At 46.0% G+C, this 138,776-nt stretch overlaps 12 protein-coding genes and 7 long non-coding RNA genes across 36 annotated transcripts in view; 8 read left to right on the forward strand and 11 right to left on the reverse strand.

Annotated features, from left to right (window-relative positions):
• Positions 1–693: 693 nt before the first annotated feature.
• Positions 694–4,655, reverse strand: LOC100829072. The gene is made up of 3 exons (XM_003563411.4): positions 4,483–4,655; positions 2,526–3,503; positions 694–1,489 (listed from the first exon to the last, which is right to left on the reverse strand). The coding sequence occupies exons 2-3, from the start codon at positions 3,452–3,454 to the stop codon at positions 1,468–1,470; spliced, it is 951 nt and encodes a 316-aa protein (XP_003563459.1). The 5' UTR covers positions 3,455–3,503; positions 4,483–4,655; the 3' UTR covers positions 694–1,467.
• Positions 4,656–5,665: 1,010 nt separating this feature from the next.
• LOC100828769 (cytoplasmic 60S subunit biogenesis factor REI1 homolog 1) lies at positions 5,666–8,991 on the reverse strand. Its single transcript, XM_003563410.4, has 5 exons — positions 8,687–8,991; positions 7,262–7,816; positions 7,013–7,182; positions 6,443–6,661; positions 5,666–6,335 (listed from the first exon to the last, which is right to left on the reverse strand). The coding sequence occupies exons 1-5, from the start codon at positions 8,789–8,791 to the stop codon at positions 6,176–6,178; spliced, it is 1,209 nt and encodes a 402-aa protein (XP_003563458.1). The 5' UTR covers positions 8,792–8,991; the 3' UTR covers positions 5,666–6,175.
• Positions 8,992–9,815: 824 nt separating this feature from the next.
• On the reverse strand, positions 9,816–15,005 carry LOC104581485. Of its 6 annotated transcripts, none has more exons than XR_002965331.1 (4): positions 14,642–14,752; positions 12,608–12,828; positions 12,112–12,376; positions 9,816–10,447 (listed from the first exon to the last, which is right to left on the reverse strand). It is a non-coding gene; the product is annotated as an uncharacterized LOC104581485 (long non-coding RNA). The 6 variants fall into 6 exon arrangements; XR_002965340.1 differs by having other exon boundaries at positions 12,678–12,828; positions 14,642–14,656; XR_002965333.1 differs by lacking the exon at positions 14,642–14,752 and adding an exon at positions 12,975–12,989.
• Positions 15,006–16,754: 1,749 nt separating this feature from the next.
• On the reverse strand, positions 16,755–25,020 carry LOC100836714 (RNA polymerase I termination factor). 2 transcript variants are annotated; one of them, XM_010229085.3, is made up of 10 exons: positions 24,820–25,018; positions 23,518–24,684; positions 22,895–22,979; positions 22,584–22,695; positions 20,709–20,821; positions 19,706–19,806; positions 19,462–19,538; positions 18,835–18,909; positions 17,472–17,534; positions 16,755–17,146 (listed from the first exon to the last, which is right to left on the reverse strand). In XM_010229085.3, the coding sequence occupies exons 2-10, from the start codon at positions 24,607–24,609 to the stop codon at positions 17,011–17,013; spliced, it is 1,854 nt and encodes a 617-aa protein (XP_010227387.1). In that variant the 5' UTR covers positions 24,610–24,684; positions 24,820–25,018; the 3' UTR covers positions 16,755–17,010. The 2 variants fall into 2 exon arrangements, 1 of the variants encoding a protein (XP_010227387.1); XR_729449.3 differs by having other exon boundaries at positions 17,007–17,146; positions 17,396–17,534; positions 24,820–25,020.
• Positions 25,021–33,219: 8,199 nt separating this feature from the next.
• LOC100837028 (replication protein A 32 kDa subunit C) lies at positions 33,220–37,750 on the forward strand. Of its 2 annotated transcripts, none has more exons than XM_014896583.2 (10): positions 33,220–33,390; positions 33,475–33,609; positions 33,708–33,805; positions 33,889–33,930; positions 34,031–34,108; positions 35,034–35,112; positions 35,207–35,611; positions 35,880–35,962; positions 37,134–37,202; positions 37,280–37,750. In XM_014896583.2, exons 1-10 carry the CDS (start codon positions 33,283–33,285, stop codon positions 37,380–37,382), a joined length of 1,200 nt encoding a protein of 399 aa, XP_014752069.1. In that variant the 5' UTR covers positions 33,220–33,282; the 3' UTR covers positions 37,383–37,750. The 2 variants fall into 2 exon arrangements, with proteins under 2 accessions (XP_014752069.1, XP_014752070.1); XM_014896584.2 differs by having other exon boundaries at positions 35,207–35,410.
• A 2,418-nt stretch (positions 37,751–40,168) lies between these two features.
• On the reverse strand, positions 40,169–42,711 carry LOC100837334 (probable receptor-like serine/threonine-protein kinase At5g57670). 3 transcript variants are annotated; one of them, XM_003560435.4, is made up of 7 exons: positions 42,043–42,690; positions 41,685–41,939; positions 41,447–41,604; positions 41,285–41,364; positions 41,052–41,187; positions 40,789–40,956; positions 40,169–40,548 (listed from the first exon to the last, which is right to left on the reverse strand). In XM_003560435.4, exons 1-7 carry the CDS (start codon positions 42,239–42,241, stop codon positions 40,372–40,374), a joined length of 1,173 nt encoding a protein of 390 aa, XP_003560483.1. In that variant the 5' UTR covers positions 42,242–42,690; the 3' UTR covers positions 40,169–40,371. The 3 variants fall into 3 exon arrangements, with proteins under 3 accessions (XP_003560483.1, XP_024317793.1, XP_024317792.1); XM_024462025.1 differs by lacking the exon at positions 40,789–40,956 and having other exon boundaries at positions 41,295–41,364; positions 42,043–42,711; XM_024462024.1 differs by lacking the exon at positions 40,789–40,956 and having other exon boundaries at positions 42,043–42,699.
• A 2,266-nt stretch (positions 42,712–44,977) lies between these two features.
• On the forward strand, positions 44,978–49,308 carry LOC100837634 (VIN3-like protein 2). Its single transcript, XM_024462004.1, is given in 5 exon segments — positions 44,978–45,031; positions 45,115–45,342; positions 46,596–46,900; positions 46,982–47,548; positions 47,551–49,308. Coding segments are annotated over 5 exon segments (2,025 nt in total). The 5' UTR covers positions 44,978–45,026; the 3' UTR covers positions 48,471–49,308.
• LOC100829989 (putative cysteine-rich receptor-like protein kinase 20) lies at positions 49,114–55,340 on the reverse strand. 3 transcript variants are annotated; one of them, XM_014896582.2, is made up of 8 exons: positions 54,785–55,340; positions 52,077–52,132; positions 51,531–51,616; positions 50,801–50,976; positions 50,478–50,679; positions 50,035–50,272; positions 49,783–49,936; positions 49,114–49,651 (listed from the first exon to the last, which is right to left on the reverse strand). In XM_014896582.2, the coding sequence occupies exons 1-8, from the start codon at positions 55,229–55,231 to the stop codon at positions 49,304–49,306; spliced, it is 1,707 nt and encodes a 568-aa protein (XP_014752068.1). In that variant the 5' UTR covers positions 55,232–55,340; the 3' UTR covers positions 49,114–49,303. The 3 variants fall into 3 exon arrangements, with proteins under 3 accessions (XP_014752068.1, XP_014752067.1, XP_010227385.1); XM_014896581.2 differs by having other exon boundaries at positions 50,801–50,982; positions 54,785–55,339; XM_010229083.3 differs by having other exon boundaries at positions 50,801–50,982; positions 52,077–52,129; positions 54,785–55,338.
• Positions 55,341–59,553: 4,213 nt separating this feature from the next.
• On the forward strand, positions 59,554–65,016 carry LOC100830293. Of its 2 annotated transcripts, none has more exons than XM_003563414.4 (12): positions 59,554–59,782; positions 59,898–60,048; positions 60,475–60,558; positions 60,933–61,049; positions 61,161–61,337; positions 61,425–61,628; positions 61,732–62,216; positions 62,536–62,635; positions 62,901–62,960; positions 63,045–63,137; positions 63,218–63,337; positions 64,402–65,016. In XM_003563414.4, the coding sequence occupies exons 1-12, from the start codon at positions 59,697–59,699 to the stop codon at positions 64,711–64,713; spliced, it is 1,989 nt and encodes a 662-aa protein (XP_003563462.2). In that variant the 5' UTR covers positions 59,554–59,696; the 3' UTR covers positions 64,714–65,016. The 2 variants fall into 2 exon arrangements, with proteins under 2 accessions (XP_003563462.2, XP_014752066.1); XM_014896580.2 differs by having other exon boundaries at positions 59,560–59,782; positions 60,183–60,558.
• Positions 65,017–67,748: 2,732 nt separating this feature from the next.
• Positions 67,749–71,900, forward strand: LOC100837944 (tyrosine-sulfated glycopeptide receptor 1). Its single transcript, XM_003560437.3, has one exon. The coding sequence runs from the start codon at positions 68,176–68,178 to the stop codon at positions 71,428–71,430; it is 3,255 nt and encodes a 1,084-aa protein (XP_003560485.1). The 5' UTR covers positions 67,749–68,175; the 3' UTR covers positions 71,431–71,900.
• Positions 71,901–72,384: 484 nt separating this feature from the next.
• Positions 72,385–73,339, reverse strand: LOC112271846. The gene is made up of 2 exons (XR_002965346.1): positions 72,857–73,339; positions 72,385–72,709 (listed from the first exon to the last, which is right to left on the reverse strand). It is a non-coding gene; the product is annotated as an uncharacterized LOC112271846 (long non-coding RNA).
• Positions 73,340–75,591: 2,252 nt separating this feature from the next.
• On the reverse strand, positions 75,592–77,356 carry LOC100838243 (anthocyanidin 3-O-glucosyltransferase). The gene has a single exon (XM_003560438.4). It carries the CDS (start codon positions 77,142–77,144, stop codon positions 75,729–75,731), a length of 1,416 nt encoding a protein of 471 aa, XP_003560486.1. The 5' UTR covers positions 77,145–77,356; the 3' UTR covers positions 75,592–75,728.
• A 3,843-nt stretch (positions 77,357–81,199) lies between these two features.
• LOC100838538 (anthocyanidin 3-O-glucosyltransferase) lies at positions 81,200–82,957 on the reverse strand. The gene has a single exon (XM_003560439.4). It carries the CDS (start codon positions 82,775–82,777, stop codon positions 81,356–81,358), a length of 1,422 nt encoding a protein of 473 aa, XP_003560487.1. The 5' UTR covers positions 82,778–82,957; the 3' UTR covers positions 81,200–81,355.
• A 3,570-nt stretch (positions 82,958–86,527) lies between these two features.
• LOC104581486 lies at positions 86,528–90,844 on the forward strand. 3 transcript variants are annotated; one of them, XR_729452.3, is made up of 3 exons: positions 86,528–86,935; positions 87,611–89,975; positions 90,164–90,844. It is a non-coding gene; the product is annotated as an uncharacterized LOC104581486 (long non-coding RNA). The 3 variants fall into 3 exon arrangements; XR_002962433.1 differs by having other exon boundaries at positions 90,394–90,831; XR_002962434.1 differs by having other exon boundaries at positions 90,439–90,831.
• A 1,105-nt stretch (positions 90,845–91,949) lies between these two features.
• On the forward strand, positions 91,950–98,191 carry LOC112270581. Its single transcript, XR_002962846.1, has 9 exons — positions 91,950–94,328; positions 94,413–94,539; positions 94,647–94,745; positions 95,237–95,442; positions 95,535–95,633; positions 95,725–96,407; positions 96,500–97,415; positions 97,507–97,791; positions 97,950–98,191. It is a non-coding gene; the product is annotated as an uncharacterized LOC112270581 (long non-coding RNA).
• A 3,433-nt stretch (positions 98,192–101,624) lies between these two features.
• Positions 101,625–104,316, forward strand: LOC104581487. 2 transcript variants are annotated; one of them, XR_002963621.1, is made up of 6 exons: positions 101,625–101,699; positions 101,803–102,058; positions 102,142–102,191; positions 102,315–103,023; positions 103,134–103,290; positions 104,024–104,316. It is a non-coding gene; the product is annotated as an uncharacterized LOC104581487 (long non-coding RNA). The 2 variants fall into 2 exon arrangements; XR_002963620.1 differs by having other exon boundaries at positions 102,315–103,290.
• Positions 104,317–109,073: 4,757 nt separating this feature from the next.
• On the reverse strand, positions 109,074–109,642 carry LOC112270183. The gene is made up of 2 exons (XR_002962567.1): positions 109,522–109,642; positions 109,074–109,389 (listed from the first exon to the last, which is right to left on the reverse strand). It is a non-coding gene; the product is annotated as an uncharacterized LOC112270183 (long non-coding RNA).
• Positions 109,643–119,165: 9,523 nt separating this feature from the next.
• On the reverse strand, positions 119,166–120,679 carry LOC112270074. The gene is made up of 3 exons (XR_002962383.1): positions 120,638–120,679; positions 119,560–119,731; positions 119,166–119,328 (listed from the first exon to the last, which is right to left on the reverse strand). It is a non-coding gene; the product is annotated as an uncharacterized LOC112270074 (long non-coding RNA).
• A 17,949-nt stretch (positions 120,680–138,628) lies between these two features.
• The window catches only part of LOC104581488, a 7,837-nt gene continuing 7,689 nt past the window's right edge, over positions 138,629–138,776 (forward strand). Inside the window, exon 1 of one of the 3 annotated variants that reach the window (XM_014897460.2) lies at positions 138,629–138,776. This exon is cut by the window's right edge and continues 31 nt beyond it. In XM_014897460.2, coding sequence (XP_014752946.1) covers positions 138,657–138,776 — 120 coding nt within the window. In that variant the 5' untranslated portion in view covers positions 138,629–138,656. The other 2 variants (XR_001405436.2, XR_001405437.2) reach the window with 2 other exon arrangements.

Consider the following 138,776-nt stretch of genomic DNA (forward strand, 5'->3'; position numbering starts at 1 on the left):
GGACCATAATCAATCATAGAGCATAGTTGTGCCACAACGAAGCATATATCTATCAATCACACGGAGTAAATTGCACAAACCATTAGTCACTGTGAGACTTTTGCACAAAACACTCACTATTCGTACTTTTTGCGTAAAACACATGCTATTCGTCTAATCCGTTGCACATAAGTCCTAATCCGAATTTTAACACGTTAACGACGTTTCTAACAGATAGGACCCACAAATCAGTGCCCATATGGCATCTCGGCCTTGCCAGCGTGGATCGGGCCAGGCCAAAGAGGACCTCGGGGCGGCGCCTTCCCAGAGCACGATCTCCCCAGCGCTGGCGGAGGCGTGAGGCTCGTCCGTCCACGACTTGGACGCGCCCTGCGCGATCGCCCTCGTCGGGTGGCACTCCCGCCACGCCGCCCGCCCACCCGCGCCGCATCTGAGTTGAGGCGCCGTGCGGCCCGCCCGCGCCTTCCGCCCGGCACGCCCGCACCGCCTCGAGATCCTCTGCAGCATGACCCAATCCACGCTGGCAAGCCGGCAAGGCTGAGATGCCATGTTGGCACTGACTTGTGGGACCATGAGTCAGAAACGTCGTTAACGCGCTAAAACACGAGTTATGACTTATGTGCAACGGATTAGATGAATAGTAAATGTTTTGCGCAAAAAGTATGAATAGTGGGTTTTTTGCGCAACAAGACAGACAATGATAAGTGGTTTGTGCAATTTCCTCAATCACACATGGCATCAGATCGTACATATACCCAGAATTTAGAATCAGCACGTAACCATAGAGAACAAAACAAAAGAGAGATCCCCAACACGGACCTGCCCTGAATCGAAAGTCGAAACACGTCCTGAACAAATGTGAGCCACAACACCATGCATGCAAGTGGATTCAGGCAATCAGATTGCCAGCTGCTTTCAGTGGCTCCAACAGAGGAAAGCGCTTGGCCCGACTCCGGAGACGCTGATTTTAGCTTGGCATTGCTCATGAAGGCCACAAAAATGGTTGGCATGGCACACTTGTTTTGGAACTGGAGGCTTCAACAGAACACAAACCACATCTGAAAACTCTAGCAACTGCCTCTATACTCAGTGAGACAGGAGTCGATCCAAACAAACCCTTAAAATGTGCTCCCTGTGAAAGTTTCTGGCATTCCCTGTGAAAGTTTTGCTACATCCGAGCAGGAGCAGCGTTTCCAAGAAGAAAAGCTTTTCACCAACATCACTATAGAGATGGGTGCTAATATATACAAAATGGAACTAGGATGACGAAAATCTGTTGCAAATGAACGACGGAAGGTTTCTGTTGCTACTTTTTATGCACAAGGAGTTTGGATTGCGGTGGAGCCTAGCAACAAGGAAGGTGGAAAAGAAATGAAAATGAGCGAAGGTACGATGAATCTGGTGGTTGATGCATCACGAAACGGCTACAAATCCTTTCCTTTAAAGCTGGTCCTATAAGTACGCACATCACCGACCATATCTTGTATCCCTGGATCCAGCGAGAAAGATTCATATATCAGATAGAGTTTATAGAGTTCAAAATGAACAGAACTTGCTAAAGATTTGAATATAAAAGCAAATTTCATTATCAAAAACTCATGCTGAATTTGATGGGCGGTCTCTAGATGTTATCCCTGGGTGAAATAAAAATTCCAGAGGCACCGGCCTAGGCCTGGTAATTGGGTCAAATCCACCCCGAACCCACCCCACACTGCACGTAACTACCCTAATCACCCAACCCTGGCCAGACCGTTTTTCTTTTCCGATAATCCAAACCACCCCGCACCGCCTGAATATTCCACCCTCACCCGCACCACCCCGCGTACATAATTCGGTCTAGACGCTGGCTTGACGCTGCTTTGCCTGCCAGCTGCATAGACGTAAACTTCCTTTTGCTGCTGCGTATCGTAGCCTCGTAGGAGAGCCTTCTGTGGACGGGACTGAACCCGACGGTTTCTGTCGGTCTTCCTAGGCCCCGAACCAGGCCGCACCGAACCGGTTTTTTACAAAAACCAAGCCAGCCCAGTTCGTTTGTCCTCTCGGCCCATTTGAGCTCACTCCGATTGAACCCATATGAAGTCCCGGACCGAAAAACCCAAGACACTCCGCACCGAACGCCAGGCCTACACCGGCCTCTAGTTTCCAGCATTCTACTGTACATGCACATCTTACAACATTAAATCCTCACTCAAATATTAGATATACACCAAAACAAAATAATCCCTCCGTCCCATATTAAGTGACTCAAATTTGCCCAAATATGGATGTATCTATACCCAAAAAGCGTCTAGATACATGTAATATTTCGTCAATTAATATGGGACGGAGGGAGTATATCCTGAAGTCCTAAGCAGCTGCTCATGAATACAGAATATAGAAGAGATAGTTAATCAGGGGCACTCGTATCAGTGAAAGTCTTTGTTTGGACTAAACTGTGCTTATTGTGTACTTGTGTTTTTTAGGGGCATGCCGTTAGAATATAGTTCCAAAAACTATGGCGTAAATAGCAGATCATCTATACTGACCTGTAGTGCAAACTGGCCATTCTTCCAGATGTTGCCATGCTAGGTACAGCCCCTGTGACTATGTATTCATCGTCGATTTCATCAAATCTAATTTCCCTCAAGTCAACAGCTTGTGTCGGAACCTCAAGGTTAAAGTTTTCCAGATGAGCCTGATTACTGTTCCTCCTTCCACTGCCCCTTCTTTCTCTTGCCCTTCCTCTTCTTCGGATTCTTGGATATCTACAAAATGCTCTGCAAAAGATACAAGACCACCAGTTCCTCCTAACCCTGCGGAGAACTTCATAGTCTTCTCCAGTTTCATCATCACCGTACTCAATGACATAATCTCCGAGAACAATTCCATTAGGAACTTGTGCATGTATTGTGCTCAATACATCTACAATGTCAGAAGATTGCTGGAAGTTCTCCCAATCAACTTGTCTAGCAGGATCGATTTCCGAAGGGCGTGAATCTGGATGCTTTTGTTGTGTGTGCTTCTGAAGCTCATTAAAGTTACCAGTAAACAAACAGCAATCTTCTTCACAGCATCTCTTCTTCTGGTTAAGATGCAGACGAGCCTCGCCAATAACAATCCATCCAATAACATCACCTCTACACAATGGGCAACTGGGGCGATTGTTAGCATGAGATGACACGATATGAATGCTATCAAGAGGAGCCACAGCTATAGATGAAACTTTCGCATTGGCAGGCAGCTCATAAGCACCTTTAAACCTCTCAAGACAGTTTGAGCGGGTCTGGTCTGTATCACACACAAATGGCCTGCACCCCTTCTCATAAGATGTGCACCTCAGAAGGACAGCATTGTGAGGATAATCTAGACAGATTGGGCAAGTAACATCCTCTGTCCAACTCTTATCAAGCTGTATGTCCAGATCAAAAGAGCTGGGCCTCACGACCTTCTTCATCATCAGATTTCCTGAACCCATGTTGTAGCAAAACTCCTAACCCTTAACAGGTGTGACTTTTCATAACAACCTGTGGCATCAACAAACAAACAGATAATTAGCTGTAAGTTACAGGGATTCAAACAGGTCCCGCGTATATTCCACTTCTAGGCCAACCTCCAAATCTCCAAGTCAAATTTTGAGCAAAATCTCAAACTAGCAAGTCAATTAAGCAGGATCCCACTTGCACTAGTTACTCCTTCCTAAATATAGGATACCTTTTCCACACAGCAAAACTGCATGTTAGACATGCTAGCATTTCCATCAATACAGAACATGATAGCTGATGATAGTCTAAGACACAGTACAGACATCTTAGGTACCCAATCAATGAAGGCAATCATTATTTATTCTCCGTAAGCTTGTTAGCCTATATAGAGCTGATAAGCGCTAACGCAACTCATCTATGCAATCATTTCATAAAGCTTGTTCCGGTCATTCTCAAACTATGAAGAGTCACAGTTCAACCCCTGACCGCAACAAAATCAACCCCCACTCCCCCTCACCACCACCATAGCCATCTGATCGAACCTAAACAAAATAGCCCATCAATCGAAATCCTAACACGAATATTCCGGCCTCCAAGTACAATAGAATTGGAAATTAGTAAGCAATCTCCCATAAAACTCGATCTGGGCACTGATCGAAACCAATCAAAAATTCCAATCAGCTCCTCCAATCCGCATCTGCGCAGGGCTCCGAGCCCCGCCCACCGGTTGCGCAAAGGAGATCGGGACAGAGCCCACCAAATCATGCTACAGGAGTATGTTCACAGCCTAAACCCCGAGCTCTAAAAATCACACGAACCCACCAAAAGCGTCAGAAAGGGAACAAAACAAAAGCAGCCTCTAATCCCGCAGAACAACAACCGGCATCCGCGAAATCCTTTCCAAAATCCAATCCGAATCACACAAACAGGTGGATTGGTGAGGAGCGCCGATCGATTCAAAGTGGGCAGAAACGTGGAAAGCAACCAAAAAAAGGAAATCGGGAGGGGAAGAGAAGCGTACCGGCCCTGCCGCTGGCGGTGGTGCGGCGTGGGTAGGTGGCGGTGGTGCGAGAGGAGAGGAGAGTTGAAAACCCGTACCCTCCCAGCTCTCGCTTGCCAAGGCCAAGGACTTGGAGACGGCGATGATGATGTAGCAGTAGTACTAGCAGCCTCTCTCTATCTCCCTCCTCTTGTGTACTACTCGCGCAAGTCGCCCTCCATTTCGGCCTTTTTGTTTAGATTTCTAATACCAAGTCGCATACCCCCTTCACTCTCTCCACCTTTTCGGTTTTCCGTTTTCTTTATTCTTTGCAAGGAACACACTACACACACGCTCCGTTGCTCTTCCTTTTTTGTTTTCTTTTTATACGGACTTCTTGCTTTCTTTTAAGGTGACTTGTCGCCTGTTCTTGGATTTAGTTTGCGGTTGGTGCGGAGATCATCACCGTTTTTCAGTTTTTTTTAAAGATATGCACCGTTTTACTTGTTAAATAATACTACTTCCGTCTCATATTAAGTGACAAAATATTACATCTATCTAAACACTTTTTGGGTATAGATACAGTCATATTTGAACAAATTTAAATCCCTTAGTATGAGACGGAGGGAGTAGTAACTTGTATGTATGTGCATTCCTCGAGATTGAAACCACTTCTGTAACTGAAGAGATATGAGTGATCCTAATTAACTTGCTCCAAATGACTTCTAGGAGATTTAACTTGTGTTTTGAGAGTTCTTGGACCAAATTGAACGGTCAAAAGAAGTTGGATGACTAATGGTATATTTACTCATTTCCAAATGGACCTTTACTATACGATGATTTGTGCATGTTCTTGAGACTATTTTTTGTTTGCTCAGGGTAGGATGAGAAAGAGATGGCCAAGCGAATGGTGACGTGTGGAGTAAGAGAGACCATTGCACATGCCAATTGGAAACTCCCCCGCAACTCATCCACCAGATAACCGCAAAAAAATTCTTGCACGGTCAAGCATGAGATGTGAAAGGTTGCAACTTGCGAAAATGTCATTTGGTACGGAAGAAAAGGCTATCTAGCATGAAATGTGTAACGTTTCAACTTTTGTTTGGCACGGAAGAAATGGCTCTGCCCCACGAGGTGAAAGCTCGCACGACATGGTCAATGATCCTGTGGCAGTTAAGGTGAGAACCTGACGTCTGCATTTCATTGCAATTGTCACGCTGGATAGTTTTGTATCAACATATCGTTTTCTCTTCTCAAAATATGTCAACAAAAAAGCTAACAAGTCTCAGATACAAAAGTTAACAGCGCATATGGTACCACTTTAGACTGAACAAGCAGTATGTTGAGATAAAATTTTGTCTCCCCACGATACTCAGACCCTTTTTGTTTGCGCTTCAGCTTCAGCTTTTGTTGCTTCTAACCCTCTAAAAAGCACTTCTCCCTTTTACACATGAAGCTGAGGAGGTGCTTCCTGCAGCTTCTGAAGAGAAACACGTCTGGCATGTGTAAACGAGAAAAGTGCTTTTTAGAGAGCTAGAAGCACCAAAGCTGAAGCTGAAGCCCAAATAAACAGGGCACATCAGAGGTTCTACTGGACCCGAATAACATGAGGAACTCTGTCTATGTCAACGGACGACACCATCACACCATTATTCCAAATATTGTAAGCTGTGCTGCGACGAGCAGATGGACAAAACACACCCATGCCCTGGGGCTCCGCAGACACTCGCACCAACTAATACGGGACGTTCTTGGGGAGATTCCGGATCACATTGCTCTTCATCCCAATCTTGGTTCTCATCGTCTCCACCCCACTCTTGTTCATTGCCCGGAGCACTTTCAGCCTTACCATTTGCTCCTTGGACTGGACTGTCACCAAACCCATGCTCTTGTAGCTGGAGGGAAGCAGAAACCATAACAGCATTAAGCCCAAGGGTCTTGCAATATTAAGAGTGCAATATGACAAAGGCATTTAAAAGAATGAAGGACACAAGATTCAGACCTGGAAGCCAGGGAAAGTGCAAGAGCACGATCTGCTGGAACAGAAGGCCGTGGTTTCTGGCGGTAGTAGCGAATGAACTCTCGAGAACCAAGAGTTGTCACACGTTTGCCTTGCTCACTCTTCTTTGTTATTACAAGCTCAGATCCACCACCTCCCAGTTCAATGTTGTTTTCCACGTCATCTGCAGCAACCAACTGCTTACCCTCCACATCAACATAGCTGCAATGAGAATAAGACCACACCATTAGGTGTTAGATGTGTGCAGATTCCATGCATTCAAGACTAAAGGTATTTTATATCCAACACTGAACTATGACTCGGTGGATACAGGAACTAGCATACCATCAAGCAATCTCGTTACCAGAAACAAGAATATTACTCCCTCCGATCAAATTACTTGTCGCAGCTTTGTCCGGATACGCATGTATCTGGACGCATTTCACCGTATAGATACGTCATACATGCATATCACTATCTAGACAAAGCTGCGACAAGTAGTTTGGATCGGAGGGAGCAACACTTTTGTAAGAAGATACTTATTATTAATGCAAAGTTGAGCACAATAAAAACCTGCTGCTGTAATCGTAGAAATCCTCAAGGTCAGCATCTTCATCATCCCCACCATCTCCGTAGCGTAATTTGCAATGACCTTTTGCATCCATATGCTTCCTGACAGCTTCTAGACTTTGAAAAGGCTGACATCTGTCGTTGCAGTAGAGACACAGAAAATCACGCTTCACCTGCAGGCAGAATAACTGCATGTTAAAAAAAATGCAACTAACGAACATTAGACACTACCACGGATGGAACAATGCCTACCTTGAGTCCAACATATATAAGAAGACCATTGGGATCTTTCAAGTATTCACTATCAGGTATGAAAAAACCATGCTTTTTGTGCATGTGGATCATGCAATCCTCTATGGAGTCATGCTTGAGATCACACATGAAGCAGAACGAGGGATCCAACACTTCAAGCTCATCCATATCATTGTCTGATTTGGAGGAGTGCTCATCTACTTGCATGTTTGAAGTAGACTCCAGCTCACTTGGGTCCACTTCAACCCACTCTTCCTCCTCATCCTCATCCTCATCTTCATCTTCATCTTCTTCCATTGGAGAGGGGCCTCTGCGAGGAACACGCTCAGGAAGTGGCTTGACAACTGCAGCAGTGGAGGCATTGGGCTCTTGAGAAGCTCTCATGAGATGTGATCGTGTGGTAAGATGCTGGGCATGAGCTTTTGAACTCCTGTACCCCTTTCCACAAAGAGCGCAGCTGTAAGACATTGGAGCACTGGCAGAGTTGGTCCCCTCAGCTAAAGCAGTCTGTCTGGCCATAAACAGAGCCTCAGTAACACCAGGAACTCCAGCCACCTGACAAACACTAAATATCAAAATGGTGCACAGCACAAGTAAATAGAAGGAAGCAAGAAGCAGCAAAACCATACAACCCTAAGCCAATTAGTTCTCTGGAATGTGTTAAAGCACACTTGTCAAGTTGATCGAGAAATAGAATAGCAAGCTTCCCTCTAGGAATTAATGAGCAGTTCACGAGTATCCGGAAACAGCCACAATCCACCATATTATTGACTTGCATCAATTTTGTTAACAAAAAATTGCCTAACATAAGGTCATCTACAAGAGAATCAAAATAGTTTCCCCCTAGAAACCAACATAATTCTCCCCCATCCTCCAACAAAGCTGAGTCTGCATAATCTAGAGCAGGGACAACCTACAAGGAATCATCTCATGAACAAAGCAGGCTTGAAAATATTTCTAGTAGGAACAGATTGGCACATTTTCAAGACACAAAGCACGGCTAGCCCTTTCATTTAAAACTTAAGTCCTTTAACTGAAGCCAAGCAAAGAAGCTTGCACTGTTGCACATAAATATAGGTTGATCGAATAGCTAAAATTTATAATTAAAACACAAGCCCAAAAGTTAGACCCTTTTGGATTGACCCAAAATCGCCATTCTAATCATTCATGAACACCAACAGTCAAGCCCACCGCCTAACCTAAATAATAATACTAAAAAATAATCAATAATAATACGCAGCCGAAGCGTTCTGCATAGGCGTTCGAACCATACTCTCCGATCCATAAGCACGCAACACTTCATATCGCCTAGAAAAGGCATCATCTGCTACATAAACAGGAACCCTAACAACGCATACACCCTAATCCCACAAGACCGGCGCAGGGAGGGTGAAGAGCGACTGCCGGGTAGGAAGGTAACCATACCTTGCGCTTGAGGTTATAGCGGTGCCACTCGGAGCGGTAGTGGAGGCGCTGCTCCTCCTCCTCCTCGAACGCCGCGTTGCACGCGTTGCAGGTCAGCGTCGGCATCTTCGCCGTCTCCTTCCTCACGTCTCTCTGCCGGCTTCGATTAGCTTCGGCGGCGGTGGCGGCCTGTGGTCGCGAGTTCTCGCTTTGGAGTTGCGTTTCTCTCTTCTGCGGTGTGACGGAGTAGGGTGGGGTTCGGGAGAATTGGGGTTTCTCTCTTCTCGCTTTGGGGTTAGGGAGGGGTGGTGGGTGGCGGCGGCTCTCAAGGAGAGGAGAATAGGAAGCCAAGTTGGAGAAGGCGAGATCCGGGACTCTGCCGCCTTTAGGTTGGGCCTGGTTTGGGCCGGGCCGTTGTGCTAAAGCTTTTATTTTTTATTAATCACATATCCCGTACTGATTCTGAAAAAAAACATATATCCCGTACTGTTTTCCCTTAAAAAACACATCCCGTACTGTTGATTCTATAAAAAATAGGTACTCCCGATGGAAATTAATTGTCTCAAATTTACCCAAATACGTATGTATCTATGTGTAAAAAACGACTAGATACATGTAATATTTCGACAAGTAATTTCGGCAGGAGGGAGCATTGTATTTCCTCTAAAAAACATATCCGGTACTGTACTAATTCGCCTAAAAATGGCTATCACGTCTGTATGTGATCGAAGGTTGTGATGCCCGAGTTTGACGGGTAATGGTTGGTGACGGGAAGTTAAGGGCCACAACATCGTCCTGAGTCCTGACCTGACGCCACGACAGCGGCGAGTACGAACGGCGAAGCAAGAGTGAAGGAGGAGGCGGAATCAACAACACGGTGGAGGATGGAAGAGGCAGCGGGGGGGCGTGTGGAAGAAGGGGTCAGGCAAAAACTTTCGTGCTGCTGCATTCACGTTCTTAAAAACATGGAGAATTTGAGGCCAATGCTCCGGTCATAAGCTGTCTAGAACTCTAGCTGTTGTAGGTCTCAACATTTGAGCTGTATCGTCCACCAGGATTTCAAGCTTCCAACAAAATCAAAACAAACCCGCAACAAAAGCAAAACAAACCCGCCTTAGAGTATGTACAATGCAAGGTGCTAAGACAGGTGTTTACGAAAATAAACCAATCACTTTTTTAAGCACCGGTGCTTATTTGTACAGAGGAGGTGCTAAGTTAGGCATCTGCTTAGTCTAAATAAGCATCAGTGCTTAACAAAAACCGGTTAATTTTTCTAAGTAACCACCTAGACATCTTGCATTGTACATGCTTTTACAATACTTTCAAACATTTTCTCCTGACAAAACCACACTTCACAGCATCCTTTAATACGTTGGTGAAGAAAACGAATGTGTTTGCTACCGTAACTTATTATCCATCTTACAACAAATCAAGCCAACACAACGATGAATGAACACTCAGCAGCCTACTCGTTACCATCTTCGACGTCACTTTCAACCCTGGGCTTCTTCACCTGCATCTGAGGGCGAGTGTCCAGTCTTCGCTTTGCAACCGGGGGGTTCGTAGGTATTCTGATCGTTGACAATGGCACCATGATAGGCTCAGGATCGCCCCCCCTCACACGCACAAGACAGAGTCCGCAACGATCAGCTTGTCTCAAAACGTTGGCTCGTTTCCATTTCTGATCAATCCTCACTTCTACAGGCACCCAGGGTGGCTTTGAATACAGTGCAGAAACCAACCTCCTCGGAGTGTGGCCCATTTGAGGTCTCACTTTTCTACCTGCAAAATGTTAAATCAGAGTGGATTAGTTACATTTCAGAAAATACCAACAAATGGCCATATATCTTGATCATGATGAAATTGATAGGAACGACTGCACACGCTTCCATCATACATGAGGACAATACAGTGAGATAATAACTTACTACTATAAGACTTGCTAGTATAAGAAAGGATATCAGTGAAACGAATATTAAAGCTAGCAGAATCCTAAAACCTGAGATAGGGAGCAATAGGGAGCTCTAGTACCCTGGCAAAATGGAATTTCATCACTGTTGATCGCTTAATGGCTATTTTTATGTTTAATGTGCTTAAATCATGAAGAATGTTTCTAAAAAAATTAACAAAGAATGATATAAATTCAGCATCATGTGCTTTATCTGATGTTGAATTAGCAAATTTGGTCACTGTTATTTTCTTATAGGATTTTCCAGGATGTGGTCGTAGCTAGAATATTAGTTACAAAAGACTTCTTTACATGTGATTGATATGAAAAAATAAATGGTAGTACCTCTGTTCCTAAATATAGGTAGTATCTGATAGCTACTATAATTATGACCTAAACCTTGTGCTACTGGAACTATGTTCAAACTGTTCAAGTAACGCAGAAAACGGATCTTTGACCCTGGCCACCGTGCCGCTATATTAATTAGATTTAAATGCACACATGGTCTTTATTTAGTGCCCTTTATTTTCGGACACCGATAGCCGGCAAACGACAAGCGCTTCGCAAATACGCTAACAGCTTAGGTGGCAGACAAAAATTCACATGGTGTGCTGGAAAACATGTACTCCCTCCGTCCGGAAATAAGTAACTTGGATTTGTATTTCCGGATGGAGGGAGTATACGGTGTGTAAATTGCACACGTTCACACGATGAGAACAAGCGTCCACTGCATGTCCCATGGCGAGACCACATAGCGAACGTTCGCTCGCGATATTTCTTGTTACTGTATTACCCTTTCTGCACCTTCTAAAACATAACTTGTTTTCCTTTGTAGAGGGAGCATACAGCCATACACAGAAGACGCTCTTCAGGTAAACATATTTGTAAGCAAATATATATCTACTAAAATTTGTTTGCGTCCATTTTCTGCGTCTGCAGGAACTACATTTTGCTACAATTTTATCATAATTTTAGGAGTGCTGCATGAGGTACGAAAATGCTTAATTAGGCTATGTCCTTCACATATTCCATTTTTGGTCTTCCTATTCTGAACGAGAGCAAATAGGACAACATGTTCCCATCACCACATCACTGAAACTCGACCCAGAATTCCTCAAATAGGCAAAATCCAATCCAGTGTCGAAAGTTAAACTGCCTCCTTTCAAGAAAGTGGACATGTGCCTATGCACAGACCACAGGCCCAGAACTGACACTTCAGAAAGCCAAAGCAGTACCAGCACAACAGGACTAACTGCGTGCAATCTAGACCCTGCAGCGTGAATCGAAGAGGCAAATATTCCAGCCTAGAAACCTGACTACGCGTCTCAAGAGCCAGATCGGGCATCACGGCACGGATCTATCCGGTATAGCTCGGCGCTAGCGCAAAACCACCATGGAAATCGATTGGGACACACGTATCCCACAACGATCCTGGGTCAACAGAGGCCGCCGCATACGGGATTAAGGAGAGTTGCAGAGAGAGAGAGAGAGATGGTACCGAGAAATGGCTGAGGAGCGGTCGCCGACGGCGCGGAACCCGGCCGTATCTCTCCGGCCCTCTCGGCTCTCCCGAAACCGTGGCGGCGCGGCGGCGGCCGGGTGGGTTGTTTGATACCGTTCCGAAAGCAGACACGCTGCTAGGCTGCTTTGCCCTTCTTTTATCCTTTCCCATGCCGAACCGTGGCCGTGGCCCGTGGGGGCAGTCGAACTGCTAATCCGAGGTGGATTCTGACATGTGGACCCCGGCCTACTCAACCTTTTAACTGCGGCTAAATCGATTCTTGTATACTGTAGAAAAAATATGCTTATTTACCATCGACAGACGATTGATTTGCTAGCTTCAGAAAAACTAATCCTCGGAGCAGGCATAGAACGGAGCTGCAATTGAGTTAGAATAGAGAAGCGACCCTCGCGTGGATCGTCCTGTAGTCAAAATCATAGAAGTTCACTAGAATTACTCGCAACTGCCATTACTGATCCCAACACACATGTACCGGTTTGATTCTTGGACAAAACTACACAGCGGCGTTCCCCACGTAGTGGTAGTCAGCGGCGGCCTAGTACCTTGCAGCGCGTCTTGCGGCCCTGAGCGTCCATGTCCTCCACACGTGTATTTGTACGTTTGTACGCTCATGTGTTAGCTAGCTACGTGCAGCATGCTGTAGCTCGCCGGACGGCTGCGCACGGTGCTTGTATTCGCACATTAGATTCTTATCTGTTTTCAATTAGATAGAAATTGACGGCATGAATTAGATAGAAATTGCCTCATGTCTTCATGCGGACTGCTAAAGAATCACTATATAGAAATACACTATACGATGAAATATGTACAACAATTAGGACAAGTTTTTAATTACACACCGATGTATACCGATACACATTCACATCCGAGGTTGCTACTGCTACCCTCCTATATCCACCGACAACCCAATCACTCTCAGCGTCTCTTGATGCCGCCACAACTAAATTTTTATGCACTTAGAAGAATTTAATCCAGATCCTTAAAACAATCATAATGCCAAGTGTACGGCAATTGAGCAATGGTAAAAGTAATATGGTAATTAGTGAAATAATCCAGTCAATAAGCATACAAAAATGGCAATTGAGTAATGGTAAAACACATGATAACTATGCTCGAACAATCTGGTCACCAGGAATAGAAAATATGACAATTGAGTGTCAATAAATCAACATGGCAACTATGATCAAACAATTTGGTCACTAGGGATAAACAATATGGCAATTGAGTAGTGGTAAGGCAACACGGCAACTATGATCAAATAATATGGTCACAAAAGATAAATAATATGGCAATTGAGCGGTGCTAAAACAACATGGCACCATGATTCAATAATCTGGTCTCTAAGGTTAAATAATATGGCAATTGAGCAGTGGTAAAATCGGCAATTATGCTCAAATAATCTGGCAACTATGGAAAAAAAGCATGGCAATTAAGTGGTGTTAAATATGGAAATTATGGTTAAATAATCTGGTCACTAAGGTTAAATATTATGGCAATTGAGCAATGGTAAAATAACATGTCAATTATGCTCAAATAATCTGGCAACTAGGGGTAAAAAAACATGCCAATTAAACAGTGTTAAAAAAATATGGCAACTATGATCAAATAATCTGGTCACTAGGGTTAAATAATATGGCAATTATGATCAAATAATCTGGCAATTGGTGGTCAAAAAATATGGCAATTGAGCTGTGTTAAAAAAACATGGCAATTACGATCAAATAATCTGGTCACTATGGTTAAAGAATGTGGCTATTGAGCGATGGTAAAACAACATGACAATTATGATCAAATAATCTGGCAACCAGGCGCAAAAGACATGGCTATTGGGCGGCGGTAAAGCATGGCAAATATGATAAAATAATCTTGTCACTAGGATTAAATAATATGGCAATTGAGCGGTGGTAAAATAACAATACAAAGCATTTCATTATCTCAAACATGTTAACCATTCTTTGAGATTGCCAACGTTGCGTAAACTAGCGGTTTTGATGAAATGTAATTGTCGCATCTTATGAAGCACATGTACTTCTTCTTTTTTAGAAAGATCCAGCTCAAAGTGCCGGCTTCCATGTATATGTACTTATAAAGCACATGTACTAAAGCATACGCTAAATAGTTGTGTCGAATGCATCATCACAGCACATAAAAAATATGCTTGCTAACCTTGACAAGTTAACAAATCAGACATAGCTCTTAGAGAAATTATGACAAACACCTGATATGCACAACAAATAGAAGAAAATTGATTGGGAATTTCTGCAAGTCCCATTCACAGAAGGCAGTCGTGGGGGAGAGGTGATTTCTGCCCTCTGCGCAGCCGCTATTTCTCCCTTTCTCTCCATTGCTTACTCACTGGCCGTGAAGGCCTGCCGCTGGGCTCGCTTGCGAAGACCACCGCTGGAGCTGCGTCTTCTCGCTCCGTTGGCTTCTACGGCCGTGGTCGTGTACGGCTAGGCGCACGACATGTATGGAGAGGGATGGAAGGAGAGGTGTGGCTCGGTACCTTGCAGGCTGCGGAGGCGCCGGCGACTCAGCCCCCTACTGGTTGATGCGGCGGTGCTGATGGCTAGGAGAGGGATGAAGGGAGAAGCCTGGCTCAGTCCGCGGCAGGTTATGGCGGCGCAGCGACAGGTGGCTCGCTCCTCCACCTCTGGCGGTGCTGACGGCTCAGAGAGGGAGAGGGAGAGGGAGAGGAAGAGCCCAGGGAGAGGAAGGGGATCCAGACTTTGAGAGAAGAGAGAAGGTGTTCGGGGCGACAAGAAAAAAGACGAGATGGGGGAAGTGAGGGTCGAGGGGGCACGTGCCCCCACATAGATTGTTCGTTGATTCTTTTCTTTGTTCTCTTGACCCATTTAGTTATTTACTCCCAAACTGCCATTACTTATTCCTTTGGAGCCATCCTAACAGCCAAATGTTTTCCAAATACAGGTACAGATCTTCTGGGGAGTGGATCCTCAAAGGATCGGGAGCAGGAAACTAGAAAAAAAGGAGCAAGAGCTGTACCGAACAGGCACTGGCAAGTAGGCATGGATAATCTGACAAGTATGCACTATTAAACTGGCAATTAGGCACTGTTAACCTGACAAGTAGGCATATACAATCCAGCAAATATTTACTATTTACTAGCAAGTAGGTATGAGTAATCAGATAATTAGGCCTTGTTAACCCGGCAAGTAGGTATTAATAACCCGGCAAATAGACATGGATAATCTGGCAAGTAGTCATGATTAAATTGGCAAGTAGACACACAATTAAATACCTTGACAAGTGTGGTATATTAGTTTGGTAATTATAAGTTATTAATAGCCATGTTGTTTAGTCGTAGTTGGCATGTTATTTGGTCCTAGTTGCCTTGTTTGATCGTAGCTGTCATGTTGTGTATCACTTAATTAAGATGTTATTTGGTCTTGCCATGTTGTTTGATCGTAGTAGACATGTCATGCACATCTAGTTGACATGGTGTACTGTCTAGTTGTCATGTTTTTTGGCCTTAATTGCCTTGTTGTACGGTCTTAGTTGTCATGTTATAGGATCATAGGTGCCATGTGGTGTACGTAGTACTACCTAATTGCTATGTCGTTTGATCGCAGTTGCCATGTCGTGTACTATCTAATTGCCCTAATTGCCATGTTTATTTGATCTTAATTGCCATGTCGTACACACCTAGCTGTCATGATGTACTAACTAGTTGTCATGTTGTTAAATGCTAATTTTGTCTCTAGATTATTTGATCTAACTGCCGTGCTATTTTACCCTGCCTAATTGTCATATTTTTTGCTGACGACTAGATTAGGTGAGTCGTAGCTGCCATTTGTGTTCTACCACGGCGTCAGTTGCGATCGAAATTTTCATGGTAGAGTCCATGTGCCAAAAGCTGGATTGAGAAAAACTAAGCACTAGATGTTCATTTTCTTTCGTCGAAAGAAGACGCACAACACAGCCAAGACCTGAAAATCGATGTGGAATAAAAAACAACTTAGAAATGATGCTGGACATGGGATCCGATGGGGGCAACGGGGATACCCAGCAGCAAATTTTCTTGGGCCGTATCTGTCTAGCCCGGTTGCTTTCTCGGTTGGGCCATGTCTGGGGGCTTTGCACGGGAGTTGGACGCGTTCGGCGATACGGGGGTTTGTGAGGGAGCACGTCAACGCGTACGGGGCCTTGGCGCATACCGCCGCTGAGTTTTTTAGGTGAAGCACGCCGCTGAGTAGTCCCGTCCAATAATCTCTTATAACCAACGTAATTTTTGCCAAAGTTTGGCATAAATTTCTCATAGGCCTTGTAATCCCGGATGGAGCGAGTATCGAATTGTCAGAATCAGAGTTTGAATGTGTTGAGATGCTCTATTTTACATCATCTGAAGCCTTTCCGGTGCCCTGTTATAATTTATATATATCATCTAGTATTGGAAAAAACAATGGTGCCTTAAAGGTCAAAATCAGGGGCCCTAAAACTGTTTTCGAGTGCACTATTATGAATCATCTATTAAGATGCTCTAAAGATTGGCCGCAGCCTTGCCAGCATTCACTGAGGGGTAGACTGTTGCCTGTTTTTCACCTGTTTCCTGAGGCGGCCGAAACACAAGATTGGGTCTAGCTCCTGCCATTCTTTCGAAGTTTTAAGTGTACAATTATATAACTAATCAGTAAAGGATTAGCATCATCTGTTTTTTTTTACCAGATTAGCATCATCAGGTATACATATTGTAATGTCCATGAGATGATTTGAACTGCTGGCTTTTCGACATCCCATAAAACCCAAAAGCCAGGTATCTTTACAGGCTACAGCAAACGACGACGAGCAAGATATGAGATCATGCTGTTCACTTGAGCCGTACAACAAGTTTGATGGATGATAATGCCCACACTCTCACTTCCTATATTCGATCATATCTGCGCAGTAGCGTTTTGACAGCACTTCCACTTGTTCGATGAAAGGCTTCTCCCTGTGGCCACCAAGCAAGCGGACCATCTGGTTCCATCGCTGGCGACAGACTTCGCCGGACCTTAGAAGAGTGAAATACCATGTTATCTAAACACAGAAGGATAGGGGAATTTGTTTGTGTATGCAAATGCATTCCCATCTGCAAATTGACATGAGGCCCAAGGGTTCTGTGGAAATACTGAGTATCAGTAATCCAACACTAAACAGTACTAGTGTATGTCAGGGTTATTAAGAGGATTTAATTAAACCCAGTACTAGTCTTGATTGACCCAGTATAGTAGAAAATGAGGTTAGTTAACCAAGTACGAACCTACTATGTGATTAAGAGCATGACATATTTTTGCAAGGTTGCGAGCTAGATCAGCACTCAGCGGCTCATCGCTCACCTGTGATCGAGAAGGCAGTCCCAATCAACATCTTCAATACAAACAGCATCAATCTTTTGAAGCCTGCCATTTTTTAAGAAAATTCAGGACAGAACATATATAATGTTTCATGATAACAAGACATTGAATAGAAATAACACATATGAGGCCTCAGACTGAAAACCAAACATATCATTCAATACACTATAGCCTCAGTCCAACTATCATGCAAATCAATAGCAACAAATAACCTCGACGATCAGTAATAGTTCAAGAGGGGCTCTGCCACTTCTTAACAAAATAGTATATTTGCTTGAATACACGTTCCAACCAATTCCCCTGGCTCCTAGAGAGAGAATATGGACTTGTGTTTCTATCTGTTGATACAAAGATTATGTGCAAATTTGGTAAAAGGAGATGGAGACAGTAATACTATCTGGCATTTGCAGTGTGTATCCTTGCTAACTGCCAAGATCCCATGGGGAGATACACATCTTCTCCAACTGAGGACAATTCCCCAATTCTCAAAGAAAAAACAAGCCAGAACACAGATCAGTTAAAAATTCCCATATTTCCGAAAAAAGGGACTCAACCGATATGTCATGACACGTTTAGATGACCACAACAGGGTGCAGAGGCAGCCAAGGAGTCATCACTACAATCATCGAGCATGAGAATATCAAAGTTGCGGAGGGCCTAATTGCAAAAAAGAAAAAGTTGTGGAGGGACTCACAAACTGACTTAATCCTACTGTACTGTTGCAGATGAGCCAGAGATGTCAATCTCTTATCAGTTCAAGCAGAAAGAAAGCAGAAAATTTTACAACTAGTCGATAACTTGAGTCTTCTGCCCGACAACAAGGAACGTGTCATGTCTTTGAGCGAGTAACCTCTCACTATCCCCTCTGGTCCCAATCAGAAACACACTCCCTCTTCCACTCGATAGAAGCTCATAACAGTGGTCAGTTAGTTTAAAACCAACAAAGCCTATAATACAAGTTAAACCTGGTACGGCCTACTAAGAAAAGAGAGGGCAAAAGGCAACAATGCCTGTCGAGGACAAAAGGTAACAATGCCCGGTTTACATTCTTCTTGTTACGTTGTGAGTTGTGACCCTGAACAAAGGTCACATAGACAACATGGCCAAGCAAGCATTATCCCAAAAATTCTTTTTCTGGAGTTCATTGCTTGATGGTACTATGTACACCCAAAGCATTACAATTTAGTCTGGACCATATATTTAGGCATTACTGAAATGATAAGTTTGGTACTTTCGCAAGCAGGCTAAAGCCTTTAGCAAAAATTGTTTTTTCAACTCATTTGCAAACAATATGGATCATTTAATTGTGAAAAAATAATCAGCATAAAAATCTGTAGAATCTTACGCTTCCACCAGTAGATAATCATCAACATCTGCCCAGATTCCTTGTTGAACAAGTGGAGATGCCAATGATTGATACCTGAAAGTGCACCGCAAATTAATGGCCATGTCCATCCATAACTTGCATGCAATGAGTAACTCAGTCCAAAGATATCATATTTGCATTTAGAAGCACAAGATTTAGGCAAAATGGATTCATTCTCGCTGTATAAAGGATGGATGAAACTAGTCAAATTTGATAACCCACATTATTGTATCACCCCAAACATTTTAAAGCTAATAATATGCATTTTCTAAGTCTGTAAATTCAAGCATTATCGGTTAAGCAGTTAAATCAATTGACTATTCATCTCTAACTATTATAATTCCCAAAACACCTGTATCAACAGAGAATGTCTACCAAGAGACCAATTAAGAGTTGCACTAAAAGAACGTATTAGACAAACAGATCTGATGAATTACAAAACCAATCACCCATTTTAGATCTGAAATGTCAAGGCGGCAAATTCAGATGGAAATATAAAACAGGAGATAGATGAGAAAAAGGAACGGGCATTACAATATATTTTGTTAACTGATTCAACACAAAAATGAAGTCATGCATATAAGGGTAGCAGAAAGAAATGCTAACCACTTCAGGCAGCAAAACTTGTGACTGCGGGTGGTCATCTTATCACTGATAGCCTCCCAGGAAATGTTATCTTTGAGCTGTCACAGAAAATAAGCAAACCATCTCATTAGATGCACTCATGGGATTCAACAATATGAAAGAGCTGCGAACATGGAAGCTAGAACAGAACATATAGCGCACACAGCGCAAAACATGAAAGCTGGAATGAAGTACACAGTAGCAAAAACAGTGGTATATTACGAACCACACGATGATCATCAATCCTTTTCTCTTGACGGGCTTTCAGACGCAAGTCAATGTTCACCAAATCAAACAGGATTTGAATCTCCTCCTGAGCCCATCTTCCTAAAATAAGGCACAGAAGGAATAGAAAATTTTAGCAAGCTAGGTCTTTTTTTTTTTGAGAAACAGCTAGGTCTAAATTTTATCATACATACTGCATCCAGATCAGGCAAAGAAGCTGCACATAGAATGATAGAACGATAGAATAGAAAAGGTCTAATTTTACCACATGATGATAATGGCTTCAGTTTACAAAAAGGGTAGGAAGTATCATTTCAATAGGGAAGCTTTGATTAGCACATCCTTCCAAACTTATCTAGTGACTGAACTACTGATACTTGACAACTTAAAACTGGAAGAAAAATCACACAACACACTTTGTGCTAGTATACTTAGCCCCCAACTCAACAACAGTGTTGTTTCAACTTCTCAACAAAAGGATGCCCTTGCCGGTAATTTCAATATTAGCACAAACCAAATATGTGAGGTTTGTTGCTGTCAGCTGTCACATGTGGCCTTCCTGCACTTTAATATAGCATACTCCACCACTCCAAACAATAAGTATGGTCCGTGCCAAGTTTCAGAGTTAGCACAACAACATCTTTGTATGGTTTGTGCCATGCTTCTAACGGCCTGTACTCCAAACCAGAAGTACCTTCTGTGCAATTTGTTTTTCCCATACAGTTCCACATGCAACGTAATCATGAAGAGAAACTAGAATAACTAGTACACAGAGTTGGACTCAACTACTTCCATGATTAGATTAACATGATAAATTTGAGTGCAACGAAATGATGTGACAAGAATCATGCTGGAATAATGTATATGCAAAAGGAAAAATGCAAAAGAGTTATCCAATAAAGGAATACAAGCATTTGTAAGTAAAACTCAAGCATGTGCTGAAATATTACAGTTCCAGCAGAAAATTAGCTAAATTATGATTTAACTTTAGAAGAGACAGACACCTTTTTTCAAATTCTTAGGTTTTATTCTTCTCCAAGCGTCTTTTACATGGATACGACTCTTTCCAAGTTCCTGTGCCAGTGTCTTCCAATCCGTGCCATTTTCTTGGACAAACCTGCACCGTAATGCAGTGATCTAATCTTAATTGCATGAAACAACCATATGAAATATCTTAACATTTCTCAAGACAAATATTAAGAAAATATGCTACGTACAACAGAGATGTATTAAACTCTTCAGAAATTGCAGCACAATCTAAATCATAATTACTCCCTCCTATTCAGTTTGTTAGGCCCATTTCAAAAATAACAATAACCAAGGAGAACCTAGTTAAGTTCTTGACCAAGTATTAATGCAATATGCATGGTCATCCTTCTCTTCCTTGTATTGATTGGTTCCACATTGGAAACAAAAATTACAATAGTGCAGGTGTAATCAATGTTTGCCTGTTCCCAAAGCAAATGGGCTTACAAACTGAAAATTTTGGATTTTTGAGATGTGCCTAACAAGCGGAAACGGAGGGAGTACCGAGTACCACATTTGCTGCATGTAAAACAGCAATTGCCATTGCACAATTTTATTCACAGTTGACCAATGATGTCATGGCTGGTGTGCAGCATGATTCATGGGGATTGGGGAGTGGTGAACCCATATGCTTACTTGATGATAGGTGTGTATTCTGATGCCATGAGAGGTTTATGGCAGCCCCATCCTCAGCAATGCAACTCGCGTTTTGTCTCTATCAGATCCGGACAATGTCAGACAGACCAGACCACCGCGGCGTAGGAGGGTGAGGCAAAGGAGATAGATTGAGCTAGAGGTGGCAGCAACTGGTAAGATGGGGACATTGCATCATCTACTCCATCTCCTATTTCCTCCCTCACCGTTTCCCGCTCTACTTCAACTGGCAGAGCCATGCCAGTTGCCAGCCCAACATACACCTATCTTCCTTTTCAATTTTTAAACTCATAACTAATTGGATTTCTATTATTTGAAAGCATAATTAACGCATGAAAATCAAAGTCCATGTACCGGAATTATCAGGTTTGTAAACTCCTTTCCGACACAAGAAAACACTTCCCTAAGGTGGCATACCATGAACCTAAAAATCACGAATCAGATAACTATGCTATGAGATCCCCAAAAGAAATACTTCCCAAAGCAAAATACAATTTACAAATATTAAACATACAATAAGAAGTTACACTGGCACAAGAGTATTATGTGCTAAAGGAAAGGCAGAGAGCAATATAGAATATTAGTATCACTACAATATGTGCGAAAATCAAAATGAGTTCAGCTTGAAAGATGAGGTCATGGTAACTACTAACTCTAAGTACTTTAGCACATAACTAATATTGAAGATATATTCAAGGATTTAATATTCATGCATTTATCTATTTTCTTGATTAGCTAAATACATATGTGTTCGCAAAATGGTCAGTAGTCCGTTGATATATTAGTGGGCAATTGCGTAGTTGCGTGGTACTCTCCCCGTCGCATAATTCTTGTCGAAATATTACATGTATCTAGACGCCTTTTAGGAATATAGATACATCCATTTTTGGGCAAATTTGAGACAAGAATTATGGGACAGAGGGAGTATTTTAAACAACTTTGGCGGCAAACATAACTACCAAGCAAAAGGTATAGACATCAGGAGGAAGGAGAAGGTGAACAGGCCACCGCCACCTATTAACATCTTTTATGGGAGTAGGGATTTGTAAAACACATACTACAAAGTAGCAGCAAACATGAAGCTCAACCAAATCACATTGGAAAACAATATGATTACTTAATACAGCAAAGACAAGTGAGTACATATGGTAATGCAGAAAATAGAAATATTTTATCTCGGCAAGAGGAATTTATGTTACCGTCGAATCTGTTCATATTCTTCCTGTGTCCATTTACGTTCAGCACTCCTACAGAGTAATACATTCGCTCGTCTGTATGTGGCACCAAGGGGTCTATGGGGTAACGATTTCGCTGCAAAGAATGAGCATGACCAATTAACCATGATAAGTCGTCTGCTATCCATGGCAGAAAAGGAGATGGAATGCGGATTCTTTGGAAATTCGAAGTGAAGTGATTGCTTTCAGTATGTGGATACTTTCTTTTATACAGGTTACATGCTAACATGGGAAGAAACCGGTGAAGGGCTTTTCTCCAAATATTTTTGGCTTACCTATATCACTCCAACAGCCCTTGAGCTCTGGGTGTTTTGAAGAATTACGAAACATTTCCAAGCCTTTCTCCCCCAGTTGCTTCATCTAAAATCAAGAAACATTTGAAACGATTTCAGATATGCTGGGATGGCATTTAGAATCACGAGCATACTTAGTTGAAAGTAAAAAAGTAGAAGAATTTCAAAGCATAGTTTTTATATGAAACCCAGATGCTAATGCTGCATGCTTATTATTCAAGATATAACTTGAGGTTGCCATCCTCATTTACACGACAAGAGATGGCATACTTCAATCTGACTAAAAAAAACTTCAATGTGGATAGGAAGTGCCTTGTACAAAACCATAATACGTGTAATTGTAAGTAATATTAGCTAATTAGCTGTAATAATTTCTTGTTTTCATCATGTGCTGTCATTTCAAAAATAAAATCCTGACAATAGTACCGTGCATAGATTGAACAAAATTGGAAGAATATATGGTTGCAGTCAATCATTTAGAGTTAAAGAAAAACCATCCATCTAACTAAATGATAGCTGATATGTACAGTCAGCCTTGTCTCCACCTTCCATTCAATTTTAGTTTGGTTAAATATCACATGAATGCAACAAAGAAAGGATGAAACCTCTGCATAATTCTTCATAGCTTCCATGAGGATGGTATCTTCCTCTGGGGTAAACCGCTTTCCATGCACAAGTTTAGATTCACCACTGCGACCACCGTCTTCATCATCACCACCTTCAATGGTAAACACCTCCATGGAATCAGCAAAGCTCACCCGCTTACCCTTGTTATTTGACCGAGCTGCCTTTTCTTTCTCCTTTTTTCCTCCTCCAACGACCTCCTTGCTCTTCCTTTTCTTCTTATCATTCTTACCATCTACATCAGCTTCCTCTCCCCCAGCAGACACATTCAGGCTAAGGCCTGGACTTGCTTTGCCACTTCCATTTTCCCTCTTCTTGGTCTCTCTGTTCTCACCTTTGTTAGTATTGTCATTTTGGCTGCTCTGTTCTAGAACAAACGAATGCTCCTTCTGTCTTTTATTATCTTCTCTTGTCACAATTTGATCACAATTAGAAATGTCTAAAGCAGGCTCACCATCTTTACGCTTCTGTTTGCTCTTCTTTAACTTGCTATTGCTAGACAGTTTCCCTTCAACCTTGTGTCCCTTTGCATGATCTGACCCTAAATTTGCAATAGCTGTATGAAATATCTGCTTCTGCATTGTCATCCCAGCTTCTTTCTTTTTCTTCTTGTCTTTCTTCACATTGTCTTTGCTGGTATCATTTACCGCCCTCAAGTCCGACTGTTCAGATGCCTCCTTAACAACAGTAGTATCAAACGTCTGCTTCTGCCCAGTCGTCTCAGCTCTTCTCCTCTTATCCTCCTTATTTTTTCTCTTGTCTTTCTTCACATTAGCTTTGCTTGTATCACCTTCGGCATGCTCCAAACAGTGTTTTACTGCCATCCAGCCTGACTTTTCGGCCTGCTCCTTACCAACACCGTGATTTGTGCTACCAAAAACGTCTGAACTGTTCACATTGTTCTTCTCCCCCTTACTGCGGCACTTCTGTTTCTTGCTCTTGTGGCCTTCCTCTTCCACAATGCTTATCACAGCCTCCTCACCATGCTTTGATTTATCCTTGGCCTTGCCCTCACGATGCTTCCTCTTCTTCTTAAGGTGCCGGTTTTCCCGTTCCAAATGCTCTGCGTCCATTGGGCGGAGCTACGATTTTCGATGTGGATGTGCACAAGGGCGGGGGACCCGGTAGTGCAAGGTAGGGCGGCCGCCCTACATTGATTTTTGCCTCAGTTACGAATTGGGGAAGATTAAGGAGATGCAACGGTAAGAAAGGGCGGGCTCTGTTCGTCGGGTGATGGGAGGAGAAACGGTCGGGAACGAGAGAACTGAAGGGCAGAAAGATACCTGCGGTGGAGGCGCTCGCACGAGGAGGAAGACGAGCGACGGAGCTGGGGCGCTCGGCAGCGGGACGGGGAGGGAGGGGGTGGCGGCGCTCGCTCGAGGAGGAAGACGAGCGACGGGGTTGGGCCGTCGGGGCGCTCGGCAGCGAGATGGGCCAGGGGAGTGAAGGTTGCCTGTTTTCCTCAGCGTGAAACCCTACCCGCCAGAGAAAAGATCCCGTTTGCGACCAGGGCTGAGGGAACCACGAATGAACTTCTTGCTGTGCGACCAATGCCCGCTGGCCGGTTCCGGGGTTGCAAGTAGTCGACGACACACACAATCACGAAATACAATAAAGTAGATGAACACTAAGAAGTAGAAAAGAACATGAGTTCTTTATTAATTTCTGATCTCAACAGTACGTACAAGGTTAGCCTCTTCTAATTTATATAGACTAGATGGCCCAACTGAATCAAAGAGATAAGATCCAAAACTTAACGTTAGTGGGGGAACGATTCCTCAGGGGGTGGAGGGGGGCGCACGCTTTGGTGGCCCTCCCACCCTAACGATCGGTTCCCCAACACTCCCCCTTGGGCCGATACCCGTATACCATATGCCTCGAAAACTCCAAAAAAACCTAGTGGGAAAAACACATGGAAAAAGAGCGCATAGGATACGTTGCTATGTTGCTCAGATTGCCTCGTTAAAAACCTCATGCGAGAAACACAAGAAAACTCGTTAAGGGAAAAAGAGTACGACCTACTCAATCTCCAAGATGAGTACTTGATCGCCATGATCAAGATTTATCGATGAGTATGTGAAGTATCTCCCCCTGAACCCTACATTTCTCTAATTCTCAACATACCGATTCCACGCACACATCTTTCAAAAGTGTATGCCGGTAGTGACTTGGTGAACAAATCAGCAAGATTTTCACACGACTTAGTATGCAAGACCTTTACCTCGTTCATCTTTTGCAACTCATGTGCATAGAAAAACTTATGATTTATATGCTTGGTGAGATTACTCTTCACATAACTCGTTTGTACTTGTGCAACACAAGCCGCATTATCTTCATAGATAATGGTGGGGGTTTCGACGGTGTTCAGCCCACAGGTCTGCTGAATGTGGCGAACCATCCGTCGAAGCCATACACACTCACGTGATGCTTCATATAGTGCTATGATTTCCGAGTGGTTCGTCGAAGTCAACACAAGACTTTGCTTTGACGATTTCCATGAAACAGCAGTTCCACCACATAGAAAAACATATCCATTCTGAGACTTGGATGTATGCGGGTCCGATAAATACCCAGCATCGGCATAGCCTATCAAATAAAGGTCTTGATTCCTTCTATAAAATAGCCCAAGATCTTTGGTCCCTTGCAGGTACCGAAAGACATCCTTAACACCTTTTCAATGCCTTTTGGTAGGTTCAGAGCTGTACCTAGCCAGCAAATTGACGGCGAACGCAATATCTAGTCGTGTACAATTCGCGAGGTACATGAGTGCTCCAATAGCACTCAGGTAAGGAAATTCTGAACCCAGAACTTACTCCCCCTCTTCTTTCGGCCTGAAAGGATCCTTGTCTTGCTGTAATGACCGCCCAATCATGAGAGTCTTTGAAGGATATGCCTTGTCAAATCCAAATCTTTCCAACACCTTTTGAGTGTAAGTAGACTGGTGCACTAGAATCCTATCATGGGAATGTTCCAGTTACAAACCTAGACAGAACTTGGTTTTGACCCAAATACTTCATCTCAAATTCCGACTTCAAGTAGGAACTTGCTTCCTCAATATCCTCAGGTGTACCGATGATATTCAAATCATCTACATATACCGAGATTATACAGAATCCATCTTGGGATCGCCGTATAAATACACATGGGCAATCTTCATTGCTCGTGTAGCCCTTTTCATGTAGAAAATCGCTCAGGCGATTATACCACATTCTACCCGTCTGTTTAAGTCCGTACAGTGACTTCCTGAGTTGAACACTGTATAGACCTCTGTTTGCTCTGTCTTGGTTCGGAACCGGGAGACCATCAGGTATCCTCATATAAATGTCCGAATCCAAATTACCATACAGGTAAGCAGTAACAACATCCATCAATTTCATTTTTAAGTCTATATTGACTGCCATTGACATCAAATATCTAAAGGTAATTCCATCCATGACCGGGGAGTAGGTTTCTTCATAATCGACCCCAGGTCGTTGAGTAAACCCCAGAGCAATTAACCTTGCTTTGTACCGTATTACCTCATTATTCTCATTTCTCTTGCGGACAAATACCCACTTATAGCCGACATGGCGTACGTGGGAAGGGTTCGACACACACGTCCAAAAACCTCTTTTTTGTGCAGAGATAATATTTCGGTAGCTATGCCTTCTGTCAATCTTTCCAATCCGACCTCTTCTTACAATCAGCGAGCGAGTTAGGCTCGGGGTCAAAATCGATGATTGCGGCAATTTTCTTAGCAAAGTTTATGTCGACATTAGCAGTCGCTCGTTCCCGTGTTAACATAATCTATGGCTATTTCGTCATGGGGCGCATCATGCGCATCCTCTGTCTCCATAGGATTTTCCATTCCTGGAACGAGGTCCTTTAGTTTTTTTGTGCCGATGTGTGCACTCACATCTCCGCTACGTGCTTCCACTGTTGGAAGGTTAAAGTCCAGAATTCCTTGCGCCGAAGATTCCGTACTTGTGCCAGGTCTCAATTGGCTCCCCTCACTCTGTCGGGGCTTTTTAGTAACCAAGTGTGATAAATTCCTCTTGTCCTTTTTCGTCGGGCGTCCCCGAGTACTTGGGATTTGAGGAACCAGATTTCTCGTCCTTTTAGGCCTTTGGACTTGAGCGGGTAGACCCATAGGATCCTTGGGTATCTCTACCCTTTCCGGTACATTGCGCGCAGGCACATGTTATTTTGTCACACTTCTCAAGTCACTAAAGTGATCAGGCAGTTGATTCGCTAAAGCATGCAAATCTATTATCTTTTGGACTTCTCTATGTGTCTCACTTGTGCGCGGGTCATTTGCGTGGATCTCCGTGGCTTGCCACGTCAATTCTCGACTTTTCTCATCAAGAGGTTGATTTCCTCCCCCTAAAGTCGGGAAGAGATCCTCGTCAAAAATGCAGTCAGCAAAGCAGGCCGTATGACAATCTCTTGTCATGGGGTCCAGATACCTGATTATGGACACAGTCTCATAACCTACGTATATCCCCGACTTACGGAGCGGTCCCATTGCTGATCGCTGAGGGGGTGGTATCGGTACATATACCTGGCAACCGAACCTACGAAGGTGGGAAATTTTCGGTGCCGACCCTTGCACTAGTTGGACAGGTGAATGGATGTTGTAGGCCGTGGGTGTATAGTTGATGAGATTAGCGGCATGCAACACTGCATGCCCCCAACACGTGGTTGGTAAATTACAACCCCGAAGGAGTGGTCTGGCAATGAATTTAATCCTCTTAATCAATGCCTCTGCTAGTCCATTTTGCGTATGGACATGCGGTATAGAGTGCTCAACCTTAATGCTAAGTGTCATACAATAATCATCGAACGCTTTTGAAGAAAATCCTCTAGCGTTATCCATTCGAATAGACTTTATACAATGATCCAGAAAATTATTCCTCATTTGTATGATTTGTGACATCAACTTGGCAAAGGCATGGTTCCGTGTAGACAACAAGTTAACACATGACCATTTAGACGAAGCGTCTATGAGCATCATGAAGTATCGAAACGGCCCCGAAAAGGGCTGAATCGGACCACATATATCCCCTTGGATGCATTTCAAAAACATAAGGATTTCATCCCTCACTTTCAATGGTGATGGTCGAATGATTAATTTCCCCGTCGCGCATGCCGAGCACACGAAATCATCATGATTCGGGAATTTTTTTAACATTCACCCCATGCCCATTGGAGTTGTTAATTATATTTCTCATCATTCTAATATCCGGGTGGCCTAATCTATCATGCCATAAGCAAAATAGTTCAGAGCTTCTAAATATAGTCTTTAAGGTAGTGTACACGGGCGGTGCTACAATCTTAGTGTAGTAAAGCCAGTCTCGAATGAAGGAAATTTGTCAACAACATGCTTACCATGGGCGTCGCGCTTTGTGATAAGTAACAACTTTGATGCGTCCACTGAGATTTAAGTTGTTTGCTTAAAAATCAAACGGATGAGACATAACCACACCCTTGCGTTAGTGGAGAAAAGTTGATGACTATATTTCTACAAATACACACAATTTTCAGACTTCACATTTTCTTTGAGCTTAAAGAAAACAGCATACTATGGTGATCTACTTAAGGACCGTAGAAATTTACTGGAACATGAGAAAATCCAGTTGGCGTTGCCAAAGATGATGTCATTTACAACGGGAGATATTTTTCGTCGAACAGGACCTGCTTATAATACATGAAAATAAAGTGTACCTGTCCATCAAATCTACGACTCCCTCCGATCCATAATAATTGTCGTTGATTTAGTACAAAATATGTACTAACTCAGCGACACTTAACAACTTTGTACTAAATCTATACTAAATTAGCAACACTTATTATGGATCAAGGGGAGTAAGTATTGATCCCCTCTTTAATTGTTTCTTCTCATGTAACCTCCAGTAATCGAGTTGTGATGAAATAGAAATTTCACGTAGAAATTCAACACACACAAAAAAATGAGAAAATTACACTGCAGGTCTATGAACTTGGCAACAATGTTCAGTTTCATCCATTAACTCGAAAACTTCTCAAATGACTCACTAAATTTGATAGCTTTGCTCATTTTAGTCCAAACGGCTAGATTTGAGCGAAATTCGGTCATGACGGCATGTGACGTGGATCTGGCCGTTTGAGTAGCCGCCACCAAACCCATCGACGGAGCCATTCGCGTGGACCCCGCGTATGCCGGTCCGAAGTGGGTTCACCGACAAGGGTAGTGTCTTCCCGTTCTGGAGATTCGAGGGGGTTAGACAGAAAAGGTCCATAAACAGAAAATTGTGAAAAGCTCCCTCACACGTCGGCCAGGTCCACAGAAAAGGTCCATAAACAAAAAATTGTGAAAATCCCCCTCACACGTCGGCCAGGTCCACAACACATGCCAGCGTAGCCGAATTTCACCTGATTTTGGCCATTTGGACTAAAATGAACAAAACTGCCAACTTTAGTGAGTCATTTGAACAGCTTTCATGTTAATGAATGAAACTGAACATCGTTGCCAAGTTCATGTACCTGCAGTGTAATTCCAAAAAAAATCTAATGAATGCGTGGTTGGAGTAAAAAAACACTTCCCAGTGAGACACACACATGGCACAACTTACGTACTTAACCACAATTATTAATTAGCTCTAGGTAATTAACGATCATGATCAGAATCTTATAACTAGAGACCGCTAAAGGAAAGAGAAGAAAACTAGACTTAAGCTGTGGACGATTCACTAGAGCCGCAGCTCTAATTTAACGCGGGCCTAGACATGTAAAACACCAACCCTTGTAATGTAAGTTGTACACGATCGAAACCAAACCATATAGTACGAAGAAATGGCGCGGCGATCGAGCCCAACGGTTGCATAAAGTTTCTCGCAAAAAAAAAGAATTTGCATAAAGTCAAAGCAAGCACAAACACAGTAATTCCTCCCATCCATATTAATTAATTGTTTTAATTTGTAAAGTATGAATATATTTATGCCTAAAAAGCATCTAGATACATGTAATACCTCCGATCCATATTAGTTGTCGAAATATTACATGTATCTGAATGTTTTTTAGACATAGATACATCCATATTTGCACAAATTTGAGACAATTAGTATGGATCGGAGGGACGACAAGTATAGCACATCATGCTTCCTACTCTCATTAATATGCATTGTATTTTTTTTACAAAACTTGTTAATCGGGCCAGGCCCGGGCCGCCCTAGGCTTGAAGAAGAGGCGTGGGCGCGGCACAGGCCGGGCCGGTCTGATCGCCACCTATATTCTACCCCCACCTTCCCCGAACGGGATTCCAATTATTTCATGGGAGCGGCTAGGGAGTGCGCGCGCACTTTCTGGCATAAAAAGTGCCCTCCGACAAGATTCCTGTCCTCCCGTGGGCGCACGCGAGATAGTGACGATTCCTTTTTTTCTCCTGCTGAGGTCCCCGCTTTCCCACGTGACATCAAATACACATTCAGATATCAAATGCCTTTTCACCTCCTTCACGCTGCCACGCATTTCTTCATTTAATCAAGAAAAAATACCCCACAAATTAGATTCAACTGAACAAAAAGTTACTCTATCCGATCTCCTTCTTCTTCTGTTCTACGAAGATTACCGAAAGTTAATTTGTCAGGCTCAGGTAGAAGTAACTATTAACGTCAAAACTAACGTCAAAACTACATCTAACAAATCAGGAAAGTAACTTTAAACATTAAAACTACGTCTAACAAATCAGGAAAGTAACTTTAAACATCAAAACTACATCTAATTAACTCATAAGAGCAACTGTCATACACCGAAATTACATCCAACAGAATAAGAAAGTAACTATGATCCAGAATTTACATGAAGCAGAATCACAAAATAACTCTGACACAGAATTTACATCAAGCATTGGACACAGTTCAAACTAAGAGAGTTCACTGTCGTTCGTCATCCCTCGCCGGAACAATGCCTCCTCGTGCAGCGGTGCAGGCAGCACAGCGCCACCCTCAACACCTTGCTGGCGTCCACCTTATCTTCCAGTCGTCGGGTCCACAAGCTCCCCGTACCTGCCCTCTTCTTACTCGCGCTGACCGGGGGCAGCAGGGGAGGCTGAAGCTGGGGCTCGCGGGTGGCGGGTAGACCGGGGATGGTGCGCGGCGGCGGCGGCGACACGGAGACCGGGGATGGGGCACATCAAAGACGTCGGGGCAGGCCGGGGAGGAGGAACTCGACGTCGGCGAGCCTCCCGACGCGGGACCTTAGGGAGCCGCCGTCCGGGACGAGCCAGGCCGACGACGCCACTCCGAAGTCCGTCGGCCCGCCCGGATCTGGCCGCCTCCACCGCGACCGGACCTTGCCGCCTTTGCCCGGGTCCGACCCGATGGCTTTTGCTAGGATCCGTCGCGACCACCTCACGGCCGCCTCTGCCCGTGTCTGCCGGGACTGGACCGCACCGCTTCTACCCAGGTCGTTGATGCCGTTCGAACCTCGTCGCTCCGAGGTGAGCCACGTCTCGCGGGATCTCGCCGTCCTGGAGGTGGTTGTTGCTGCGGCAGCGATGGCCCAGCGCGGAGGCCTTCGCGGAACAGATGCAGGAGGTGGTGTGTGCGGCAGCGTGAGACATGGCAGGCGAGACCGCGAGAGAGGGTAATCACGGGAGAGACTGTGCGTGGAGAGAAAAATCTGGATGGGGGAGAAAGAGATAAGGTAGGAAGAGGTTTTGAGGGAAGAAAGATAAGGATGAGAAATAAAACGCAGGATGCACGTGGTCGGAATTCAGATGCCGTGCGTGTCGATCGGACGGAGGAGGCCGTGCGCACCACGAGCGACGAGGGAGTGCGTAAGATTTGGCATTATTTTATGAGAAAATTGCATGGCGGGTCCTACAATTTGGCACCGATGTACAGTTTAGTCCTACAACTTGCGAATTGAAAAAGCGCATACCTAAACTTGGCACCGCATATCACGCTTGGTCCAAATCTCGTCCGCGCTAAAATTTTCGGCCACGTAGTTTTTTTTTTGCAATTTTGCCTTCAGAATTTTCGCACTTAACCCCCGCACCCGCGGCCTCGCTTTGCCTGTAGCTTAAATTCCCAATTCTACCTCCATTTGGACGAAATCCCTAGCCCGGTCTTGTTCCTCCGTCGCCGGTCCGGCCCCATGTCCAGTCCGCCCCCTTCACTGGTCCTCCTCCGTAGCCGGTCCAGCTGCGGGGGACCAAGGGCCGGCGACGACAGAGGCGGACGGGCGACGGAGGAGGACCGACGAAGGGGGCTGACCGAAAACGGGGGCGGACCGGCGACGGAGGAGGACCGGCGAAGGGGGCGGACCGAACATGGGGCCGAACCGGCAAAGGACGAACAAGACTGGGCTAGGAATTTCGCCCAAATGGAGGTAGAATTGGGGATTTAAGCTACAGGCAAAGTGAGGCTGCGGGTGCGAAGGGAAATGGAGGCAGGGGGTCAAGTGCGAAAATTCTGAAGACGAAATTGCAAAAAAAAAACCTGCGTTGTCCAGGTCAGCAGCCTACGTGGCCGAAAATTTGAGCGCGGACGAGATTTGGACCAAGCGTGATATGCGGTGCCAAGTTTAGGTATGCGCTTTTTCAATTCGCAAGTTGTAGGACTAAACTGTACATCGGTGCCAAGTTGTGGGACCCGCCATGTAATTTCCTCTTATTTTATTTTTCCCGCTCAAACAACCGCCGCCTGGCTCGCGACTCGACTTGATCCGTTCCGTTCCGTTCCTCGTCGTCTCCTCCTCCGAAGCCGCTCCCACGCCGACGCGGCGACATGGCCACCGCCGCCTCCTACTTCTCCGGCACGGCCGTCATGCCGCGTGCGGGGCCCGCCGCCGCCGCCGACTACACCGCCGGCGCAGGCACCCCTCCACCCTCTAAGGTTCGTGACCCTCGCTGCAACCGTACCGCCATCTTCGTCAATCCGTCTCCCCCGAACGCTAACTCCGCCAAGTGTCCATCTCAGTCGCACAACCCCCGCTACTCCGGCTGCGTCCCCGCCACCGTACTCCACATCGCCCGCTCCTTCGCCGCCGCGGCCGCCGCCGACGACGGCGGCGGCGACCCCGTTTTCTCCATCGACGGCGTCGAGACCAGCAACGTAAGCCCCTTCGCTCCTCGGAACCTCACTGGCCTTTATATCTGCTCGGCTGCGTGTAATTTTGTGGTACTCTGGAAATCCCCAACTCGTGCGTGTAGGTTAGGGTTTTGGGGAGGGTTTTAAACATTGTGAGCAGGGAGACTGACGTGTCATTCACGCTCGATGACGGTACTGGGAAGATCGCCCTCGTGCGGTGGTGAGTTGTGATTTCATTCTTCATATGAATCATATCTCAAGTTCTCAACTAGATTCGGTGCTGATGTGACAATTCTGTGGTAGGATCACTGACCAGCTAGATGCTCGTGACACGGCTTATATCCGGTATGTAATGTAGATACTGGATATGCACTGAGATGTGTTCAATTTTAGCTGTTTTGAAGTGATTTGATATTGTTGTATGGTCTGGGTTGTGTTTATGAAGGGATGGCGTGTACGTCAGGGTTCATGCAAATGTCACAGGGTTTCAAGCTAAGCAGCAGGCGTTTATCCGATCTATCAGGTATGGAAACTGAATTCCTTTGGTATTTATGGCTTATCTTTGTTATTTTGTTTTAAGATTATGGACTGTTTCAAAGTTCTATTTGTGGTTAATACTTGGATGCTGTTCCTGCAGATGTTTTTTGAATAATGTATACTAGCATTTAAATGGAATGTTAATCTTGTTTGTAATACTTTTATGGTAGAGGCATAGTGAACACCAATTAAGCAACCTTTGATTGAAAACGTGAGTGATACTGGACATAAAGGTTTATAGCCTGTGTCCCACTTGTCTATGCATGATTTATTGCACATCTTCCTGTCCGAGATTTTCAACTCTCAGAATATACCTCTGTGTTGAGTGTGTTCTAACTAGGTGTACTATACATAACTTCAGAGATTGCTTTGTTGGAAAGTACCATTGTTAAGTTACTATACTGTTGATTGTTTGTGGAACAGAATGATGTGTTTACCTTCGTTGCACATAGACTTTGTTACTCTGCTTAATTTCAGCTGTGCTTTGGCAGCCTTCATTTAGCATACTCATGGAATCTGAATCTCACTTCTAAGGTTTGTCAGTTGTGTTATGTACTGAATGATGCATATAGTAATGGCATATTGGCATCCTTATTCTGTATTCAGCAGTTCTTCCCATTTTCTTCCTCCGTGGTATTACTGAAATCTAACCGCATATCCAATCACACAACCTGGACACTGGAGTAGTCGATATTTACTTTGCGGTCTGTCCTATATTTGCAGGTTTAAACCCCTGTGAAGTAACTGTTCTGTAAGCGGCTCATGGTTTTAGTTTTAGTTTACGAGTAGCTAAGGAAATTATATCTTGTTCATTTCTTTGCTGGGAGATATTATGCTTCCACCAGTTATTATTTAGTAACAACACTAACTTTTGCCTAACTCTAACTCTATTAAGCTTCGTATATTTCCAGGCCGGTTACCAATTTCAATGAAGTGGTGCTGCATTACATTGAATGCATGCATGTGCACATGGAAAATACTCGGATAAAGGTACAGAAAGAAAATATCTCAATTTTATGACAGTATTGTACAGTTAATTTTGATATGAGAAACCATTAACGACCATGTCCTTTCCCTTTTAAAGATGCAAGGGCAACTCCCGCCTGCAGTTCAAACAAACGCATATACACATGAGCCTGGTGGAGTGAGAGAACACCAAGTACATTTTACTCCTCAAGTACAACAAGGACAACTCCCGCCTGCAGTTCGAACAAACACATCTACTTATGTGCCTTATTCTGGTAGTGTGAGAGAACACCAAGTCCATTTTACTCCTCAAGTAAACCAAGTGCACCTACCGTCTGCAGTTCGAGCAGACACATCTACTTATGTGCCTTTTACTGGTGGCATGAGAGAAAATCAAGCTCATTTCACTCAAGTAAATCAAGGACAATTCCTTCCCCCAGTTCAAACAAATGCATCTACTCATGGACCTTTTTCTGGCAGACAGAGAGAACATCCAGTTCATTCTGCTCCTCAAGTAAACCAAGTACGGAATTTTACAATAAATTGAGTTCAATGAATTGCTTGATAAAGGAAAAGAGCACATGTATATGAGTTTGTCAGTATATTTGATATACTTTTGTTATGTTGAGGTGCTGATTATATACTCTAGCTTCATGGAATTGAGATGTCAATTACCTGATCTCTTTTTTAGTTCTTTCTTTAGTGTCTCGGTTTTATCCACCAACTTGCACCCAGCTGTCCTTATCTGTAAGCCTATTCACTGATCCTGTGATATTTATTTTCTTGCCCAGTTTTCATCTTACTCAGCCACCAGTGGACAACAGTATGACCTGCAAAGTATGGTTTTGGGAGTTCTACAAGCACCTGATATTATGTAAGTTTACTATCTTTGGTAGAAGTTGTAGAAGGATGAATATCCTCATTGAGCTCTTAGCTTCTGCTGTAATGATTTGCTTAGCTCAGTGTAGGTACGTTCACATTTTCCAAATTATAATCCTGATCAAAGGTTACAGATTGGTTCAAGTCTTTCCTTTGTCACATTGTAAATTTTGTTTCATACTTTTGTTGTCCTGGTATCTAGAATCGACCTTTTCATGGTAACGTGGATGCTCCAAAAATAGAAGAAATGCTTGTTTCCATTTAATTGCATGTTTAAGAACATTGGTTTTGATTCATGTGGTGTTTTTCTACTTTTGCTTGAGCAAATAACTCGATTGGTTTGATAAGGTGATGCCAAGTTGTGCTACAATAGACTAGTGCTTCGTATATGGCCAAACAAAACAAATGGTATTGAGAACATGTACATATCATGGAATGGCTGTAAACTCGTAATAATAAAAGAGTGCTAACTACATCTGGGTATCTATACAATCAAATGATTTCTTATGTTCAGCATTACTATGCATTGTGTTCTTCAAAATAATTACTATCTAATGTGAAGTTGTAGCCAGATTATCGAGCTGCACCATGAATATACATCTTACATGATACTCCCTCCGATCCATATTAATTGTTGAAATATTACATGTATCTAGACGCTTTTTAGGCATAAATACATCCATATTTGGACAAATTTGAGACAATTAATATAGATTGGAGGGAGTACCTTTGTTTGAAATGGTTGTCTAAAATAATTCAAGTGAGAGCTTGAGCTGTAACAACTAACGAGTCCTATTCCTGAAAAGCATGGTCTGGTCTTGTTTCTTCAATCTTCGCCAACACTGGCTCTTTGACATGTTTGCTCTTTTTTAACAACTAATAGACCTGAAGATAGGTAAAATACATTTAACTCTGCTACTCCCTCCGATCCATACTAATTGTCAAAATATTACATGTATCTAGACGCTTTTTAGGCATAGATACATCAATATTTGGGCAAATTTGAGACAATTAATATGGATCGGAGAGAGTAGTATATTTTTAGACACTTTTGGTATTTATTCTTAGCATTTTTTTTATTTCTAATTTGCTATAGGTATGAAAGTTGCTTCAGATCAGTATTGAATTGAAAAAAGTTCATTTAGGCTGATTATTGCTTTCCACAGATCCCTTGAAAATGGTATACACATTGACGAAGTGGCTAGAAGAACTGGAGCGCCAAAAACAAATATTATGTATACCTCTATCTTTCTTTTTTCTCCTGTTGCGTGTATGATATGCTGAGGCTGACCTTTTACTATTTACTACACAGGGAGGTTATCAACTTTCTCGCTGATACAGGCTTGCTCTGTTGGACCATTGATGACTATCATGTCAAGTGTACGGCTGATCAACGCAGTAATCTTCGGAACTAGTCTAGAATGTGAGACTCAGTTTTCTTATCGATGCTACCGTACTACTCCGTAAAACTCCGCAAAAGAAAAGACTACTCCGTAAAAGGTATTAGTGGCACATGGTGTAAGTATGCACAGTTATACATGTGCAATAGTTTGGCTCGGTCTTTCATTTGTTATAAGTGTTAGGTTAAACTACTTTTGTAGTTTGTGTATAGCTCTAATTACCGTGCGTATGGGTCTTATCCTTCTAGTTGCCTTTTTTGCTTTTAAACTATGCTGTTTTCCCAGCATGGATTATATATGATATGCTAGTATGTTTCGATCAATAGATTTTCTGCCTGGTGGTTTGCAGTTGAACTTGCTTCTGAAATGTACTACTTCTGTCTTGTCCAATTCATTGCACCACGAGAAATATGAAAAAAAAATAGGGGTTTGGTTTGACAAAGTCACACATCAGTTTGTCAGGTCAACCACTTCTATTGGTTTTACTGTTAGGATCATATGTTCGATGCTTTGTCTTGTAGTGTAGCTTATCTTTTTAGGTTGTCTTCTCAAAAGAAATCTTATCTGCTTGGAGCAATAATTGTGTACAATAACTTCTTCAGTATACTTACCTAAGGTGCATTTCCCAAATGCTGTCTACTGATCATAAATGTACACGTGCTATCCAAAAGCTAGCGTGTCAGCCATTCTTAATCCTCCCACCCAACTAACACTAGTTTGCTAATATCTGGATTAGTGTTGGAACCTTCTACAGGTTATCATAGAACCTTCTGTATTATATTGTCCCGAAGATCACATATAATAGTTCCTAATAAATTGAATGCAGAGCATGCGTGAAAAAAAGTCAATTTCTTGTTTGAGACTTCTTAAGACATGCCTGGGTCAGGTATGCTGTACTTGGCGCTCTCTATGGATTGATGTTTGGGGTATTTAATTGCCTGTTCCATGTTCATTCCTATATCCCACTCACATTGGTAAAGAAACAATTCAGAGTCACACATAACATGATACCCCTCTGCGTCAGGTCCATAAGGTCTTGCTCTTCTGTCCTTGTTTCCAAAGGGAATTTTTTCATGTATTCTTGTCATCATATGTCATCTGGCTGTACAATTTTTTTTCACTCTACATGCTAAACCCCATTAGGTAGGTGAAAACATACGGCGGCTATTAAACTTATACATGGTTAGTTGTATTTTTTAACAGGAAAGAGGTGAGTTGTATTTGACCATCTTATTTTCTTCGGTCACAGATTTGCTGATTAATAAAAATATGACTAACAACTTATTGGACTTGCTTATCTGAAATTCTTTGTTGGTAGACAAAGGCAGTACTAGCCTATTTTATTGCATGTCATGATCTATAAATTCGTCTTAATTGCCAGCTTATAAATTCGTGGTCCTTACAATATCCAGATATCCTTCTGGAATCTGGCATTCTCAAACTACACTGACAAAATGGCTGGACTGATGAACCATAAGCAAATTAGGTAAAGGAAAATAATTTTCTTGGTACGAACCAATATGGTATTATCGAACATCGCATTCGGATGAACATTTGCTGGTGGCCTGTCAGCAGTGTGAACCATTGTCAGTTCTTGTCATGCATTTAGTTGGTGCAGCTATGAACAGCGATCTGTTGATTATTTTGTACTAGAAAGAGATGGTTACGTTGCTCGTGCCAATGCAATATCGGTGACGTATTAATAGGGATTCATTTTTCCCGGCAGTCATGCGAATATTTGCGTTTCTGGTCATAAGGAAATATTTTGCTTCGTTGCTTTCGTATGCCATTGCCTTTCCAGATCGCTACCCGAGCCTTTTACATTAGCCCACTGTAGGTTTGACTGTGTTCCTGCCTCCAATACGTACTGAATCCTCGTCACTTGTCATTTCTTTATCCGAGTAGTCAGATTAGGTCAGACTCTGCACGCTTGGATCAGGATTGGCCATATGTTGGTTCTTTGGTTTTGGGTTACCTAAAAGGACAATAATAAGAGGAGTTTCGGTGACATTGTATCCCTTAGACACGCCAAAGTGTTTTGTATCTTGCTTGCATTTATCGCCAGGTCCGGGCGTCGCTACAAAGATTCTTTCCTTGGGTTAATCCCTCACAGGTGTAGAAAACCACAGTATGCTGTCAGAATAGCCACTCCAGAGTTCATTGTCCATCCCAAATGAGAATTTTGGCAGAGAACCGAAGCGAAGCACCGAAAGGTATCAGTCGGGCGCTTCACGAACAAATTCTAGCACTGTTGAACTGTTAGCCTTGAGGATCAAGCACGAAAGGGAACCGATGTTGTGCATCGTGGTACTCCACTCTACGCTTTCCGAGCAAAATCTATTTTTTCTTTTCAACTAACCTCCAGACATGTTAAACAGCTCCCAGGGGCACCTTGCGAAAGATGAACACGTTGCATAACTTGCATGGGAAGCCGTGAACGTCCGGGAGCTCTGGCATGTTGCGGGCAACGCAGGGCAGAAATGGCCGGGGTCCCAAGGGTTTGTATGAGGGGCACAGCTGTACCTGCCCCGAACTGCCCTGCCACGGCATTGCACACCTGGTGTACTTGACACAAGTGCACGACCAGGTCAAAGCCTCCCCACCTGGCCTGGCGACGAACCCAACTGCCCGCCATGAATCGATGCCACGCTTTGTCAGCACCTTGTCTTCTCTGTATACAACTGTAACCCATTTACCGAAGCAGCAGATGGTCTTCAGAGTTCGATCAGTAGGTCGATCTGTCCGTCTCGGCCCGGCAAAATCCCAGTTTGGCTTGCCGCTGTTTTGTCCAAGATTGAACATTCCGCACGCATCGAGGCAGTTGTGCTTGCTTTTCATATTTAGATACAGTACAATTTTGGATAACATTGTATTTACAGACTCGCAAAAAAACAAGGAAACATTGTAGTTGTACTATTAACAAGTAGGCCCGGTGGAGCAGCTAGCAAAAATTCCACTGAAGCTAACACAAGCAAAGCATCCGATGTCGTTCCTTCCTTAGATGCTAAGTGGTCGATGTTGAAGAGGCTGAAGAGGAGGATGGCGTGTCAAGTTCGTCGTCCGTGCCTTCGTCGAGGTCGTCGAAGCTCCATGGCTCCTCCGCGTCGTCGCCCTCCTCCGCCTCCGGTGGCATAGCCCACCGGTCTCGCCGGATCTCGGCGCCTTCCAGCAGCTCCACCACCTGCGCGCAACGGCCACAAGCTTAATGTTCATCAGATTATCAGCGTTACACGACAGAGTGCGTTGTCACTTGGCATGTGCTCGACGCCTCGATCCCGCCCTAAATCACGACCAATTCCCTAGAGAAGCAAACCATCCCGACCAACATTTTTTTTCTCTCGCAACTAGCCTGTAGTGACTGTGCAGTGCCCCCTCAGTCAAGCGAGATAGCTAGCGTCGTCGTCCGTCGTCGCGTATCTACCTCGCTCATTGACGGTCTCCACGTCGCCGACGCCCTGATGCACAGCGAAGCCACGAACGCGAGCCGCCGTGCCTGCTCGGCTTCGTAGCCGCCGCCGCCGCCTTGGCCGGTCATGATCCTCGGATCCACCAGCGCCTCCGTCTTGCCTTCCTTCAGGAGCGGCCTTGCCTGCGTTTTTCCCATCGTAGTTCAAGCGAAAGCCAGCTGAATTTCGCTTTATTTAAGTTGGTTCGGTAATAAACAATCGACGTGTGGTGTGTTACCCAGCTGAGGAGGCTCCGGTGGGTGCCGTCCACCGGCTTCCGCCCGGCCATGACCTCCAGCAGGAACACGCCGAACGCGAACACGTCCGTCTTCTCGTCCACGATCCCGTGCGTGTAGTACTCCGGCGCCAGGCACCTGCAACGCAACCAAAACAAAGAGAACCCGCCATGGTTTACAGTTACACCTCGATCCATCTCGTTCCAAATGAACTGGAAACCGAGGCTTAATTTACCCGAACGTGCCTTCGATGGGCGCGATCGCCCGGTGCGTCCACTCCGTCGGGAGCCACTTGGCGAGCCCGAAGTCGGAAATCTGTAAATGCAATGTTACTCTACTGTGCGTGGGAGAGGAACAGAGGAGGATGGAGATGTGGCACCTGACTGAACTGACTGACCTGGGGTTGGAAGTCGTCCGTGAGCAGCACGTTGGAGGCCTTAATGTCCCTGTGTATGATCCGCCTCCGGCAGCCCTTGTGCAGGTACTCCAGCCCCCTGGCCGTGCCCACCGCGATGCCGTACCTCGCCTCCCACCCCATCGCCGGCGCCGCCCCGTCTGCATTCTTTGTTAATTAACCCCGAGACTCAAGGAACATTAATGGCGGCGGCTTGAGAGGTGGTCTCTAGAGGTCGTACCGTGGAGGATGGCGGAGACGGAGCCGCGGGCGGAGAAGGCGAAGACGAGGTAGAGGTCGCGGTCGACGCAGCAGCCGAGGAGCGCGCACACGTTGGGGTGCCTGGCGTGCCCCACCGTGCCCAGCTCCGCCAGGAAGTCCCGCTCCCGCCGCTCGCACGCCGCCGCGCCCATCAGCCGCTTCACCGCCACCGCCGCCCCGTCCTCCAGCGTGCCCCGGTACACCTCCGACGACCCGCCCTTCCCCACCAGGTTCTCTGCGCCGAAACGCCAAGACAAAGAAACGTCAGAAATCCCTGGAGCAATGCGCCGTATGTACGGTAACGCACGCGACGTGCTCGATGGATTGATTGGTTTTACCTCCGTGGAAGCCGTTGGTGGCGCGGTGGATCTCGTCGTAGGAGAAGCACCGCCACGCGGGCTTCCCCGGCGGCGAATCAGGTGGCGCCCCCGGGAGCGGCTCTGCAGCGTGCGCCATGTCCATGTGGGCGGTGGGCTTGGCGATGGAGAGGAGAAGCTTCTTGAAACGGTCCCTGCCCCGCGAGTACAGAGGCTTCATCGGCTATCTCCTGACCTGCCAATGCGACTAGGCGCGCCTAGCTAGCGGGGGAACTTTGTCCGGACAGCAAGTAGTACGTTGGAGCCGGTGAGTTGAAGAGGGAAGAGGATCGGGAGTCGGAAGGGAGACGAAGTGGCGATCGATGGCGTATTTTCGCCCAGGAGGTCGCGCGGGGACGTGCATATGAACGCGACGCGAGCGACCGTGGACCGCGGTTGCACGAAACAGGTTAACAAAACAGCGTCCCTTACTGCCAAAGCAAAGCAAATTGTGCTGTGGGCACACGAATCGGCGGCAGTGTACGTGTACTCTGTTTTACTGGTAGTACGGTCTTTCCTCCGGTGGCCGGTGCTTGCCCGGTACGGCCGTGGAACGAGTCTAGGCGGGTGGAACCGGAAACGGGAGGGAGGGGGCAGCTGCTTACGGAGAAGGGAAGAGCGTGCGCTGCAGCAGGAGCAGGGGAAGGGACTCCTTGACCGACCCCTCCAAGCTGTCGATCGTTTCGCCACCGGCTCCACTTCGGTGCGAACAAGGGAACCTAAACATAGGTGCTCTTCCTCCTCTCAAAACAAAACAAAGATTTACTGCTGAGCTAAATGCAAGCGATGCGATTGACCTAGGAGAGCCAGCAATTTGCGATTGACGTGAGCCTACGACTTTACGTGCACTTCCAAGGTCTCAAAATACAAGGTTACGGTAAGTTAGTATTTTCGAAAATGAACGTGATGATATCATATCGTGTGACATATAAGTTGTACATCAATGAAGTAATTTTTGTTCTATCCAGTCTCGGTCAGAGAAAACGAGACATGTGTTGTACATTGCGACGGAGGCAGTATGTTTTTGTCTGCAACTCGTAAAAAAAAGAGAGTGTATACACAACTTTCTTTCTCTTTTTTCTGGGGACATGCATCTTTATGTTAGTGTTGAACTCACGCCCTTGCGTCGAGGGCCTTGGGGCTCTACAGTGTCTAGATGTTTGGCAAGACGACATGGCTCGGAGGTCAGACTAAAATGTTGACGCGGACATATTTTCATCTAGCCCCATGGTGATGGATCGCATAAGGGCGTATTTTATTTGAGGCAAGAAAAGACAATTTGCATGAACTCACAGAATTTTAAGAGTGATGATGTCTTTTTCAGCAGCATATAATCTTGAAAATGGAAAGTCACATCACCATGGAAGCATGGACAAAGACAGTTGAGAAAAAAAAACTGATATACTCCCTCTCTGGCCATTTCTAGCGTATTTTATTTGAGACAAGTCACTTATTTCCGGACGGAGAGAGTAAAAGAGTTTGTAGCGAAAAATGAAATTCACTAATACTCCGTATTTAATTTCCTCAGTGGTATTACCACACAAAAATAAATACTTCTGAAGTGCAGAATATTTAGGAAACTTGGTAAAATTACTGAAAACTCTCCAACAAGCGAGAACCGAATAAGTCATGCAATACGAAAAAAAGACAAGGGTGTTATAGCAAAAAATGGATCCGCTTCTCAGTGCTTCTTCTGTGCTGGGGTTTGTGACCTGGGACTGGGGTTTTCGTCGTGGTCGGAAGTGAAGAGAGGAGGAGAGGCGGCAACTCGAATGCCATGTACTAGAGCGAGAGGAGAACTGGAGAAGCGAGACCATCATTCCCTCTTCCGCACCCTCCCATCGACGATCCTCAGCTCCACGCCATGGCCTCTTCCCCCATGTCTGGTCCGCACCAATCCTGCAACCCCCCAGCCAGCGTATATTTTCTTGCGAATTTTTTTGGGGCATTTTTTTCGGGTCAAGCTTTGCGTATGGAGGTATTTGCATAGGTGTCGATTCGCCGGTCGGCGTTAGGCGGCCGATTACGACTCCATCGGAACTGATCTGGCCCTGCATGTTTTATTGGTGGAATGGATCATGGACTTACCCTGCAAATTATTCATGTTATATGTGATTTATTGCAATCATATTATGAGTATGATTTTCACCAGCATTTGTGGTGCAATGCCATCTTCTTCTTTGTTACCTGTGTGAAAAAACTCAAAATATTGCTCGGCAAGGACATGACCCTGCCAGTTGCCTTATTAGTACTCCCTCCGTTCCTAAATACTTGTCGCTGTTTTAGTTCAAGTTTTGTACTAAAACAGCGACAAGTATTTCGCTGTTTTAGTTCAAGTTTTGTACTAAAACAGCGACAAGTATTTAGGAACAGAGAGAGTACTATACATTCTTTCTAGCTCGGCAGCTAATATGTATTTAGGTGAGTAGGTACCTTTAATCCAGGGAAATTAATTACTTAGTGTTTAGGAAGAGACCTGCAATACTCATAATATTTATTTTCTTCACCATTTGCTGGGCGACATAATGTTGGTTACCAGTTTACCACTACTTTGAGGATGTTCCGAATTTTTTGTGAGCAGTGACCATACCTTTTTGATTCTCCAGAATTTATTGCCGATCCAATTAAATGCTGTTTGCTGAGTGTTGATGAAAAGAGAGAACTTGTCAGGGAGTTATCGAAGTATCCGGATAATGCACTTGAACTGCTACATGAATGGACTCGCCGTGATATTGTACAGATTCTATGTTCTGTGTTCCGTAAAGGGAGAACATTTAATGGGGCTTCAAAACAGGAAATACTAAATTTTCTCATCAAAGCTGTGAATGGAAAGTCATCTGGCTGTAGGAAACGTGTGAAGGAGTCAGACCCTGAGCCAAAGTCAAGTAACCTCCAGTGCCCTTACAAAAAACAGAAAAAGAATGCTGTTCCAGTAGTTCCAGTTACTGCAAGTACTCCAGTTACAGATGGTGTAAGTGCAGCAACAAACAAGGCACACCTTTGCCAAAATTCAGCTTGTAGGGCTGGTCTTAACCCAGCAGATAAATTTTGCAGATGTTGCTCGTGCTGTATCTGTTTGAAGTACGATGACAATAAGGATCCTAGCCTCTGGCTGTTCTGCGATTCAGACCAACCCTCGCTTGAAGAGTCATGTGGTTTGTCATGCCACTTGGAATGCGGATTCAAGGATGAACGATCCGGCATTCTGCAGAGGGGACAGTCAAAGAAACTTGATGGTGGTTATTACTGTATCCACTGTGGGAAACAAAATGATTTACTCAGGTATTTTTCTGAAACGTTTTCCAGTTACTTCTTATTATATATTCTAACGTTGAAATTAGACACACTCACACATCTGTGTCAATGCTATTGCTCCCAGTCTTACTTATTAGCTGCCTTATCGCATCGATTCTGTTCTTGTTAATCTCCACCATGACTCACTAATTCAGAATGGTTCAGATTTTTAGCCTTTCTTATAAGTTCAATTTTGTGTGATTTTCCCTACGACCAAACTTACCATGTAAAGAACTAGTGTAACATGCATGCTGTGTGTACAAGTGGCACATGAATATCATCATGTCTCATTAGTCATATAGTTGTTGAACTGGTCTGTGTAGATTCAATCCAGTCGCTAAGATAACTAGTTTTTTCTTCTACTGTGACATTATTATGGTTTTCATTTACAGTAATTAAACGAAATAAAAGAGACGGACCAAATTCTTACTATTTACCAACCAACTTACCATGCTGTTCACACAGTGTGCTCATTTTTTTCTCAGTGCGGTTTGTTTTTTCACCTTTTTTCATTTACTTGCACTTGGGGTCAGACTTGTTTGTGAGAAGCCCACCCTTATTTTTCTGGTACGTCTGGCACTCTGGCCTGACTCCAACCAATAAAGGCCCACCCAAATTTTTTATTTATTCAGGAAATTAAAAAATGATATTTACTCAGAGAAATAAACGGGTTGGTTGTTTGTAAATAAATACATAAGTTTGTCGGCCGCCTAGCTTGGAGATGCCAGAAGCCAGATTAGGGCAGGCTCGAACAACTTGTGATGCGCCTGCGGGGATAGTTCTCACATCACTCCTGAATATTCATATCCCAAAGGGCATGCTATAATGTTTGATTTATTCCATGCAAGGGCACTAGACTGAATCACTGAAACACGTGATAGGATGTAGCAAAGTAGTAACTTGCCACATCCTGGGGTTGCTTTTAAATGTTATGCCATTTATGTGGAAATAGAATATAGTCCTTTTACCCCTTTTCTCTGAATAGTAGTTAGGAGAAATCCTCTAGTTATACTTCCATGAAGTCAAAATGAGAAATTTATAGTACTTAAGTCAGGGTTGGATGCAAAAAAATTGTTGAGAATAAAGTTATTTTGTCAGCTTCGGATCTAAAAATGTCTGAAAGATTAATTAGTTGATTTTTCCGGTAGGAATTTGTCTTATCAACCAGAAAATCTATTTTGTACGTGAGTATTTAACCATGTATATTTAGTAAGGATGACAATGTAATTTCATTTTCTCAGGTGCTGGAAGAAACAAATGTTGATAGCAAAAGATGCTCGGCGGTTGGATGTGTTGTGCCACCGGATACTTAGTCATAAGATCCTCATATCCACTGAAAAGTACATGGTCCTCCATGAGTTTGTGGATAAAGCAATGAAGAAGCTGGAGGGCGAGTTTGGTCCAATCACTGGCCTTCCAGATATGGGTCGGCGACTTGTTGGTCGTCTCGCTGTAGCTGTTGAAGTTCAGAAGCTTTGTAGCTGTGCGATAGAGACTCTTGAATCTATGTTTTCTGGTGCCTTAACTGCTGACTTGCAAATTCAGAGTAAGTTTCCATTTTTTCTATTTTTTTGGTTATCTTACGCCCGTTATTGGGATGAATTCTTATGCATAACTTGTAATTCAGGATCTTCTATGGTGCCATCAAACTTCATAAAGCTTGAGGATATTTCCCACGGATCTATCACTGTAGTTTTTGACCTCGACATATGCCCTACGCTCCCTCAAGGTTTAATTGGCTTTAACTTGTGGCGCCGAAAGGCTAGTATAGAAGATTATCCCTCAAAACCAACAGGCATAATACTGATGCCATCGACAAGTTTGGTGGTCAGAGGACTTGCTCCATTTACATGCTATGTCATCAAGGTTATTGCATTCACCAACTCAAAGGAGGTTGGATCGTGGGAAGTCAGGACAAAGACAATTTGCTTTCCCAATAAAGTGGATGCAAAAATTTCAATGGCAGTGGATGCTGGAACAGACCCAAATAACAGAAGCTTAAAGGCAGATAGTAGTAGTGATGTGTCCAATCCTTCTTCAGGAGATGTGAAATCTGACAATGATTGTACCGCTTATGCTGATCCCAACAGGTCGCTGAAAAGTCATGTTGAATATTGTACAAATATTGATATCCTTTACCCTGAAAAGTCATCTCTTCACTGCAATGAAACCACCAGTAACTCGAGAGATCTAAAATAGGTGTTGCTGGGGTAACTAAAGTTGGTGAACTGGAGGAAGCTCCTAAGGTATCAGCATCAGGTTTAGACGACAACGAAGAAGAACCTGGATCAGCTGCTCAAGCAGCTTTACTGAAGAGGTCCTCAGAGTTAATGGTTCATAGTCATGGAACTTTGAAGCAAAACCAGGCAACAATTGGCTCACAATTTGCATCATATGCACACACTGTACAGAAGCCAGTTTCTCAACCTGAATCCTCCGGCTTATTGCTAACCATCATACAGAAAGGTGCTGAAAACTGCAAGGGGGTTTCTGGGAGGATATTTGAAGCAAAATCCAGTCAAGGAACTTTGAGGGATAAAACCGACAACGTGAGTTTACCATGCAAGAGAACCCCTGGAAGAATTGAGGAAGGTGGACACAATGAAGGACCTTCAGAACCAAACACATCTGCTCAAGTATCTTCTCTTAGGAAGTCGTCAAACCTGGTGCCTCACAAGCAGGGGATTTTATTGGAGAATCCGTCATGTTCATTGGTTCCGATAGCAGCAGGCAGTGAGATCATCAGAAGAAGCTCTAAATCAAACAACGATGACTGTGTTCCTCAACGTGGCCCTTTGAAACCTGGAACAGAACTAAGGAATTCATCAAACAAGAACACCACAGGAAAACCCGTGGACATTGACCACAAGGACGAGCTTACGTCCTGTGTCAAGGTGATCAGGTGGCTGGAATGCAAAGGTTACATCGAGGCCAACTTCAGGTTGAAGTTCTTGACATGGTTCAGCTTAGGAGCGACTCAGCATGAAAGGAGGTTAGTTAGTGTGTTTGTGGATGCTCTCATCGATGATCCTGTAAGCCTTGCCGGGCAGCTACATGACACCTTCTCAGATGCAATCTACAGCAAAAGGCCATGTGTGGCGCCATCGAGTCACTAGTTTTAATCATCCTATTGTTAGAGGATTTATCTTAGTCCCATACTTTAGTAGCTGACCCTTGCATCCTTTCTCACTGGTACCTTGTTCACTGTAATAGTTTGATAACTTCCCCCCTTTGCATTTAAAGTAAAAAAATTGTAATCAGAATGGAGTGTCAGCGTGTAGCAGGTATTTTGAAATCCAGATGTGCCTGTAAGGTGTAAAACTAGAGATCTTGAACCTGATTTCTGCCAGTGTTTGCTGGTTGTCACATAGAAGTTTGATGATCCTTAAGTTGGGTGCTGACGATAAGTATCAGTTTTAGCTTCTCTGGGGCTTCTCATTCTAAACTTTTGTGCTCCATATAGAGCTAACCAGCATCAGGCAGTCAGATTACATCGAGATTAAGATAGCCGTCCATATTGTGTTTGCAATCCATGTTATCAGAAACTTGATTTGTCCCTATCTCTGGAATCGCTGTAGTAGAATATAGCAATAGTATGCAGAGATTGTATAGTATGGTTTTGGCTCGAACCCAATTATTATCAAACAAAGAGGAAGTCTTTTGAAAAAGAAAATCTGGAATGAAGAGTGGCCTCTTAATAAGAAAATGGAGAATCGCCGGGCCCATATATAAGAATAACTGGCTAGGATAACAACGATAAAAGATGAAACATTTAGTTATATTTTGATGTATCTGATGCAAAATCAGTATATGAATACACAAATATGTTTATTTGTACTCACAAAACTGATACTAATCTGGAAATGTACACTACTACTAGGAATGATAAAAGTCCCATTATCCTTTCTAACATTTCAACAATATATTATATTCAATGTTCTTTATCATATCAAACCTCCGGATCTACAATGATCCGAACTCTAGTTGACACTGGAGCGGAGCTAGTGATGGTTATGTCTATGGTCCTGCTTGATTGGCCCATGTATGAAGATGCTAAGTCTTCAGCAGCACTCCCATTTCTCAGCAACGCAGGCTGCTTAGGTTCAATTGGAAAGGTCATGCTTTCAGAGTTCAGCATGGCAGCAACATCTGTCATGGTGGGGCGATCTGCTGGATCCTCCTGAGCACAAAGCAGAGCCACCTGAACGCATCGTGTTATCTCAGTGATTTCATATCTGCTACCTAACGATGGATCTACAAGCTCATGCAACCTTTGGGCCTTCCACATACGCCAGGCCTGAAATATTTTCAATACATTTGACATTAGAGAACCTCAATGTAAATCCAAGCTCATAAATGGGTGAAGTATCAACACAAACATTTGAGCATAGAAATGTAAGATGTTTCTTGAAATGTATGTTCACTCACATTTCGTACAAGATCACCAACAGTATCCCCTTGCTTGTCGAGTATGATATTCCTCCGTCCACTAATGATCACCAGAACCAGAACGCCAAAACTGAACACATCTGTCTTCAGTGAGTAAACTCCTTGAGATGCATACTCTGGAGCTTTGTAACCACTGAAAATTGAAAACAAAAGAGACAAAAACTATAAATTTAGAACATCTGAACACAAATGATGGAATCTGTAATGATCGATATATCAGGCAGCCCATACCTAGTACCCACAACCCTGCATGTAAGCTCTTCTGCAATGTCGGAACTCATTGTTTTAGATGATCCAAAATCAGCAATCTTTGGGTTCATGTTGTAATCCAATAGGACATTATTTGGTTTCAAGTCCCTGTGGACAATCCATAACATGGAGTGTTTGTGCAGGTAAACAAGCCCCTCTATTAAACCTTTGATTATTTTGAGTCGCTTAGACCAGTCTAGCAATGGCCCTTTTGTTTTGTCTGCAAAGTTTCCAAATAATTGTTATCTTCTAGATAAAAATAAAGTTGCAATTTCTGTTTCAAACTTATTATGATTCGAGTCATGAAGAATCATGTGAAATTAAAGCTGCTGTAGCCTTACATTTAACAGTAGACCTTTTGTATTCGTGCACATATTTAAAAGAGGTACCATTGAAAAATAACACTGATAATACTGAAAGCGTACCAGATATGTAACTTTCCAGGGAACCATTTTGCATGTACTCATAGACTAGAAACCTTTCTTTCCCATGGATGCACCACCCCAATAACCTAATCAAATTTGGATGCTGAAGCTTTGTGAGTTGCAATTCACTGTCGAAATCAAATATTGTTGCAGGGCTATCAAGTCTTTTGATGGCAATCATATGTCCGTCGGGCAACTGACCCTGCAATGGTCACCAAGGGAGTTCAAATTAACATTTCCTAACATAAATCAGTGCTTTATTGGGAAGAAAGGGAGGACATGCATTCATTTTGTTAGTTTCTTTCTTTGTTGTTACAATGTACCTTATAGACCGTAGAAAACCCACCCCATCCAATTATTCTCTTCTCCGAGAAATTGTCTGTAGCATCCACGATCTGAAAGAAGTTGAATTTTGCGAATCCCGTGCAAGCCTCTTCTACACGGGTACAGAGCTTCACAAGTTCTTCAATATCAAAGATTGTCTGTTCTTGCAGGTCTACTGTTCCTGACTCATGGATAATCTATACTTGTCACCAATGGTATTGCAGAGAACATTAATATGACCAAGAGAAGACAAAATTATTGAGAACATGCTCCAGGTTGTTTGTTTCACGGACCATCAAGAGCACCATCTTATGAAAACAAATAGAGATTAGAATATAAGTTACGCAATATATATAGATGATGTTTCTATCACTTAAGTCACATCTTTCACGTGGTTACTAAATGGAGTACATATATGTACTAAAAAGGAAGTTCTCAAGTATAGAACTGTATGTACAGTAGTTCTTCCATGACATGTTCTTATTAACTTCTATCTAGCCGCTGTGATATTCTATGTGCTGACGCAATATTTGCTCATGAAAAAGTATGCACATATAGAAAATAATAATATCAAAATCGCTCATATGGACATCTTTTATTCTCTTAGCTACAATATATCCAAAAACACGAGCATGTAACTGCACACAGGCATAACAAAGCGATTCCGAGATCCTTGATGCAAATAGCATTGACGCGAAACTTAAATATATTAGTTTCCATATCACTTACCTACCAATTGTTGTTGTCCAACATTGCAAAGTTCGGTAGCTCCTCGGGAATGTAATTCAGTGAAATCCTCAGCTCTTGTAGCAAAACTAAAGATAGGTAAATCTCACCATTAGTATATCTATACACCAACACCAATGGCTTCAGCAGTCCAAGAAATTGGTAAACTTGATACATTTGAGACTGTACAAATGACGAACCTATGGCATGGTACATAAAATGGAAAAAACATGCTTTCTTTTTAAGTTAAATAGAATCCTACATTACAGAAATATGTTGTACATGTACATATATGTTGCAAATGCATTGTCATGAACTGCTCCGGATCAGAACTGCTTCTATTATCTAAACATAGCGTAGTCACTAGGAAACCCATAAGGTAAAAAATCATCGAGTTGTCAGTTTTCCCTTTGTCAGGAAACCAAGTGGTTAACCTTCCACACTGCTACTTCATCAAAAGACAACACAAAAGTTTAGATTTAAATATTAATACATGATAGATAGTTCTCTGAGTAATAAAATACGGTGATGATTTAAATATTATCTGACCTGATGTGATGATTTGAACTACCTGCGACTACAGTGCGCACCTCCTCCTTGGCCTGCTAGACAAGATAGAAAAAAAGGACAAATATTATTGATGAACAATTGACCAGCATAGGTTGTATGATCGAGGTTATCCTTTAGACTTATTGCAAAGATTTTTTTTGGAAACGCAAGGGCAAGCCTCCCTGCCTCTCCATCCTAGGATGCACACAACCATAATTTTATTACAAAGATGCCAAGCATCAAGGACGACTCAACGGCTTACAGAAAAAGAATAAAAGAAAAATTCGAGACCAACATATGGTCTCTCGGCAGTCGATATCTCCATACCTGGCCAAAAACCTATTGCCACGGACCAAAATCCATGGACAGTGACAACTGACGACACAGAACCAAACAATGAGTGTGTTACTCAAAGGCAACGCCTTCAAGAAAGAATAACCTTTCGTACGTCAATGTTGTCGGGTCTAACCAAGAGGTCAAACAAGAGGTCAAACATGGGGTTATCACCCCGAACCTGATTTCGCTTCGACCAACGAATTCAAAACGTATGTATGACGACGACGCTGCTTGATCCAGCGGTCGAGCCAAAAGAAGCTAAACAACAGGTTTTCACCCGGAGAACCCGCATAATCATTGTTGAAACTGATGTTGTCTTCCACCAAAGCTATCGGTCGAGCCAAAAGAAGCTAAACAACAGGTTTTCACCCGGAGAACCCGCATAATCATTGTTGAAACTGATGTTGTCTTCCACCAAAGCTATCGTCAGGTGCCTGCTCACGTCGAGCTAACCTGCTTCCAGTACAATGGAGCCCTTGCCTCGCTCGTGGAAGCGGAGAAATCGCCGGAAGCAGATTGAGGCCATGACCTGCACTACATCCGGTCACTGCCGCACCACTGATGTTTCCCATCGAGCGGGCCATCCAGCTAGATCCGGAGGCCACCATGCCTAAGAGACCTGGTCTCTCCTCCAGGCCGAAAGACCATGTCCATCTTGCGGCACGTGGGAAATCCACTGCATTATAATCATGATTATTACTGTATTTTTCTTTTTTCACTCCTGATGCTTTGAGAATAGTTTTAAATGCTAATCTATCCACGTGTCACATGATGCACATGGTCTCTTAGGATTATTTTCCCTGGATGTGAACCAATAAGGAGGAAGAAAAGGGTGAAGGGAGGGCTAGTACTGGTGATTGGGATGGGCGCCCGAGCCGCCAGGGAGAGCCCCGCCTGGGCGGCAGCTCAACTTATTACAAAGCTGAATCACCCTATTTTTTTCGCAGACACGCCGAGTGGCGTGTCATTTTCATTAAGAAGAAAGCGCAAGAAGCGCACGTACAAACCGGCAGCTGAGAGAGCCAAAAGGCTCAAAAAGGAAACAAAAACAAAAACCGGAAAGAAAGAGAAGAAAAGCCTTTGGCAACTATACAGGGATAGAACTAGGCCCAAAATCAGGGGGACGAGCGTGGAGAGGGAGGTGGGCAAGCTGGCTGAGAGCACGTGCGCCGGCGGCACGGCACAAGTCTGCCTCCACAAAGATGTCCTCAACGAGTCGAGCAACATCCGGAGAAGCTCCTTCGAAGATGCAAGCATTCCAAAGCTTCCAAATCTGCCAGAGAGAGAGGTTGATGAGCGACCGAGCGGCTTTCACCTTGCCCTGGAGCCTACGGGCTCCGGCCAAGAGCCAATCGACAAGGTCCTCCGAGGGGCGAGGCAGGCAACAGAGCGCCCCGGCTCTGGCCAAAACCGCGTGGAGGACCGACTTCGTGAAAGCGCATCCCAGGAGAAGATGGGTCATGGTTTCCAGCTCCTGATCGCACAAAGGACACCGCACATTGAAGGGAAGATTGTGGCGTTCCAGGCGGTCCGTCGTCCAGCAACGGTTGGCGCAAGCGAGCCAGATCCAGATTCGACATTTCAGCTGAGTCCAACAACGCCAAATCTGCGACCAAGGTGGAAAGGTCAGGCGATCCGCAAAGAGGTGAAAGGAAAGCTGACTTGGCGGAGTAGACTCCAGAGGCCGACCAATTCCAGCGGAGAACATCCCCCTGTCCTGGGATGAGGACCACGGTAGCGAGGATATCCGCAATCTGAAGGAACTCAACCAAGCCTTGGGCATTCAGGGGGCCCGAGATGTCCTGAATCCAAGCACTCTCCTCAAGGGCATCCGCAACCAAGCATATGCGAGAGACCTGCTGACTAACGGCAGCGAAAACAATCGGAACGAGGGACTCGATCGATTTCCCATCAATCCAGTTATCCGACTGAAAAGAGGGTAGTGCGATCATTTCCCACAACCGAGCTGTAAGCCTCATGGAAGAGGGTGAGAATCTGCGACCGAAATCGGATGCGGAAGGAGGCCCAAGGTTTATCAACCTCGGTGCGCTGAAGCCAAGGCCAAGTTGAAGTGCGGTGCTTACTAGATTTGCATCTCTCACTCCAAGAAAGCTGAATCACCCTATGAAATCAGACTTGCTGAATTCATATCGAATTGTTTGACTGGCAGTAGCAAATTGCAATTGGACTCCAATTCAGACGTCCAGACCCCTTACGCATATCAGTTCAGCCGAATTATAAATAAAATCGCCTAAAATCAGTGCTTTTCCTCAATCACATGCGACCATATATAGGCTTAAATTTCGGTATGAACTTCCGTGGGCTCGCCAGATTACTACTAGTAACCAACGACGATTTGAAAACAACCGTACCTTGATACGACGACTGTTTGTAGAATTGTCCACAAGGGCGATGAGCGGGATGAGGCGGACGAACATGTCGATCTCGTGCTGCGCGGCGCGGAGCTCAACGGCCATCCTGGCACCCAGGAGCAGGCGGCGGAGATAGCCGCAGTCCTGGCACGCGCTGACGAGCGCGTAGCACCGCCGCAGCGCGCCGCGGAGCTGCTCCAGCGGCCGCCTGGTGGCCTCCCGCCGCATCAGCTCGGCCAGCTCCAGCTCCCTGAGCAGGCCCCCCACGAGCTCCACGTGCTGCGCGAGCCGCACGCAGGCGTCCCGGTGGCGCCGCGCCGCCAGGGCGGCCTGCACGACCATGGAGACCAGCCCTAGGGCGTCCACGCCGACCAGCTGCGCCACGTTCGAGGCTTGCCCCAGGGTGCCCCACAGGCTGCTCGAGGAGCTGTCCCATGGGCTCGCCATGCTCGCTGCTTCCTGCCTCCTGCGCCTGCGTTGCTGGAGCTCCTCTGTTACAGGCAGGTTGCCGGCATGGGTGGGCACGGGCGCGGCACGTATCTATTGGTGAGCTTGGGTTCGTCGCCGGCGACTTTGACTATATCTGGACTTTCTGTTGAACAAAATGGCACGTACGTGGACTTTGACATAGCCCGGCCCGCTTGGCCCATCAGTCCAGAGAGGCCACGCAATATGGTTCTGACTCCGATTTCGGTTCCGGCTTTGGAAGCTTTCATGGATCAGAATTTCAGGCACGCTGCCTATTTCTACTTTCCAAAAGTTCACATGTACTGTATCACTACACCATATACTGTTGTTCAGTCGATCTTGCAGCTTCTGTTGTCTGAATGAGAACTCTGCTCTAGCCGTCACCATCGAAGATTTAGCGTTCTCTTTACCTTCAGCCGCCGTCTTGGCGCTGAAGGGAGGAACCCCTCATAACATTATCCAAAAGTGTTTGCATATTTCAATTGTTTGATTTCGATCGGCGACGCAATGGCAGAGATTGCGATGCCGTCGCGAATAAAGATACCCTGGTTCTTTCTCTGTTGTGGTGGTGCCTCAACAGGCGTTGTTGCGGAGCCAGAGATTTTTAATCCCCGTGAGTTTAGTTTACCCGATCTTGTGGATTTTGGATTTGTGTACTCGCAGATACGTTTATACGTATCTATTGAGTTTTTGTTAGTGTGTCACGGTGCTTTTATTGGTTTTATCTTTTGTAATTTTGGAATACTTCTCTGACGTTCTGATGAAGATCTTGCGGTTCGATGACCTGCACGTTAAGGGATCATCCCCGGCCCAAGTACGTTCAACGCTCATGACTTCTCATCTTTTTGGATGAGCGACTCAAGGGGCTTTTCGAAACCTTTGAAAGTAGTCAAGTTCGTGCAGGGATACCGATAACAATGTTGCTGCTACAGTCTGATTGCAGTCTCTATGCTAGAGTCTCAGCAGAATTTCATATTGCAAAGTATGAAATCACGGAGAAGATTGTTTTAAGAGATTTCATTGTAATTCTTATTTATATGAGTTACCTTGTAATTTCTAGAGTTTATGATCCAAAGTATTATACCTGTAATGGTTCTCGTGTTTGAATAAAGTTAAAGGTTTCTAAAAAAAATGTACTACATATCACTAAAATTTGTTACTCGTTTTTTTTAAAAAGTAGCCGTTCCAAATGTGTCACTATGCTAATTTTTTTTCACATATTGGTGCAAAGTTCTGAGGGATATATTTCGAAACTACAAAATTCTCTCATTGATTACAAATACTCCATAATTTTCTGTTTCACCCCATTTAGTCACCTCTGTCCTCTCAGGGCATCTCTAGTAGGGTTATGATAAGTAATGATGTGTAAAATTGTTCATGTCATCATCGACCAACAATTTATCATACAATCACTTTTAGCGGTGTGTGTCTAAGCTTGGGCCCAGCTGGTACTTAACGCGATGTTCTCATCGGACGTCATCCATGTGGCTGCTGCCCTTCCGTGGCAGCAGCGATGTGTCACGGTAGTGGGGGCGCCTTTTGGCCCCATGCTAGGCTCCTTCGTTCCAGGTTCTTGCTCTTTGCTCAGGTTGCCCTATTTGGTTCTACTGTCCGCGGTGGGTGTGCAGATGCTGCGGGTGAAAACCTCGTGCCGACTTTGTCAGTGCCGACGAGGATGGCATCCTCGGACGTCATCTCCTTCTTGAAGGCATTGTCGTGCAGCCTCATTTGCCTCCTTCCTTTCGTGGTCGAGGTCTACGAGTGAAAGCTCAATGCTGGTCCTCGGGACCGAGCAACGGCGGCATTTCTGATATGTAGTGTCCTTGTTGAAGGCGTTGTCTTAGGAGACCTGCATGAAGACGGTGGTTTTGTTGCAGTGTGTGCGGGCTTGGCTAGGGGTTGCGGTATCGAGAAGCGGGAGCTCGCCTGCACGCGAGCTGCATCTTGAAATCGATCTCCTCCTGTCTCCGGTCGCCAGGGAGGGCTAGCTCCGCCTCCTTCTTTGGAGTTGTTTTCTCCTCGGTGTCATTGGAGCGGGTGGTTTTTTACTTTTGGTGCAGCATGTTTGCCCAGCGATGTTCTAGCGCTTAGCTCGTTGTCTAGGTTTTTGTACTTCCTCTGTCCAACAAAGGATGTCTCAATTTTGACTATTTGAATGCATGTATATATACAGTAAGTCATGTTTAAATACATCCAAATTTTGACAAATTTAAGACATCTTTTGTTGGAGGGAGGAAGTATGGCTTTTCTTGAATAAGCCATGTTTTGTACGGGTTTTTTGACCCAGTTTTCCTTATAAACGAGGTTACGGCCATCGGTCTCTTCTTCTTCAATGGAATTTTAGCACTCTTTCAAAGAAAAAGAAGCAGTGTGTGTCTAAATTGTTCAATAGAAGGTCAGCGAGTGATATGTTTGATATATCATCCCACCGTGAGATTGCATCTGGGTTATACATTAGTCTCTTCATTTAATTTTTTTTTACATTATGTTTCTTTTGCGGGGATTTTTTTTAATTTACATTATCAAAACATCTTATTTCCAACAAATATCCCATTACAATTGAAGATGTCGTTACATTTCATCTCCCGCGGTGTTGACCATCATCGAACGACGTTTTCGTGCATTCCGTCACTTCCGATTACTGTCGTATTCGTTGTCATCGTGCTTACCCTATTCATTTCACTTTTACAGGCCCCCGGCCGGCCCTTGCCCACCCCTAACCACAACACTCGGCTGCTGTTGTATCTTACTAGATGCACTGTTGCTCCACGGCATCTATCCATTTTACTCCCTCTATAGCCTATACTCGTTAAACCCGTACGTGTTCCAATGAAAAAAAGAAAATGGGAGAGAGAATTATAGCGGAAAAAACGAAAGGTAATCCCTGTTCTCGTCGATATCTCTAGCTAGCCTTTTTTTGTCAGCTATACTAGAGCAGCTATAGCATGTTGGAGTAACATCTAGGTAAGAGCAAGGGCAATAGTAGTAGCCAGCAACTGGTTATAAGCTCATCTAATAGCTATCATGTACAATAGTGAGCTATAAGATGTTATATTTTATTAAATCTGAATTCACATTTCACTCTCACAAATAGCCTAGAAGCTAGTGCTGTAGCTGGCTGTTAGCTAACAGTCCACTTCCTCTTCTCACTCATCCAAGTAAACACAGATATGATATTTAAATTTCTATACCCAACTTATACCCCACTGTCATTCTTGCTCTAAGATTCAAAAGTTGCGCGACGACAAGAAAACAAACAAAACAGCAGTGGTAGCTGTCAACGGCCGGACGGGAACAATCAACAGATCCACAGTGGAACCGTGGACCACGCAAGCACAGGGGGTCGATTTGAAGCCGAATAGACACCCCTCGTCGCATTCCGTGCCGGCCGAATTGAATCATATTTTGGCACTGGGACTGGGAGGAGCTCAGATTACCGGCCGGCTCGGAAGCCCGGAATTTGACGGATGGAGTAGGCCAGCGCAAAGGAAACGGAAAAAGCGCGCGCGGAAAAGCTGCCGCGCTAGCTCTCGGCTGGGCTCGATCGGCTCCTGGCGGAGATCCCGATCCCCGACTGACCCAAATGTACCGGGGACCGTCTCCCCAGTACGTACCTCCTCCGATGTTAATTTGAGTGAGTGTCACGCACTCGAATTAACTTGCCTCGGAAGTTTCGTTGCCACAACTCAACGGATCTTTCACCAAACCAAAACAAGAGACCAGATATATATACAGTGCTTATTATGCAACAGTACTATCGGCAGCGGCAGTAGCACTTCACTTCTCCAATGGGTGCGGCTAAGCCTCAATGGGTGAAGCCGTGAAGGAGCACGCGCCATTTTTTTCCTTAAGATGTCATGTTGCATTCAAGAGTTTTCACTAAGACAAAATAAACCACCACACGCTTGTTACTGTGCTGTACCAACAAACTAAGCTGCCGGCCCGGGTCTGCATGCAGCCGAAGACTCGATCCACCCGGCCGGCCGTCCAATCTCGGCCCACACACTCTCAAGTCTCACCTACTCCCTCTGCCTCTGCCCCGCGGGCCCAGCGGTCAAGCACGCGGCCCACCCAAAAATCGGACGCCCCTGATCGAGATGCCTTTGCCATGCCTCGGCAAGACAATTATTGCGGCGCAGCCAGCAGCGACAGCGTGCTCCTACGTCATGGCATGTCATGGCCGGCATGATCGCCAGCACAATAAACAGTCAACAAAGCGCATCACTTAAGCTCCGTTCACACATCGATTAGGGACTGATAGATGATGGATAGATAGTAGTAGATCACCGGACCGCAGCGTCACTAGGCAGGCGCTGCCATTTGTTGTCGTTTGCCTCGTCCCTCTCCTGGTGTCCGGGCTCTCCAGAGTCCATATCCTGGTTGGTTTTTAGTTTAGTGCCAGAGCCCCCAGACAGAGGCTCCACTGTACTTGCGCTGGTGGTGGATGCTGTGCGTCCGCGCGGAGGACGCCCTGGCCGCCGCTGCGGCCGTGGCCATGGCGTCCGACAAGATGCGCTCCTCCGTGACCCTGTCAGTCCCTGCCCCTCCCCTCCCCTCTCTCATTGACTCATGTGCTTCGCCGCGCTCTTGGGCGTTTGCTCATCAAAGCTGTGTTCTTTTATTTTTCTTGGCCCGCGCGCGCCAGGGGCGGCTCGATCCAGAGGGCGATGCAGAGGATGGGCGGCGGCGGCGGCGGCGGCAGGAGATCGGCCGGCTCCTCGTGCGCGCTGCCGCAGCGCGCGCCTCGTCTGGCGGCGGGAAGCGGCGACGCGTCGGCGTCGGCGAGCTGCTCCGGGGTTGGTTTTCTCGTAATCCTTATCAAAGCCCCTCTCTTATGTCTTATCTTCTCGCAATTCCTCCTGGTCTCCGATGATGAACTTGTCGTGTCCGTATGTTCCACTCCCACATGCGGCAATTTTTTTGCTTCCAGGCGCAAGAATTTCCCGTATTCTGAATGCGGCACTGTTTTGCGCATTCCGCATTGGGCTGAGCACGCCGCCAGCTTCAGGGACACAAGCTGTCTGCTCCCTCGCGTGCTAAAAATGCGAGGGGCCCCAGACGAAATGTCACTTTCCCCTTGATGTTCTTCACATGTCTCACTGGAAAAATTCGGGCAACCTTTTTTGTTGTTGCTAAATTCGGGCAATTTTGTTCCTTTCTTGCCTCTTGGACTGTTTTCAGGTGATTTGAGAACCTGATATTGCTGTGGTGTTTTTTAATAGGATGATAGCAGCAATGGTGGCGGCAACAGGGAAGGGATCCAGAGGGGCGGCACAAGGCGGTACAGATCGCAGCTCGAGCAGGAAGTGAGTACTTTTCTTACTTCATCACCTCTAAAATCTTGATGCTTGTAGTATAATGGTGTCTTCAGCGGTTCTTATCCGTCGTGATACTGACAAGTGACAACTTGTGCTCTAGTGGTTGACTGAAAGGTGCTTCCCTACAGACCACACTGTGTTTGTTAGAATTCCACATTATGTTTCCAAGTACTAATAGCAATTGGTACTCTTCGGAAGCACAATTTACTCTAAAAAGGCTATGCTTATGCTTGACATTTATTCAACCAGTTTTCATTAAATTTGTACATATGTATGCATACTAAGTGATGGATCATGGAACATATATAAAGCAAGTTCAAAGATCATGAGATATTATTCTAAGATGTGATTGCCTACTGCAGGTCAGGAATTTGCAGAGGCAACTCCAAGAAGAGATCGACATGCATCTGGCATTGACAGATGCCATCGCATGTAATGCCGAAGTGATATTGAAGTCTTCTACAAAGCTACCAAACAAGGTGCAGATATTGCATCTTTTTTTTCTGCCTTGAACACATATTACATATATTTCTAATTTGCTCCATGTCTTTGTATACACTCACCCGTTAATACTAGCATTTCATTTCCAGGCTCAGGAGCTCATAATTAGCATATCATCCTTGGAGATTACTGTCTCAAAGCTTGAGAAGGATCTAAATGACTTGCGCTACCAGCTCTCTCATGTAAGGAATGAAAGGCTACTTGTAGAAAATTTTCCTGAATACATACTATCTACGCCATCAACTAGTAAATGCACATGGGATGAAGTAAGTTCTCTTTATAGCAATAGTCTCATTTGAAAGTTCTTAGTTTGGTATGGAGTTGCTGACGGTTTCCTTGTTCTGCTTTCTAAGCACATATCAACATTAAGAGATTTTAAGTTGGGGGAATATGAACCAATTCAGGCAATGCAAGAATATTTATTCCCTGAACTTGAAGACCAACAAGACGTTGAAAAGGGGAGTAAAGATACGGAGATGGTCTGTCCATATAGGCTGCTAGAAGAGCCCCAAGATGTCCATTTAAATACATTGTTGGAAGAACGACAAGATGAAGAGGTCCGATTTCATTCATACTTACCAGTTTTAGGCGTACTTGATTTCATATTCTATGCAAAATAGTTGAAGTTGTCAGTAAAATAATTTCTTCTTGTTCCTGCAGATGCAAGAGACAGGCTCTATGGAGAAAGATGACAAAGAAGATCAAGGAATAGATGCATCATCATTTAGCCAATTGGATCTGAAGAAACACAGCATGAAGGGAAATATGTGGAAGAATCCAAATCAGCTCTCTGAAGATATGGTGCACTGCATGAGGGATATATTCCTACATTTATCCGAGTCATCCAAGATATCACCAAAGATATCTTCTGATAATTTATCTTCATCAGCAGAATATCTATCTGGCTCTACATTTACGTCTGTGTCAGATTCATCTTTAATGGCCTCAGTGTTGCGGAGCCCTTCGGTTGATTCAGGTCATGATGATGATGATGTTATTGATGAAGCAGAAAACTTTGATCCATACAGTGTTAATGGGGAAGCCCGAAGAGACATTGGAAAGTATTGTTCAGTAACTGAAGTATCTTGGATGCATGTTGGCAAGGGACAACTTGACTATGCGTCGGATGCTCTCAAGAAGTTCAGGTTTCCTGTTGAACCCTGGTCTAAAGCTATCAATACTAATCAACAAATTGCATATTCACATAAGTAGTCCAGTAGAATTTAGATGAATTAGGTCAATGTTTTTCTTAGACGGACTGGACCAATAACAAAGCACGTTATATGAGCCCCTATTACGGATTTGAGAAAAATGTTGCCATGGAAACTGCATTTATAATTAAAGGTATCAAAATTGTTTTATTCTACCTTCTAGTACTACAAGCAAGGACAAAGCACTAGTTTGTATTATAACATGACTCCAATGCAAACACCATTTAACTGTTTCAGCCATTCTTTTCTGCAGGGCCCTTGTGGAGCAACTATCAAAGGTTGATCCTACTTGTATGAACTGTGATGAGCGGTTAGCATTTTGGATTAACCTGTACAATGCCTTAATAATGCATGTGAGTGCCATCTGTTACTTAGTGATTTGCTCAGTATACATGGGAAAGATGAAATTGCATTTGTTCTTCCTTACAAAAATAGTGTGCTATTTTGATAAATTGGAATTTTAAAGGCAGTATCTTTTAGTGTTACACCACCATAACTTTTGTAATTTGGTTTATTAGTAGTTCTAATTAATGCAATGCTGAAAGAATGTTTCCTGCTCCCTGTTTAGTTACTCTTGATTGCTTACTCGCTGAATGTTGCCTTTTTTCTCTCTTGCAGGCATATTTAGCATACGGGGTTCCTGGGAATGACATTAAGCTTTTCTCGCTGATGCAAAAGGTTTGTCTGATGGAGTATTTATTTGGTCCCCATGTTTCTTTGATAACATATCATGTTACTAACCAACTTGAGGTATTGCTCCAGGCCTGTTACATGGTTGGTGGACAGTCCTTCAGTGCAGCTGAAATAGAGTTTGTGATTCTAAAGATGAAGTCTCCTGCACACCGACCACAAATTGTATTCTCTGTTCCTCAATCACATATTTCATTTGTTTTTCATGCACATCGTGATGTATCTTACTGTTTTCTTCTATTCAGTCTTTGATGCTAGCCCTTCACAAGTTCAGAATTACCGAGGAGCACAAGAAATACTCAATAGATGACACCGAGCCCCTGGTGTTGTTTGCGCTTAGCAGTGGAATGTTCTCTTCACCTGCTGTAAGTGGATGAGCTTATCTTAGTTTGTCCTGTCAACATGTATACACTGGAAATCTGTTTAGTACCAAAAATATCAGTAAAGTATGGGCTTTATAACTCAGATGAAATGCTCCATCCATTACAAAATGTGGGGTGTATTCTGACTAGAGCTTTGACTGTAAATTTGTTTTGCAATATTTTCTTAATTTTTAGAAGGCGAAGTATTCGGTGAAAACCACCTCTACGGTGCAAACTGTGAAAACTCCATCGAAAAGACTTCAAACAATTCTCAAAAAAATCACATATGTTAGAAAAGTGATGTTTTATATATGTGTAAAATTTCAAGTCCAAACTCAATTTCCTTTGGTAGCAGCGAAAAAAACAAATTCTGCATGAATAGTGGTCTTTCAGTGTTTGACACTATTCATTGTAATTTTCTCTTTTTAATTCCTTTCAAATGTTTTTGATTTTGAACTTGAAATTTTGCAGGTTTGTAGAACATCGCACTCCCAACATATGGTATTTTTGTAGAATTTTTTTGAAACTTTTAAACATGATTTTTTATGAAGTTTGCATGGTTTGCACCGAGTGAGGGTTTTCACCGGATACTTCGCCTTTTTAGAAAATCACGATCATATGAAAATGCTTTTGAAGATGAATCCAACAAAACCAATTTTTGAAGCACAACCTGCATATTGTAGATTATTTTTTCATGAAAGCTTGAATGTGCGAAGTCAAATATGAGCCACACCAAGAAACAGAGGGAATACTTCATAGGTGCCTACTTCATATGTTGTATTCACAGTTGTTCAGAGTTCAAACTTTTATGAACTGCTAGCATTGCATTCTTTGGTACAACCGGACATTACTACACATATTATAAGCTGCTGGTATTGCATACTAGTACAATTGAGCATTACTATACATATTTTATGATATAAGACCATGGATGCTGCTAATTTTGTGTCTTCTTTAACTTCAAGTATTCATAGCAAAAACTGTTACAACTTACAAGAAGCATGAAATCTGAGTTCCAAGCTTCCAGCCAATTCACATTTTGGAAATGACAAATTTCTATCACACAGGTCAAGATTTTCTCTGCCACAAATGTCCGGCAAGAGCTTCAAGAATCAATGAGAGACTACATCCGAGCATCTGTTGGTATCAATGACAAAGGAAAGCTCGTAGTCCCAACGTTATTGCAGAGCTACGCCAAGGGCACTGTGGTGGACTCTCTGCTTGCCGACTGGATATGCCGTCAGCTGACACCGGACCAGGTCGCAGCAATCCAAGACACCACGTCATCACGGAAGCAGCGGCTTCTCGGAGTGCGCAGCTTTAGCGTCATCCCATTCGACTCAAAATTCCGGTACCTTTTCTTGCCTGACAAACATTAGGTAGATCCCAGACCTGAAGAGAAACCAGGAGTGGGCATTTTGACACACTGGGAAATGGAAATATTAGTTGTACATTTTGTAGGTAAACGATTATTTTTTCCTCTGTAAAGTCCGTTAGTCTATTTGTATCTTTTGTACTAAAAGGGATTGTGTGTAAGGGGTTGGCCTCCTTTTAGCATAGCTTGTAACGTCACGATGATGTGGCCATAAAAACAGTTTTGTTTCTGGATGTCTGCGGTCTAGTCCATTCGATTCTAAATTGTTGTCGAAATATTACATGTATCTAGACGCTTTTTAACAATAGATATATTTATATTTGGGCAAATTTGAATCAAGAATTTAGAATCAGTAGCTTGTAGCAGTTCTGGGTGTCAGGGTTTAAGGTACTCCGCAGTACTGTAGAAATGTTGCTGTTATCTTTCCGAAATAATAACAATTAGTCAATTACCATCAGCAGTAAAACGAGCTGCCAGTTTGAAAGATATTTTTTTCCTTTTCGAAAAGGGAAAACGATCTCAGGCCTCTGCATCATGCATACAGTCATATAAAGTTTGAAAGATACTATAATCATGTTGAAGGTCAAAGCTGTCCCGCCCTGCAAGGCAAGACTATCTTTGCCTCCACTTGGGCTTTGGCCACCGCCAGTTCTTTGCCTCCAGTTCTCACGGCAACATTCCCGGCCAGACATTCAGAGCCTGCACACTGTAAGAATAGCTCTCGATGCTGGACTTCCTCCCCGACGTCGAGCAAGCCAAGCTGGAGACACAGTGTCGACGTCCTGACTGATGACTGAATTGCACATGGATCACCTGTCTCCCTGCCTTCTAATTCTGAAGGCATCCAAAGATGCACCGCCCGTCGCTTGGTGCCTCGCAGGCTGCTGCTCGTCAAACTGGCCTGCAACTCCCAAACCTGCCAGTGGAGCTCCTCCGACACTAACTTTTCAATTAAAGTTTCATTCCGAACTTGCTCCAATTATTTTAAAACTTTCGTTAAAATACTAATGTTTCAATTGGTATTCCTATGTGATTGAAATTGTATAAGAAAATTTCATTAAGACATCGATGTTTCAGTCCAATCCTTACGACACTAATGTTTCAATGAAATTTTTATTTCGAACTTGTTCCAATTTTTCTGAAACTTTCCTCGAAACACTAATGTTTCAAACGACATTCCTATGTAATTGGAATTTATAAGAAAGTTTCATTGAGACACCATTTCTATCGGCATTCTTATCTGATTGAAATTGTATAGGAAAGTTTCATTGAGACACCAATTTTTCTATCGGCAATCCTTGCAACACTACTGTTTCAACAAAAGTTTCATTTTGAATTTGCTCCAAATTTTTCAAAACTTTTTCTGTAGGTCAGAAACACCATGTTAAACAAAACATCAAATTTTCATCAAATTCTGAGTCCGTTTGGACCACCAAATGATTTGTACAACTATCAAAACATGTTAGTGCAGTACTAGTATCGGTGGAGATCGGTCGAGATTTTGAATTTGCTCGAAACTTTTTGAAACTTTTTATGTAGGTGGGAAACACCATCTTAGACAAACCCTTAAAATTTCACCAAATTCTGGGTTCCTTTGGATCCTCAAAAAAATTGTACAAAAATCAAAATATGTTAGTGTATCATTGCCTTCCCCAACTAGCACCACGTGAGGTCATTGCAAACCTGGCCACCTGCCGCCGGACCCACTTCTGGATATGAAAAAAAAAATCCACGAGCAAACCGACGGTCGATTTGACTCCAGTACGGGCTCGGTAAATTAGAATTTCCGCTCAGATGGGGAGCTGGGGACTGCATTCTCGGAATCAGAAACTTAAGCTGGAAGCATTACCGTTCAGAGTTCAGACACGTAGAATTCGGCATTGCCTTGCCATCATGGAGCAGCTAGCTTGGTACGCCTTTCCGGCCTCGGTGCCGTGGAGTTGTGAACGTCCGCATGCGCGCTCTCGGGCGCAGCGTCGTGGGGGAAGGCCCTGGTTCACACTTCTCTCCGCAAGGTACAGAGGCGGCACCGCGTTGCCCGATGGCTCGCCCGCGTGGCGATTGGCGAGGTCTCGCCAGGACGATGGAGTCGGTGCCCCGCGTGTGCGTCTCCGTCCCCGGCGCCGGCGGCGCGCGCTGCGCGACCTGTGCGATCGTTCGTGCCGTCGTGCGGCGGCGAGAGGGAACGAGCTAGGGCCGAAGGGGGGGATGTTTTGTTTACGGAAGGTGGGCCGTGCGAATTTGGGTTGCCAACCTCACGGCCCAGGAACAGCCCGGTTTTGAACTACCAAGCCTGGCCTGGCCTGGTATCCGTCCCTCACTCTTTCGGATCGCGGGACGGGAAGAAAGTACTCCGTACTTATGGAGGCCGCCCTACCCTCTAAAAGAAAAAATGCACGAAGCAACACATCCTCTGAGGCTTGAGACCACTATCCTCCACTGGAATCGGCCTTAACTATAACTTGTAATTAGCAGCACTAACAACATCAAATGCTAATGTCGGTCAAGAGGTTAAAGAGTGTTCATATCCAGCTTGGACCTAAAATGACAGTGAGGAAACAGCAATGAAAACGGTATGTATATACTCCCTCCGTCTAGAGTTAACTGACGTGAATTTGTATAGATTTTTATACAAACACACGTTAGTAGAAAAGATTATGGTAAAACATGGCACAGATACGTTAAAAACTGACGGCACGAAAAGTTAAAGTCAAAGCTCGGCACCGTCCAAAAATCACATAAAGCCATGTGCGCAAGCTCCATTTACGAAATCAATTCTGTACAGCTTTCGAACGTCGTGGGAGACGATGGCATCGTTAATTCTTCTTATCCATCGCATTCTTTCATTTTTTGTTTTGAGGAACACTTTCAATTTATATAGTGTATGTTCTTCTTCACGAAGTTTGAGTACGAGTAGTGCCGAGTTGTACATCGTCTGGCCGCCGGCGGTGTCCCATCCCCAAGTGTCTCGTGTGGTTTCTTAACAAATGAAACAACCATCCGTACATACGGAAAACAAATGCAAGGCTTCCCATCTCGACATGTAAGCGGGTGACATCGACTAACTCCAGCAGCATCTCTACACTGCTAACCATAATAACCTACTCGCGCTCCCTAAACAAATCGCAACTTGGGGTCTTAAACTAGGTAAACCGTCCCTTCCGTGCCCAATCAGGCGCCCCCGGAAACTAGAAAAAGCCAGATCGCCAAAAGTCAGACCTGACCCATCCCCAGAGGCCAGAGCTCACCGCGACGACTCGCAAAGCACTACGTCTTCCTGCCGCTGACTTTGCACAAGCGCACATCGGATCGGAGGATAACCTATACACCGAAGGGATTAAACTCGATTTCTGTTTCTCTGATCGGCGCATGCGCCAATGGATGCTTCCCCTTCCTGTCTCCTCCTCTTCCCACTCGCTGACCTGAGAAGAAGAAGAAGAAGCATGCCAAGCCAACGCCGGCCACGATGCAGCTGAGTCTTCTTCGTCGTCGTCGTTGTTGCCGCCGGTTTGTCATTTCATCGGGAGCGTGCGTGTTGTTGCTGTTCCTGTTGGCCTCGCTCTGCGGCTGCGCCGGCGCGTGCGTTGACGAAGGGGAGAGGGCGGCGCTTCTGTCCTTCCTCGCCGACCTCTCGCCGCGCCCCGGCGACGGCATCTTCTCGTCCTGGCAGGGCGGGTCGCCGGACTGCTGCTCCTGGGAGGGCCTCGCCTGCGACGGCGGCGCCGTCACGCGCGTCTCGCTCCCCGGCCGCGGGCTCGGCGGGAAGATCTCGCCATCGTTGGCGAACCTCACGGCGCTCACGCACCTCAACCTCTCGGGCAACAGCCTCGCCGGCCCGTTCCCCTTGGCGCTGCTCTCCCTGCCCAATGCCGCCGTCATCGACGTCAGCTACAACCGCCTCTCCGGCTCCCTCCCAGACGTCCCAACCGCCGCCGGCCTCCGGCTATTACAGGTGCTGGACGTCTCGAGCAACCATTTATCCGGCCCGTTCCCGTCCGCTGTCTGGCGGCTCACGCCGAGCCTCGTGTCGCTCAATGCCAGCAACAACAGCTTCGGCGGCCCGGTCCCGGTCCCGTCCCTGTGCGCGATCTGCCCGGAGCTCGCCGTTCTTGATTTCTCCTTGAACGCGTTTGGCGGGGCCATCTCCCCCGGGTTCGGGAACTGCTCGCAGCTCCGGGTCCTCAGCGCCGGCCGCAACAACCTCACCGGAGAGCTACCAGACGACCTCTTCGACGTGAAGCCGCTGCAGCAGCTGTCGCTCCCCTCGAACCAGATACAAGGGAGGCTCGACCGCCTGCGGATCGCGGAGCTGACAAACCTCGTGAAGCTCGATCTCACCTACAATGCGCTCACCGGGGAGCTGCCGGAGTCAATCGGCGAGCTCACAAGGCTGGAGGAGCTCCGGCTCGGCAAGAACAACCTGACAGGCACGATCCCGCCGGCGCTCAGCAACTGGACGGGTCTCCGGTACCTGGACCTTCGGTCGAACAGCTTCGTGGGGGACCTCGGTGCCATGGACTTCTCCGGCCTCGCGGACCTCGCCGTCTTCGACGTGGCCTCCAACAACTTCACCGGCACCATGCCGCCCAGCATCTACTCCTGCACGGCCATGACGGCGCTGCGCGTGGCCGGCAACGAGCTCAGCGGGCAGCTCGCGCCGGAGATCGGCAACCTGCGGCAGCTCCAGTTCCTCTCGTTGACCGTTAACGCCTTCACCAACATCAGCGGCCTGTTCTGGAACCTCCGGGGCTGCAAGGACCTCGCGGCGCTGCTCGTGTCCTACAACTTCTACGGCGAGGCCATGCCGGACGCCGGCTGGGTCGGCGACCACCTCAGCAGCGTGCGGCTCATGGTGGTGGAGAACTGCGACCTTTCGGGCCAGATACCGCCGTGGCTGCCGAAGCTGCAGGACCTCAACGTCCTGAACCTCGCCGGGAACCGGCTCACCGGCCCGATCCCGAGCTGGCTCGGCGGCATGAAGAAGCTCTACTACATCGACCTGTCCGACAACCACCTGTCAGGGGAGATACCACCGTCGCTGATGGAGCTGCCGCTGCTGACGTCAGAGCAAGCCATCGCGGATTTCAACCCGGGCCATCTTCCGCTCGTGTTCACCTTGACGCCCAACAACGGGGCGGAGATCAGGCGCGGCCGCGGGTACTACCAGATGTCCGGCGTCGCCGCCACGCTCAACCTCAGCGACAACTACTTCTCCGGCGCGATCCCGGCAGAGGTTGCGCAGCTGAAGACGCTCCAGGTGCTCGACCTCAGCCACAACAACCTCTCGGGCGGCATCACGCCGGAGCTCAGCGGCCTCACGAAGCTCGAGATCCTCGACCTGCGCCGGAACAGTCTCACGGGCCCGATCCCCCAATCGCTCAACAAGCTCCATTTCCTGTCCAGCTTCAACGTCGCGCACAACGATTTCGAGGGCCCGATCCCGACGGGCGGGCAGTTCAACGCGTTCCCGCCGTCGAGCTTTGCGGCGAACCCGAAGCTCTGCGGCCCGGCGATCTCGGTCCGCTGCGGCAAGAAAAGCGCGACAGAGACAGGCAACAAGCTTTCCTCATCGAGGAGGACCATCGGCAAAAGGGCACTCGTCGCCATCGTTCTCGGAGTCTGCTTCGGGGTGATCGCGCTCGTCGTCCTGCTCGGGCTCGCCGTGATCGGCATCAGGAGGGTCATGTCGAACGGATCCGTCAGCGACGGCGGGAAATGCGCGGAGGCGTCCCTGTTCGCCGACTCCATGTCGGAGCTGCACGGCGAGGACTCCAAGGACACGATCCTGTTCATGTCGGAGGAAGCCGGGACGGCGGCGCAGAGCATCACGTTCACGGACATCATGAAGGCGACCAACAACTTCAGCCCGTCGAGGATCATCGGGACGGGCGGCTACGGGCTGGTGTTCCTAGCCGAGATGGAGGGCGGCGCGAGACTCGCCGTGAAGAAGCTCAACGGGGACATGTGCCTGGTGGAGCGCGAGTTCCGGGCGGAGGTGGAGGCTCTCTCTCTGACGCGGCACGAGAACCTGGTGCCGCTGCAGGGGTTCTGCATCCGCGGCAGGCTTCGGCTGCTGCTGTACCCGTACATGGCCAACGGCAGCCTCCACGACCGGCTCCACGACGACCACGACAGCGGCAGCATCATGGACTGGGCGGCGAGGCTGAGGATCGCGCGCGGGGCGAGCCGGGGCCTGCTGCACATCCACGAGCGGTGCACGCCGCAGATCGTGCACCGGGACATCAAGTCCAGCAACATCCTCCTGGACGAGCGATGGCAGGCCCGGGTGGCGGACTTCGGGCTGGCCAGGCTCATCTCGCCGGACAGGACGCACGTGACGACGGAGCTGGTGGGGACTCTCGGGTACATCCCGCCGGAGTACGGGCAGGCGTGGGTGGCCACGCTCCGGGGCGACGTGTACAGCTTCGGCGTCGTGCTGCTGGAGCTGCTCACGGGGAGGCGGCCCGTGGAGGTCGGCCGGCAGAGCGGGGACCTGGTCGGCTGGGTGACGCGGATGAGGGCGGAGGGGAAGCAGGCGGAGGCGCTGGACCCGAGGCTCAAGGGAGACGAAGCGCAGATGTTGTACGTGCTCGACCTTGCTTGTCTCTGCGTCGACGCCATGCCCTTCAGCCGGCCGGCCATCCAGGAGGTGGTCAGCTGGCTCGACAACGTCGACACCGTCAGCACCACATCAGCCTCACCCGCATCCGTGAAACGGTGAAAAAACTGGAAATGGAGCGCTCTGGCCCTGCAGGTCGCGATCTTGAGTGTTTTGGGCTTGCAATGGGGGTGATCGAGGAGATGAAATCAGAAATTAATTGCGATGCACTTTGACTCTTAAGCATGGATTCATCTTCAGAGAGGCGTCAGACGTCTGATGATGGATAATCACAGACTTTTCGCAGAGCCTGAAAGACGTGGGGGAACACTCAGTCGAGAGAGCATTTTTTTTTCATGGGGGTGATGGATCGGTTGGGATTGCTTTGTGAGTTCCTAGGATTTAATAAAGCAAAACTATCTGAGCTGATTTCCAAAGATTTTGGATCCAAAAACGACCGGATAAGCCCTTGATTGGTGTACAGCATGTCATTTCTATCACAGCGCCAGAGGAACCTTGGTCTGTACGTACTTAGCTTCCCGCAGGGCAGTTGAGGAAGAAATTATTTGTTCAAAGAATATGGTTTCAGATTAGTACTCCGTATTACGTTTGGCAGCAGTACTCTTTTTTTTTGGACGAGCAGTACTGGTTTTCAGTAGACTACTCGGCGTTTGACAGTTTGAGCACTGAAATTGAAGTGTTCTGTTTTTTTCTTTGGAGAGAGGTTACTGAAACTGAAGTTTTTTTTTTTGAGGGGGACTGAAACTGAAGTTAAGAAACGAAACAGTGCAACTTACTGTTCTCGGCCCGTCAGAGACACGGAAAACTGGGCCTGTTTTACCTGGGCCGGGCCAAGTGTCCTTTTTCAGTCTTGCACACATATGTACTGCTTGCCCATAGCCCACAGGCCTACGGCTGCATTGTTCTAACTAGGTTTTCTACTCTCTTTTTTGAAGACTTTCTCCGTCGAATTTTGTTTTCTTAGATGTTACTAGTGCAAGCAGTAACCTATCCTAGTGTATTTCGATGATAGTTGATACAATTCAAAAAATTAACCGGAAGGCAATGCAATACTAGTTTCTGAACCATCCAACTTATACTTCATCTGCTAAATTCAACGAAAGAACTACCATGAAACAAGTACCAACATGGAGGAAAAAAAAAGAGCTTGCCATGGCCAGCCATCTCCCATCCGACTAGCTACACATCTAACTTAACTTACACAAGAAATATCTATAAAATGCAAAAAAAGAAAAACTAGCACTACAAAATTGAAAAGGTTTTTACACACAGATGCGACGACCCTAAGCTGGATCTCCGTTGTACGTCGTGTCTTCCTTCTGATCCTTTGTACCCTTGCCACTTCGGCCCCGGCCGGTCACGTGACCGTGCAGTCCGTTTCCTGAGATTAACAAGACACCACATGCAGAAAATCAGCCGATGGAAGCCAGGCTATAAGGGTAATAATCTGTCTTAGAAAAAGTTTTAACTAGTACATTCAGATCACACAAATTAATGAGCTGGAAGAGGGCGCGGGCATGAAGGTTACCTCGATTTTATCGGTTATGGACGGGATTAAAGCCGGAATGGGGTATCCTCCGGCGGCCGAAGCTGGCGGCGACGTTGTCGAAGTGCTTCTTCTCGCCGCCGACCCGCATCTGCTGCCGCTCGGCCCTGAGCCGACTCGACGCGTACGTCGCCGGCGGAGACACCAGCATCCGCCGTGCCCCGCGCGGCCTGATGACACTCGCGTCACCCAGCTCCGCGGACGCCGAGGAAGTCGACAGAAGTAGCAGCAACATCAGTAGAATGAGTGGCAGCGGTGCCACCGGACAACCATTCCTGGGAGAAGAGCTCATCTCGGTTCCCGTGTGCGGTTTGGCTTGGTTTGTTCTTCTGGGACAGTGTGCAGACTGCAGCGAGGAAGGAAAGAAGAAGGGTGGTGGGTGGATGGGGCGTGGGGATCGGAGCAAAGATCGAGGAGAGGTGGTGGGAGTTAACGTGGGCTTTGCCGAGGGTTTTATTTCCAGTGGCAGCTACTAGTAGCGACTAGCAGGTGTAGCAAGCGGCGGTCCTAAGCGGGTCGGATCCCGGAGGCGCGCGGGAACCGAGTCCGAAGGTGTTGCTTCCGTGATTCAAATTCAGTACGTGAGATCTTGCTGCACTGTTTTCTTGCAACGGCAAGGCACCTGTAATTAAGTTGCAGCCTTCATCAGTAAAGTACGATAAATCAGCAAATGCAAAGTTTTTTCAGCTGCTAGCGCCACCGGAACTTGAAATGTAAACGGATTTGGATGCTGATGATCTGAACCCGAACTGGCCGGTATGCGCTGCAACTAACCAAGATGTTGTTGTTAATCAGCGCGTCAGAGCAGTGGGAATTCATGTGCCGATGAATTATCTAATCCGCCTTCCCACAGGGAGAAGTCAGGGGTGTCATGTGCTGCAGCTTTGACTGTACTGGATCGATCAAACACTTTTGGCTCTGGACCGTGAGTGACCAGTGCTGGTGTATTCTTTTCTTTCTGAACTTCACACTGACGACTGATGATAATACTAGTGTTAGTTGGTTCCAAGGACTAAACCTGCCCTGTTTTCTTTAACCTGCGATCGCGATCTTTTTGCCGGGATCACGTGATGGAACCACGTGAACGCGTGGACCGAAGACATGGCTGGTGGCAGTCTAGGTGCTGCTGGCTGTTTACTTTTACCGATCGAACTTTCTGCTCCTCAGGCAACAGGAATATGAGACTGTTGATGTTTTCTTCTGAACATTGACGAAGTAGCAGAGAATGCTTCTGCTGCAGTGATGTACACGGGGATCCGAGCCGGCCGTCTCGGGGAAGTAAATGTAATTGACACTTGCGGCGGACGCGCTTAGTTCAAACTTTAAGCAAGGGAATTTCGCAATCTGGGCAAATGATTGACGGTGATGGGGCTAAGTAATTTAATGACGCATTCTGTTTCTGCAAAGACAACAACAACACCCGCGTCCTCTTCGTTCCAGGTACTGAACTACTCCCGCTGTTTACTGCTCTAGCTACGCATTCGTATATCAATAGTCAAAAATCCGCCAGCAAGATTGATCGCGTGGAGGACGAAAAGCGCCAAAAATGCATAGCCTTTTGCACGAACTCCCGGCTCATCAACAGCTGTTGGCGCGCGTGGATGCAAGATGCAAGGGCTCGATCGGTACGGCTGCGTGCCTTCGCCCCCCGGGGACACATGACTCCTGCCGGAGAGGGAGCCTCTTTAACCCTTCTGGAGAACGGATAGGGACGATGATCCTATCAGCGATCTGCACTTAGGCATGCATAATGAGCTGTCTGATTGTTCTTTATGCTGCAGAGAGTACAATACTGGTAGCACAACGGGCCGGGGTCTCTAGCATAACTGCGCGGCATATGATCGATGCGCCGCACAGATCCCGATGGAGAGGGTCGTGCGACCGCGAAGATGAATCAAGGAGGGATGTTTGTTTATTTAATAACTACTGACGGCCCAGGAATCCAAGGAAAGGAACACATGTAGAAGTAATATGTAAATTACAAAGTGTCTCTATTTGTATGGTTAATCTCGGTGCGAGCAGAGTCGTAAAGAATTTACATCCTGCGGTAGCTCAGTGGGGCTGCATCTTCTCGTAGAGGAGAACATTCGCCCGTCAGTATGAACGGTTTATCGGGGAGGTAAGTTCTGTATTGTGTTTTTAAAAAAGGAGCTTTGCTCTGCGCTGGAGCTGGAGTCTGCAGTGCTGCCACTTCAGAACGTATCGACAACCTACGCAAAGTGCCAGGACGGACGGAGACGGAGTAAAGAAAAAAGGCCGAATTTACCAACGGGCCTCAACGGCCCAATATTGACGCCCTTGTCACCAACGCCTAGCCAACCCCACCCACGGAACTGGGCCGGCCTATCCACCAACTCGCCTCGCGCGCACGATGTGAGCGTTTCGGGACTAGTTGAGCGGTCGTCGTCGGAATTTTTTCCCGTGAAGGGGAAGCCGGAGGCCCGTGGGTGTTAGTCCGTCGATGGACTAGGAGCCCAGCGTGACGACGGGAGCAGCAGGAGGCACAACAAGAAACGAACGCGAGCAGCACGAACAGCCAGAATCCCGGGAAACCCGACGCACAGAGAAACCCAAAAACGACGCAGAAACGTCGGCAACACGCTTAGAAACGACACAGGCGCGCAGCAGAAACGAACGGTCCCGGGGAGGGAGCGCCCCCCGGGTGCACGGCAAAGCGAAAAAGCACGGGAAGAGGGGGGGCGACGACGCTGACAGGGTACACTCCAAAAAACATGCATCGTTGAGAAAACGCAAATTATACGGGAGAAATCGTTCCCTTCGGATTGAGAGTTATTACAAGAGCCCAGACTTATTTGACCGACCCAGTAAAAAGACCAGGCTCCTTGCTGTCTTGTCAGGCTTTCACAAGATCTTTGAGACCGGCAATGAAATCATCAACGAACCTCTTCTGCACGGCGGCGTCCATCAAGAACTCGACCCACTTCTTCCCCTCCCCGCACCCCACGTCCGTCTCAGCCTCCGCCACCGCCGCGGCCACGTCCTCGGCCCCGAACCACCCGTCGAGGCCACGCCGCGCGACCTCCACCCCGACGCGGAGCTCCCTGGCGGCGAGCGCGGCGTTCAGGTACTGGTCGCCCTTCATCGGCAGCAGCACGAGCCGGCATCCGGCCACGAGCCCCTCCACGACGGAGCTCAGCCCGGCATGGTTGACGAAGCACCCCACGCTGGCGTGCCGCAGGATGTGCTGCTGCTGCACCCACCCCGTGTGCACCGCGCCTCTCCCCTTCACCCTCTCCTCGAACCCCGGCGGCACGCATTTCCTCAGCTCCGCCTCTACATCCGCCCCCCTGGGGAAGTTGAGCACGGCGAGGAACGGCCGCTTGCTGGCCTCTAGCCCGAGGAGGAGCTCCGTGGCCGCGGCGGCCGGGAGGAACGTCTCGCTCCCGAAGGAGGCGAACACGGCGGCGTTGTCCGGGAACGTGCTGAGCCAGGTCGCCCATGGTTCCTCGAGCTCCCCCTGCGGTGGATCCGGCACCACGAGGCCCGTGACGAGCACCGGCTTGCCGAACTGGGCGGCCAGGTAGTCGATGTAGGCGCCTTCCATCTCGGCGCACGTCTTCACCACGAGCGCGTCGCAGGCTTCGATGCCGGCCACGACGCGGTCGTACACGCACGGCATGCCGTGGAAGGCTGTGTACACGTATTTAAAGCCCGCGGCCTGGTAGGGCGGCACGGTGCCCAGCAGAGCTGAAGACGGCGGGAAGCCTGCGGGGCCTGAGGCGAGCTCGTCGGCCGTGGACGGGAGGGAGCCGTTAACGCGGCGCGCTGGGACCATCAAGTACGCGCGGACGACGGCCGCGAACACGGAGAAGTGGAGCGCCTTGACGCCCAGAGGCGCGGTGATGTCGGTGATCCATGGCGTGGCGAAGTCGAACAGCACGGCGTCCGGGCGGAGCTCCGCGAGCAGCGCTGCCACCTGCGGCCTGGTGCCGTCGAGGGCGATCTTGAGCAGCTCGGCGCCGTCCGCGGACACCTCCGCGGTGCTCTCGGCGCCCTCGGGGAGCCCCGCCACGCGCGGGAGCTGCAGCGGCACCACGGCCACCGCGGCCGCGGACGAAAAGCCCAGCATGGCCTCGACGCGGGGCACGTTCGCCGCGGCCGACAGCAGCGTGACCCGCACCCCGTTAGCCACGAGCTTGCGCGCCAGCTGCACGAACGGGCTGATGTGGCCGAAGGCGAGGAAGGGGAACATCAGGACGTGGATGTCGCCGTCGCCGTCGCCGGCGGCGGATGCCACTGCGCTGCTCATCGTGGATATATACTTGGATGCTGCAAGCGAGTATCGAGCTTAGTTTGCTTTGTGGTTTGTGTTTATGATGATAACATGTCTGGGTGGAGGTGTTATGGCTTTTCGAGCTGTAAGTAAGGACGCTAGCTGAACATGGATGGTCCGAGGTTTTAAGGCCTCTCCCAGCGCTCGATTCTTGTGCAAGCGACGATACTTAGCCCGCACAGCCACGCGCGCATTAATTCCCATCCATCTTGTGCGGCTATTCTTCTCCGACGGAACCTCGCCAACCTTGCTGCGCGCCGGTCTCCTTCGGGCCCCTCCCACTGCTGCACCAATCCCAGCCGCCCTCCGTCCCAGTCGTTCGTCGTTTTTCCCTTGTCCGTCACCGTACGTTGACGCCGCGTACGGCCGTCGATGTTCCTGCTCCTCGACCCCTCTTGTCTCCTAACCAACTCTGCTGCCGCAGGGAGCTTCTCTCCTCCACACATGGTGTGCATCAGTTCTTGCTGTAGACACTGCTCAATCTGTGGGAGATGGCTAGCTCGGGGCTCGCCGTGCACCATGAACAGGCTGCAGCAATTCGTACTCTGCCAGCAGCAAATGGAAATCCATTTTTGCCATTCACAAATTCTAGCACCGTCCATGAAGCCAGCTTTTTTAGATCTAATAAGTATAGAGAGAAGGGGGAGGGGAGCTGGGGAGGTGGTTGCGAGAGACAGACAGACGTGGGAGCTGGGAGTGAAGGAAGAGGATGCATAAAAGATCGTAACGATCATTTAATGTAGGTACGGCCAACAAAAACGACGCGTTGCGGAACACTCGTTCGTAGGTGACTTGACGGCTACGGGACGACAGTGAAGGGACGAGCGCTGGGACTGCCCTAAGGATGTGGACTTGAATTGTAATTCTGTGTTGCTGCAGCTTCCACGTGTTCTGTCCAGGTCTCTCTTAATTAGTCTTTACGGCCAAGACTTAACACCAGTATAAAGCTAATTAACACCAGCGTAAGGGGAAGAAAGGGCGTGCGGTGCGTCGTGTCACGTCCGCCAGATGAACTGTTCTGATTTGTACTGTAGCGCTCAGTACGTGTGGGTTTGAGCGGTCCGTTTTTGTCATGTGTACTGTGACGTGTCGCCAGGTGGTAGTGGATTTGCAGTGTGTCAGATTAGGACTCAAAACGGACAGAAACTGTATGCGGTCACGGACACAGTAGGTGTCACCGTTGGGCATTTGTCTGTTTGGGTCGCAGAATGAGTCCAGCGGGACGATCCACTTGGGAAGCATATGGCAAGCTACTGAAATTTAAACTTGCTCAATTCATTACTAAATTTTGAATACAATAACCTTAAAATCCTAAAACCTAAATCCTAGAGGTGATTGGTACACATTTTGAGGACAACAACATTGCCACTGGATTTGGGAACCATATGGCAATCCCAATAATCAGTGTGGCTCAATGAGCCTCCTCTCGAAGCGTCAGAGGAGAGCCGGACGCTCCTCATTTGAGAACCGGAGCAGCGGTTGGAGCCGTGCCACTGCTAGCCACTCCGCATCTTCAAATTTCATGAGAAGTGCAATATTTTGAACTTCAAGGTTTTAAATCCCAAGACCACCAGAACACTTTGGAACGCAAACTCTATTCCAAGCAAAAAGGCATTGAGAACCAGAACATGAATCCTCCGCAACCCAAAAGAAAGCTTTGCGGACATTATCTATCTTTTCAACCGACTGATTTGGAAGGCAGAACGATGCCATGCAGTAAGTTGGAAGGTTGTCGAGAACAGAAGAAGCTAGAACAAGTCTGCCGCCTTTGGGTAGGAGGGAAGCACTCCAACCAGATAAGTATTTGTCACATTTATGAACCACGGATAGCAAGCCAGCGGAATGAATTTTTTGCGGATACAGGGATAAGCCGAGGCTAGTTTGTGGAAAGGAGAAGATTTTGGTTTCGATGATGTCAGTCATTTGTTGTGTAATCGTATCATATGATCTACGAACATTGGAAATGAACGTAGTTTTGTGGTAGTTTATTTGCTGACCGGTAGCTAGGGAAAATTGTTGAAGGATTATCTTTAGTTCAGGAGCAGCTTCTAGGGAGGCTTGGGTAAGATTAAAGTGTCGTCATCATATTGTAGGACAGTGCAGGGTATAAAGGTAATAATCAACAAGAGATTGACCTGCATAACTCAAAAACACAGTTTCAAAAAATAATTATTCAAAAACAAGCAATAAAAATAAACAATTTCATAACATAGTTGAGTTTTGAAACAAGGAAAATAAAGAAATAGGGTTATGCAGAAGCCCACTTCTTATATTAGACAGTCATGCATGAAACATTGTCTGACCAGCTGTTCCAATTGCCCGCACGTCCTTGACTCATATTCACAATGGTGGAAAAAAATCTTCTTCTTTTTTTGGCTAGATGGAAAAAAATTGTTTGACTCGACACCAGACATTGTATCTTTTAGGACTTTACTGATATCTGGACAGTTGTGATTAAACTACTCTATGTTTTCATTTGCAGAAGAAAGACCGTTTCAAAGTTTACTCTTGGTGTCTTGCACAATCACTTGGACAGCCAACTGGAATCTAGGAAAAATAAAGAGCTTCGTCCAAGGTGTACTGTATTTTGCTAATTTGCTTGCTTGAGAATGGAGAATATTAGGTAAGAATCCAGGTGAGATCTCTCTAATCGTGCCAGTTTTTAGACACTTCTACAATGAGGATAAATTTATGTTCATATGATTGACTCATAATTATCGGATACTTTCAAAACATCGTTGAACTCCAATTCCAATCGGCCAATCTAGATTTCGATCCGGTTTGTCTTGAGTTCGATATCTGATTCATGAACCATGTAACGAACCGATAGGAGAAAAGCATTGGCATCGCTCATTCATTTGTCAAGGACAATTTCCCAGAATGAATTTGATTTTATTTTCTTATGCAAATTAGTAGTTTGGCAAAGATCCATGTATTTCCATGATTACGAGACTTAGATCAGAAGATTATGCTGTTGACTTTTCAATACATGTGAATTTTCGCATATTATGTTTGACGTTCAGAGCCCCGTGACAGCGCATGGTCATTGTACTAGTTTGTATCACATAAGTCGAACGTTGCTAGAGTAATTCTTGGTCAAAGGCTCGGTCAAAGAAAACAATAATTTAAGAAACAAGAGCACTATTTAACAATTTCCATAAGCTTGCTATCAAATTTTCATAAGCTAGTTGCTGAACATATGTTAGTTGTTACTGCTAAGTGCATATGTTAGTTGTTACTGCTACCGGTCAGCAAACAAGAGCACTATTTAACTATTTGGGTGGGTGAAGCCATAAAGCATCTGCATGGTTAACCATGTGGCACGAGCAAAACCGTAGTGCAAAAAAGGTGTCTGAATGCATCATTTTTCCTTAAAAAAATACTTCTAAATGCTTTGCCATTTTCATTTAGGTTCAGTACCTAGTACTAGTACGAAGAGGACCAGCCTACTACACTCTACAGTCGAATTAAAGCGCATGACTTTGGATGCTTCAACGAACTAATCAATGTGCAACTCTGTCGTACTAATACGTACCGATTGATGCACCATTTCATCTGTTCACTCCAGATTAACCTATAGCACTCTTCCACGTACGATGAATCAGATTTTTAGAACAAAAAACATGTTTGCTTAGGGCATCTCTAAAGGGAGCCTCATTTCCTCCCCATTCGCACGTTTGTCCACTTGAGATATACGGACAACAACCCAAACCAATTATCCTGACCCTTCTCATTTGTTCAAATTTGTCAACACTCACCATTCTATTTTCAAATTTGAAGGTGAAACTGCCAAACGGACGGTAGTATATATCTTCACCCCGTAACCTGCTTCTAGCCACAGCAACTCTATTGGAGGCCATTGTGCGGGCCACTATGAGTAGCTGGAGCAGCTGGACTGCTGGAGCCCCACGTTCTCGCTGCCGCCATGCGTCGACCTGCTCGCGCCAGCGCCGATCTAATCCCGCCCTACGGCCATCTGCGGTCATCGGTCGTCAACTCGTCGTCCACAACTACGACAGTGCTTTGCAACAACCGACACAAAATCTCAGAGAGCTCTAAATTCTGTGAATTACAAGAGCCAAGACTTATTTGACAAAATCTCAGAGAGCTCTAGATTCTGTGAATTACAAGAGCCAAGACTTATTTGACGGCATTAACAGGCAATGACCAGGATCGTTGCTGTCCTGTCAGGCCCTCACAAGATTTCTGAGACCGACAATGAAATCGTCAACAAACCTCCTCTGCACGGCGCCGTCCATCAAGAACTCCACCCACTTCTTCCCCTCCCGGCACCCTCCGTCCGCCTCCGCCTCCGCCACCGCCGCGGCCACGTCGTCGCGCCCGAACCACCCGTCCTCGGCACGCCGCGCGACCTCCACCCCGACGCGGAGCTCCCTGGCGGCGAGCGCGGCATTGAGGTACTGGTCGCCCTTCATCGGCAGCAGCACGAGCCGGCATCCCGCCACGAGCCCCTCCACGACGGAGCTCAGCCCGGCATGGTTGACGAAGCACCCCACGCTGGCGTGCCGCAGGATGTGCTGCTGCTGCACCCACCCCGTGTGCACCGCGCCTCTCCCCTTCACCCTCTCCTCGAACCCCGGCGGCACGCATTTCCTCAGCTCCGCCTCTACATCCGCCCCCCTGGGGAAGTTGAGCACGGCGAGGAACGGCCGCTTGCTGGCCTCTAGCCCGAGGAGGAGCTCCGTGGCCGCGGCGGCCGGGAGGAACGTCTCGCTCCCGAAGGAGGCGAACACGGCGGCGTTGTCCGGGAACGTGCTGAGCCAGGTCGCCCATGGTTCCTCGAGCTCCCCCTGCGGTGGATCCGGCACCACGAGGCCCGTGACGAGCACCGGCTTGCCGAACTGGGCGGCCAGGTAGTCGATGTAGGCGCCTTCCATCTCGGCGCACGTCTTCACCACGAGCGCGTCGCAGGCTTCGATGCCGGCCACGACGCGGTCGTACACGCACGGCATGCCGTGGAAGGCTGTGTACACGTATTTAAAGTCCGCGGCCTGGTACGCCGGCACCGTGGCCAGAGCCGAAGACGGCGGGAAGCCTGCGGGGGCCGACACGAGCTCGTCGGCCGTGGACGGGAGGGAGCCGTTGTTAGCGCGGCGCGCCTGGACCATGAGGTACGCGCCGGCGACGGCGGCGAAGACAGAGAACTGGAGCGCCTTGATTCCGAGGGGCGCGGCGATGTCGGTGACCCATGGCGTGGCGAAGTCGAAGAGCACGGCGTCCGGGCGGAGCTCGGCCAGCAGCGCGGCCACCTGCGGCCTGGTGCCGTCCACGGCGATCTTGAGCAGCTCGGCGCCGTCCGCGGACACCTCCGCGGTGCTCTCGGCGCCCTCGGGGAGCCCCGCCACGCGCGGGAGCTGCAGCGGCGCCACGGCCACCGCGGCGGCCGCGGACGCGCCCAGCATGGCCTCGACGCGGGGCACGTTCGCCGCGGCCGACAGCAACGTGACCCGCACCCTGTTATTACCGGCGACGAGCTTCCGGGCCAGCTGCACGAACGGGCTGATGTGGCCGAAGGCGAGGAAGGGGAACATCAGGACGTGGATGTCGCCGTCGCCGTCCCCGCCGGCGGATGCCACCGCGCTGCTCATCGTGGACACGCGGATGCTGCAGGCAAATATCGAGCTTGGTTTGCTTGTGGTTTGATTTAGTACTGTATCGTGTTAACATGTCTGGGTGGAGGTTTTATGGATTTCGGAGCAGTAAAGTAAGCAACTATTCATCGTGTTGCAGCAGCTGGAGGTTTTCTGGATCTGACTCATGCATATTTATGTGTTGCAGCAGCTTCCACGTGATCTGTGCTGGTCTTTTCGATAAATAGTCCTAATCATCAACCTGCATATTGTTACAATGCACATAGCTCAAGACACAAGCAAAAGATAAAAACAAATTGGCACCACAGTTTTCCAACTGGCCTATTTCCCTTCCCATTAACTAGCATGGTGACCCGCGTGAAATGAACGGCTATACCTCACGATCATTTTGTATTAATTTTTTTTAGTGTGCTGATGATTACTTTTCTTTCTACCTTTTCGATTCCATGACATACTGGTATAGTCCCTCTGTCCGGTTTAATAAGGTCCGCATGGGATTTTATGCGGGACTTTGGCGACACATTAGATATCGTTATATTCGTTTTGAAAAACTCTATTAATGGTATAAAGTTTCTATACATACAAATTTTTTTTTAATAATTGTTTGTCAAAGTTCAGCGCAAAATTCAATGAGGCCCTTATAAATTCGGATGGAGGGAGCATAATTCAATATTGGTAAATCTGTTTGTCGTATTTTAAATTTTGAAATCAAAGACATGAGATTTGTATACATGAGGGTCACAGCGTGCCAAAAGTCAAATTTGACACATATGTATGTCCAATTTAGCATTGATGCTAAAATTTAGTAGATGATGCCAAACTTGCATGTAGATGTGACTCACGAAAGAATGAATAAATTATTCAATTCTCATATCTCTTCTTCTCCAACCGCACTTTCCCATCAAATCCTCAGATCCAAACTCCGCCATGCCCCACTGCACCACCTCCGCGTGGGCCCCTGAACCTCCTATGCGCCTCCGCGCCCTCTGCGCGCACCCTTGCACTACCTCTCCTGTGCAGCGCCACTGTGGAAGCTCTAAGAGATATAGTTGTGAAATCCCTCCCGTCAGCCTCTCATTCCCCAAATCTCCTAGGCGGCCAGGTCACGGCCGCCGCGTACTCCCACCCTTGACTATCGCTCCGTTGCTGCTCTGCTTGGTGCTGTGTTTCGCGGTGCCGAATAAGGTGCTAATCGATCTCCGCCCGTTGTGGGTGCTAATCGATATGCTGATCAATCTGGTGTTAATCGATCTCTTTCGGAGAACTCACGTGGATCTCATATCTAACGGCTGGAAATAATTGGGTGATGTGGATCGACGTGGAGGCTTCCCTTGGTATCCCTCGTATGGGATTGTCTATTTCTCAGTTGCCTAAGAATAGTTATTTCTTAGTCGACAATCATAACCATCCAATGAAAATTTTCTTCCATCGGAATTACATCAATCTTACACAAAGCTCAATGACTGAATCAAAAAGATTATTAATTATTATCGACTAAAAAATAGTTATTTCTCATATTACTTTTAGTTTTTCATACTCATGTATGAATATTTATGTGACCAATGTAAATGATAGAGTGATTCTAATATGAAAAGATTAGTGCGGTGGATGCTAATATGATAGATCGATTAGAAATATGGGTTTTAATTCCCTTTTTTCTCCATCTGTTTAATCTTCAATTTCATGGTGCACGTGTATTAAAGGAAGCAGCGTTTTGCTAATTAATAGAAAGGATCGAAGGAATGCATGCAGCAGTAGGCCTGAACGCATGCACGTGATAGCCACCGCTAACAGTGGACTTGCCTGCAGCCATGCGTGATTAACAAACTCATCTAGTACGTGAATAATTGGCATGCGACGGCAACCGGACGGCAGTGGAGCGACGCGTCTGCCGGCCGAAGGGATGCGTCGGTCGTGTCTCATGTGGGACTCGGTTTGTTAAGCTAGCGTGACATATATACGGACTCGTGTTTTGTTTTAGAGATTCAACCGAACGTACCGTCAAACGAACGATTTGTATGATTCGTAGATCTCGACTGAAAATAATTGGGATGATGTGGGTCAATATGGAGGCGTCCCTCGATACCTCTCATATTGCTTTTAGTATATATAATAGATAGATGTTCATTGAATTTGAGGATTTTCTGAGAGAAATTTGAGGATTATTGGCACCGATCGATATGGCACTTCTCATGTTTTATTATTGATGTTTTTTCACTAGCATGGTGTCCCACGCAATTGCGTGGGAAACATCTGTAATCATGCATAATTATTTTCTAACTAACTTAGTATGTATCGTTGTGATGTTTACATGATTTGTTAATAAAAAGACATGACTAATCAATCCAATATATCTAGAAAAATAGAATTAATCAATCTCCCAACCCCTATAAAGTACGAAAGTATATGGAGTCAAATTTATTTTGAAGATGAGACAAAATGTTTTATTTACATGCGCATTTATATTAAAATCAGAAGTAAACACTGAAGCTGGTCGCTCAACTTTATCGGACTGATTGATTGTTTGTGGGTCATATTTAGTTTAGTGTTTGTAAATAAAGTTCAGATTATCTACCAACCGTTGGTCTTTACTCAAGATGATTGATCACACATGATATATATATTACATTTGTAAACAAAATTCAAATTCACATGTGAAATTGATGAATCGGTTGTTTGCATTGGTAATCGTCTGTATGCGAAGTTATATTAGTAGGTGGGATTTTTGTGCTAATACATCATGATGCAAGAGTAAAGTTCTACTTGATTATTCTATCGATACTCGGATTAGAGTTAGATCATTTGAGACAACAGTTTGTTTTCAGTGGTACTTTGTAGCGATATTTCTTAAAGACGTGTTTGGTTCGCTGGCAGGTCTTTCACTCATACATGATACTCCCTCCTTGTAAAAAATATTGGCGTATTTGTTTTTGTTAAGACAAGTTTTTGACAAAAATTACTTTAATAATAATGGTTTTTTAATACATGATATTTTTATCAATAGATTCGTCTTCGCTACTTTCTTTGTAGTTAGTATATAATAATTGAATCGATAAACATATCCACTTATTAAATATTGATCGTTAGATATAAAATTCGATTGTCATGTCCACATATTAAATCTTGATCGTTAGATATAAAATTCAATTGTCAAAATAATCTAGATGACTTGGATAAACACGATGCTCCTAATACGTACCATTCTTATGTAATAGATCCGTATTTCTTGATGGCTGGACTCATTTATCGCGGGCATAGTTCAGGCTAACGAATCAATGAGGGACTGCTCGTGTGGTGCTAATCGATCTCACATTCTCACGTTGATCTTTGTTTTGGCGAGAACGCACGTACAGACAAAAAATATATAAAGGCAATTGTTTAATTAGGTTGTGTTGGGCTGGGACTCGATTTCCTCTGGCCGCTAGGTACGTATTTTTTAAGTAACATGTACACATGTACACGTATCGGTACAAATCAATGTGTCTGAGAGAAAAATGTTAAACGTTTTTTAGGCCTTTCGGTGGTTCTTGGATCTCAGATCCAACAATCAGATTAATTGAGGTGACGTGTATCAACATGAATCCTCTCCTCGTTAGCTTTCATATTGATTTCAGTATCTTATATTAATAACTCTTATAAAAGAGCCTTGGGGTGGTGGTCGGACGTCTCACCCTTCCTCGCATGTCTTACACGTGGGACCTTCTTCACTGTGTCTTTCATCTCCCACGCCCCCGCTTGCCCTTCGATTAAAAAATAAATAAAGCAGATCCAGTTATCTCTCCCGTGTGGAGTTACCGGCCACCGCTCGCTGCGCTTCCCTCTGCCCTAACCCACCAAGCGACCATCCGCCCCTCTCCCGCGGAGTCGCCGGCCACCGCGCAGCCCCTCATACGTCCCCCTTGCGCGCAGCCTGTTCTCCGTCGCCCCTCGCGCGAAGCCTGTTCTCCGTCGCCCTTGCGCGCTGCAAGCGCCACACCGCGCCCCGATTCTCCGCAGTGTACATCCGCTGCTCGCCGCCGCCGTCCTGCCAACCTGACTCCTCCGACCTGTGGCGGTTTTCGCCGCGCAGCCCATCCGCCGCTGATTCATGGAGGTCCTCGTCCGTACGGCCTGTGCACCGTGAGCCGAGACGTCGAGGAGGAGCTCAGGAGAGAGGTATCTGCAAATCATTTTCTGTTTTTATGTTTTCTCATACCGTATTGTCTGGGTAGCAGAAAAAAAAATCGAATCGGGTGATGCATAGAATTGAACTGATCTATTTGTCTTGTGCATACTGTCGATGTGATCTCCGTGTATAGATTCAGCCTGTGTAGTCAAATGGTATTTGGTAAACTACGATACCCCATGAACGTATATCATAGCGGTAAAAGGAATTGCTCTAGCAATTGACCACACAGGATCACAGGCTTGAATTGTTCAGCAGCTTGACATCACAGCTTTTCAAGCCTGGCACCACAGCTTAACAGAAGGCATATTCGCAATCCAACAAAATTGTTAAGCTTGACAACACAGCTTTTCAAGCCTGGCACCACAGCTTAACAGAAGGCATATTCGCAATCCAACAAATTGTTAAGCTTGACAACACAGCTTTTGCATAGAGCTTTGATACTGAAAAATCAGTGAAGTTAATCAGTGTTTTTAGCTTCGGACAATGCTGATTTTGTATTTTCTTTCTTGATATGCCACTTTAGTATTAATCTAGAATCTTGTCTTTGTGATTGAACCATACATCGTGTGCTTGTGTTAGTTCAGAAGCTGCTATAGTCCATAACTGTAAACAATCAATTAAGCTGACCATTCTGAGAAGATGCCTTTGTTCTTTTGTATTAGATGGAGGGCTTTTGCTCTTTTGGTTGATGACATGGTCTGGAACCTGTAGTTTGATGTGATGATCACTCATCGCCTGCCGCCATCGCCCAGCCCTCCACTGCCGTCTCAGCAGACCATCATGAGCGGTGGACATTTTATATGCAACTTTTGAATTATTGCATAAGCTTCCACATTGCAGACTTTTTCATGCAGTTTTTTGTATTCAAATTTGGAGATGTTGTTTATTTAGTATTCTTCAGCTTGTGCTAAAGTATTATGCTGACCTTAAGCTATTTGACGATCTGTAATACACATATTCGACATGAACTCAGCAAAATCTTAAATTGTTTAATTGGAAGAATCAAAACTTATAACTAGCCTATGAATCTGGTCCACTGGAGCACATAAACTTGTTTTTTTTTACAACCACAAGATTTAAAGTTGGTAAAGAGTTAACTACTTTCAAGGTTTACTCGTTGATCATGAGTTTTGTTACTAATTGGCACACATTGTAATATCCCCTCTTCTGACCTGAAGGTATATATATACTTTTTAACTTTCTGGTTCTTAGTTGTTTATTTTTCAAATGAACAATAAAATCTGCTTGGTATGGCCTTTTGAGAAGCAAAAGTGCAGGAATTAGTATGTGTTGCAGGAATCAGAAACAAATGTGCATTCAAAATTTCTGGCAAGACAAACAAGAATATGTCATCAAAGAATTCCTAATAAAGAGAAATCCAATAGCTATACGTGAGCGAGCACTCGCTAATCACCTCCAATTCTTCTATCTTGGATTACAAGAAAGATCTGATTTCTCAGTTAAATGTTACTTTTTTTATTTCATAAATTCTTTTTACAAATAAAATTCCTAATGAGCTTGAACCATCTACTTTGTATTAGAGTGGAGTTAGGATGAACATTCATTGTTTACAGAAGCAATGAGATGTTTGTCTCTTTTGATTTGAACTAAACTATAGTTTTCTACATTATTTTTCTGACTTCTACTTCATGTGTTCTATGTCTTCTAGATGAGAAAAATCTCTCGTATGCTTTCATGCTGATTGTATATTAAGAACTTAATTTGAACCCCAAGTCACATTATCTTTTAATTGCTTATGCAGTTTTGTTAATTTGAGTGCTAAGTCCCTTGAACTGTTCAACATTATTATTTTTAATTATATATCGTGCCCATGTGTTAACTTGGAACAATCCAGATTGGTTCTAGGGAGTAACTTCAGATGAACCCGTTTTGCTATAGTATTCCAATCCATATTAGTTGTCACTGATTTAGTAAGATTTTGTACTAAATCAGCGACAACTAATCTGGATCGGAGGGAGTTGTGAAGATGTTCAGTCAGTTTAACTTTTAAGTGTGGATGTTACAATCTCACCGGAGCATTATTTTATTTTATTTTATTTTTAAGTCTGTTGTGCAAGGTTATCGTGGGTTTAGTGCTTTGTTGACATATCAATGTAATGTCTCAGTGGTCCATGCCGAATTGATATAGGTAGGAATTTGAATTCATATATAAACAATATTACATGTTAGCATGTATTCAAGAAATCGCTATCTTTTCATTTTCTCGTATTGTATCTCTCTATGATGAGCCTCTGTGTTCTCTACCTTTCTTAGTAGAGGTGTAACACGTGTAGATATATAGATTTGCTCTCATGAAGTCTCAATATATGCAAAAATTGAACATGTTTTGAGAGTTATATATGTTTTGCAAAAATCAAACAACAAAGAACGTTGTGGTTCCATAATAATGGAAGGTGGTTCCGTAGCAGCGCATGGGCACCTAACTAGTATAATAGATTTCTCAACGAGAACATCAAATTCTTCAAAGCACAAACACATAGAGAAGGGAAAAGGAAGAACAACGTGGACGCCCTGGCAGAATCGAAACGATTGCTACAGTACCAATATTTAAAGTGCAGACCTAGAATTAAATATTAAACAGTACTAGTGACAACACGAAAACACGAGGCACAAAACAAATATCCCCAACAAACACCACAGGGAGACTTTTCAGCGACTAGTCTAGTGCCAGTGCATTGTAACCGAAAGATAAACATCTTATCACTTAATAAGAAGAATGAAGCTGGAAGGATAACTGAAATCAGAAAAGCTTCAGAAGGTTTTGTTTACCTTGTGAGTGCCAAATGGTTGCATGCATGCGTCCTAACTGTTTCGATGCAAGTTTAAACTCCTACCGTGACTCGATAATTAACATTTCATTCCCGGATCCCATTACTCATGTAAGTGTCAATGGAGTTACAGCCTTACAGGTCCACGAGCAACTGTGAACCTACCGTCAATGGTCTTCTTAAGGAGATAAAGTCGGTCCGCAGAAAATTATATTAAGGACCACACACTTCTATCAAGGTAACTGTAACAATTAGTGCCTCATATGCTCATATGGTTATGTTATTCTCTTCAGGCCAATGACAATTGGCAAAGCAGTGGTAGTTGAATTAGACATGTGAAAAATAAGTGCAAGAAGACTGACACAATTACTAATTCCAATGTAAAAAAAACTAATTGAAGTTTATTTGTCCATGAGTGGACAACAGATTGCAGAGTGGGGTGAGGATGAAATAGGCAGTGCAATTGTGAAGCAACTGGGCTAAGTAGCTTCTGGGAGACCAAGTTTCTCACGCTCATTTTGATAGCCTAAACTATATTGGGCTGAATTATTTTATGATATCAATTGCATGTTTCTTTCCAAAGGCTGAAGTAAAGCTGTTCAATGCAAGTCATGGTTCCATACTTTATAATACTCTCATCATCTTTTTTATCACAGGATGAATTTTGCTTCTGTCAACAAAATGATGTTTTTCATATGTAGGGAGTTGTAACTAAGGCCATGAGCCATGATTATGCTCCTCTATATCTGCTGCACTCAGGAACAGTACGTGTTTCAGCTTTATAAACTTCAGATAGTGCAAAGTAAAAAAATAATAGCAAGTCAGTTGTGCACACATTCTATGTATAAGTTGTGGCACATGCAGCCTGTCACAGACTTGGTCTGAGGAGATAGCAGCACTTGAGGAGGAAGTTGTTCGCAGGCAATTGCATTTTCTTTCCCTCTACAAGGCAACATTTGATATATACCTGGGTATCTCCTGAGTGTCTCTGGTCAGGCAATATTTGTTTTGAAAAAATTGAACAGATACTATTGTCTGAAATAGCAAAACGATTTGTATCATCAGTTTCTGGAACAGTTGACTTGAAGAAACTATTTGACCCTTCAATTATTTCAGTGGTATGCTAATTTTAGAAATACCAATTCTTTGTTTGCTGAAAAACAGAGAAGTACGTACTAATCATGCATTACACCCTTATTAGTTGCAATTAATAGACTAGCAGTGGTTAGGAAAGGTGGTGGTGAGCTTGGATTGGCAATGGCTGGAGAAAGAAGTCTCGGAGAAAGGAAAAAAAGAGTGGATTATTGAATTTAGAATCAACCGTTTAAAATCTCACGGCCGTTTAGTATTTTATTAGGCTGTTATAACATAAATTTGTCATGGATTCAACTCTTCAAAAAGACCAAGGTCGAGCTGCTATAGCATTACTTTGTCGCGTAGCAACTCAGGGACACTAGGGATCTGGATCCTCTAACTTGAAGAAGAGAAGCCAGAAGGTGACTTTGCTTAGCAAACAAACATTTCCCGCTAAAAAAAAAGAAAAACGAAATCGCAGGCCTGCTTGGCCACGGAATCGGCGCCATGTACCACGCCGACGATAACGCGCCGCCGTCGGCGGAGCTGCGCGAGCTCCAGCAGTCAGGACCCGTCTATTTAGGCCTTCGCCGCAGCCTCTGCCGCCCCTGCGTGCTCCAGGACCTCGCGCGTGGGCGCTGTGCTCCAGCCGCTCTCAGTCGCCGCGTTCCATCTCCCGCTGCAAGGAATCACGTCGACAAGGCCACCAGACGATGACATGTGAAGGACATTGGATTGGAAGTTGTGGAAATCGATGCTCTGTTCCTCATCTTCCCCAACACAGCAATCAAGCAAACTACACGGTGCTCTTTCTGCACAGAATCCCCAAGCTGTTCTGCCTGCCGGCTGTACGTCGTCGCCACCGACGTAGGCGCCACTTCGTTGTTTTGGTCGACGACGGAGCTCCATCCACTCGTCGCCGGCGGCTCGTTTGTGCCCATGCCTCGCCTTCGTCTCATCCATCGACTCGACCGCGCCGGCGTCCGCGCGTTTGTCGACGACTGCGAATCGCCCATGCCGGCGCCGTCCGCGCCTCCATTCGACTGGCGCACCCATTTCCTTTTTCTTATTTCTTTTTTTTTTTTGGAAATGTCCGTTCGCTGAAGCAAAGTTACTAAGAGGATCCGGATCCGGGACACTAGGCTATACAGACCGTTGGTGGTGAGGACCGTGTGTCGTCGTCCGCCCCTCCGCCTACTCCTCGTCAAAATCAAAGACGAACTCAACAATCCCGGTTTCTCCAAGATTCCCCAAAATTCAATCTCTCAATCCCCCCGGTCTCTCCAGTCTCCTCGTCGCCACCCAAAATCCGATCTCTGTCCAATCTCTTCGTCGCCCCCCCTCTGACTCCTCATCACAGTCCAACGCGAGAGCAGTGGATCCGGATCCAAATCCCTCTCATCTTCCTCGCCCGGGCTCCTCCTCCTACCACCACGCCACCAGCAGCCCAATCCGAGACGAACTCGAGCAATGGGGTGTCCGTTCCACAAAAGATGCTCGATTCCCGGAATCCTCTGCCACGAAGTATCACCAGATCGACATTGCCGTGCCCGAAGTATGCTTGCAGCCGCCGTCTCCTTCGCGCTTGCCCAGCAGGCCAGCAGTCACCTCGCGCTCGCGAACCCACCTCTTCTGAAAGGGGCGGCAGCTCAGAGTGCCCAAACGCGAGCCGAGGGGCAGGATCCGAAAGGGAAGGGCATCGCCCAAACGGCAGAGAGAGAGGGGGAGAGAGAGAGAGAGCATGCAGGAAGGAAAGCAGAATCGGGTGGAGACAGAGAGGATTGGGGAAAACTTGCCAGCCGGCTGTCCCTTCTCCCACTGCTCTGAGCTCCAGCATTTGTAGATCTGCGCGAGCCCTGCAATGCTAAGCATCTCTGGAGCAGATACTCCTCTTCCACCTCCATGCCAGCTTATCCTCTTTTATCTGTTCTGTTTGGGCTGCCGCATCGCCACCCGAGAGATGCTCTGTTCTGTATTCTCTCTTCCCCTCAAGTTTCTGAGTCTTTGTATTTGCACAGAGTTATACTCTGTACTAGGCTAAGTTCGCACATTGTCCATGTAAAGATCATGGTAACTTTCGTCAAAATAAAAGGATCATGATAACAAGGCATAAGATTTAGTAGTTTTCCTTTCAAAATGATCTTCTCTTTGTATTATGGTTTCTTCGAGTCTTGATAAAAGAGCTCATGAAACAAGCTCAGTGATCACTCCTAGAGGTAACTATCTCCATTTTTTATCAGTGCTAACTCCATCTAAATATGATTTAAGAAAAACAATAGGTTTGCTTTTGAGCTTCTTGCTGGAGAGTGGGCAGATTAGTCACCTACTGTTTCCCACCCTGTTCTTGATTAAATAGGCTTTGTTCCAATGTATATAAGATGTTCATACAGGTTAGCCTGTAATGTTTTACCTGATTGCCAAGTTTGGGCATCTTCAGAGTTATTATCAATTTGAAATTATTGTTTGTGGGTTTAGGCATGTTCATGTATCATTCCAGTCAAATAGATAGATGGTTCAGAACTGTTCCGAGTAACGCAGTGGTTTGACGTATAGCATTTAACTTCTTTTGTGCTTTCTGCTCATCAGAATATTTAGGATAAAAATGTGATTAATCAATTAATGTGTGGGGCTGTGTTTTTTCAAAAGATGCAGAATGTTTACAACAAAGAACTCAGGATGAAACCTACTACTGAGCACATGGTGTATATGTGTGTGTCTTGATTGGACATCTATTTTTGGTGCCAAGTTTATTGCATTGAGCCTTTTTTTTTCCGGATAGCTGGATATCTAGAAAGGGACAACGACAAATTATTTTTCGGCATCTAATTGCCAAAGTAATCACACTGAGTTCCCCCATCTTACTCTCTCAGATCTACTCAATAGGTTTAACACATTTTTTGAATGTTCTTTCTGTTTTCTTTTAAATATTTTGAGCAGGCTTGCGTTGCAGAAAAAAAACTAATTTAACAGAGTCTTTCCTACATCAATTTACAAATGCATGAATCTCTTTTAGATGGGACTTGCTTAGTTTTCTTTATAAATTTAGGTCATTATCACTCAACCTAATGATCCATATAATATCTGGATTCTTATGCAAGGGCAATGGTTGAGAAAATTGCATGACAGAAGGAAAAACACAGTGATCGAACGGGAGAAGTGGGCAAAATCGTTCCTCGTGTGTCTTCTTTGACGTGTTCAAGACAATTTTTTTTTCTAAGCAACGCACGGCCATTTCAACTAGTAGTGTTTACTATCCCTTAATTCCCTCGTTAACAAAAGGCTTCGTACGTCGTCTCACCAACTTCCGCACGAAAAAAAACCCGCAGCAAAAACCGTTTCCTCCGTACATTTAAAGGCAATAGATCAATTAGTCCCTGATTACCTCCCGATAAACTAATCCTTAATCCCCAGATTTCCTCCATCTTCCAGCTTTGCATCTCCCTGCACCTGGGCTGCTCGTTCACGACCGCCACCCCTGCGCAACCGTCCGCGATCTGCACAGAACAAACGACGACCGGTGAGTGCTTAATCCATGAATCCATGAAATCAAATCAACCGCGACAGTTAATTTCGAAGCGCTCTGTCTGATCAACCGTGACAGGGCGATTTCAACGCTGGGTTTTCGATTTCAAAGCACTTTGACAGGGCGAGGTCGACCATGTCTGATCAACCGCGACGGCGTCATGCTACATCGCTGCCGCAAGTAATGGATGAAAATTCGACGCAAGGTGCTTTGCAAACTATTATGACCTCCGCTACCAGTTTCTGAACAATGCCAGTTTCTGGATTAGTATACCAATGCCAGTTACTAACAAGGAGACTCATGTACTTACAGGAAGAATTCAAGATGGGTGTACTAATCGCAGCCGTGCTGCTCACGCTGCTCTAGACGACATTACTAACAAGGAGACTCAGCCGTCCATTTCGACACAAGGTAGTTTGCCAATTGGACACAAACTATTATCATGTTCTACAAGCCATACCCAAGCATTGCCTGGCCTACTCTAGCTTCCTTTTCCAGCCTCATATAGTGTGCATGAGATCACTGCTTTTCTGTTCTTCCTCAAGCTTCCTTGCAGCCCACCTTCAAGCTCAACAATCCTCTTCCTTGGCTGCAGCTCACTATCGTACCAAATATGGCTGTGGAGCTTTGAGCTCATAGTTTGTATCTGATGCCATTGAGTCTCCTATACACACTCATAGTTTGTTAAAGTGTTTTCTGTGCCATTGAATATTGTGTTTTACCTTCTTTTTCGAGACATTATGTTGCAACACCATTTGTCTCTTGATCCATGTAATATCCATTTGTTATCCATTACAGAAGAAATGCTTATGTTGCAGCACCACCTGTTAGCATGAAAACATTTATGCTGGCCTTTCCACATTTCTTCCCATATAGACACATTCATCCTGGCCTTTCCACAGTTCAAGGATCCCCAAATGTTAAGGACAAAAAAAACAGGCTAGAAGGGAGCTAGACCAAGCCCGCCGGGATAAGCAAACACCCAAGGAGAGGGGGGCCATAAATGCCCGGCGACGGGAGCAATACAGGTCCCGACGAAATGGTTTGGCATCTGAAGATGTCAGGTCTACTTCTCGCATGCGTGCTCAGAGGTCCAATTTGACACAAGGTAATTTGCAACTTCTAAAAATAGGCTTCCATTACTTTATCGGTGAGCGATGAGCAGCACCCCTGAGCAATACTAACTTTGCAAATTCACAGAGCTTCTTGAAATACCCACCCAGCACCCAAGAATTGAACATCCCACGCAAAGTAATCTCACCTTTCTGAGTGAAGATCAAGATGGACAATTTCCAGATGGTAACCAAGCTGCCTTTGCATATTGACAGAGCTTAACGTATATTGCATAACCATTCCACCTTATATCCATGTTGTGCTGTCCTTTCCACAGTTTGCAGAACACCCGATGACCAGGGAAAAAAAAGAGGCTTCAAGGGAGCGATACCTTGCCTGTCGGGATAGTCAAACACCCGAGGAGAGGAAGGCCATCAACGCCCGTAGACGGGAGCAATATAGAGCCCAACGAAATGGTTTGACACCCGACGAGGTTGTGGCCATAAGGCAACGAGACAGAGCATGCCGGGATAACCAAACACCCGAGGCGAAGGAGGCCAGCGCTGCCCGTAGAAGGGACCGAGACAGATCACAACGAAATAGTTTGACACCAGACGAGAGGGAGAAGAATAGCGCAAGTCGGAATGCAAAACTTGCGGCTAGGAGAGCCACACCATGCCCTGAATCCATCGCGATGCCATGCCCATATCAATCTGCCTCCGGCCAGGCGACAGGCGCTCCGGCTTCGCTTGCCTCCTAGTCGGGGCCTTCATCGCCAACGTTCACCATCGGAACTGACGGCACTGATCAGATTTATGGCCTGCTTCTTTTCTAGGCTCCTTGCTTTGTTGTACACTGACCCATATCACAACACAGGTGACAAGGACGCTTTCCTGAAGCATCTCATGGAGGCCGAGGAAGGAACACCCTTTTCCCGTGTTACATGTGACAAGGACGCCTGCCAGGATGGCTCTTCCAATGAGTTGATGGATGATGAATACTATATTTTTGCTGCTGAATGTACGTACGCCCTATCCTTGCAGTTCTCGAAGTTAATTATAAATGTGTCGAATGGTCATATATAATATTGGTCTCTATCTCCACACCTACAGGTTCTAATATCAAAGACATGGACATCGACGGGCCAGCAGGGGACTCTCGCGTGAGCGATGTCATCGACTCGTTTCATTTCGTCTACTCCAACAAACCCGACAGAACCCATAGCCTGATGGAAGTCGACGACTGCGATCATTGTAAGACTAAAAAGTTTGAACATGAGACCGACGGTTTCTGCTGTCGTGGAGGAAAGATAGAGCTCGCCGAAGCGGTGCCAGATCCTGACCCAGAGCTTATGAGGCTCTGGTCTAACGCTGATGCGGACTCGCGCCATTTTCGGAACAGCATTAGGTTCTTCAACGGTCACTTCTCTTCACGACCCTTGGCGTCAGCCTTGACAACAGATATACAAATATGAGTTCCGGGGTGTACACGTTTCGGGCACACGGAATGATGTACCATAATGTGCATTGTTTCGGGCCTGGGTCGAAGCCAGAACATCTACAGTTCTACTTCTATGACGACAACCCCGGTCTAAGCCATCACGCAGAAGCTACCAGGATACTGGACCAAGATGTGGTCAAAAAGGTGGCAAACATCGTGAGAGGAAACCCCTACTCCGAGACGTTTAGGAGTCTAGGAGCATGTGTGGGCAGCCTCGTAGAGTATCGTATCGACCTAAACACCGACAAGAAGCTAGATCAACGGACATACAATACTCCGATTGCTTCGGAGATGGTGCTATCTGGGTGGAGGGCACCGACTAAGCGAGGAGGTTTCAACGCAGCATCACTCTATACGGGGACAACAACGAGAGGTATGGCATACATGCCACACAAGGCTGCTACGACCCGCTCTTGTACCCGCTGTTCTTCCCAAAGGGGGAGCTCGGGTGGCATCCCAACATCCCCAAATGAGGCGTAAATTGGGAACTTACCCAACGGTCAAGGGTGTCTAGCACCGACGATCCAGGTTGGCCTTCACGACATGATCTAGCACGTCCATTTGTTTATAGCATTATATTACTTTTCTAACTCTCCTCCCACCTTTTTTTATTACGCAGATGGAGGTCATCATCTATGTGTATCTGTCAGGGACTACTACTGTTACAGGTTACAGACGCGACCTGCGATATTCAACCCGATATTGCATGGAGCACGGTTGTTCCAACAGTACGCAGTCGACATGTACATAAAGATCGAGGGCACTAGGTTGAAATGGTTTCGGGACAACCAGCCACTGATTCGAGCTGACCTGTACAAAGGAGTGGTTGATAGCATCACAGCCGGGGAGACTCAAGCGAGCCAGATCAGCAAAAGAATTGTGCTCCCATGGTCATTCCAAGGAGGTGAGAGATGTATGAAGCAGAGGCACATAAGAAAATCCCATTATAATTCCATGCATCCCATTATTAACATCTTTCTTTGACCGCATAAGAAAATCCCGGGATTGTAATTCTTAAATTATTGTATCTTGACATTTTCTTTTACCTTTCTAAATGTAAAGGTCAGGACAGAGACCAGCCCAGATGATGTCGGTGGCATGCATGCAGCCGCCAGAATTCTTACAGCAAGAGGTGGTATGACTTCTCATGCCGCCGTCATGGCACGTGGTTGGGGCAAATGTTGTGTCTCCGGATGTTCCAGCATCCATGTAAATGGTATTGAGAAAGTGAAGTTGTCGCTGCACATATCCAAGAAATGCTTTCTTAGGCACAACGGTTCATATGTCCTTGCAAGAATGGAGAAACTTTCAGAAGTAAGGCCAATGCTTGGTTTCCGTGGTTGCAGGTTTGTTTCTGTTGCCTTGCTATTTGTCTTAAATTCAACATATTGTATTATATCCATTCGATCAACAGAACAAATTCATGTCTATTCTTTTTTATATCTAACACTATTCATGGTTGAATCATTTACTTGGTTGTTTTTCTTCATGTTCTTCATAATGATCTTCATTGTATCTTATTTACTGATGTCGACGATGACAACAACAACAACTAAGCCTTTTGTCCCAAGCAAGTTGGGGTAGGCTAGATATGAAACCCAAATAGAAATTTGTGGAAAATAACAGTAAACACGAAAACAAAGAAAACAATATCAAGGTTCAGGCACATGGATTGCATATTTCCATGGGTCCCTTTTAACTGCCTCCACCCAAGTTAACTTAGGTCGCCCTCTACCCCTCTTTGCATTATCAAAACCCTTTTAAATCCCACTGTTTACAGGTGCTTCAGGTGGCCTCCGTTGGACATGCCCAAACCACTTAAGTCTGTTTTGTACAAGTTTTTCTTCAATTGGTGCCACCCCTACCCCATCACAAATCGCATCGTTTCTGATCCGGTCTCTCCTTGTGTGACCACACATCCACCTTAGCATACGCATCTCTGCCACACTCATTTGTTGGATGTGTTGTCTTTTAGTGGGCCAACATTCTGCTCCATAAAGCATGGCAGGTCTGACGGCTGTCCTATAGAACTTACCTTTCAGCTTTTGTGGGACCTTCTTGTCACACAGGATTCCAGACGCTTGCCGCCACTTCATCCACCCTGCCTTGATCCTGAGGCTAACATCCTCATCGATACCCCCATTGTTTTGCAACATAGAACCCAAGTATCGAAAGGTGTCCCTCTTAGGCACTATTTGCTCTCCTAGAGTAACCTCTTCGTCATCGCACCTAGAGCCACTAAAGTCGCACCACATATACTCGGTCTTAGTCCTACTGAGCTTAAACCCCTTGGATTCCAAGGTTTATCTCCATAGCTCCAGCTTCCTACTGACGCCCACCCTACTCCCATCTACTAGAACCACATCATCAGCAAAGAGCATACACCAGGGAATATCTCCTTGTATATCCTTAGTGACCTCGTCCATCACCAAGTAAAAAATATATGGGCTCAAGGCCGACCCTTGATGTAGCCCTATCGTAATTGGAAATGGATCAGTCTCACCACTTCTTGCGCGAACACTTGTCACAACATTAGAGTACATATCTTTGATGAGGGAAATGTACTTCATTGGGAATTTGTGTTTCTCTAATGCCCACCACATGATCGTCCTTGGTATCCAGTCATAAGCCTTCTCCATGTCAATGAAGACGATGTGTAGGTCCTGCTTTTGCTCCCTATATCTCTCCATAAGTTGGCGGAGTAAGAAAATTGCCTCTGTAGTCGATCTCTCAGGCATAAAACGAATTGGTTTTTAGTGACATTAGTCACGCTCCTTAAGCGATGATCAATCACTCTCTCCCAAAGCTTCATAGTATGACTCATAAGCTTGATACCTCTGTAATTAGGGGCTTTACGTGAAAGTGTGAGTGACGGACACAAAGAAGAGAGAAAAAGATAAAAAGTGACTGACACAAAGGAGAGAAGAAAGATTAAAAATGACTGACACAAGCAGAGAGAAGAAAAGTAAAAAAGTTGGCCTGACACAAACGGTACCTTTCTTGTTAATTAACCGTCTCTAATATAACACAAAGTAAACTAATTGGGTGGCATGTGAGATAAGGGTAGATCGCCCACGTTAGTCGGACCAGTTGTTATAGGCTGTCCTAGTTTGGTCAGGGTCCGACGCTTTTGCAGGTTATAGTTGAAACTAGTCCTTGCAACCTTTTCTGAGAACTTCGGACCAATTTGGGGGTGACGGACCAGTTTGGGGGTGACAGACCAGTTGGTGCCACTAGTTCGACGCGTTGTTTTCAGCACGACACACTGTGGCAGAACCGGCCAATTTAACCTTATCCCAAGTGTACTTGTGAGCCATTTGACACTAAGTACCCCAATTTAACTTCAGGGGAGAAGTCGGAAAACCACGTTTTCATCGCGATCATAAATAAGTGAATAAAGCTTACAGCACTCTTAACCATTTCATACATCATAGAGTTACAAAATCAGAGTTTGTGTAGAACAAGATTCATAAAAGCAGCGAAAGAAGATCATTATACGAAAGCAACAGAATTAAACATTTTGAACAATTAAGCAAGGAGAGACATTGTATTTATTTCCGTTTTTTAAAAGAAATGGAAAGGGGAATGATCCCGGGTTGAAAAAGCAGGAAGAGAGATGTAAGAATGAAACTTCTACGATCGCAGCGCAAGGATTTCCTCGCTGAGCCCACCATATTTATGACACGAAAACTTGGACAGCCTTCCAGCCCTCTCACGCTGCCTGTACTCTCGGCTGTTCGATCGACCACTTGGACGAAATATGCCCGTCTGATCGTGTCCTTCGTCCTACGAGGCTATGAGCTGCTGCTCCGAGAGAAAAATCGACAGCTTCTGGTTAATCGGGCCAAGTGGGCCGTCTGGACCGCTCTGCCCCACGTATGGCCGCAGTGTATTCTCCGCCTTCTGGCTCCCTCTTCCATAGTTCCATCCAGCACCTCCGCCCCCTTTACCTTCCACCACTGGTGCCGATACGATACCCCCGCCGAGTTCGCTGCGCCCTTCGCCGCCTCCTCGCTGCGCCTCTCTCTCGACTTCGCCCAATACGCTGCCGACTTATACCAAGGCCTCTTGCTCTTAGAACCCGTCGTCTGGTCGTGATCTCTCCAAGGGGATCATCCCCCGCTTTCTCGTCCTCGACCTGGCCACCCGCCGCCGCCGCGTGACACGGCGCCTGACGACCGCCGCTGGCGCCGCACCAGGCATCACGTTGGATCCACGCTGTTCTCCCGCGCGCACCCGAGCAAGTTCTGCTTCGATGCCATCTGCTTCGCCATCGACGACGGCCAGCCGCGGGCCTGGGTCGCGTCCGTCGATAACTGCCTCTGGTGCGCGCTCCCGCGGTACAAGGAGCTGCTGGTCTACAATTATTAATTTATTGTGTTGCCTTGTTTCTCTCTAATTTTCAGAGATTGACACTTGATTTCAGAATCGTTTCTCATCTGTTCTACGGACCAAAACAAGATTGGATGCAAGTATATCAGTATATTGATTTGCAGCATTGGAGGCCACAAGCGACAGCATTAATGTTGACTATGGAGATATCGGTGAGGCCTCGAGCAAGGAGGGAAAAAAGAAAAAACCAGGCCTGAGTGTGAGACTGACTTTAAGCTGGGTATGCTTCTCCCTCTTCTCAACTCTATCTCAATACCCATCCATCTCCTCCTGCTATAACACTACCGGTAGGTTTTTAATCTGCTTAGCGTGTTCCAAGCACTAATTTTTGTTTCTTCAAATCCAGGTTCATTGATGCATGCACGCCTTAGGAAATTGGATTGTGTATGGAGAAGTGGCAAGTGGCCCTTCAGGCTTCAGGTGTTAAAGTCGACGTACTTGATAGCATATATATATGCTCTTAATTCATTTCCTACCTGATCAAATGATTTATGATCGAATGTTTTATGTATCTTTTGCACAGATCCTGCAAAGAAGAAATGATTATTGAGTGTCTGCTGCTTCCAGGACATGCTTGATTGAGCGCTTTTTCAGCAACTTGGATATCATATCTAAATTTACCAAGATAGTAAAAATCTCTCTTCACACATGAGTATCGAAAAAAACTACCTACAGGCTACAGCTAATGACCACTTCTTAAATTTACATAATTCTCCATGTACTGCTTCTAGGTGGGCCCAAGAAGAAACCACCTACAGCTAATAATCTTCTTGATCTTGGTATATATTTCTGTCTCGTTTCTTATTTTGCACTACATTTTGCTTTGTTAGTAACATGTAAGATTTTTATTTTCATTTTGTAGACCAACGATAATGGAATCTCTGGTGAACGTGATGAGAGATGCTTTTATAGGTACATACACTTCCTCTATGACCTGAATCTTATATTTGTTTTTCGCTTTAGTCAATGTAGCAAATACTTCCACAGTTTATTAAGATGAATCTGAAGCTTGATCTATGTATTTGTTACTTGCAGATGTGAAAACATGTTCTTTGCAATAAGAGAGGCACGGGGATTCATTGTGTATTAATCTTTTTGGAGGTTTGATCATGAAAAATCAGTGAAGTTTAATTAGTGTTTTGTGTATTAATCTTTTTGGAGGTTTGATCATGAAAAATTAGTGTTTTAACGATTGGGCAGTGTTGATATTCTACTTCCCTTCTTAATATCTGATATTACACTTACGTAAATCTAGAATCTTGCATTTGTGATTGAACCAAACAACAACGTGTGCGTATGTTAGTGCAGAAGCTGCTATAGTACGACATAGCCGGGAGCAACCAATTAAACTGAGCTGCGAGAAGATCATTGTCATCCTTCTGTTGAGGACATTGATGCTTGTGTCCCGTTGTTGCCCTATTATGCTTCACTGAATAACAGTTCAAATTAGCATGGCTGCTATCAAATTTAATTCAGTTTGATGGCTCATTTAATTTTGTTTGATGATTAACTATCAAATTTGATTCACGCTCAAAGAAATCAACCCGTCCGATCGTGGGCCTTCATCCTAGAGCAGCTGCTCCTTGAGAAAAATGCAAGATTTCTGGTTTATCAGGCCGTTTGGACCAAGCTGGCCTGTTACTGGAGCCGTGTTGAGCTGTTGCTGGTCGCTTGGAGATCTCCGGTGCCCACGGAGATGTGCCGATCAGAGGAACTAAAACCAATCTATCAAAGCGGGAGCTCGGTTAGTAAAAAAAAAGCAGAAACGTTGGTCCCTTGGGCTAATCGACCTAAACTATACTGCACCTCGGTCGATCAAAAAGGAAATAACTAAGCCGAAGCTCCGTTCAACAGAAACGCAGTCGTCACCGATTGATATGGCGAGTATCGGTAGAGGATCTGAAGGGGAGATGTCATGGGCAATTGAATTCATTAGTTTGCTTTCAATCAACAAATCACTTGCTCACTATCAATTCCAGTTGGGTGCCGCTCACCGGTGGTCGACAAGGAGGTACGTTACGTACTACCTCCTCCTTCTCAAGTAAAATGGTGTCTACTCCTCTCGTTTGTCTCTAGATATGTGCATCATTTCCTTTCTTCCTACCGTGTAATGACGGATATGTCAATGTGCATCCACTCTCTTTAATCATCCAATCGCGTTAAGGTTATACCTTGACTATCGTTATACTGATACAAAATTTAATCGCGCCAAGGAGCTTAATATGTAAGATTGGGACCTTAAGCATTATGCTTGTTGTAGGTTTGCTTCAAACCTGAAAATTTTAACAAGAGATCATTTCATTTGAGTAGCAATTGTCCAATATGGTACATGCTTGTGCAAGGTTATGCAAATGTCTTGCACATGATTATTAGTTACATTAGCCTTTTATGTCAAATCAGATAAGGAAATAGAATCAGATGATGATATGTTTATTTTAACAATTCAAATGATTCTACTACTATGTTCAATCCACTGAAGTAGAATTTGGTACCCTTGATCTTGGGCAACCTCATTGTCTGATTAAGGACGCATATTAATTCAAATGATGATGCTTAAACAAAAAGCTCTTAATCCCTACCAATCTGACGGCCCTCAGCCATTGACATTGTATTTCAGATATGATCTTATTCAGATCATTCAATAATCAGAATCTTTTGTAGGAATGGATGAATCAAATCTTAATCCAATAGTGTGTAAAATTAAGGTGATTATGCTTACTAATGTGTATATTTTCTTCATGCAGGTGATTTACACTGGACGAAAGTATCTATCTACATCAGCAAGATGTTTCAGTTAAGGGAAAAAGTTCACTGCACAATATCAAATGATTCTCCATTTCTCCTACTAGAAAGATATTTAAATTTATGGACAAGATAGCCAAATAACTAGATCATGTTGAATTTGAAGATCAAACACATTGTCAATAGAGTACTTTGACAGATCCTTGGCTGCATATAAGAAAAATGTAGAAAGTCAGAAAAATTTGTTGAAAATGGAAATTTTATTAGTTCCTCCTATCCATGTTACTTGTCACAACTTTGTCTAGGATTTTATTTTGTGCTTCGGTTCTACGCCCGTCGTTACCTATTGGCTGCACTTTTGAAATCTCCATCAATTATAGTGGACACTTTGCTGCAAAACTAAATAATAAATTGAATTCCCTTTTTTGGTGGTGAAATTTAGATGTTTTCCTTGGGCTGACAAGTTATTGGGTTTGGAGGGTTGAAGGGGCTGAAAGAAGTTCAGCTCGACCCAAAAATGATTTAAAAAATATTGTTGCTTACAATACTAACAAATCATTAATGCAAATGTAACTTTCATTCTTCGAGCCTACAAATATTTGTGGTTCCTGTAATTCTATCGTCGAAACTGACGGTCGGAGCTACGCGCGCCATCATGATCTAGTGTATTGTATCAGTGCACCGCCGCGGGGGTCGGCAGTGCACTCGCCGGAGCGCCGCCGGTGCACCGGTCAGATTTCAGTGGGTCCACGTGAGCAGATCTTGTTGGAATTTAGGATAAGGCAAACGCCTAAACTACATTAAATTCCTGGAAAATCTCAAAAGCCCATTCATCGAGTCGGTCCGTCCGGATCGTTGCTTATTCTTTTGGCAGTTGGAATATGTTGCGGACGCGTAACAAATCTCGATAATTGCGGAGTCGATATAGGTTTCCTAAATCAACGTCGGTTGGTTTCCTAAATCAACGTCGGTTGGTTTCCTAAACCGAAGGTTTCCTAAATCAACGTCGGTTGGTTTCCTAAACTGAAGGTTTCCTAAATTGATGGTTTCCTAAACCGACGTCCGCATGCGTGCCTATATAATAAGACATTCCCGGCCTCAGAACGAATACGCCAAAATCCGTCGTTGCACCCACGATCCAATCTCGCTGTTCGATGCCTTCTGCTACTCCATCCCGCTGACTACGTGCATAGCTCGCCGGGAGAGCAGGCCTCCGGAACCCCGCCCTTCGAGATCCTGCCCGGGAGACGGTCGATAAGGTTTTTGGATTGTTGAATAATTAGGTATTTTTGATGAATATTTAATCCAGAAAATCAAGGCTAAAAACATGTAGCATATTATGTCGTGCAAACTAGACCACCTATGTTTTAGATGGCTCAATTTGCTGCTACTTTGAAACCACCTATGTTTACTGGACTGCACTTTAAGAGGTGGTAGTATAAATGTCACATGTGTCTTGTGGCTGTGGGCGCATGGTGGGCGGTACAACACGGGAAGACTCAAACGGTTGCTCCTGAGCAGCTGTATAAAGAGGCTTGTGTTGTAGTCGTTGGCGCGATCCTAAGTGTGCTGGGAGATAAGCTCGTTGATGTTTATCTGCACATTCAGGATGCTAAAGAGCTGCGGGATGCGCTCGACGCAAAATTCGGCGCATCTGATGCTGGTAGTGAGCTGTACGTCATGGAGCAGTTCTTTGACTATAAGATGGTTGCAAACCGATCTGTAGTCGAACAAGCTCATGAGCTACTGACTATGGCTAAGGAACTTGAGCAATTCAAGTGTCCACTACCGACAAATTTGTTGCCGGGGGCATCATCGCCAAGCTTCCTCTCTCGTGGAGGAACTTTGCTACTTCTCTAAAACACAAGAGACAGAAAATCTCTGTGGAGAACCTGATCGGGACTCTTGATGTTGAGGAGAAGGCGAGAGCCAAAGATGCTGGTCCCAAAGGCAATCCGGTGGAGGGTACGTCCACTGCCAACATGGTTCAGAGGAACAACCATAACCACAACAACAGTAACAACAAGGGAAAGGGATTCAGCATGCCTGGTCCCAAGAACACTACCACTTTGAAGAAGAAGAAGAAAAAAGGAGGCAACAAGGACAAGGATCGTTGCTTTGTGTACGGAGGACTTAGCCATTGGGCGAGTAACTGCAAAGAGCGCAAAGGAGGACAGATACGGCAAAAGTTTACCAATCTGACTATTGGCAACAATGAAAATGCAGGCCGGTATGGTAATTCATTTACTGTATTTTTTGTATGTCAATCCACCGGTTGGTGGGTTGATACAGGTGCAACTATTCATGTGTGTGCTGATATTTCCTTGTTTTCTTCATATCAAGCCATCAGGTCCTTAGTGACGATGGGGAACGACGCTCATGCTTCTGTTCATGGTGTTGGCTCAGTGGATCTGAAATTTACTTCGGGGATGATCGTGCAGCATGTGCCCTCCATTCAGAAGAATCTTGTTAGTGGAACACTCCTTTGCAAGGACGGATTTAAGTTAGTGTTTGAGTCCAATAAAGTTATTGTGTCTGATTATGGACAATTTATTGGTAAAGATTATGAGTGCGGAGGCTTGTTCCGCTTATTCCTTTCGGATTTTTGTAATAAGGTCGTGAATAGTGCCAATTCTATTAACAATGAGTCTAATGTTTGGCATTCACGACTTTGTCACATTAATTTTGGTTGCATGACGCGGTTAGCAAATATGAGTTTAATCCCTAAAATCACCGTGGCTAAAGGTTCGAAGTGCCAAGCTTGTGTGCAAGCGAAGCAGCCTCGCAAGCCTCACAAGGCGGCGGAGAAGAGGAACCTAGCACCGTTAGAGCTCATACATTCTGATCTTTGTGAGATGAACGGTGTGTTAACCAAAGGTGGAAAATGTTACTTTATGACTTTCATTGATGATGCGACTAGATTTTGCTATGTGTATTTATTAAAATCAAAAGATGAAGCATTGCATTATTTCAAAATCTATAAAGCTGAAGTCGAGAATCAACTTGAGAAGAAAATCAAACGGTTGCGGTCTGACCGCGGTGGAGAATATTTCTCCAGTGAGTTTAATTCATTTTGTGAGGAACATGGCATCGTCCGTGAGAGGACGCCTCCCTATTCGCCCCAATCAAACGGGGTTGCTGAGAGAAAAAACCGCACGCTGAATGACTTGGTTAACGCCATGTTAGACACTGCGGGTTTATCTAAGGCATGGTGGGGGGAGGCTCTATTGACTTTGTGTCATGTCCTAAATCGTGTTCCCACAAAAGATAAAGAGATCACACCATACGAGCTATGGGAAAAGAAAAGACTCACACTTTCTTACTTACGGACTTGGGGTTGTTTGACGAAAGTCAATGTGCCAATTACCAAGAAACGTAAGCTTGGACCCAAAACCGTTGATTGTGTCTTTCTTGGCTGCGCTCCTAGGAGTGTCGGCTATAGATTCTTGGTTGTAAACTCTGGAGTACCCGACATGAGCGTCGGTACAATTATGGAGTCCAGGGATGCTACATTTTATGAGGACATATTTCCCATGAGAGATCTGCATAGCACATCTAGAGAGGATCATGATATACCTGTTGAACCTGACAGTTCAGAGGAACATCAAGATCATGATGTAGCTCCTGAACCCGCCATCCCAATTGAAAATCTTGAACAAACGCTTGTTGAGATTCCTGAGGAGGATGACAATGAAGCTCCTACGAGGAGTAAGCGACAAAGGATTGCAAAATCCTTTGGTGATGATTTCATTGTGTACCTTGTGGAAGACACTCCTAAAACCATTAATGAGCCTTTTGCATCTCCGGATGCAGACTATTGGAAGGAAGCCATTCGTAGTGAGATGGATTCCATCATGGCTAATGGTACTTGGGAGGTGGTTGACCGTCCGTACGGGTGCAAACCTGTAGGATGCAAGTGGATATTCAAGAAAAAGCTTAGGCCCGATGGTACTATTGAGAAGTACAAGGCGCAGTTTGTGGCCAAGGGTTTTACTCAGAAAGAAGGTGAAGATTTCTTTGATACTTACTCACCTGTAGCTCGATTGACCACAAGCAGAGTATTACTGTCACTGGCTGCCTCATATGGTCTGATCGTCCATCAAATGGACGTCAAGACAGCTTTCCTTAGTGGAGAGTTGGACGAGAAAATTTACATAAAACAGCCAGGTGGATTTGTAATAAAGGGTCATGAAAGCAAAGTGTGTAAGTTATTAAAGTCTCTATATGGACTGAAACAAGCTCCTAAGCAAAGTCATGAGAATTTTGACAAAACTTTGACATCTATCGGCTTTGTTGTTAACGAAGCTGACAAATGTGTATACTACCGCCATGGTGGGGGTGAGGGAGTTATACTCTGCTTATATGTCGATGACATACTAATATTTGGGACTGACCTCGAAGTGATTGAAGAGGTTAAGGCTTTCTTGTCGAAGTGCTTTGACATGAAAGATCTTGGTGTAGCCGATGTCATTTTAAACATCAAGCTTGTGAGAGGCGACAATGGTGAGATTACTCTGTTGCAATCTCACTATGTGGAGAAGATATTGAGCCGTTTCGGCGATGCTGATTGTAAACCTTCTCCAACTCCTTATGATCAAAGTGTTCTGCTTCGCAAGAATCACAGAATTGGAAGAGACCAACTGAGATATTCTCAGATTATTGGCTCGCTCATGTATTTAGCTAGCGCAACTAGACCTGACATCTCCTTTTGCTGTGAGCAAACTGAGTCGGTTCACTAAGAATCCGGGAGATGATCGCTGGAGTGCACTCGAGAGGGTAATGCGCTACCTAAAGGGTACAATGAGCTATGGTATACACTGTACTGGGTACCCCAAGGTACTTGAGGGCTATAGTGATTCAAACTGGATATCTGATGTTGATGAGCTAAAGGCCACGAGTGGATATGTGTTCACACTCGGAGGGGGCGCTGTTTCCTGGAAGTCTTGCAAGCAAACGATCTTAACTAGATCAACAATGGAAGCAGAACTTTCAGCGTTAGATACATCCACGGTTGAAGCCGACTGGCTTCGAGAGCTCTTAATGGACTTGCCGTTTGTTGAAAAACCTGTACCGGCAATTCTTATAAACTGTGACAATCAAACTGTGATAGTCAAAGTGAACAGTTCTAAAGACAACATGAAATCATCAAGACATGTCAGAAGACGTCTGAAATCTGTCAGAGCAATGAGAAATGCCGGAATAATAGCATTGGGGTATATCCCAACGGCTAAAAATCTGGCAGTCCCTTTACGAAGGGTCTATCAAGGAATGTGATAGAATCTGCATCAAGGGAGATGGGGTTGCGACCCACGTGAGTTACCATGGCGGTAAACCAGCCTATGTGATCGGAGATCCCGTGAAGTACGACCTGAGAAACAAGTCATAGGATGCATTAATCTCGTATGCTGTATGGTAGGTTGTTCAACTTAATGTGTTCTGATGCGTTGCATTAATTTGTAAGAGAGATACTGTCCTACAGAGTAGTCTCGAAAGAACACACCTATATGAGCCTGACTGTTGGTCGCAGTCTATGAGATTTGTGTGGTCTTTAGTCAGCTCATGAAAAAGGCCTGGAGAATGATTTATATGCTCCACACCGCGTGGTAGCTTTCGGCAGCCCTGTACCAGACAACAACTTAGTGAAGCTCTAACACAGAAAACTGACAATTCAAGGTCTTGTCCATTGTTCAGTTGTGCATGATTGTAGCTATTTGTTTAGGTGGATGTTCAACCTTAACCGGTCTCCACTGAAACGCCGGTATATCAAAAACAGAGTTTTTGGATCAACGGCATTCTTATATGCTTATGAGATATTGTGGGGGATTGTTGAAATTTAGGATAAGGCAAACGCCTAAACTAAATTAAATTCCTGGAAAATCTCAAAAGCCCATTCATCGAGTCGGTCCGTCCGGATCGTTGCTTATTCTTTTGGCAGTTGGAATATGTTGTAGGCGCGTAACAAATCCCGATAATTGCGGAGTCAATTTAGCTTTCCTAAATCAACGTCGATTGGTTTCCTAAACCGAATGTTTCCTAAATCAATGTCGGTTGGTTTCCTAAACTCCAAGGTTTCATAAATCAACGTTGGTTGGTTTCCTAAACCGACGTCCGCATGCGTGCCTATATAATAAGACGTTTCCGGCCTCAGAACGAATACGCAAAAAATCCGTCGTTGCACCCACAATCCAATCTCGTTGTTCGCTGCCTTCTGCTACTCCATCCGACCGGCTGCGTGCACAGCTCGCCGGGAGAGCAGGCCTCCGGAACCCCAACCTTCGAGATCCTGCCCGGGAGACGGTCGATAAGGTTTTTGGGGAGCGTTCTTACGCGACTGCTTGCTTCATCACACCTCTTCCTCATCGGCTTCTTCGTCACCATGGTCAACAACGGTGATCCTGCGGCTCAGGGTGCCGCTCAGGCTCAGGTTCAGGCTGCCGCTCAAGCTCAGCACCAGCAGGCTGCTCAACTCCAAGCACGGCAGCAGATCGAACAATGGACGACTGCTGCTGTCCAGATGCAAGCACAGGCGCTCGCAGCTGCCCAGGAGGTTGGCAGGTCGGCTGCTGCAGCTGGCGTGAACATCGACGCCGCTGGACTCGTCACCGATTTCAACAAATTCATCAACAAGGAATCAACTCAGGAGAAGTGCACTTTATTGTACGTAATCTGCTCTTTCTTGTTGATTTTATTCAGTAGTTATATTATGCATGCTGTGGAATTAGACGAGTTTTATCGCTTTGCGTTGCTGTTTAGTTTGTTTAGTTTGCATGACATAATATGCTACATGTTTTTAGCCTTAATTTTCTGGAGTAAATATTCATCGAAAATACATAATTATTCAACAGATCTTGCGTTGGGTGATGTACAGAGTGCTGGTTTATCGGATCAAACTATTTCAGATTATTTAAGATAAGTCGGTACATCATGAGTTTATATTTATATTCCTCAAATTTAGTGAAATGACTCTTCTTCTCACACTAGTCTAGTGAGGTGACGATGACTAGCTGGGTGCTTAGAAAAATTAACCGGTTTTTGTTAAGCATTGATGCTTATTTAGACTAAGCAGATGTCTAACTTGACACCTTCTCTATACAAATAAGCACTGGTGCTTAAAAAAGTGCTTGATTTATTTTCGTAAGCACCTGATCTTGCATTGTAAAAAAGTGCCCGACTCCCGCCCCGCTCAGCGCGCGTTTCTCAATTCCCGTCATGTTTCTTGCGCGCGCACATTTTCTCCTCCAATTCCACGCGCACGCGTGCTCAGAAGGAGCAGTGCTCAAACCCAAGTCCATTCCTGCGGTCAGGAAGCGCCATCAACCGACCTCTTCCAGCCCCTTAGCTTTTTCCCTTTTTTGTTTCAGCGGTATACTAAAGCCCAGACCCACGCGCACACATGCCCAATGCCCAGCAGCTTGCCCACGACACCAATCCAGCACCAAGCCATTTTGTTTTCTTTTCTAAAAAAAAAAGCCAATTTGTTTTCTTCCTAAATTGCACCAGCTCAGCACCAATGCAAGTCATACGTACCGGTCTTGCTGTAGCTATTTGTCAGTCTACACGTCGCTTATGTAAATCATACTTGCCGGGTTCGATGCGCCTACTTGTCACGTTAATTGTATCTAATTATTAGGTTAACTACATCTACTTGCCGGGTTTAAGCACCTATTTGCCACGTTAATTGTGTCTAATTGCCATGTTAACTACACCTATTTGCTGGGTTCAATGTGCCTATTCGCCACGTTAATTGTGCCTAATTGCTAGGTTAACGAACCTTATTGCTGCATTTTTTGGAGCTACTTGCCGGGTTCACTGCGCCTACTTGCCATGTTAATTGTGCCTAATTACCAGGTTAACTACAAGTACTTGTCGGATTTTTTTGGGCTACTTGCCGGGTTCCATGCGCCTATGCCACGTCAATTGTGCATAATTGCCAGGCTAACCCACCTACTTGCCGGATTATTTGGAACTACTTGCCGGGTTCAATGCGCTTACTTGCCACGTTAATTATGCTTAATTGACAGGTTAACTACACCTACTTGCTAGATTATGTGCAGCTACTTGCCGGGTTCATTGCGTCTACTTGCCACATTAATTGTACTTAATTGCCAGATTAACGACGCATACTTGCCGATTTTTTGGAGCTACTTGTCGGGTTCAATGCGCCTAAGTCACGTCAATTGTGCATAATTGACATGTTAACGGACCTACTTGCCGGATTATTTGGAAATATTTGCCAAGTTCGATGCGTCTACTTGCCACGTTAATTATGCTTAATTGCTAGGTTAACTATGCCTACTTGCAGATTGCTTGGAGCTACTTGCCGGGTTCAATGCACCTACCTCCCACGTTAATTGTGTCTAATCGCCAAATTAACGACACCTACTTGCCGGGTTCAATGCGCCTACTTGCCACGTTATGCTTAATTGTCAGGTTAACTACGACTACTTGCCGGATTATTTGGAGCTACCTGCCCGGTTCACCATGAATACTGCCACGTTAATTATGTCTAATTGCCAGATTAACGACACCTAGTTACCGAATTATTTGGAGCTACTTGCTAGATTAACAATGACCACTTGTCACGTTATTTATCCATGCTTACCTATCTTCTCCTGGTTATACATTTACGCTACCGTTAAGAGCAACATCATACTCTGCATCAATCACAACAACCAGCCCAATAATCGAATCAAATTGCTTATACCAGAGAGAAAACCCCTCGAATGATCACAACATCATCATACAGTATAGCTATTATATGGCGAACAAAGTTCTCAACGGCCTATACCATGCAATCTTTTCGAAAAGCACCCCTAGATCACGTAGTTCCAGAAAAAAGCATCCCGGTGAGGCATTCCTTCGAACACCTAAAGGGCATTAGAAGTACCTCTCCATCCGCTGCCGTCGCACACGCCAACGAGGCGTCCTGACGAGCGAGCCGCCGCATCTGCACACCGGCGCCACCGCCGCAATATCCTCCTGCCATTGCTGGCCACAGCCCCGGCCCGGGCCTCCGTGCTGCCGCCTCTGCACACGCGCGCCGCTGCACTGGCGCCGGCGCCAGACGCCTGCCTCCGCACGACGCTGCCTCCTCTGCACAGGCGGGCTGCTGCACGGGCGCCACCGCCGTAATACCCTGCCGCTGCTGGCCCCAGCCCCGCTCCGGGCGGCCCCGCTGCCTCAACGACGCCGCACGCCTTCCTCCTCACCGCACGGCCGCCGTTTGCCTACTCGCCAGAGAAAGACACCCTTCGCCGCCAGCTCCTTGCCCGTATACGTCGTCGCCATCGCTGCCGGCGTATGCCGCCACAACGTCTTCAATCGACTCCGCGGGGGAAGCTGGGGGAACCGCCCCGCCGCACCTCCACACGGCTTCTGGCGCCGCACCGCTGCTACCTCGCCGCCTCCGCACGTCACTGCTGCAGCTGTCGGCGTCGTCCCACTGCTACCCATCCGCCTCCACGCCCCAGAGAGTAGATTAGGGGATGGTTGGGATGGGATGAGAGGGGATGAGGTCGGGGGAGGGAGGAGATCGGGGGAGGGATGGGAGGGGGTGAGATCGGGGAGGGCAGGCTCGTCACGGGATGACACGGGGGAAGAGATGGGATGAGAATGGGATGGCGATGGATAGCCAAAATGTGGATATCCATGGATATTCAGGGATATTCAGTTCATGGATCACGGGTATGGATCGGTTTTTCGATCCATGGATATTCACTCATGGATACCCGCCAACTCATGGAGCGGGTACGGATATCACATTCGATCCATGGATATTCATGGATACCCGGTATTTAATGAAATAAATAAATTACTGACATGTGGGCCCGTTCTTTATGTCATATAAATAATATTCTTCCATCCAAACCCTAACTCCCTCAAGCCCACAATCCCAGTTCCCCACCCCACCAGGCCGCCGCCACCCTCCCTCTGTACTCCCGTCCCCGACCCCCCGATCTCACCCCGATGGCCCGATCCCCCCATCTTCTCTCCCCGATCTGACGAGCTCCTCCCAGTCCCTGCCTCCCTCCGTCCCATCTCCCATGCTCCCTGCCGGCCCCATAGCCACGAGCTCCCTCCGCCCCTTCCCTGCTACCTCTCCCTTCCCTGCTCTCTCGCCCCTCGCTTGTCCCGATGCAGCCGGCGGAAGATGGCATCGGGGATGGGGAAGAGGTGCAGAGGCTAAGCGGGAGCGGGAGTGGGCACGGGCGCGGCGGACCGGCCCGAAGCCTTGAAGAACAGCCGAGGAGCGGGAGCGCCGGCAGCGGGTCAACGCAAAGTGGAGCAGCACCAGCGCGCGGCGGAGCAGGGATCGCCGGCAAGCAGAAGCGGCCCATCTGCCGGCGGAGGATTATCCCACGGTCGGCCACAACAACTCCTGATGGTGAGTTCTTCCCACTCCACTTTGCTTCTATTTGTAGCCCCGATCTACTCTATTTAGAGCATTTTGAGTTAGATGGCAAGTCCACTGTTAATTTTGCCATCATCTATCACATAGCAGTATTATCAACTCCGGGTACTAGCTCTTCACATGCGGCATTATTATCAACCCCAAGTTCTTCACATGATACTGCTACAGCACCCATGGTAGTAGAGAAAAGGTTTAGTAATAAACGGACAACATCTGATGTTTGGGAAGATTTTACATCAGAAGAAATCAAAGGACAATGGAAAGCTGTATGCAATTGGTGTCATAAGAAATTTGCTGGAGAAGCAACCTCTGGTACGTCACACTTGCGTAATCATAGAAGTACTTGTGGTGCTCGACATGCACCAATAGGCCCTTCACAACAGAAATTAAGGCTATCAAAAGGTGCAGATGGGAAAGTAAATGTAGAGAACATTATATTTGATCAAGAAGTAGCTAGAAAAGAACTTGCCTTGATGATATGTGTCCATGAGTCTCCTTTATCTATCGTTGATCATCTTGGCTTCCGAAAATTCTACTCTGCATTGCAACCAATGTTCAAGCTAGTGTCTAGAAATACTATTAGGAAGGATATTTTGGGGCTGCACGAAGTCCAAAGGGACAGCATGGTTAAGTGCTTCGCCAACTTCCCAAATCGAGTTGCAGTAACTACAGATATGTGGACAGCTGGCCATCAAAAGAGAGGTTACATGGCAGTTACTGCTCACTATATTAATGGTTCTTGGAATCTAAAGAGCTTTCTTTTGAGGTAAAAATCATTTTTTAGGCATTGTCAATATGAACTGTTTAGATATTTTAGTAAATCTGAACCTTTATGTTTCTTTTATGGCCTAGGTTTATGTATGTGCCATGTCCACATATAGCTGAGGTGATATGTGAAGCTTTGCATACATGTCTTGTTGAATGGCACCTTGAGAGGAAGATTTCCACGGTGACCTTGGATAATTGCACATCAAATGACAAGACTATGGAGATCTTGCCAGATAAGTTGGATTGTAATTCTCTTATGTTGCAAGGTTCTTTATTGCATATGCGTTGTGCTGCCCATATATTAAATCTGATCGTGAAAGATGGATTGAGTGTCATGGAGGATGGTATCGAGAGGGTACGTGATAGTATTGCATTTTGGTCAGCCACACCCAAAAGGCACGAGAAGTTTGAAAAGATGGCACGCCTTATGAATATTGAATACGCCATTAGGATATGCCTTGATTGTAAAACTAGATGGAATTCTACCTACAGTATGTTATGTCGTGCATTACAATACAAAGAGGTGTTTGCTAGACTTGCTATACGTGAAAAATCCTTTGCTTGTCCAAGTGAGGATGATTGGCTGTTTGCCAAGGAGGTTTGTGATAGGCTGAAAGTGTTCTATGATATCACAGAATTGTTGTCGGGTACTAAATATGTCACAGCTAATCTCTTCTTTCCCAAAATCTGTGGTATTCGTTTGGCAATACGTAAATGGCATGCTAGTGACAACCCTCTTATAAGAGCTATGTCGGAGTCAATGAGATTAAAGTTTGAGAAGTATTGGACAGATGTTCATGGTCTTATGGCTATTGCAACCGTTCTAGATCCACGATATAAACTGCATATTTTAAAGGCTTTATATCGGTCTCTATATGGATATGATACAGCATCCATGGAAGTTGCAAAAGTTAGGAGGTTGATGCTGGATTTATTGATTGAATATCAACGTGGTTCCGAGGGTGGTGGCACAACAAATCTGGGCAACACTGCTGCTGCTCATAGTGTTGCTGATGTAGATGAAGTATATTCAATATTTGATGAGTATATGTCTTCACAACCCGCTGCCTCTTCTTCTCAAGTGCGCACAGAATTGGATCTATACTTGGAAGAGGCTCCACTCCCTAGAACACAAGATCTAGACATCATAAGTTGGTGGAAGATTGGAGGCATTAAGTACCCTACCTTGCAGCTGATTGCTCATGATATATTATCTATTCCTGTTACATCAGTAGCATCAGAATCTGCTTTTAGTGCTAGCGGAAGACTACTTAGTCCACACCGTAGTCGACTTGCACCCAACATAGCTGAAGCTCTTATGTGCATGCAAGCTTGGTCTCGAGCGGACATGTTAGGTAATCCATTTCTATAAAGGAAGTTTCTATTCCAGTTCTTTTATGCCATGTGAAAGCTAACTTGTGTCTTATCTTTGCATTAGGTGATATTGATATTGATCTTTTTCAAACTGTTCTTGAGGAAGAAGAAGAAGAAATGGTAATGTTCTCATTGCAGCATTGCTCATTTTTATGTCTTGTGTTCTTAGTTTTAGGTATTTAATTTATGTTTTCCCAATTCCCATTGTAGGAAGCAACAAGAGTGAGGAGTTCCAAGCGGCTAGCAACAAAATCAATCTTCTATATTCACCTATCAACCGTTGTGTTGTAATAAGACCTATTATCTTATGCAACTGTGTGAGACTTTGTGTGAGCTATGTAGTGCTATTGCCTGACTATTGTGAGACATTTGTGAGGATTATATTGAAATCATGTTATCCTGTTGTTCGCTGCTGTTATACTGTTGTTCGCTGCTGCTGTATAGTGCTGTTTGCTGCTGTTATACTGTTGTTTGTTGCTGCTGTACACTGTTGTTTGCTACTGTTGTATACTGTTGTTTGCTGCTGTTATACTGCTGTATATGCTCCTTTTGCTGCTGTTTATGGTGTACATTGCATGGATATGGATAATTCATGGATACCCGAATACCCGTGGATATGGATGTGGATATTGTTTTGGATCCACGGATATTTTCGTGGATGGATAGTTGGTTTGACGATGGATGTGGATATGGATATGGATGTGGTCGACCCGTCCAGACCCGCCCCGTTGCCATCCTGAGATGAGATCGAGAGAACTAGAGAAGACGAGGAAGATGGGAACGGGAACAAGGATCCTTTCCGAATCTCAAAGCGCCGCTGTGTAAGACTAAGTGGGGCACGTGCCCCACTTAGAATATCCGAATAAAAAAGCAAGTGAGAAGATTGACTAGCCCATTTTTCAAACCAAACACTTTAGTGTAGTAGTTTCTAAGGTGATTTCTTGCAAAATATTAGTACTCATTATAGGTACTCGAAGATATTCTCCCTGGGCTAGTTGGAGGCTGGTGCCAGGTTTAGTGATCTTGATAATCAGACTAATCATTAATCAAAGGACTAGAACTCTTAATTCTAGCAATCTAATCGAGATAATCCCCGCCTCGGTGGACACCGGTTAATCAAAAAACTTGAAGGTCTCTTTCCACAAAAACTAGGAACAGTTTACTGAACAACACAGTTACTCTGAAGTCTGAACGCATGCAATCAGTTTAGCTGACCGTTCAACGGTAGTGCAGTGCAGGATACATGAAGCCATAAGATCGTACTTAGATGACATGCCTCCTATCTTCTGCTCATCATAACCACCTGATACTGCCATACTGGTAGCATTAGCACCAAAAGCCCAAAACTCTCTCGCTAGGCATTAAGCTTAAAGCTATATACACTAAATAACAAGGTTTTTTTCTAAAGGAGCTGCATCAAGTTCCAGGACAAAGCTTCCTAAGAAATAGACCTAAAGCAGATATTAGCCAAGACAACATCTGCAATAAAAGAACAGAGATAGCGTCAGTAACTTAACTGTTTGAAGGAGGGTTGCTAAAAAAAGAGCAGAGTATGAGGATTATATCAAGCAATTATCCAGAAGTGTTTTTATGATACTATCTCAAATGTTCGAGACACCCAAATGTTGTCTCTCCAGGCAATTTCTTCATCAAAGCTAAAAGCCTAACAAAAGTACCTTCTGCGGTGTTGCACAGTTTTCAGCTAGGTGATCTCGACTAATTCCGTTTTAAACTGACTGAACTCTAAACTTGTCCATACTTTTACTAACTTTGGATCCGTTAGGTACTGACAGACCTCTATGAGTTGACTGAAATGACTATTCAGGTCATGAAAACCATATATGTAAACAGAATGCTTCGTAACAAACATGCTATAGGATATCATAGAAATTTTAAGCAAACACGATGCATGACATACAAGAGCCACTGAATGATACAGGACATGCAAGTATGTATATGTAGAATGAATTTGAGTAGAGAAGTGTGCAGAAAATTGTAATCTGAACCTAATCCTGAACCATGAGTTCTACTGTCCTCTCTATCACAAACATAGTGACTGAATCTTAATAAGGTTATCCTGATGAATATTAAAGGAAGTTTCATTAAATTTGTGATAAGATTGAACTTGTCACTAACAGTCACCTATATGGCAATAGACAAGAAAAACTAACATCAACACATTACCACGAGTTCCGAAGATAACTTGGGTCTTCATCCAGATTTAGTTGTGTTTGCTCATGATGATTTTGAATTCTTCCTCCACATTTAGTATTCTTTCACATAATGATTTGACATCTCGTGTTGCTGGTTTATTTCCATCTTCAATTGTCTTGAGGATATATTTTGCATTTTTAGCAATAAGATCGAACGTTTTGCCTCTTTGATCTTCACTTTGATCAGCTTGACCACCCATCTTCACCCGGCCGCCCCGCACTCTCGCCAACCAACGTATCTTGTTATCAAGCGCAATCTTTTCCTCCTCATCCTGCCCCTCATCATACTCCACCTCCACCTCCTCAGAGGCGGACTCCACCACAAATCCCTCTTCCTCCTCCTCCTGCCCCTCATCAGACTCCACCACAAATCCCTTCTCCACAGCATATGCAGTTGGAACATATGCAGCAATGTCAAGATTTCTATTGTAGTAAGAGAATTCAAAGCGTCTCGCTGGATATACATCCCGTCTTTTTGAGCTCCCAGATATGAAATAAAGCCAGTTGTTGTTCCTGTCGCTAGACGCATTGTTGTAATATCCTGCACCAAAAAGCAATCTTGTCATATAGGCAGATTACTGCTAAATGTTAACAATAAAGTAATGAAACATGTTAGTTTTTTACTTCTAGCAGTAACAAAATGCTGTGTAGTCGGATCCTTTAGCACTGCTATAGAGAAGTCCTATAAAATGCCTATCCGGAAGAGAAACTAAAGGATTTTTTTCAAACAAAAAAGGATTAACTTGTATTAATAGAACAGTAAGAAATGTACCTGACGATTGAATTCCATGGACCTAACTTCACCAAAAGTAAAGCTCCCCTTGCGTGAGCAGACCGGAATCCATTCCATGTTAGGAAGCTCTTCTGCTCCCTTCTGAGCCACAGCCTTTACATAGGCAACAAAGGTGTCACCCGATCCCCCACTTGCGACAAGATTAGCTCTCCTGAAGTTCAAGACTTTCAGTAAATGTTTAATCATATAACAATAATAATTGTAAATGTTCAATAATATGACAACATAAAATGTGGATTTGGTGTTTCTACCCCTACATATTCTGAATTTTGGCATATATGCTGTCAAAATTTTCAAAATTTGTTCAGATTTGTAATACTAAAACGAATTCATAAATTTGTGTTTAATTTTGTTGCTAACATCCTTGCAAAATATGTCAAAACTTTTATCTCAAAACTGGGGTAAAATCACATGGGCAATCTTGTCAATTCGTCCAAGAGTTAACACCGTTAAAGGAACTTTTTGGAGTAGGGGCAAACTCTTCCTTCAGTTAAAAAAAGAAGGGGCAAAATCACAAAGTTAGAAAAACAGGGCAAAATCACCATTTCGCTTCAAAACAGGGGCATAAACGCTTAAGCCCCATATAAAATAGCGTTGTTCTTGAGTATAAGGCAACTTGACTGCTGAAAATGATATACACAACAGAACACATATCATACAACTTGTTGAGGTCTGGGGAGCTGAGGTCTGGATACAAGGAAATCTGAGATATTGGAGTATGTAGAGAATTCGAGGTGGACCTAACACACTACGAGAGGGCCTATTCACCTATACCAACTACTTTGGTGTAATTGATTAGTTCCTTTTTATTTCTACTTACTTAGTGCAAGCTTCCGGGCGGCAGAGCCACTCACGTTAAAGCAAGTCTTGAATCCGGGCGGCTATGCCACTCACGTTGAAACAAGACCGTTGTGATTCCGGGCGAATCCGCTCACGTTAAATCACAACTTATATGCACTAAGTACTTAGAAATAACAAGGCCTAACCGGGAGACTTATATGAACAAAGTAGTACTATATTGCTTTAGGAATATTAGTACAAGAGAGAGCATACACACCTTACACTTGCTCACACCTTGTTCTCCACCTTCTTCACTTTCTTATTCTCTACTACACAAGGTGTGAGGCAAAGGCCTCTATTTATAGGACTACATGGCCATTGGATCTTTGACATGTGTCAAAATCTTAGCCATTGATACAAAATATCTAAAGCCTTCCACACACTTCTACATAAATATCTAGGTACTAGAAGGTTTCCTATTTATTTATTTTAAACTCCTATTCTAGAGTATTCCAAAGCTTCTACATAATTCTTCATGCATATCTAAACACTAGAAGGTTCCCTCTTTTATTTATTTTATATTCTAGAGTATTCCATAGTAATGTCTTCTTTCTTGTAATATTGAGAACACTCTAGAAGCTTGCATTGTATTCTCCAACAGAGTATATAGATTCTATGTTGAGGTCTGGAGAGCTGAGGACATGCAACTATTGATGCTGCTAGAAGCTAACTATACTATTATAATATTAATATACCAATATTTTCAGTAAGCTCCTATGCTTAGCATACCCAGCTCTGTCATTGACTACCATAAAAGGTCCACCCCATTTTGTGTGCTATTAATAACCCTTAAATCTACAGTGTCGATGGAACGGGTTTAGCTAACCCAAAGTAACCTATCATTCAGGGTATTCCCACTAGTTATAGAATCATCGGTGTAAATGACATGAGCTCACGACCCCAGATTGTGCTAAATTCTAGAGAAACCAGAGAATATAAAAGAGTTGTTGAAATTTGACTTCATAGGGGAAAAACTGAGACGGCCAGGAAAGTAACACTTTGTAAATTTTAAGGTTCAAAAGAAACCAATTGTTACCATATCTAACATTCATGGTTTTAGTCCCTATCATAAAATGTTACTCCCTCCGGCCGGAATTACTTGTCGAAATATTACATGTATCTAGACGCTTTTTACACATAGATACATCCATATTTGGGCAAATTTGAGATAAGTAATGCCGGTCCGAGGGAGTATTAAATGATACTCCCTCCAATCCTAAATTGTTGCCGTTGTTCTAGTACAAATTTGAACTAAAACAAAACGACAATTTAGGATCGGAGGGAGTAGAATGCATACCATAAAAAATGAAGCATTACTAAATATAAATAGTGGTTAGTTAGTTAGGGCTACAAGCATCTAAATAAATAAAGGATGGGTGACTAACCATGATGCGGAAAATGACATAAGATTTGAACGCCAGTGCATCTTCTTTCCCATCACAAGCTTATGTTCATTGACACTAGTAAACGTGACCTGTAACTCCTTGTCCTTTGTGAATTTCCAAGATTTCCAATGATTTTCGCTGTAAATCATTAAAATATTAGTATATAGTGTAATTAGCGTGTTGCAACAGTAGATAAACATAAAAATAGATTAGTGCCTAGTATATTGACAGTGAAACTACTGAAAGTCAAAGAGCATTGGCTGTTTGTTTTGTAATTAAAACAAATATAAATTAGAAAAAATGGATTAGACTCGCTTACTGTAGTGAAAATATGGTGCTGTTTGGCCTGCTAAACGATAATCCATTAACGCCACTTCCACAATTACTGCAAAACAAAACGAAATAATAGTCTGTAAAACGGAGGTGTTCTTCACACTGACAAATGAAGTATTTGACTATTTGTAGTATTTATGTAAATGTAAGTCTTACACAGTGCGTAAAATATTATAGCCACTGTCGTGGTGGCGTCACGGCAGATGCCATACGATGGCTTAACTTGGGGCTGATGGACGACGGAGGATCCGGAGGAGGAAGGACGTGAAGGGAAACACGCACAAGTTGCACAAGCACACACGGGTTTACCCAGGTTCGGAGCCCTCTTGCTGAGGTAAGACTCCTACCCCTGGTTTGTTGTATTAGTCGAGATAGAGAATCTCTACAATGGCGCCCCTTGAGCTGTGTTCTTGGGGAAGAAGAGGAAGAAGGGGAAAACCCTAAATGTCTAAGTGCCCGTCTCTCCTTTCTACAGAGGGGTGAGGTTCTATTTATAGGCCGGCCATGTCACACTGACATGTGGGCCGAGTCTAACGTCATCTTCCTTGGGCCCCGCCGGGCACGCGGCTTGGTTCCCTCCCTGTGCCACCGTATGGGACAAGACAACTTTACTTTTCCCTGTCACCTCTGCGGAAAGTACCGTCATCCTCTGCCGGCTTCCGTCAGAGATTCACTTTCGGTGCTTCTCTAGTGCGGTCACTTGACACCGGTACGTAGACGCTGACTGCTTTTCTGAGATGATGATGGCGCTACTTTACTTTGCACCGCGTGGTCAGGATAAGACCGTTGAGAGATCTCGGCTATCACCGAGATTAAGGTGCTCGTCCTTATCCTGCAAAACTCATAAGACAATATAGTCATGCCGGCATACGCCCGAGATGCCGGCTTAGTGTTAGTTTGACTTTACGATGCCGGCATATATAACTATGCCAGCTTTGCCTCCGTCATCTCGGCTAGAGTTGTGTCGCCATGACTCTACCCGGGGTCATCCCCCCGACACTAGTCCCTGTAGCTGTTGCGGTCCGGCAGAGAAGAATATCGGGCCACGACAGTTTCCCGTAGACAGACCACCAAAGCCTACTTGGCATAGCCGAGAAGGATGCCGAGACAACCCCAGGTTCTCCTAGCCGAGATCAATTCATTTCGACATTCCGGGTCGGCGTGTTTATCCATCCCTTAGCCGAGATTTTTTCTTCTCCATGACCGACAGTTGAAAACTTACTTTTGCCGATATAGATGCCACCTGCGACTTGGACTCTACACTCCTTTAAACCAACGGGAGGATAAGACTCGAGTTACTGCCATTGCGCCTTTTGAGGCGAGCCCGCCGTCCCATCGGACAGTAAAGGCGATAGAGCCATCAAGGAGGGAATTTCGGTTCCCACGCAGACACTTATCCTCCCGGATCTTGCAGGATTCTCGGCCGCACGCCACGCAGTAACCAAGCACGCGCTTTGATGGGAATAACTGCGCCCAAATCATGTGCAATCTTCCCGTTAGCCACTGAGGTAGTGGGCGCGGGGGAATCGCGCCCCATTACCGCGCTGTGGATATAAAAACAAGGGGAGGGCGTGGGTAAAAACCCTTCGCACTCTTTGCAGTCTTCTTCCTCCTCTGTTCCCCTGCTCCTCGTGCACTCCGCCGCCACTGCTAGCACCGAGCTCGACTGCCGCCGCGGTTTCTCGCCGAGCTCACACCCATCTGGGTCTCCGTCGCATTCGCCTGCTAGCTCGGGCCTCGCGCAAGCATCTCCTCACAGAAACTCCAAACCCTAGATCTACTCTCCTCCCATGGCATCGTCTTCCCGCAACCCCGCCGTCGACCCTGCTGCTCAGCTGGCTGAGGAGAGGATCGGCTCCGAGCGATCTGGCTGGGAGGGCTCAAACGTGACTCCGGCGGACATCCAGTGGCTCCGCCGCTCCCGGCGGATCCCGGAGGACGTTGAGTGCCGGATTCCCGGCGACGAGCTCGTGCCAACTCCGGAGACCGGTGAGCGCGTCGTGTTCGTTTCGCATTTTGAACACGGTTTTGCCCTTCCTGCTAGCGATTTTTTAGGAATTTCCTAGATTTCTATGTAAAAAACTCTTCCGAAGCCGATAAGATCAATCTGTCGGGATTTGAAGTCGGCCCCCTGAAGGAGAAGAGAAACTGGTCTTACGAGCCGAAGGAGACCCTCCCGGAGGTCAACGAGATCCACGCTGCCATCCTCGAACTCAAGGACAGCGGGATGACGGCTGACGACTTGTTGGCCACTTTTGTGTACCGACGGCTATGTCCGCTCTAGCACCGGTTACACAAAATGCGTTTCTATGGCGGACAATTCGACCCGGACAGGGTGTCGACCTTCAAGCTCACCCGTGCTAAAGTCCGGCGCCGGGTCAAGGCGATCGCCAAGACGAACATGTCCGAGAAATGGTTATGCCGGCATATAGCTGGGATCGCCGTGCTCCTCCGGTAAGTTTTAATTTTTACTTGTCTCTTGTTCATATCCGACATATGGTTATGTCGGCACTGATCTGACGAATATCTTTCTCGGCTCAATTTGACTTCTTTGTGCAGAGGTTCTCTCTTCAGCGAAACGAAGACGGGAATTCTCCGGACAAGCGCTTCGCGGCCCCCCGCAGGTCCATTGACGCCGAGGACCCGGACTCAAAGGACTTCATGCCGATTGCCCATGCCGGCCCTCGCGGTACCGAATGTAAGGATCTCTGACATCTTCTTGGTAATCCTTTCAATATCCATTAGCAAAGTATTCATTTCTGCTCTATCCCGGAATTAGCCGATTCGGGCGAGCCTGCCACTGAGGCATCGGATGCAGCCGCCGCTCCGGCACCCGTCCAAGAGAGGCACGCGGTCTCGAAGAAGCGCGTTGCCGACAAGGATCTTCTGCAGAACGTGAAGCGGAAGAAAACTGCGGCTTGTGGACCCAAGCCTAAGCCCCTGATCGCCGGGTAAGGCCAATTTCACCTCAACCACTGATGTCGGTTTTCTTCTTTGTTATTATGCAAGCGACTAAGTCTTATTTCTGCAAGGAGGCTCTAACGGCCACGCAATCTCGGACGTGCATTGCGTCCGAGATCCCGGCGGCTCCCTCTTCCCGTGTCGAGGCTTCAAACCCGGCCACGGGTGAGACTGAGACCGCCGTGGATCCGACATCCCCCGCCCGGGATGTCGGCCCGAGCACCGACGCCACGGTTGTGGGCCAAACCGAGACTCCTACGGCCGGGGCCTCGGCAACCGAGGCTGCTCCTTCCTCAGCAGTAGTCGAGACGTCGATGGAGCCTCAGGCTTCGAGCGGCGACGGGTCCCCAGGAACCCCAAGGACTGCAGCCGACCCCGACGCCGCCTCCTTCTCCATCGTAGCCGGAAATCGATCAAGTTGCTGTCGCGCGGGCCAAGAAGGCTAAAGGCCCCGCTGCCGCAGCAGGATCGGCGGCTCCGGGTTCGACTGGCCTGCAGCCTTCCGGCAGGCATCAAGGGGTTCCCCTTCGGACGACCAGCGGGCACAGCTGGGGGTCGCTGGGTCAGTTCGTAACGGACTGGAACAGCGCCGATAATTTCGAGGTGACCTCCAGCACCCTTCAGGCGGCTCGGCAAAGCCCGCTGGTGGGACCTCCACCCGCGGTGACTCCAGAATCAGTGCCCACCCGGATGTACCAAGCAACGGTGGCCTTGTTTGAGGCCAACCGATCTGCCGAGGTATGAAGAATTCCTTAAAATATGTTTCTTTCAATTCCAGTATAGTACCCATACTCCTAGTCCCCGAGGTTTAGGGCGAGTAAGAATTAGTCGGCCTGAAGCTTATCCCCTTAAAAGTTCAAACACTTTGCAACACTTAGAAATGTCAAACACTTATTCCCCGAGATTCGGGCCGGGTTTAGAATAGTCGGCCTGAAGCTTTAGAAACTTCAAACACTTATTTTCCGAGATTCAGGCCGGGTTTAGAATAGTCGGTCTGAAGCTTTAGAAACTTCAAACACTTATTCCCCGAGATTCAGGCCGGGTTTAGAATAGTCGGCCTGAAGCTTTAGAAACTTCAAACACTTATTCCCCGAGATTCAGGCCGGGTTTAGAATAGTCGGCTTAAAGCTTGTAATTGCCGACTTCTTTACTGTACCAAACTTACCAGCGAATTGTTGCTTTGCAGTCCTGCATGAACAAACGCACTGCTACCTTCAAGACTTTGCTTGCAAAGTACAAGAAGCTGGAGGCAGAGCACGAGGCTCTGAAAGCTGAACGCGAGTGCCAAAGTAAGTATATTTTATAGGAATAAGATCTTTGTCCGAGTATCAATGTTCTGCAAAGACTAACACTTGTTCTTGTTCACAGCTGGGGACAACGCTCAAGTGGCGGAGCTGCTGAAGCGCGTCGCCGAGGTCCAAGGTAACACTTCATCCCTATTCCGGGTTTCATGCATATTAGATGTCAGCCTCTATAATATATGTCTGCTAAACAGATGAGAAGACTCGGCTGGCCGAGTAGCATCGGGAAGAAATAACCCGACTGCAGGCACAGATAGCGGCGCAGGCCGAGGCGCACCAAACCGAGGTGGGTCAACTCACCTCGGCCCTCTCTTCCCAGGTGGGTCAAGGTCGTCCGGCACGAGCTCATAAAAATTGACAATATGCTGACAAGTAAGTCGCCTTGGTATAAACTTCCTCATGTGATTATTTGTCCGAGTAATAGCGATAGGGTGCCGAGACTCACTACTACTTGCCTGTTTTTGCTAGAATTCTTCCCCCAATCCCTCGAGACTACCCAAGAGGCCGTGAGGGCGGCTCGACGAAAGAGGGATCCGGCAGCGGCAGCAGGGGTGCCGTACGAGTATGACTTGGTGGACTACCTGGTGAGCATTGCGAGCCGAGTCAAGCCAAGTCATTCGGCGTCAACATGCTGAATGCCGGCATCCGGGGCTTCCACGCGCTGTGGCCGGGAGAAGAGGCTCCGACGGACATCCTGGAGTCGGTGAAGCGTCTGCTGGAGGTCGAGTCTCGGCTGAGTGATTGGCGGGAGTCGGCCGCGCGCATCGGCGCTGACGAGGCGTTATCATACGTACTGTCTTGGTACGACGGCATCAACCTCGACGTGCTGCAATCGATGCGTGCTGGCTCCCCCTGCCTCACGGATCCCGAGTTGGTCGCCAAGCGCAAGGAGCGGGCTTACTCCTTCATCCAGTATGCCGACGTGCATACGTTTGTGGAGGGCCCGACATCTGACGCCGAAGCCGAGATGTCGGACGGAGGCGAAGAAGCAGCGGATGAGGAAGGTGATGTGGAGTCAGCCTCCACCACGACGGATGCGCCAAGTTCCGGCGCCAACAACCCCGCCGTCTCTTCTTAGCTTAATCATAAAAAACTCTAGAAATATTAGATCCCCAGAATGCCGGGCGCAAATGTAACCGAGATAACATACTCTTGTTTGCAAGGCACAATATTCTTAATTTAATTAAGTCTTTTGTTTATCGAATTCCCGACCGAGTCCTCGAGTTCATTTTTTCTCTTAGTGAAATTTTATGACTTAGGTTCTTTTGTCTGCCTTGCCGGCGTTCGACGTATTAATCGCGAAGTGATAAAACCACCCTTTCAAAAAAAGTGACTCGACAAATTCGCTCGGCAATAACTGAGTTAAGAAAGAAACGCCGAGTTAAAATAATGTGCATCTCGGATCGCTTCATTGCTTGTTTCCGCAGTCGCTTTTCATGTGTTCGGTTATTTTATACCCGTCTCTAGCTTGCCATGAAGCCGGGTTGCAGACAGCAGCGAAGTCATAGAGGGAATTTTCAACACCGACACACTACTAGACCGACATAAGATTACGCAACTAATAAGCCACGCCGACATAGGAAAGATAATTGCAATACAACACTTAAATGATATGGAAGTCCCAGAGTTTCTTTTAAGAACTCGGCGGATAATTTCATTGTCTTAAAACATTCAACATAAGGAAAAAACGATACAAATACTCAGCTCTCAAGTATAGAACGGACGAAGCAGACCTACGTTCCATGGCCTCTTAGTCTCCTCGCCTGACCGGTCCATCGTGTTCGCCTTGGGATCTTGTGCATCTGTAAGATAGTAGGAATCATTGTGGAGTGCTTTGCTCACAATGAAGGGTCCTTCCCATGGAGGTGATAGCTTGTGCATGCCGGTTGTGCGCTGCACAAGTCGGAGGACAAGATCTCCTTCCCGGAATACTCGCGGGCTGACCTTTCGGCTGTGATAACGCCTTAGGTGCTGTTGATAGATGGCCGACCGAGATAAAGCCAATTCTCGTGCTTCTTCAAGCAAATCGACATCATTTTCTCGGGCCTCTTTTACCTCGGCTTCCGTATACATGGTTACTCGTGGAGAGTTATGTTCAATGTCGGCTGGTAGGACAGCTTCCGCCCTGTATACGAGGAAGAATGGCGTGTAGCCTGTAGAGCGATTGGGAGTTGTCCTGAGACTCCATAGCACAGCCGGAAGTTCATCCAGGCAGCATCCCGGAGTACGTTCCAATGGCTCAATTAGCCGAGGTTTTATGCCGGCTAAAACCATGTCGTTCGCTCTTTCAACTTGTCTGTTGGATTGAGGATGTGCTACAGAAGCGACATCTACCCGGATTTTCTTCTCTGCACAGAATCGTGCGAAAGGTCCTCCGCGAAGTTCGTTCCATTATCCGTGATGATACCGTGTGGGTACCCATATCTCAAGATGATATCCTTCAGAAATGACACCGCGGTTTTGCCATCACACTTTTTTATCGGCTTCACCTCAATCCATTTGGTGAACTTGTCGACCATAACCAGAATGTGCGTCATGCCTCCTCGCGCTCGCTTGAACAGTCCCACCATATCTAGACACCAAACAACAAACGGCCAAGTGATTAGAATAGTTTTGAGTTCGAACGCCGGCATATGAATTTTGCTGGCATATCTCTGGCAGCCGTTACACTTCCTGACCATGTCTTCTGCTTCCTGTAGTGCACTCGGCCAGTAGAAACCATGTCGGAAAGCTTTGCCCACTAGCGTTCTCGAAGATGCGTGATGGCTACACTCCCCCTGATGAATATCCCGGAGTATTTCTTGCCCTTCTTCTGGCTCAACGCATCGCTGTAGGACGTTAGTGACACTCCTCTTGTATAACTCTCGATTGATGATGGTCTATGCCTTCGCCCTTCTCTGAATTTGTCTTGCCGACACTTCCTCTTCTGGGAGATTCCCATCTTTGAGGTAAGAAATTATCGGTTGCGTCCAAGCCGGCACAGGACGAGTAGTGAAGATCGGCTCATCCGGCACATCAATATCCATTGGCTCAACCGCCATTGCTTCTGTGGAATTAAGTCACTCGGTCCCCGGGTTACAGGAACTGTTGCCACTGTCAATTTCCATGAGGATGACGTCGGCCTCTGAGCTCGCCGGGATAAATATCAACTCCGATTCTGGTGATGGCTTGATGGATGGTTTGCGTAAATGCTCTAATGCCACACCGACCGGAATAGCCTGTCGCGTTGAGCCGAGTTTCGACAATGCGTCAGCTGCCTCATTTTTTGCCCGAGGTATATCACAGCCTTCGAAGTGGCCACTGATCTTCTAAACATGGAACCGGTATAGCGCCATGTTGGCGTCCAGTGCATCCCAGTTACCGGAAGCTTGCTGCACGACCAGATCAGAATCACCAAAGCATTGAATCCGACGGACTCCAATTTCTTTCGCCATTTTCAGTCCGTGCACAAGTGCCTCATACTCAGAAACATTATTGGATGCTGCGAAGTGAATTTGCAATACGTACTTAAGTTGGTCGCGCTTTGGCGAGGTCAGAACTATGCCGGCACCAAGCCCACTTTTCATCTTAGAGCCGTCAAAATGCATTTTCCAGTAGTTAGTTTCCGGGGGCGGTGGTTCATACTCCATCTTGGCCCAATCCACCAAGAAATCCGCCAAAGCCTGAGATTTCACGGCATCTCGTCTGTCGTACTGCAGCGCATAGGGTGCCAACTCGACAGCCCATTTTGCGACTCGGCCGCTCGCGTCTTTGTTAGTCTTGATTTCCGAGACAGGTGCCTCGCATATAACTCGGATCTGATGTGCCTCAAAGTAATGCTTTAGCTTCTTTGCCGCCATATATACGCCATACGCCATTTTCTGGTAATGGGGATAATTCTGCTTGGACGTCGATAACACCTCGCTCAAGTAATATACCGGCCTCTACACTGATTTGCCGTTTTCATCCCTTTCCACTACGATCACAGCACTAACGACTCGGTTCGTTGCTGCTATGTATAACAACATAGGCTCCTGATCCATTGGCGAGGCTAATATTGATGCCGTAGCAATCATCTTCTTCAGCTCTTAAAAAGCTAGGTCTGCCTATGACGTTCACACAAATTTGTCGGTTTTCTTCATCAGAAGGTATAAAGGTATAGCCTTTTCACCTAGCCGACTAACGAAACGACTCACCGATGCTAGGCATCCAGTGAATTTCTGCACATCTTTGAGGCACTTCGGCAATTTCATTCTTTCTATAGCGGCAATTTTCACATGATTCGTTTCTATACCTCGGCTAGATACCAGGAACCCAAGCAATTTTCCTGCCGGCACACCGAATGTGCATTTGGCCGGGTTCAGTTTCATTCGGAATCTCCTCAGATTTGCGAATGTATCTCGGATATCATCCAGGAGCGTGGCGCTTTTCTTGGTTTTTATGACGACATCATCGACATATACCTGCACATTTTTGCCGAGTTGATCGTGCAAGCATTTCTGCATGCACCTTTGATAAGTGGCCCCTGCATTTCTCAAACCGAATGGCATAGTGCGATAGCAATAAGCCCCGAACGGCGTGATAAATGATGTCTTTATTTGATTATTAGGGTTCAGTGGTATCTGGTGAAAACCAGAGTACGCGTCTACAAAAGACAGCAACTCACACCCGGCAGTGGAGTCGATCACTTGATCGATCCGAGGTAACGGAAATGGATCTTTAGGACATGCCTTGTTTAGGCTGGTGTAGTCGATACACATGCGCCACACCTTTGCAGCAGTTGGGTCGTCTTTCTTCTTCTCGACCATGACCGGATTTGCCAGCCAATCGGGATGTAACACTTCCATGATAAAGTCGGCAGCTAGAAGCCGGGATACCTCTTCCGATATGACTTTCCTTCTGTCGTCAGCGAAGCGTCGAAGGGGCTACTTCACCGGTCTTGCGTTTGGTCTGACATACAATGAGTGCTCAGCCAACTCCCTCGGCACACCTAGCAGGTCTTGAGTTGACCATGCGAAGATATCCCGATTCTCACGAAGGAAGCTGCTGAGCTCGCCTTCCTATTTCTCTCCCAGGCCGGCACCAATGATGACGGTGCGGTCCAGGAACTCGCTGTCAACCTGTATCTTCCTTGTCTCCTTGGCTGCCTGAAAGGCCACACTTCCATGGGGATTGGTCATAGCCGGCAGGCCAATTTGTGCCGCCTGAGCCATCGCCACAGCGTCTTGTAACTTCTTTTTCTCGCCAGCGATGACCAGTGACTCGTCCAAAGCAGACCCGGCCGCTACACATTCCATTGAGCGTTTGTAGTTGCCAGTGATAGTTATGGTACCATTTGGTCCCGGCATCTTCATCTTCAGATAACCAATGTGAGTAGTAGCCATGAACTTGGCGAGTGACGGTCTACCAAGCAGCGCATGGTACGGACTGCTAAGATCCACCACCTCGAACACTAGATTTTCGGTCCGACAGTTCTCCCTGGTGCCGAATAAGACGTCCACTCGGATCTTGCCTACCGGGACACAAGACACTCCCGGAAGAATATCGTGAAAGGTAGTCCGGCTGGGCTCAAGCATGTTATCAGTAATGCCGAGCTTAAGCATCGTGTCCCAGTACAGGATATTGATGCTGCTCCCATTATCAATGAGAACCCGAGTGAACTTGACGTTAATGTCGGGCCCAATGAGTGTCGGGTGAACCACCAAGGCATATCCGCCAGGGTTGGGCATAACCTTGGGATGGTCTGCCCGGTTCCAGTTGATCTCCTGCTCCGACCAATACATGAACTTTGGAACAGCTGGCATAATAGCATTGACCTCCATCTCTCGCATGCGCTGACTTTGCTTGTCAGTGGGCTCAGTGATAAAAATCATGTAGCTCTGGTGATGCTCCTTGTACTCATTTTTCCCGGCATACCCCGGGATTTCTTGTTCTTGCACCTGGTTGACTGCATTGTTTGCCTGAGGGGGTCCCTGGATCTGTGCGTTTGCACCTGTGAGCGGTGGAGGAGGGGGTAACCGACTTGCTTCTCCCTTCTCGGCCCGCTGCATCCAGCTGCATTGCCACGTTGTGTGATTCGCCGGCTTGTTGGGGTTAGTTGTGTGAAAACGACAAATCTGATCCAACATCACCTCGAACGTATACTTCGGCTTATCCTGCCAGGGCTTCTTTTGTTCTTCCTTCTTGACCCATTGCTGATTTCCTGTTTTCTGATGTTGGCTGGAGCCGGCATCAGGTTGATCCTGAATTGCGGCGACATGGGCTGGCCCATACCGGTAATCCGGCCTATCATCTCTTCTCTTGTTGCGATGATCTTGATGATCGTCCCTCCGGAACGCCCCGGCAGGATTGTATGTCGGCTGCTCCCTTTGTGGTTCTGCTGGCATCAGCGATGGCTGAGTCAGATCACCAAGCGCATACATGTCAGCGATTCTGATCATCTCAGATAGAGTGGCCGACATCTCTCTTTGCAACTTCTGCCACAACATGCTGTCGTGTCGGCATCCTTGGGCAAACCACGCTATGGCTTGCGACTCCACTATCCCTTCGCAAAAATTGTGGAGATTGTTCCACCTTGTCAGGTAATCCCGATCAGTCTCGTTGTCTCTTTGCTTGCACATGGACAGCTATTGAGCACGATTTAGCCTCTTGTAAGTGCTAGTGAAATTGCTGACAAAAGCTTCTTCAAAATCTATCCAGCAATTGATGCTGCCCTCCGGCAAGTTGTTCAGCCATATCCTTGCCGGCCCTACCAGCATCTGGGGCACATAACGTACTGCCCATATGCGGTTGCCACCTGCCACGCTCACTGCCGTGACATAGTCTTCCTGCCAATCTTCCGGCTTAGTGCTGCCGTCATACGTTCTTGTACCCCTGGGCAGTTGGAAACCCGGGGCTGGTCTTTCCTTCATGATCCGATGCGCAAAGCAACGCGGTCCCGGAGGTCCTTGCTCCTCCAGAAGCTCGAACAGATAAATTCTGTCAAGCCGATGTCGGGCATCCAGAGGTGATACTTGTCTGTTCCCAACTCGGGCTCCGAGCGGACCGAGATTGTAACGCTCTCGCCTGATATAACCCTCGTCGCCCATAGCCGAGTATCCGTCATCGTAACGGCCATACCGGCGATCTTCACCTTGATATGGGGGGTTTCGCCCGACACCCTGCTGACCTGCAGCAATATTGGGTGCCGGACCCCGAGGTCGGTGTCCGTGATCAAAGGAGTAACGTTCTTGCTGGTCCCGGCGATTGTCGCCGGGACGCTGTCATCAACCCTTCTGACTATCTGTTTCTCTGCCAGAGCCGGGTCATAACGCTCCAGCTGCCTATTCCGGCTAGAGTTTACGCTTTTGTCCCGTTTGCCACCAGGTGAGGACGCTTGCTTGTCAACGCGGCCTCCGGCATCTGCAGCCGAGTGAATAACCTGACACGTGCCGGGTTTGCCGTGCATTCTCATATACGCCTCATTCTGCTCGTTGGCTGTTTGGAGCAGCTCTTTCACGCGCAGCTGCTGCTGCCGAAGTGCCTCTCCCGTAAGATTCGGCAACTCCTCAGCCGCAGCCTCGGCAGCTCTGAGATTTTTGACAGGGGTATTGTATTTCGGTTTCAGTGCCGAGGCAAAACTTGCCAACGCTGCTGGCGCACCCCTGCCATCTCTTGTCATCTCGGCATTTAAGTTCTTACCACGATTACACACCTCCCCAATTCGGCTAGGGTTAGTAAACGCAGTAGAACTAAGACCATGGGCTTTGTTATACTCACGGAGTGAGATGTCGAGCTGTTGTTGAGCGTGAGCGACGTCAACTGCTTCCTTCAGCAGCTTCTGTCTCTCCAACTCCAACTCCGCCTGCAGCTGGGCCGGGTTAGCGTTCGACGCTACCGGCGCGGTCAGTCGTTCGATGGAGGCCTGGATCTGAGTTGGCTTCGGCGGCAGAGCCGATGTGCCGGCTTGAGCGGAGATGTTCTCCGGCTTCTCCAAGGGGAGCTTTGCCGTTCTGCCAGACTTGGTTGGGACTGCGCCACTTCCTGCTGCGTCCCTTCCCGCATCGACGCCATGAGCTGTGACCATGACCTCCACACGGTCAGCGGGGCAGTCGGCGTGCCGGCCGCGAACCATGCAGATGGCAGGGGAGGTCTTCGGCCATCACCACCTGCTCCGGGTACCTACAGGGACTGTCAGTAGCAACATAAACCTCGTGCAAGCCGAAGTTGATGAAGCGGCCTACACAAGGAAGCGGTGCGCCGTTGAAGCAGCCCGCGTTGTTGTCGATGAAGCCCAGAGAGCCGAATTTCTGGACCAAACGGAGACCACGCACTCTCCGGTGACGAGGAAGCTTACCGTCCGGATGAAAACTCCAGCCAGCGCCGCTGCTAGCCCCACGGTGGGCGCCAACTGTCATGGTGGCGTCACGGCAGATGCCATAGGATGGCTTAACTTGGGGCCGATGGACGATGGAGGATCCGGAGGAGGAAGGACGTGAAGGAAAACACGCACAAGTTGCACAAGCACACACGGGTTTACCCAGGTTCGGAGCCCTCTTGCTGAGGTAAGACTCCTACTCCTGCTTTATTGTATTAGCCGAGATAGAGAAGCTCTACAATGGCGCTCCTTGAGCTGTGTTCTTGGGGGGGAAAACCCTAGATGTCTAAGTGCCCGTCTCTCCTTTCTACAGAGGGGTGAGGTTCTATTTATAGGCCGGCCATGTCACACTGACATGTGGGCCGAGTCTAACGTCATCTTCCTTGGGCCCCGTCGGGCACGCGGCTTGGTTCCCTCCCTGTAGCACCGTAGGGGACAAGACAACTTTACTTTTCCCTGAAACCTCTGCAGAAAGTACCGCCATCCTCTGCCGGCTTCCGTCAGAGATTCTCTTTCGGTGCTTCTCTAGTGCGGTCATCTGACACCGGTACGTAGGCGCTGACTGCTTTTCTGAGATGATGATGGCGCTACTTTATTTTGCACCGCGTGGTTAGGATAAGACCGTTGAGAGATCTCGGCGATGCTCGTCCTTATCCTGCAAACTCATAAGACAATATAGTCATACCGGCTTAGTGTTAATTTGACTTTACGGCATATATAACTATGCCGACTTTGGCTCCGTCATCTCGGCTAGAATTGTGTCGTCACGACGCTACCCGGAGTCATCCCCCGACAGCCACCATCTTGAAACCCCCAAAACTGCATGGCAATGAGAAGAAAACTTAAAATGGGAAGAAAACTTAGAACTCTAATATTACTTTAAATTAATAGAATCAGATGTTCCGTACCAAGATCGTGGAAGATTTGTCAGAAGAACCGAAGAAGTAGTTCTCAGAAGGCTCTGCTTGTAGAGAAATTGCAGATCCATCGGGAAATCCCTCGCAATTTCTTTCATACAAATAAAACAGTGAACCATCTGCATTATATCCGAAGAATTTAAGAGCTGTGGTACAACGTGAACACACAATGACTTATATACATATATATATATGAGCATTAGCATAGAAACAGACTTGAGGAGAAAATATTCACCACGACGTCCTGCTTTGCCTGGGGGGCGCGGATTTCTTACCATAGTGGTCCATTTCATGGTTGTTCTGGGGTAACAATAGATGTGTAATCCAAAACTTGAAATACATGCTAATATTGCAATTGCATCTTTGCCCCTGCACTTGTTGGGCCTCGGGTTCCAATCCAAATCATAGATTACCACGCAAGGAGCACCTTCTTTTGCCACAGCAATCCTTTGGACCAAAGAGATCTCATAGCCTGCAGAAGTAATAAGAAATGTATCAGCAAATAAAGAAACTTTGGTAGCCAACAATGAACCTCGGGAAGAGAGCGCCTCGCAAAGAGAGGATAATAGAGAACTTGATTATATACAATTACTACACTAGTAGAATATGTGATGTTACGAAATACTAGTAGTGTGGCCATACCAGAGATACTATACCCAGCCATACTATCAACTATTGGAGTATGCTGTCATGATGACATGCGCAAGAGCTAACCGTAGTAACAAACCTGATTTCCCACTGTACAGCGTGTTATTGAAATTGAGTTCAGCCTCTCGCCGAAGCACCTGTTCAGAAAGGAAAACACAAAAGTGACTAATCTGTATTTTCATAAAAATTAAAAGCACTAAGGTGTATTACACATCCGTTCAATAACTAGGGCAGGAGGGCCTAGACGTGGCCAAATAAATAAATAAATAAATACTCTTATACCCATAAATCTTCCAACCTTTTTATATCCGCACCAACTAGAACTCCCTCTAGGTAGGTAAGGTTGCCACTTGCCCCTGCTCCCGAGTCGCCAGCAGTCGCCAAACCCAATTGCCTAAGCTAAACCCTAGTGCCTCTGCAATGGCGCTAGTGTGACCAATGAGACCTCAATGGACGCGTATACGGACGCCGCTAAGCCTAGTTAATCAACCTCCCACACAGTTTTCAGTTTTATATTATTTTTCTTTCCACTGGTCGAAGGCCGAGCTAAACGGGCTTGGCGGCGTCCGTATAATCGTCCATTAACATCCCTACCCTCGACTGATTCCCAAACTCTAGGCTGAAGTTGCAGCTTGCCCTCCCCGTTCCCAACTCTAGACGCATTCTTCAAGAAGATCTGGCCGCTGGAGGTCTAGTACAGCATGTGTAGGTTACGGTTCCCATGCATATACTATAAATCATGCATTTTATGATTTACTACTGTTATCAGTGAGCAAGTGGCCTGGGTGTTTTGCGCCCATAGGCTTTTGTTTGGCTGCACACAAATCCACCATGATCCACCTCAATCCCTCACAAACCACGTGGATCATGGTGGATTTGTGTGCAGCCAAACAAGCCCGGTGTTGGCCCAGGCGTGCGGATTTGCGAGCTACCCCCCTCGACCCCCGTCCTCCGCCCCTGCTCCGCCCAAACCGCCGCCCCGCCCACCCACCGCCGAGGCGTCGAGCCAACCTGCCACCGAGACGGCCAAACCCTAACCCGCGGAGGCGGCGATGCCGGCACCGAAGCGCGCGGCGCGTTAGAGTTTGCGATCTTGTAACACTAAGGATTAGGACATACCTCTTCTTCTGTCTCTAGTAAAGCCGCACGGCGACCACGCGGTCCAGCACCGCTGCCCGCCTCCATCGTCACACTGCAATCCAGCCACTCCAGCAGATCGGCGACCGCAACTAACTTTGCTGTCAAGACCGTGGATTTGGGAACGTGAAGAGAGAAGGGGGGCGAACCCTAGCTAGTCGTGCTATGCTACAACTAAAGCAACTGGAGTAGTACTAGATATTTTCCTTTTCTTACCTCTCATTCCAGCGAGCTGCGGGTTATAAGGGCATGTACAACAGCAGTCTAAAAGCTGTCTGTAACAAACGCCATGCGAGATTTGAGGTGAGGTGGAGGAGAGAGAATCAGGTGAGAGAAGGATGTCGTCTGTAGTTTTCTAGACGGTGGATAGCCCAGAAATATCGCAGCTACAGACAGCTGAACTCCCGTTGTATGCTGAGGTGTCGGTAATTACGTTCCCACAAAGCCGGAGATGGTAGATTTAATTTATGGTTGATCAACATAACTTGCTAATTTGGAGTGCTACAGATAGCCCAAACACACACGAGTGTACGGGGTGTTTCTACGGCTGTATACGAGTGATGTGGAGCGCTGCTACAGACAGCAGGCGTCTAAACGACTGTACATGTCCTAACATCCCGGGCAAATTGTTAAGTTACGGAGGTAACTGAGTTTTAACTGCATTACATGAAAGGCGCAGTGAAACTATTCCTCATCCCGCACTTCAGTTAAGTTAACAGAACTGCAGGTTCTGACTTGGTAAAAAAAAACAAAAAAACTGCAGGTTCTAACATTGGCGCTGGGCACTTGGTGGGCTGCTCCGGGCAGTTAACAGGCCGGCCCACGAAGAAGGATAGGGGCCGACAAGGAGCAGCAGCCGTAAGGCATCAATCAACGGTTGGTCATGCATCAATCAACGACGAATTGACCTAAAAATATTCAATCAACGAATATATCTTTTTCTAAAAAAAAAATCAACGAATATATATCTTTTCTCAAAAAATCTTTTCTAAAAAAAAGTAAATTTCAGAATACCAAATTTTGAGACAGTTTTCTCAACGAGACATCATTTTTGCTAATTTATTCACAGAACCATGTTTTGTGTCTAATTGTCTCACCTTACTTAAAATACCGATCGAAACGATTCTGACAATATTTATTACACGTGGGTCCCGCTGTCAAGTGCCACGTCTCTTTCGTTGAACCCCTTCAGCTAGCCCATGCTGCTCGCACGGTCCAAATGGGCCGGCCTTGTCCCACTCCGGCGTTCCCACTCTCCCTCGCCTCGCGGCCGTGGGGACGCGAGATCAAGCAGCCGCTCCCGCCGCGGGGCGCAACCAGCGGCGGCGCCAGGAGAGCG

The sequence above is a fragment of the Brachypodium distachyon genome, chromosome 1, assembly GCF_000005505.3.
Source record: "Brachypodium distachyon strain Bd21 chromosome 1, Brachypodium_distachyon_v3.0, whole genome shotgun sequence".
Classification (NCBI taxonomy): domain Eukaryota; kingdom Viridiplantae; phylum Streptophyta; class Magnoliopsida; order Poales; family Poaceae; genus Brachypodium; species Brachypodium distachyon.

Bases quoted from the DNA above. Each gene is read 5' to 3' on its own strand.
- LOC100838538 (XM_003560439.4), bottom strand. From the start codon at position 82,777: ATGAGCAGCGCGGTGGCATCCGCCGGCGGGGACGGCGACGGCGACATC.
- LOC100837334 (XM_003560435.4), bottom strand. From the start codon at position 42,241: ATGAAGCCTCTGTACTCGCGGGGCAGGGACCGTTTCAAGAAGCTTCTC. The intron at 41,365-41,446 runs GTCAGTCAGTTC...TTGCATTTACAG, and splicing joins CGGACGACTTCCAACCCCAG to ATTTCCGACTTCGGGCTCGC. The intron at 40,957-41,051 runs GTAACACACCAC...GGAAAAACGCAG, and splicing joins ACCGGAGCCTCCTCAGCTGG to GCAAGGCCGCTCCTGAAGGA.
- LOC100829072 (XM_003563411.4), bottom strand. From the start codon at position 3,454: ATGGGTTCAGGAAATCTGATGATGAAGAAGGTCGTGAGGCCCAGCTCT. The intron at 1,490-2,525 runs GTCAGTATAGAT...CGCTGGATCCAG, and splicing joins ATGGCCAGTTTGCACTACAG to GGATACAAGATATGGTCGGT.
- LOC100830293 (XM_003563414.4), top strand. From the start codon at position 59,697: ATGCTGTGCGTCCGCGCGGAGGACGCCCTGGCCGCCGCTGCGGCCGTG. The intron at 61,629-61,731 runs GTCCGATTTCAT...TTGTTCCTGCAG, and splicing joins AAGAACGACAAGATGAAGAG to ATGCAAGAGACAGGCTCTAT. The intron at 62,636-62,900 runs GTGAGTGCCATC...TCTCTCTTGCAG, and splicing joins ACAATGCCTTAATAATGCAT to GCATATTTAGCATACGGGGT.
- LOC100838243 (XM_003560438.4), bottom strand. From the start codon at position 77,144: ATGAGCAGCGCAGTGGCATCCGCCGCCGGCGACGGCGACGGCGACATC.
- LOC100837944 (XM_003560437.3), top strand. From the start codon at position 68,176: ATGCAGCTGAGTCTTCTTCGTCGTCGTCGTTGTTGCCGCCGGTTTGTC.
- LOC100837028 (XM_014896583.2), top strand. From the start codon at position 33,283: ATGGCCACCGCCGCCTCCTACTTCTCCGGCACGGCCGTCATGCCGCGT. The intron at 35,612-35,879 runs GTACGGAATTTT...TTTCTTGCCCAG, and splicing joins CTGCTCCTCAAGTAAACCAA to TTTTCATCTTACTCAGCCAC. The intron at 37,203-37,279 runs GTATACCTCTAT...TTTACTACACAG, and splicing joins GCGCCAAAAACAAATATTAT to GGAGGTTATCAACTTTCTCG.
- LOC100836714 (XM_010229085.3), bottom strand. From the start codon at position 24,609: ATGGACGCAGAGCATTTGGAACGGGAAAACCGGCACCTTAAGAAGAAG. The intron at 18,910-19,461 runs GTTAGCATTTCT...GTGCACTTTCAG, and splicing joins AAGTTTTGCTGCCTGAAGTG to GTATCAATCATTGGCATCTC. The intron at 17,535-18,834 runs GTAAGATTCTAC...AAAAAATGGCAG, and splicing joins GATTATCTACTGGTGGAAGC to GCTTCAAAAGATTGATGCTG.
- LOC100828769 (XM_003563410.4), bottom strand. From the start codon at position 8,791: ATGCCGACGCTGACCTGCAACGCGTGCAACGCGGCGTTCGAGGAGGAG. The intron at 7,817-8,686 runs GTATGGTTACCT...AGTGTTTGTCAG, and splicing joins GCTATAACCTCAAGCGCAAG to GTGGCTGGAGTTCCTGGTGT. The intron at 6,662-7,012 runs GTTTTTATTGTG...TTCTCATTGCAG, and splicing joins TTCTACGATTACAGCAGCAG to CTATGTTGATGTGGAGGGTA.
- LOC100829989 (XM_014896581.2), bottom strand. From the start codon at position 55,231: ATGGCGAGCCCATGGGACAGCTCCTCGAGCAGCCTGTGGGGCACCCTG. The intron at 51,617-52,076 runs GTCAGATAATAT...ACCTATCTTTAG, and splicing joins AGTTCAAATCATCACATCAG to TTTTGCTACAAGAGCTGAGG. The intron at 50,273-50,477 runs GTACGCTTTCAG...GAAACTTTGCAG, and splicing joins CCTGGAAAGTTACATATCTG to ACAAAACAAAAGGGCCATTG.